Here is a 144,179-nt window from a genome sequence, read left to right as displayed (position 1 = left end):
TGGTGGAGGCAGACTCCAGACACAGCTTCAGGCAAGTGATGTGGTGGAGGCAGACTCCAGACACAGCTTCACGCAAGTGATGTGGTGGAGGCAGACTCCAGATACAGCTTCACGCAAGTGATGTGGTGGAGGCAGACTCCAGATACAGCTTCACGCAAGTGATGTGGTGGAGGCAGACTCCAGACACAGCTTCACGCAAGTGATGTGGTGGAGGCAGACTCCAGATACAGCTTCACGCAAGTGATGTGGTGGAGGCAGACTCCAGACACAGCTTCACGCAAGTGATGTGGTGGAGGCAGACTCCAGACACACACAGCTTCAGAACAAGTGATGTGGTGGAGGCAGACTCCAGATACAGCTTCAGGCAAGTGATGTGGTGGAGGCAGACTCCAGATACAGCTTCAGGCAAGTGATGTGGTGGAGGCAGACTCCACACACACAGCTTCAGGCAAGTGTTGTGGTGGAGGCAGACTCCAGATACAGCTTCAGGCAAGTGTTGTGGTGGAGGCAGACTCCAGATACAGCTTCAGGCAAGTGATGTGGTGGAGGCAGACTCCAGATACAGCTTCAGGCAAGTGTTGTGGTGGAGGCAGACTCCAGATACAGCTTCACGCAAGTGATGTGGTGGAGGCAGACTCCAGACACACAGCTTCAGATGTAGATGTGATAGAGCCCAAATTAGAGCCGGAAAACCTGTACTTCGGTTAACTGAATGTTGACCAGCGGGACCAAAGAGCCGAAGCTTAACCCCTCCACCCACCATACAGCCTGAGGGAACCTGCCTCACGTATTGTCTCTACCTCTTCACCTCCCTCCCCCCTCCCTCACCAGACCCCTACACACGTCAGGACACCCCTCAGGTGTCCCTACCCCCACACCCCCTTTGGCCGCGGTAGACCAAGGTGGGAGTACCCGGCTAGTGCTGTACTCCCCAGCACCCACAACACCCAACTCTTCATGTCTCCCCCCCGGCGCCAACTACCACCAGGACGTTGTTAATGTAACTCTAATGGCGTGACTCTTAACGAGAGTGAATCTTCCTGGGGCGGCACAGGAGGAAGAGGAGCGCCCATGACGGAGGTCGTCGACTCCTCTTGCACCACACCGTCGACGACGACACCCTCTCCGTGCCAGGCGCTCACAACACTACAACAACTTTTTTTTTTTTTTTTTTTTTTTTTGATATATACAAGAGTTGTTACATTCTTGTACAGCCACTAGTACGCGTAGCGTTTCGGGCAAGTCCTTAATCCTATGGTCCCTGGAATACGATCCCCTGCCGCGAAGAATCGTTTTTTCATCCAAGTACACATTTTACTGTTGCGTTAAACAGAGGCTACAGTTAAGGAATTGCGCCCAGTAAATCCTCCCCGGCCAGGATACGAACCCATGACATAGCGCTCGCGGAACGCCAGGCGAGTGTCTTACCACTACACCACGGAGACTGCCAAAACTGCCGAAACTGTGACTATCATCACTCAAAGGCAAGCACAACCCTGCCCCACTGATCATCGTCACTGATCACAACCTCCACTTGACCTCTCCCCCCTCCACACCTCCAACGGTACACACCTTCACCCGGGGGTCAAAGGTGGCTTTCACCTGCGCTGTACCTGTACCATCTACGCCTCCATCTTCACAACGCCAGAATTGACGTCACTACAACGGCCTACTGGTCAATGCCCCGCTGGTCCGAGAGCAGTGGTGGGTGACCATCTACCTTACCCTGGAGGGTAAATCTGGCACCATGTTGGGGTAATGCCATTATTTACTCATCAAGGAGATGACGAAAATGTCATGTTCAGAGCACACGCTGTTGCCCGTTTAAATTTGGCGCCGAGTTTCATGCGCCATCTATGTAAACAGAGAGCAGGCTGGCTCCGCTGCTAGACACTCACTAGTAACCAGTAACCAAGTGATGCCTCTATAATGATGTGTACAATATCTGGACAATCAAAATCCTTCCTAAAAACGTACAAGAAGAGAAGGAAGGAATTATGAGATAGCGCCAAGCGATTACGACTACACAGCACTTGGAAGGGATCAGGATAAAGATTTGGAATAGGACGGTTGGGGGGGGAAGGAATGGTAATGAATGCGTACAAGCTCGTGGCTTGCCCGAAGGGCTGACAACAGGTACGAGGTAACCGCCAATTACACTACGCAATCCGTTGCAAGTCTCACTCCCCAAATAAGTCAGTCACAAGGAATTTGGAAGTCAAGAGCGTTAAATCAAGAGTATTAAATTCTACACAGAGCTGCCATAATAAAAATAAATAGATTATCTTGATTCCATTTCACATCCATCCATCCATATTATATATCTATATCTATATCTATATCTATATCTATATCTATATCTATATCTATATCTATATCTATATCTATATCTATATCTATATCTATATCTATATATCTCTCTCTCTATATATATCTCTCTCTCTATATATATCTCTCTCTCTATATATATCTCTCTCTCTATATATATCTCTCTCTCTATATATATCTCTCTCTCTATATATATCTCTCTCTCTATATATATCTCTCTCTATATATATATCTCTCTCTATATATCTCTCTCTATATATCTCTCTCTATATATCTCTCTCTATATATCTCTCTCTATATATCTCTCTCTATATATCTCTCTCTATATATCTCTCTCTATATATCTCTCTCTATATATCTCTCTCTCTCTCTCACATTCCTTGTTATCTTCCCTCTAATACGACTCCAGAGTAGGTTCCGCTCCTCCTCCTCTGCCTTAGAGGCAATATTCACTATTTCCTGGCGGCTTTGTGGGTTGCTGGGTTCCTGTAGCGCCAACAACATCGTCCTTGATAGATTCTTATAAATCAACTTGGGGGACCTCGCCATAAATCTGAGAAAAACAGAATCTCAGCTTTCGTCTTTTGGAATTTAATGGGATTTGTCTTGCCAGGGGGGGGGGGGGGAAGGAGAAAGACAGAGACAGACAGACAGACAGAGGGCATCCTTGGAGGACCTAGCCTTCGTGGGAAGACCCTGACAAGGACCTCGTCTAGAGGAAAGGGGAGGGGAGGGGGTCCTCTCAACAATGAGTCTCAAGACTGCCATTGTTCCTACTATACTAACGACCATTCACAACTTGCCGCTAATGTATAATTAACACCCCATAAATATATTAAAACAAATTTGCGGAAATAATCTAGTCCCGACAGTTACAAAAAAAAATAATGTGGAAAAATGTCAATGTTTTGGGATTTCTTGGCAAATGAAGTGCTCGATTTCCGTTGAAAACAGACCGCCGCGCACAACGGCTTAGTAACCGAACAACAGAAGCCAAGCTGAAGAGGTCAGAGACACCAGGACCGTTGACCCTCAGGACCAATAGGAAGGCAAGCAACAGGTCAAGCACCTGCATGATTATTTTGCAAGAAGGAACAAGCTATAGGATGATGTTTTCAGAGTCCTCTCTCGACACAACACAAGAGAGCAGTGATCGTGCCAGCAAGCTCATTGCCCCTCTTGTGTGGTGGTGTTATGTCTCTCTCTTGGTCTTCCTCTAGAGTAATCTTTTCCTGTCTTTGCTCTTCACAAGGCGCCGCCGTCTTGTTCAATCTCATCTATGCACAATATGTTCAACATGAGCCTTAGTCGAGGGCCGTCATACCCAACATGAATCCTTAGGCCTGAAGGCACCAGGTATGTGTGTGTAACAAATACATGTAGTAGACATAATAGACTAAAATAAAATTGACTAGAACGGCGGGGTCCAAGAGCTAATAGCTCGATTTTGCAGATACAAATAGTAAATAAATACACACGCGCACCCACGCACATCAGTACAGGCTTAGAAATGCCTCAATACAAACTATAAACTTATACAAATCTGCTTTCATAGTTCAGCGACAAAACTCTCACAGCCCAGGGGCCAGATTCACGAAAGCAGTTACGGAAACACTTACGAACCTGTGCATTTTCTCAATCTTTTACGGCTTTGTTTACAATTATTAAACAGTTAATGAGCTCGGAAGCACCAGGAGGCTATTTATAACAATAACAGTTGAATGGGAAGTTTTCATGCTTGTAAACTATTTAATAAATGTAACCAAAGATTACAAAGATTGAGGAAAGATGTACACGTTCGTAAGTGCTTGCGTAAGTACTTTCGTGAACCTGGCCCCCTGGACCACTGGGCCAGCAGCCCGCACAAACACACCGCCTCCACGCATACAATACACATCTATGAGGCGGATATTGTATACCCGACACCTAATAACCTCTCATGTTGGGGGTCACGTGAATAACACACAAGCGAAGAAGCATGAATGGTCCCCCAAGCTAATGGGGAGAGCCAATGGGGAGGACTTGAATGAGTCCTGGCTGTCTGGGATCGAATACGCGTAATATATTAGCATATATTATATTAATTTATATTCGAGAAATTTCCGTTTTGAATGAACAGGATGTTAAAATTTATGAATGCGCCTGTGGGTTCGACCGCTGGATGGAATGGACTTGAATCGAGGACGGGTGTGTGCCTTGCCAATGACGGCACATCAGAGCTTCCATCAAAACATTCTGTTAATTGGTTGACGAAATGCACCCCCCCCCCCTCTCTCTCCTGCCATTCTTGCCAAACCCGCTGGTCAAAACATTTCAAAGTTCAGACCATTTTGTTTTTGTTTTTTTTATCAATCATGGCCGCCCGAGGTTGTTGTCTTGGGCGAGTGACTCCCAGCCTCAGCTGTTTGTTTCAGACGCAGCACCGCTCCTGTGCTTGGCAAGTTACGGGCTCACCATAGCCCGTGCTACTTGGAACTTGTTCCGAGTAGCCGAATCTATAACAACAACACTGTTTGGCTCCTCTTTTACCCCCCCCCCCCAACCCCCATCCCCCGGACCCTCCCACGCCTTTACCCCCCCTCCCCAGGGACGTCCCCCCACGCCCCTACCACCCTCTCCCCACAGGGACGTCCCCCCACGCCCCTACCCCCCTCTCCCCACAGGGACGTCCCCCCACGCCCCTACCCCCTCTCCCCACAGGGACGTCCCCCCACGCCCCTACCCCCTCTCCCCACAGGGACGTCCCCCACGCCCCTACCCCCTCTCCCCACAGGGACGTCCCCCCCACGCCCCTACCCCCTCTCCCACAGGGACGTCCCCCCCACGCCCCTACACCACCTCCCCAGGGACGTCTTCCCACGCCTCTACCCCCTCTGCAGGGACGGCCCCCTACGCCTCTACCCCCCCTCCCCAGGGACATCCCCCCACGCCCCTACACCACCTCCCCCCCCCTTTCCAATTTCCTCACCAAACTGAACCTGTGGGTGATGGTGGTGATGCTCACCTAATAATGCTTACCTGACGACACTGTAGGAGAGAGGCTCAAGTAGGTCTATTGAGACAAGATGATGCATCTCAGAGGGATAGAGGAGCTGAGGCTATGTCTATCCCCCCCCCCCCACCCCACCCCCGAGAGGGAGGTCTAGCCTAAATGGTCGGCTTACCTGTCCCTTTGTGTACCTGGCGCAGCTTGGGTTGGTTTTGTAACTTTGTTAACTCTTGGGTTCTTTTTATCCACGACTTTGTTAACTGTTGGGTTCTTGGACGGTCTCGCTTCATGCAGGTCGGCGTTCAGTCCCCGACCGTCGAAGTGATTGGGCACCATTCCTTCCCTACCCCCTTTTTTTTGGGAGTAAAGAGGAAGGAGAGGCATAGGCGAAGGGAAGTATAGAAGTGGGAAATACAGCGAGATATGAAAGCAGGCGGGCTGTCCGCCTACCTATCCCTCCCCGTTCCATCCCAAATCCTTATCCTGATCCCTTCCCAGTGCTATATAGTCGTCATGGCTTGGCGCTTTCCCGACAATTCCCTTCCCTTCTTGGGTTCTTTTTATCCACGAATTGTGTCGTTCCACTTTCGTCCAAGTGGTTGGGGATCATTCCTTAACCTCCGTCCCATCCTAAATCCTTATCCTGACAGGGGCCTGACAGTTTAGTGGACAGCGCCTGGGATACGCAATCCCAAGGTTCCGGGTTCGATCCCCCGGTGGAGGCGAAAACAAATTGGGCAGAGTTTCTTTCACCCTGATGCCCCTGTTCACCTAGCAGTAAATAGGTATCTGAGAGTTCGACAGCTGCCACGGGCCGCTTCCTGGGCAATGTGTAGCAAAAGGAGGCCTGGTGGAGGACCGGGCCGCGGGGACGCTAAGCCCCGATATCATCTCAAGATAACCCCCTCAAGATTCCAACTGATACAAAGCTGCAATGGCTTGGCGCTTTTCCCTGATAATTAAAGTCATTCCACTTTTTAACCACATGAAGAAAATCCGAACACTTCCTATGACGACGTTTCATCTCTTAGTACAGTTGGCTTCGTTCTGAACTTGCAATCGCGGATTCCGCGTTCGATTCCTGAGCGGGAGAGAAATGATGGGGACAAGTCTCCTTTCCCCCTAATGGGCCTGTTCACCTAGCAGTAAATAGCTACTCAGTATTTAGGCAACTGTAGTGAGGGGGGGGGTGCATTGTTAGGAGTGGGGGTGTGTAGTTTAACCTCAGTGGGGGGGAGGGGGGGAAGGGGGGGATCTTGATATAAGCCAACAATATATATTCACAAGCGTCCTGTCCCCAACATAACGAATGATTAAAAAGCCACAACATTTCCCCCCATTTAATAGTTTGTTATAAATTCAGCTACTGAGAACAAAAAGTTCCAGGTAGCACGGGCTATGGTGAGCCCGTGGTGGACTTACCTGGCACAGGAGCGGGCCTGGTACTGGGCCCCCCCCATTTAGGATTCACTTAACTGTTTGTTCTGGAGATGATGAACATAGCCCACTGCATGGGCAGTAAGACGCGACATCTCGTGAAGGCTTGAGCGCCAAGGACGGTAAAAGTGTATAAATCGTGACCCGGGGTCGAGGCACGGGGTCACACACCACCAGCACGAGGTCACCACGACTCTGGGTCAAATGAGGATGGCACCTCGGGTCACAGCAAGTCATTTCCGGTCCGTCTAATTGCCCAAAACTACTTGAGGGAGCCGGTCGGCCGAGCGGACAGCACGCGGACTTGTGATCCTGTGGTCCTGGGTTCGATCCCAGGCGCCGGAGAGAAACAATGGGCAGAGTTTCTTTCACCCTATGCCCCTGTTACCTAGCAGTAAAATAGGTACCTGGGTGTTGGTCAGCTGTCACGGGCTGCTTCCTGAGGGTGGAGGCCTGGTCGAGGACCGGGCCGCGGGGACACTAAAAGCCCCGAAATCATCTCAAGATAACCCAAAGTTTCCTCGCATTAAGTATTGAAGAACTATGATATATTTAATATAGAACTAAGATATATTTATATATTTACTCACTATATAATGTTGACGCTGAATATAGAACATAAAAAAACATTTCTTTTACTCTGAAATAATATCATTTTATAACTAAATTGGCTCCATCTAATTACCCAAAAGCCACATGTACAAATCATAGTAATAATATGTTTATGTCATATTCTACATTCAGCACCAACGTTAGAGTAAATATATCATATTTCCTCATTACTTACGCAAGGCTATCTTGAGGTTATCTTGAGGTTATCTTGAGATGATTTCGGGGCTGTAGTGTCCCCGCGGCCCGGTCCTCGACCAGGCCTCCACCCCCAGGAAGCAGCCCGTGACAGCTGACCAACACCCAGGTACCTATTTTACTGCTAGGTAACAGGGGCATTCAGGGTGAAAGAAACTTTGCCCATTTGTTTCTGCCTCGAGCGGGAATCGAACCCGCGCCACAGAATTACGAGTCCTGTGCGCTATCCACCAGGCTTCGAGGTCCCTATAGGACCTATAGGCTAAGAGGCTTCGGGTAATTATACGGACCCTGGTGGTGGCTGTACCAACCCTCCAGAGGTTGACAGCTTTAACTCTAACACCGGATTCAAGGACCAGTTAGATGCGCTGTTAGATCAGTTTTGACAATGTTCAGCACACACCTGCAGCTGGTGTGTTGACAAACCTCCGAAGTTGACAAACAGTCTCCGTGGTGTAGTGGTAAGACACTCGCCTGGCGTTCCGCGAGCGCTATGTCATGGGTTCGTATCCTGGCCGGGGAGGATTTACTGGGCGCAATTCCTTAACTGTAGCCTCTGTTTAACGCAACAGTAAAATGTGCACTTGGATGAAAAAACGATTCTTCGCGGCAGGGGATCGTATTCCAGGGACCGTAGGATTAAGGACTTGCCCGAAACGCTACGCGTACTAGTGGCTGTACATGAATGGAATGGTACATGAATGGAACCTGCCAGCCCACACCTAAATTACCCATAAAACAGGTTTGGGTGAAAATATGAAGACGGAGGAAATAGATTTACGGCATCCAGTTCACACTGTGTATAGTACAAGTGTTAATGTCAGCTGTGCCAACAAGCGGGTGCGCTCGCACGCACGCACGCAGTCATAGACGGGTGGTACGCGAATAAGGGGACACAGGTGGAGACTGAGTACCCAAATGAGCCACAGAGACACTAGAAAAGCCTTTTTCAGTTGTCAGAGCAGTTAACAGGTGGAATGCATTAGGAAGTGATGTGGTGGAGGCTGACTCCATACACAGTTTCAAATGTAGATATGATAGAGCCCAGTAGGCTCAGGAACCTGTACACTAGTTCAGTCCATGCACAACTGTGGATGATTTCTACAAGATGTTACGCATCATGGCTTCTAATATTGACAATCATGGTACCTTCTCCCCTTAAGGAATCAGCCCAAACAACCCTCCACCTTACCAGGCACGCCCACGGAACCCTCCACCTTACCAGGCACGCCCACGGAACCCTCCACCTTACCAGGCACGCCCACGGAACCCTCCACCTTACCAGGCACGCCCACGGAACCCTCTACCTTACCAGGCACGCCCACGGAACCCTCCACCTTACCAGGCACGCCCACGGAACCCTCCACCTTACCAGGCACGCCCACGGAACCCTCCACCTTACCAGGCACGCCCACGGAACCCTCCACCTTACCAGGCACGCCCACGGAACCCTCCACCTTACCAGGCACGCCCACGGAACCCTCCACCTTACCAGGCACGCCCATGGAACCCTCCACCTTACCAGGCACGCCCATGGAACCCTCCACCTTACCAGGCACACCCACACTGGCCCCCCACCTGACAAGGCACGCCCACACTGGCCCTCCCCCACCTGACCAGGCACGCCCACACTGGCCCCCCCCACCTGACTAGGCACGCCCACACTGGCCCCCACCTGACCAGGCCCGCCCACACTGGCCCCCCCCCCACCTGACCAGGCCCGCCCACACTGGCCCCCCCCCCACCTGACCAGGTACGCCCACACTGGCCCCCCCCCTACCTGACCAGGTAAGCCCACACTGGCCCCCCCCTACCTGACCAGGTACACCCACACTGGCCCCCCCACCTGACCAGGCACGCCCACACTGGCCCCCCACCTGACCAGGCACGCCCACACTGGCCCCCCCCCCCCCACCTGACCAGGCACGCCCACACTGGCCCCCCCCCCACCTGACCAGGCCCGCCCACACTGGCCCCCCCCCACCTGACCAGGCACGCCCACACTGGCCCCCCCCCCCACCTGACCAGGCCCGCCCACACTGGCCCCCCCCACCTGACCAGGCCCGCCCACACTGGCCCCCCCCCACCTGACCAGGCCCGCCCACACTGGCCCCCCCCCACCTGACCAGGCACGCCCACACTGGCCCCCCCCACCTGACCAGGCACGCCCACACTGGCCCCCCCCCCCACCTGACCAGGCCCGCCCACACTGGCCCCCCCCCACCTGACCAGGCACGCCCACACTGGCCCCCCCCCCACCTGACCAGGCCCGCCCACACTGGCCCCCCCCCCACCTGACCAGGCACGCCCACACTGGCCCCCCCCCACCTGACCAGGCCCGCCCACACTGGCCCCCCCCCACCTGACCAGGCACGCCCACACTGGCCCCCCCACCTGACCAGGCCCGCCCACACTGGCCCCCCCCCCCACCTGACCAGGCACGCCCACACTGGCCCCCCCACCTGACCAGGCACGCCCACACTGGCCCCCCCCACCTGACCAGGCACGCCCACACTGGCCCCCCCCCCACCTGACCAGGCCCGCCCACACTGGCCCCCCACCTGACCAGGCCCGCCCACACTGGCCCCCACAAGGGGAAGCACCGCCACCAGCTATATCGGGACACGAGGCAGCTGCCAACCAACGCGACAAGACTCGTCCTTGTCTACGCTGCTCAGACACTCATCAACCTCTCAAAAGGAATCAAAACCTCCTTGAAATTATAGAGGAAAAAGGGGGCAAGAAGAGCACCAAATGGGCACCCAAATTGGACGAAAATTGAACAATAACTGTTGGAAATAACCCGCATCTGACAGCATTTACACACGGGAGCCGGTCGGCCGAGCGGACAGCACGCTGGACTTGTGATCCTGTAGTCCTGGGTTCGATCCCAGGCGCCGGCGAGAAACATTGGGCAGAGTTTCTTTCACCCTATGCCCCTGTTACCTAGCAGTAAAATAGGTACCTGGGTGTTAGTCAGCTGTCACGGGCTGCTTCCTGGGGGTGGAGGCCTGGTCGAGGACCGGGCCGCGGGGACACTAAAGCCCTGAAATCATCTCAAGATAACCTCAAGATAAGATCCCTGGCACTCCAGATCACAAAGGTCCAGGATGCAGCTACTGAAGAGAGAGACACACAAGTCGTTCAAGACGGAAACTTAGAGGAGACAAACAAACCATAAGGCGTGAAGAGAGAAGGTGATTGACTAGTGTAGCGAACTACCCGTCACCGACGACAGTTCCCTGTTGACAACGGCACCAGTGTCGTTCATCACTACTACTTGGTTATAAAGGTTAACACACCCCCGGTGCATTATTAGTCATGCTCGTGCTCTCTCTCTCCCTCCCTCTCTCTCTCCCTCCCTCTCCCTCCCTCCCTCTCCCTCCCTCGCCCATGCAGAGAAAGAGTGCACCTGTACACACACACATTAGAAAGAATGTTTTCAGTGTCAGAGTAGTTAACTTCCTAGTGCATTTCCATTTGTTATGTGGTGGAGGCTGACTTCATACACAGTTTCAAGAGTAGATATGATAGAGCCCAGTAGGCTCAGGAACCTGTACAACTGTTGATTGACGGTTGAGAGGCGGGCCCAGAGAGCCAGAGTTCAACCCCCGCAAGCACACCTTAGGTGAGTACACACACACCCAAAACTGTGTAGTTAGTGTGTGTGTGTGTGTGTGTGTGTGTGTGTGTGTGTGTGTGTGTGTGTGTGTGTGCGCGCGCGCGCGCGCGCGAGCGAAGGCGCCGCTCACATATCTCCATAATACTTCGTCCCTCACAAAAGTCTGATCTGTTTTCGGTGTGTTAAATGTTTTTTTGTATCGCCCGGGCATGAAGGATTTGGCAACGCTGCAATTGATTATTCATTCAGTGTGGCGGCTACATATGGAGGCACGTACGGTGAGGGGGGGGGGAGAGGGGGGGTATATGTTGTTGTTATTATTGTGACCAAGGATGGTAGTGTCGTGGTGGGGGAGGGGGGGGGGATGGTAGTGTCGTGGTGGGGGAGGGGGGGGATGGTAGTGTCGTGGTGGGGGAGGGGGGGATGGTAGTGTCGTGGTGGGGGAGGATGGTAGTGTCGTGGTGGGGGAGGGGGGGGATGTACCAGCCACGTCCCCCACCCCCTGTGTAGGGGTAAACAACCCCCCACTCCCCCCCCCCCTCCCTCCCTCCGCTTCCAGCCTTGTTGACTTGTTGTTCTTCATTTTGAGCGGTCCATCTTCGTCCATCTTAGCAATTTTTTTCCTTAGAATCATTTTACGTTATTCTATCGCCCCCTTGTTCCACCATCTTCTCTGGTTTGTATTCACCTGAGGTGTGCTTGTGGGGGGTTGAACTCTGGCTCTCTGGTCCCGCCTCTCAACCGTCAATCAACTGGTGTACAGGTTCCCGAGCCTACTGGGCTCTATCATATCTACACTTAAAACTGTGTAGTGTGTGTAAGTGTAGATATGATAAGAGCCCAATAGGCTCAGGAATCTGTACACTTGTTGATTGACGTTTGAGAGGCGGGACCAAAGAGCCAGAGCTCAACCCCCGCAACCACAAATAGGCGAGTACACACACACGCACACACACTGAGTACTATTAATATCAGCCTACATGCCACTCCTGTGTGGCAACCTTCCCAGTCAACCTTGACAGTGTCCGCCACACACACACACACACACACACACACACACACACACACTTGGCAGTTCAACACAGCCAAACAAAACAAAGCAAAACACACCCGTACTCCCCCCCCCCCACCCCGCTGACTGAACCCCAAGCTTTACCTAGACGAGCTTTACACCACCTTAGATGTATCTAACTGGCTTTACCTCACGTCTTAGCGTGTACCCCGGCCCCCCCCCCCCAAGACCCGGGGGGGGCGTATACCCCGGCCCCCCCCCCCAAGACCCGGGGGGGGGCGTATACCCCGGCCCCCCCCCCCAAGACCCGGGGGGGCCGTGTTCCCCGCCCCCCCCTAAGACCCGGGGGGGGGGCCGTGTACCCCGCCCCCCCCCCCCCAAGACCCGGGGGGGGCCGTGTACCCCGGCCTCCCAAGACCACGACACCCGGTCTATTGGCATGACCAAAAGTGGCACACGTACAAATGTGGCATGACAAAAAGTGGTACACGTGCATATGTGGCATGACGAAAAGTGGTACACGTGCATATGTGGCATGACGAAAAGTGGTACACGTGCATATGTGGCATGACGAAAAGTGGTACACGTGCATATGTGGCACGACGAAAAGTGGTACACGTGCATATGTGGCATGACGAAAAGTGGTACACGTGCATATGTGGCATGACGAAAAGTGGTACACGTGCATATGTGGCATGACGAAAAGTGGTACACGTGCATATGTGGCATGACGAAAAGTGGTACACGTGCATATGTGGCATGACGAAAAGTGGTACACGTGCATATGTGGCATGACGAAAAGTGGTACACGTGCATATGTGGCATGACCTAAAATTGCACAGACAAACGGTGCATAACCAAAGTGATCAGTAATGAGAGCACAATCAGTAAGAAGTGACCTAATGGTGTAGTCGGGTAACTAACATCGCTGCTGCTGCTGCTGTTGTTGTGTGGAAGAGACGACGTCCCTGCACACACTCAAACACAACACGAGATTGTTTTTGGGGGGAGGGAGGAGGACAGAAGCTACGAGTCTACACTGATAGGTTACCGGCCAGTCATCGTTAGGAGCCGAGTGCCCATACAACAAGAGACTGAGAGCTGGAGCCACGCTCAGACACTGATTAGGGTCTAAGACTAAATATTATATATATATGCGAACAAGCCTGAATGGTCCCCAGGACTATATGCAACTGAATTATATATTATATTATATATTATATTATATATATATCCCTCTGGAACTTGGTGGCAGGTTAGTTTGTGATCGCTTCAACCATTGCTATTAGCACAGACAACTCTTACTACATTTGTATGTGAAACTTCGTCTTGAAGGCCCACGAGCTGTGAGCGTTACTGTACACTAGGCTTTAGAAGTGAGGAAGACACAAAAGTGGTCTGGGTGTAGAGGGGGCGGGTGGGCGGGGGGCAGCCTAGTGCATGAGCGGGGGTATCATACCTAGGCATTACAGAATAATTGAATGGTCAAGTGGGAATAAATCTTGATAGACAAGCCCAATGATATGTTGTCAGACAGTAACTAAGTTCGAATTGACAGGCTGACGAGGGCCGTCAGCCTGTCAAAAGTCCGTTTGCTTCAATGCCTTCAGACAATTTAAAAATAGGCGACAAAGCGAGGACAACAGCTGACAGCATCAGGCCAATTGTGGTGGTGTTGGGGGGGAGGTGGGGAAGAGGGTGGTTGAGGCTTGTCTGGGGGACTTTGTGCACTCCACAATATAACCCGTGACACCCTACAGGGCGGGACTAAGCTCCTAGGCTCCTCCTCCTATTCCTCCAGCTTAGGGGGAATAAGGTAGTTTGTATCAGACAAGGCAAGAGTGTCCCTCCCTCCCTCCACCAGCTGTCCTCGACGCAAGAACATGACAGCATTCTTAATTCTATTTTGAGATTTGTAAAGAATTGTAGCTCAGTAATGAGAGCTGGACTGGTGCACTAAAAATACTTTAATTGATCATTAGATAAATACGATGTATAGTGAACAATATTGTATATCAGATTAAATACAATCAAAAACTATTTTATCCTGCAACAGAGGAGAGGCTTTGTCGAAAGAAGCAGTTGGTAGAATTGAAGAAATTATTATAATTATATATATATATATATATATATATATATATATATATATATATATATATATATATATATATATATATATATATATATATTATATATATATTTATTTATATATCGTGACGATAATCTCCTTCAAGAGATTGAGCCTGCTCTTCCCTCCAAAATTCGTCGTTATAAATCTATATACAACTAATATGGAAGAAATATCCAACAAAGACAACATCTCCAAGGTTTGCCAGAGCGCAAAACGTATGCAGCCAGGAACACCTGCTCCACCTCGAACCGCCAAACTACCTGTCTGTCGCCTGCCCATCGCTGATTGGCTGCGGGTCCAGTTGCACCTGCCCTCCACCCACCACACTACCTGATGTCTGGGGCCACACGACCGCCAGACCTCAGAATATCCAGTGCTTTCAACAAGTTAACATGTCTCGTTGGTAGACTAAGCTGTGGCTTACGTGTACTAAGAGAGGTGGCAGCTTAAAGCCAATATTCCTGCACCCATATTTACATTGTTATACACTTGTTATTACTCACTTGTCTTAACGTAACTCTTCATTTTGCCATTTGCTTATTCTTATTATTTTGATCGATTGATTTTATGATACGAATTTGTATGTCCATTTTATTCATGTTTTGCTTTTCTAACGTAATTAAAATTTCATTGTTAAATTTACTTGTGTTTTGTGTGTCTTCCCATTACCTTACCACAGACGAAGTTCCAGATTTTCTATTTTTTGTTTCTATATGTGACGAGGCCATACCCCTAGCTTTTGAACAGCCGAACACCAACGCGTTACCGTCACAATATATATATATATTTAAAGGATGTCGAGTATTCATCAAGAAAACCCAATCTTAACAGCAGATTCAAGTTAGATAAATTAATATTAAAAATAACATACTACCACTATCAAGTATACTACGACGACTACCAGGTAGCGTCGGTTATGCCAAAATGGTCAGTTTTACAAATAGAATTTGCCGATGTATAATTTAGTCATTCTTGAAACAGAACCTGCCAAGGATGGTCCAAGAAGCCTACCGCAGGGCTCCCCTCTGCCAGCTCATGCTCCTGCTGTACCTACTCAGTACTATACTATACTCTCTGAAATTAAGTATAACTAAGTTATACTCAGTTATACTTAAGTGCAAAAAATGAAACTTACCTTTTATAACCAAATCAAATGGCAAAATTAACAAAAAAAAATCAAGATAATTAAATACAAATTAAATCTAACCTAAAGCTAACCAAGTAATGAATGTAACCAAATCGATGTACTAGGAAATAGTAGCGACTCGAGGAATTGACACAATGTCCCATTTTCTGTTTTGGGTCCTCTGATAAGTTAGCATAAGCGCACCTTAGTGTGAGAGTTTCTTATGAGTGTGTACCAGCCGTGTTGGAGCCGGTCGGCCGAGCGGACAGCACGCTGGACTTGTGATCCTATGGTCCCGGGTTCGATCCCGGACGCCGGCGAGAAACAATGGGCAGAGTTTCTTTCACCCTATGCCCCTGTTACCTAGCAGTAAATAGCTACCTGGGAGTTAGTCAGCTGTCACGGGCTGCTTCCTGGGGGGTGGAGGCCTGGTCGAGGACCGGGCCGTGGGGACACTAAAAAGCCCCGTAATCATCTCAAGATAACCAGTTCCAGCCCCGCTCCTGTGCCAGGTAAGTCCACTACGGGCTGACCATGGCCCGTGCTACCTCGAACGTTCTGCTCCCAGTAGCTGAATCTATAACACCACCAACGAGAGTTTCTTGACGAGTGGAAATCTTGAGGACCACGTGGAGGCCTGGTCGACGACCGGGCCGCGGGGGCACTAAGCCCCGGAAGCACCTCAAGGTAACCACTAGAAGAAGACTTACCTGGCGGAAGATGATGTCAGCGTCGGCGGAGTAGCGGGTGGTGTCCTCGCCACCTTGAAGGAGCACCACACTCCTGGGGGCCGGGTTATGTTTGACCAAGCGCTTGAGGAGGCGCTGGCGGTTCTCGGCGTGCAGGGTCATGGGCACCCTGAGCGTGTGCTCGCCCATGTCGAAGTAGGCGGCCCCGGCGGCGTAGCGGGGAGCTGCGGGCCTGGGGAGTGTACAGTACACGTTATCAACATGTAGTAGTTAGCACACAGTAACCCCTATGTACACACACGTGTATGGCTCCTCCTGCACCTAGCCGTGTTGCACCTAGCTATGATGCAAACTCCTGCACCTAGCTGTGTTGCAGACTCCTGCACCTGTGTTGCACCTAGCTGTGTTGCAGACTCCTCCTGCACCTAGCTGTTGTAACACCCAGGACCTCCCCCCCCCCTTAGAGTTCACACCCAGGGAAGCCTTCTCCAAGAGGTCAGCCCAGATGACCTCCGGTTTATCTTGTATATTGATTAAAAATTCCTGGGTTAGTCTTAGTCAGCATAGTTTCAAGTATGTAATATTTCATGCAAGGGAATTAGACTCCAGATTCTTATGTGTAAACATCCCTGGATCTCCCCCTTTTGGCCAGGTCAGAGGTCAGTCACACATGTAATTAATAACTCCTCTCTTGAAGAGTGTATGGTGAATGTCAAACAAGCTTATTGAAATATTTCTTGAGTGTTTGTACACGTGTGGCCGAGCTTTTACATTCTTGGGGCAGGTAGCAACAGCAGATCTCCCCCTCCCCCCTGTGGGGGTTGTATATAGAGGTCCTATAGGGACTTAGTAAGGACAGAGTGCCGGACACCGGGGTCCAGAGAGGGCTGTGAAGACCATCTCGGCCAGGGAGAGACAGGTCTTAAGGTAACGTGTGTGATCTCTGAGGTTTTGTTCCATGTCCAAATTTCGTAACTTTTTGCCAGTGTTAGAGTAGGATTTATAAGTGGTGATTGACATAATTTTGGTCTCAATAAACTCTTGTAAATTTCCCGTCTGTGTCAATTGTTGAATCCTCTTAGCCTTTTGGATATAGTGGCTGACAACTGTTTTCATAATTAATGACAGTCATAGAAAGTACTCTCCAAGTCAAGCAATGTTTCTTGCCTCGTTGCTTGATATAGTCTCAATGGTCAAAGGCAGATGGTGGCAGCGTATTTAATCCTTGTGTTAGCATTTCCTTATTGGCAGTGTACTTTGTAGTCCCGGTGTAACCATCATATGTCAGCCCATAACAGTGTTACCAAGTGCAACCAATGGGGAAGTATTACTCAGGATAAGTAGTGTTTACATTATTAGTTTAGTGTTCCATTATAGTGGTGTTACAATTGGGGGTGTTACACTGTTACAAACCCACAACACGTGAAGAATAAAGGAACCTTCAGCAGGCCTACTGGCCTACTCCAGGCAGTTCCCAATTATATCCACCCATATTTGTATTAACGTAGTTAGGTACGTCCACCCACACTCTTCATATGTCTATCCTACAATTTAAACAACCCAGCGATCCCACGGCAGTTATCAGGTAATTCGTCCCGTTTAACGAACAACCCTGTTTCCAAACCAGTATTTACCCAGGTCAATAGTTTCAATATATTTAAAAAGCCTATTAATATCCGGGTAAAAAGCCCCACCCAGGCACCTGCAAATACAGATACCTGTCACTTTACCCCAAATTTCCGAAGCTTTATAAAAAATATTAAACATACATACATACATATACATATACATATTTTATATAAAATTTTCACATTTAAAAGATAAACTTTTCCACGAAGTAACATTGAAAGTTCAACAGAGTAATCCAACATCAAATACCAGCACGAATCACTAGTCTCTCGACCTCATTTATAATTCACGGCCTAAACCAATCATCAAGCCGGACACACACGCACACACACATTGAAAAACTTTGCATCTGATCTCTGTGTAAAAGGTGTTCGACCTCCTGATTACCTCCGTATTATTATCTTTGCCTTTTACCAGAACTGCCGTAATTAGTGCCAACTGTTTATTGCTTGTTTGTCTAGTATTTGCAGCCTGTGACATTTACAAGAGGTAAATTACCCCCTGGTGAACACCTCCCAGAGTTGAGAGGCACGAGTTACAAGTAAAGGTTGCTGGGACTCAAACGTCACCGAGAACAGATTCCATAATCACGGCATACAAAATACTTACGTCTTTCCCTGTTATATTTCTAGCATGGGGGGGGGGTGGATGTTTAGTTCACTTAAGTGTCAGTCTTGCGAAGGGAACGTCGAAAATTTTGTGGGACTTTCAATGTAAATTTGGAGAGGTGTAGTTTACATGCTGGCGCTGCTTATCCTTGTACGGGTCTTACGTAGGTGGTGAATGTTATGAACGATGTTTTCTCTTGATCTCTGAAGGCTGCTCCCAGACGTGGCAACATATGCAACACCTGTTATCACCTCTTTTAGTTCATTATGTGCGAGTGTTTGCCTTAGGCTTATACTGGGGTGCTTACCTAACAGTGCTTATTGTTTGCCTTAGGTAAGCACCCGCGTACAGCCCAAGTATTTCCTTCCCTCCCTACAACTCATCTGAGTTTCCAGTGGCCAGCCATATTGCCTCATGCTGTGATTACTGAAATGCAAACATTTCTCACTTGTATATCTCGCGAAATTTTACCCGAGAATCAGTCTTGATATTGTCACCCTCCGCCCCATCCCAGCCTGTTTCATCATGGTGAAGCTCAGCTCTGGGGCCCCAGCTTGGTTATACCTCCAGCTTCGTGCTTTTAAAATACATCCGCGGCACATTTCACGCTGCGGATGTATTTCTCAGCTTCATGGTGTATAGTAATCTGAAGGTGAAGCCGTTGTGAGAAGGCGCCAAGCCAGACTGTCTTCTTGAGGCTCCTATCAGCAGTCATGCCACCTGCATAAGCAGACTGGAATGTGCATAGGCACGCCTGTGTGTACTCTTATACACGCTTGAAGGATGAGGTTTAGCTCTTGGGCCCGTATCTTTCAGCCACCGGTTTCCTGCTGCAATGGCGCCTGGCACTCTCGTTTTTCACCGCACCAACTCGTGAAAGTACATATGGAGGAGCTAGCCTGCAGCGGAGGAGGAGCTAGCCTGCAGAGGAGCTAGCTGTAACCTTCCCCTCTACCCCTACTTGCTCACTAGTCTTACACTAAAGAAGTGATCTCTTGCAGCCATTTGCCACGTGCCAGTTCCTAGTGTCCACCCATACCCAGTCACCCTTCCCTTGGGATTTATCCCAGCCAGTTTCACCCTGGTGCTGCTCGGCTCTTCATGCTAAATATTTCGGTTCTGCCTACTTTATCACTGTCTCTAGGGATCATGCATGTTGTGATCATGTCATCCATTTGCCTCTATTTCCAGCATGGTAAAGTCTCGTGCTCCCCGCCTCTACCCGCAGTTCAGTTCTACAAGTTCAGGGAACAGTCTTGTGGCAAACTTTTGACTTTATTATCTCGGCTTTGTGGTTGGTTGAGCGAGATTGTAACATTGGAGCTAAATATTCTATTACCAGCCTAGACTAACAGTGTACATTAAATATTCTATTGCCATACGTGTTTGTACAGTACGTATGCATATGTACATGTCTGTGTACATGTGTATGTACAGTACATGTCTGTGTACATGTGTATGTACAGTACGCATGCATATGTACATGTTTGTGTTCATGTACATATGCATGCGAACTGTACATGCACATGTATGTACACATATGTAGAGTATGCATGCATATGTACATGTGTATGTACACTACACATGCATATGTACTTGTATGTATACAAGTGTATGAACAGTATTCATGCATATGTATGTGTACATGTCTATGTACATGTGTATGTACACTAAGAACATAAGAACATAAGAACAAAGGTAACTGCAGAAGGCCTATTGGCCCATACGAGGCAGCTCCTATTTATAACCACCCAATCCCACTCATATACTTGTCCAACCCGTGCTTGAAACAATCGAGGGACCCCACCTCCACAATGTTACGCGGCAATTGGTTCCACAAATCAACAACCCTGTTACTGAACCAGTATTTACCCAAGTCTTTCCTAAATCTAAACTTATCCAATTTATATCCATTGTTTCGTGTTCTGTCCTGTGTTGATACTTTTAATACCCTATTAATATCCCCCCGGTTATGTCCATTCATCCACTTGTAAACCTCTATCATGTCACCCCTAACTCTTCGCCTTTCCAGTGAATGCAACTTAAGCTTTGTTAATCTTTCTTCATATGAAAGATTTCTAATTTGGGGAATTAACTTAGTCATCCTACGCTGGACACGTTCAAGTGAATTTATATCCATTCTATAATATGGCGACCAAAACTGAACTGCATAATCTAAATGGGGCCTAACTAGAGCAAGATATAGCTTGAGAACCACACCAGGTGTCTTGTTACTAACGCTGCGATTAATAAATCCAAGTGTCCGATTTGCCTTATTACGAACATTTATACATTGATCCTTTTGTTTTAAATTCTTACTAATCATAACTCCCAGATCCCTTTCGCAATCCGACTTCGCAATCACAACACCATCTAGCTCGTATCTTGTAACTCTATCATCATTACCTAACCTCAGAACTTTACATTTATCAGCATTAAACTGCATCTGCCAATCCTTTGACCATTTCAAAACCCTATCTAGATCAACTTGAAGTGATAGTGAGTCCTCCTCCGAATTAATTTCCCTACCGATTTTCGTATCATCGGCAAATTTGCAAATGTTGCTACTCAAACCTGAATCTAAATCATTTATATATATTATAAACAACAGAGGTCCCAGGACAGAGCCTTGAGGCACTCCACTTACAACATTTTCCCACTCTGACTTGATTCCATTTATACTAACTCTCTGTTTCCTTTGGTATAGCCATGCCCTAATCCAGCTTAATATAGCACCCCCAATACCATGAGACTATTTTTTTAATCAGTCTTTCATGTGGCACTGTATCAAAAGCTTTGCTAAAGTCAAGGTATACAACATCGCAATCCTTACCACTATCAACTGCCTCAACAATGCTAGAATAAAAAGATAACAAATTTGTTAAACATGAACGGCCATTTATAAAACCATGTTGCGACTCAATTATTAATTTATGTTTTTCAAGATGAAGACGAATTTTATTTGCTATTATAGATTCGAGTAACTTTCCCACAATAGACGTTAGGCTAATTGGTCGATAGTTAGACGCAAGTGATCTATCTCCTTTCTTAAAAACTGGTATCACATTAGCAACTTTCCAAAACTCTGGCACTCTGCCTGACTCTATTGATTTATTAAATATGGTTGACAGTGGGTCACAAAGCTCCTCTTTGCATTCTTTAAGCACCCTGGCAAACACTTCATCCGGCCCTGGGGATTTGTTTGGTTTGAGTTTTACTATTTGTTTAAGAACATCCTCCCTGGTAACTGCTAAACTCGTCAACCTGTCCTCGTCCCCACCCACATAGACTTGTTCGGCTGAAGGCATATTGTTAAGTTCCTCTTTAGTAAATACAGATACAAAATATTTATTAAAAATACTACTCATCTCTTCATCGCTATCTGTTATTTGACCTGTCTCAGTTTTTAATGGACCTATCCTTTCCCTAGTCTTAGTACGATATAACTGAAAAAACCCTTTAGGATTTGTCTTTGCTTGCCCTGCTATGCGAACTTCATAGTTTCTTTTTGCTTTCCTTATCTCTTTTTTAACATTTCTAACCAGTTGTATGAATTCCTGTTCTAAAGTGACCTCCCCATTTTTAATCCTTTTGTACCAAGCTCTCTTTTTACCTATAAGGTTCTTCAAATTCTTTGTTATCCACTTTGGGTCATTAGTATTCGATCTATTCAATTTGTATGGTATACTACGTTCCTGTGCTTTGTTTAGAATATTCTTAAATAAGTTATATATTGAATCCACATCGAAATCCCCATTTAAGTCACCTATCGCTGGGTTCATGTCTCGCTCCAAGACCGGCCCACACCCCATACCCAAGACTTTCCAATCAATTTGACCCAAAAAATTTCTTAGGCTATTAAAATCAGCTTTTCGAAAATCTGGCACTTTAACAGAATTTTCTCCTACTGGTCTATTCCATTCTATGCTAAATCTGATTTCTTTGTGATCACTGCTCCCTAGCTCACTCCCTATTTCGATGTCATTAATTTGCGTTTCCCTGTTTGTTAACACTAAATCTAAAATATTATTTTCCCGTGTTGGTTCCTTAATGTGTTGCGTAAGAAAGCAATCGTCAATTAATTCTAGAAAATCTTCTGCTTCACTATTCCCTGTTTTGTTCAACCAGTTTATTCCGCTAAAATTAAAGTCACCCATGACATAAATACTGTTAGATCTAGATGCTCTAGATATTTCATCCCATAGATGCTTTGCTTCCATTCTGTCTAAATTTGGTGGCCTATATATTACTCCTATTATAATATTATTAGCTTTTTCGTTTAATTCAATCCAAATAGTTTCTGTGTGTGGCTCTGTTTTGATTCCCTCTTTGAGACTACATTTCAAATTGTCCCTAACATATATGGCTACTCCACCTCCTCGTCTAATATATCTATCTGTGTGAAATAGTTTAAATCCATATATTTGATATTCAGCTAATAGTTCTCTATTTTCTACATTCATCCACGTTTCGGTAAGTGCAATAATATCTATTTTTTCTGTGCAGACAAGAGCATTTAATTCGTCAATTTTATTTCTTAGACTTCTACTGTTAGTGTAATATACCCTAAGTGAATTGTTATTTTGCGGACCTTCTCTTTCCCTGATCGTTTTGCCAATTCCTTTCTCCCACAAACACATACTTTTATTACCTCCTTCCTCCAAATCAATTCCCATACCTCTATCTACTAACAGTTTAAACCCAAACAAACACCTCTAACCACTTCTTCTAACGAGTTCGCAACAGCAACAACCCCAGCTCTCGATAGATGCACCCCATCACGAGCATACATTTCATTTCTTCCATAGAAGTGTTCCCAGTTGTCTATGAAAGATATTGCATTTGATTTGCAATATCTTTCCAGCCGGCAATTGACACCAAGTGCCCTCGATATCCATTCATTTCCCACTCCCTTTCTTGGAAGAATGCCACATATGATCGGGATTCCTCCCTTGCTCCTAACTAACTCTATGGCTGTTTTATACCTCTGAATCAGTTCCTCACTCCTAACTCGACCAACATCATTTCCTCCCACGCTAATGCAAATAATGGGATTGTTCCCATTACCAGCCATAATATCTTTCATGTTGTTTATAATATCACCAATGCCAGCTCCGGGATAGCAAACCCTTAACCTGTTCCCCCTATCTCTAGCACAAAACGTTCTATCCAAATACCTTATCTGGGAATCTCCCACAACTAATGTTTGCTTAGGTACTTCCTTTACTTTCTGAGGGGCCTGCGCTTCCTTTCTCTTCGTTGCTTTCCCTTTTGCGCGATCCACAGTCTCTCCACAGCACTCGTCCTCCAAAACGTCAAATGAATTAGAAGTTGCTATGGCGTTTGAAGGCGGCTTTATCAAAGTCTTCTTAAGGCCCCTGTCTTTCACAACTTTCACACATGTACATATGCATGTACACTATGCATGCATATGTACATGTGTGCGCACATGCACATGTTTGTATGCATGTATGTGTACGTGCCTGCATGTATGCAAAAAGAGTATATTCAGTTTCTGATTATCGGAGACAAGACTATTAGGCTTATCGAGGTTCCCCTTTACCAATTACCGATTCCCCTCCCCCCCACCCAGAAGCCACCCACAACAGTTGCCTCTCTCCCGGGTTCCTGTGAATAGCGAGATCATGAATAGAACCTGGAACCTTTAGGTTGTGTGCGTGTATGTATGCCCATGTGCATATATGTGGATGGATGCATGTAATTACCTGTATGTAGTTACAGGCCGAGAGCTACGTTCGTGGTGTCCCGTCTTCCCAGCACTCTTTGTCGTATAAAGTTTTGAAACTACTGACGTTTTGGCCTCCATGGGTGTATTCATCTAGCCGAGCTTGTGGGGGGGTTGAGCTTTGCTCTTTCGACCCGCCTCTCAACTGTCAGTCAACTGTTTACTACTTTTTTTCCCACACCACACACACCAGGAAGCAGCCCGTGACAGCTGACTAACTCCCAGGTACCTATTTACTGCTAGGTAACAGGGGGATTCAGGGTGAAAAAACTTTGCCCATTTGTTTCTGCCTCGTGCGGGAATCGAACCCGCGCCACAGAATTACGAGTCCTGCGCGCTATCCACCAGGCTACCAGGCCCCTACGAGGCCCCCATGCCCCTGTGTGTGTGTGTGTAATTACCCAAGTGTAGTTACAGGATGAGAGCTACACTCGTGGTGTCCCGTCTTCCCAGCACTCTGTCATATAACACTTTGAAACTACTGACGGTCTTGGCCTCCACCACCTTCTCACCTAACTTGTTCCAACCGTCTACCACTGTTTGCGAAAGTGAATTTTCTTATATTTCTTCGGCATCTGTGTTTAGCTAGTTTATATCTATGACCTCTTGTTCTTAAAGTTCCAGGTCTCAGGAAATCTTCCCTATCGATTTTATCAATTCCTGTTACTATTTTGTATGTAGTGATCATATCACCTCTTTTTCTTCTGTCTTCTAGTTTTGGCATATTTAATGCCTCTAACCTCTCCTCGTAGCTCTTGCCCTTCAGTTCTGGGAGCCACTTAGTAGCATGTCTTTGCACCTTTTCCAGTTTGTTGATGTGCTTCTTAAGATATGGGCACCACACAACCGCTGCATATTCTAGCTTTGGCCTAACAAAAGTCGTGAACAATTTCTTTAGTATATCGCCATCCATGTATTTAAAAGCAATTCTAAAGTTAGAAAGCGTGGCATAGGCTCCTCGCACAATATTCTTTATGTGGTCCTCAGGTGATAGAAAACTATCTAGAATCACCCTTAGATCTCTTTCTTTATCAGAATTCTTTAAAGATTTCTCACATAATTTATAGGTTGTGTGGGGGTCTATGTTCTCCTATTCCACATTCCATAACATGGCATTTATTAACATTAAATTCCATTTGCCAAGTGGTGCTCCATATACTTATTTTGTCCAGGTCATCTTGAAGGGCATGACAATCATCTAAGTTTCTTATCCTTCCTATTATCTTAGCATCATCAGCAAACATGTTCATATAATTCTGTATACCAACTAGTAGATCATTTATGTAGACAATAAACATCACTTGTGCAAGAACTGAACCCTGTGGTACTCCACTTGTGACATTTCTCCAGTCCGATACATTGCCTCTGATCACTGCCCTCATTTTTCTATCAGTCAGAAAATTTTTCATCCATGATAGAAGCTTACCTGTCACTCCTCCAATATTTTCCAGAACAACCTCTTATGTGGAACTGTCGAAAGCCATTTTTTAGGTCCAGATAGATGCAGTCAACCCAACCATCTCTTTCCTGTAATATCTCTAATATCCCACACATACACACGCGTGTGTGTGTGTGTATGTGTGGGGGGGGGTGTGTGCGCGCGCCTATAATCGCTTGTGGAAACTGCTGGCATACCCAAAATCCCTCCAGAGCATCATAACAGGTTTTCCAGCACTAGGTTTTTTTTTTTTTGTAGCCTCCAAATAACATTTCCATATGCCCGAAACGCTGTGCGTACTAGTGGCTTTACAAGATTGTAAATACCATGCTATATATTCCCACAAACCCAATGTACCTTCTTTTATATGAATAAAATAAATATCCCTATCAGGCAACGGGAGGAGGGAGGGCCAAAGCTCCCCCACCCCTACCCCCCATCGCCCGATGGGTGGGAAGGTCCCATATCCCATCAGCGGATGGATGGTGAGGTCTCCACCCTTCCCCCCCCCCCCCCCACACACACACATTGGATGAGGGGTGTATAATAACTTTTTTTTGCCCACGCGTTTAAACCCCTCCCCCCCCCCCCCCCAAACTCCCTCCACACCGGACCCTGAGCAAGGCGAAACACCGTAAACAAAAAACAAAAAACCTTGTCCAGGTAACGAGAAGACTTCCCTGCTCGCTAACGTAATACACACATTGGTTAAATCAACGTCGATAGCTTAGGAGAAGTGTCACAGTTTCTAGTATTTATCATGTAAACATAACACAAACCTACACACACACACACTCCTCAAGAGCTATTCAATAACACGTAAGATCTAATTTCCATATATGTGTTGACCAAAAAGTAACATTCCCCACCTCGTTCACTTGTCCCCAACTGACGGTAAGAGAGCAAACTGGTTTGGCGGGTCCAAAGAGCCCAAGCTCAACAAGTAGGCGAGAACAACTAAGTGAATACATTGGAGAGGCATATATAAATTATATATTATACATAATATATAGTATATAATATATATTATATAATATACATTATATAATACGTATATTACATATTATATAATATTATATAATATATTATTATGTAATATATATTATATAAATATTATTATACTAAATTATATACAAGATTATATACGTTTTTGTAGAACACCAAAACAACAAACAACTTGTTTACATGCTGCCGTTGTCAGCACCAGATAAGGAGCCGCTGATAAGCGAATCACCTGACCAGCGCTGCCACACAGCCTCCCGCACTCTCCCCATAACCTCTTTTTAACAAATTAAGCTGGAGAGAGAGAGATAGAGATAGAGATAGAGATACAGAGAATCAGTAAACACAGAATAGGTCACTGGCCTGTTGAACGCAAGAGCCACCACAAATATAATGAACATTATATTGGCGCATCTCAATCGTGTTAACGGCCCTTGGCTGCCTTCCTCGGTGCGGGGTACGAAAATAAATATCAATTTACCACTTAATATGTCTATAAATATAAAAATAACGTACACATATTTCCCCCCCAGAAAAAAATGGCTAAATCCGAGCGCAAACTTTACTTCCATGTCAAATATTCCCCAAGTCGCACTGACCAGCTGACCGTCATCCCTCCAGTGTAACCACGTGTTCTGCTCTTCACACACTACTTAGAACGTCAAAATGTAACCCAGCTACTGCCCAATCACCATAAAAGTCAATCGACGGTACAACCTCGAGCTGTCATCGCCGAGCACAGAACAAAATGTTTGAGAAACAAAACTCACGTCTTGTCGTTGGAAGCCATGGTGGGAGGAGACTCGTTGCGCACCACCGCCTCCCAGCTGTGTTGTGACGGGGGCTAGCGCGCGGGCCTCCTCCACCACCACCTCCCTCTCATTCTTATATTATTATTTACATATATACACAAGACTTTTTACAGTCTTGTAAAGCCACTAGCACGTGTAGCGTTTCGAGCAGGTCCTTAATCCTATTTTTACTCCGGAATACGACCCGCCAAATCGTTTTATCAACCATGTAACCTATACACTTCTGGGTGAACAGAGCCTACGGTTAAGAATTAGCGCCCAGTCAATCCTCCCCGGCCAGGATACGAACCTGGCTAAAGTGTTTAGCGAAGCGCCAGACAAGTGCTTTACTACTGCGTCATACATTTATGTACAAGAAGGTACAATGGGCAGTGAGAATATTATTAATAAAATAATAGTAATAATGTTTTTTTATCCAGGTAAAAGTACATACATAGAAAATGAGTTACAAACAGAATGTTGGATTTCTAGAGCTAGTAAATTTTGTTTACTAAAGTCGATTTTACTATGCCTAAAGCCACTAATAAAGCCTTTCGGGCATATTGACATTTGCTCGCACACGTGGCAAAAATGAGGAATATAAACTTAAAGAAATGCATAGACTGCCCGAATACATCCAAAACGTGTATGTGTAAAGTGGCTATTAATTGCCACTTTACAATTGAGACGAGACTTGCATCTCGTAGTCTAATCGCGGATTAGACGTCGAGATGCAAGTCTCGTCCTCGCCACACACTCAGACCTTCACAAAGCACTCAGTTGAGTGCAAAAGACTATGTAAATTACTTATATAAATTTCGCAAATACACAAGTGTGGGGTTTTTATCCTACATTGATAATAATAGCAATAATCATTTATTTACAAGAAGGTACAATGGGTTTGTGAAATTACATAATATTGGAATTTTTACATTCTTGCAAAGTCACCAACACACATACCGTTTCGGGCAGAACCTTCATCATGATGAAACAGATGTCGTGTACCAGAGAAGAAATGAAACTTAGACATAAGTATACCCGTTCACATTGTCAACGCGTGAATAATTATACTTTGAGTCAAGTATAAGAATACTTGATAACGAAGTACGACCACTGAAGGAAAAAAAAAAAAAAATAAATAAAAATAAAAAGAGTCGTCTGGGCTCATCACGACCTGCTAGTGACATTGTTCTACATTCATTTTAAATATTATAGTAACAAAATATGTTGAATTTCTTCTTTACCGACGTAATTCCAAGAGGTTTAAGAGAATTCCCCGTACAGGAGGGGAGCGTGGAGGTACTCAGAGCCACCCGAAGCCTCATGGCATTATTATTATTTTTATTTTGAGATATATACAAGAGTTGTTACAGTCTTGTACAGCCACTAGTACGCGTAGCGTTTTGGGCAGGTTCCTGGAATACGATCCCCTGCCGCGAAGAATCGTTGTTTTGGGACCGTTGTACACATTTTACTGTGTTACAGGCTACAGTTAAGGATTTGCGCCCAGTAAATCCTCCCCGGCCAGGATACGAAACCATGACAAAGCGCTCGCGGAACTCCAGGCGAGTGTCTTACCACTGCACCACGGAGACTAACGTAAGTAATGAGTAAATATAACATTTACTCACCATAGTGTTGATGCTGAATGTCGAACATGGGAAAAACTTTTTTTTACTCTGAAATAATATGATTTTATAGCTAAATCAGACGAAACTGTATGGCAGCTGACGCCACAGGAAGTTGACGATCCAAGCGACCAAGTTATGGCTTTGGGTAATTAGATGGACCCAATTTCGTTATAGAATTATATCATTTCAGAGTAAAAATAAGTTTTTTTTCCATGTGGTACATTCAGCACCAACATTATAGTGAATAAATATATCAGTTCATTACTTACGATCCAGCCACTTGGACTGGACGGTAAAGCGACGGTCTCGCTTCATGCAGGTCGGCGTTCAATCCCCGACCGTCCAAGTGGTTGGGCAACATTCATCACCCTCCCCCACCCCCCCACCCTTCCCATCCCAAATCCTTATTCTGACCCTTTCCAAGTGTAATGGCTTGGCGCTTTCCCTTGATAATTCCCTCTTCATTACTTACGTGAACAGCCCATTCAGCACCGCTCCTGTGCCAGGTAAGTCCACTACGGGATCACCATAGCCCGTGCTACTTGGAACTTGTTCCGAGTAGCTGAATCTATAACAACAACTTAGGTGAAGCTAGGAAGCTCTGGGTCGTTGGAGGGACCGTTCAGGGCTGGTTGTTGTTGTTGGTGTTGTTGGTGTTGGTGTTAAAGATTCGCTACCTGGAATAAAAAGTTCCAAGTAACACAGGCTATGGAGAGCCCGTATCAGGGCTGGTGCTAGGCTTTCTAGCCTCACCTTGCGAGGACTCCGGGGAGGGCTGAGGGTCCCCGCGGCCCGGTCCTCGCCCAGGCCTCATGGTTGCTAGACTGGTCAACCAGGTTGTTTGCAACCCGTCCTCGACTCAAGTCCATTCCATCCAGCGGTCGACCCCACAGACGCATTCATAAATTTTAACATGCTGTTCATTCAAAACGGGAATTTTCTCAAATATAAATTAATATTATAATGCATTAGCATATTGTGCATATATAGGCATAGGTTAGGTTAGGTGTTTAAGTTCTGTTGGCATTTATTTGTATTTGTAGTCCGTGGGTGAAGCATTTACAGCGTTGTGGTTCGAACAAAATTCGTCAGTGAAGCACTTGTTCCGGAAGTGTTCGGACGTCATCAGTTGTGAGTCGTGTATAAACCGTTTTTCATTCATAAACAGTGGGTTTGGCGGGTGGATGGAATCACTTTTGAGTCTTTGTTTGGAGGACGGGCTGTCTGTTTGACGCGGCTGCTCCCAGCATGACGTGTGAATTACAGCCTGGTTGATCAGGTATCCTTTGGAGGTGTTTATCAAGTTCTCTCTCTTGAACACTGTTACTGTGTTTCCCACACTCTTCACCCGTGTAGGCTTCCTCTCATTGGTTCATAAAGTATAGTCCTTTGAATAGGACTATACACTCGTGTTGTTGTTATAGATTCAGCTACTCGGAACAAGTTCCAAGTAGCACGGGCTATGGTGAGCCCGTATACGCTCGTGATACACCCATCGTTATAGAGTTCTTGTCCAGAGTTGTACTCAGCCAGTCTTAACTGTCAAAAGGTTCTGATTCAAGGCAATATTGGACCTGATTCCTTACGTGTTATATCAAAGTGTTATATGTTAACTAAGTATTTATCAAACGAAGGCGCCAAGTAGAGGAAACTATGTAGTACCAACCCCAACGGCCAAGATATATGTATGTGTATGTATATATGTATATATATATATGTATATATATGCACATGTATGTATGTATATGTGTACGAGTATATATAACATTAATAACTGTGTAACTAGCGTCAAAAGATTGTTATTTGCTTAGTTAAACGAACTAGGGGGTTCAGTTCCTGAGCCAATTATGTGCCTGTAACCCTTTACACCACCGCCCACGGGATGGGGATGGGGTGCATAATAAAGAAACTGAATTGAATTGGCCAAGATATTATGTACTATAAATCAGTTCCCAAACATTGATGTGATATCCCGTTTTCTATTCGAGAGGGGGGCCTCGGTTATGTTAGGCTCGGCCAATTTAGAACATCATTTTAGTGACGTTGTGAAGGCTGGAGAGGACGGACTGGCCCACTGTCCCAAGGGGCCACGGGGGCCCGGTGGTGGGACCCAGCCTGGCGCCACTCACACGTCACCCCTCCACCTACTTTGTAGACTTTGTGTAACTTTCCGCCACCCACTGAAGCCTCGTGAAAGTGTGTGGGGGAGACCAGACAGCACTGTGCTTCCCCCATTATCATGCGTTGCTTAACTGACGTTTCCAATTACACAAATACGCTACTTACAATCCATCGTGATTGTAACCCTCGCTATTTCCTTAATGAGTGAATATATCGCTTAGTCATTATCCAACTGTGGGCAGATAAACAAATCACTCAAATCTTATCATTGGCAGTAAAGTATTTTGTATACACGATGATTGGTGAGGATCAAACAATAATATACACTGTACATACAAGGTATTATACACCCGAGAAAATGCATACAAATCTCATTGTGTATATTTTGGGATCCTTCTCCCCCCCCCCCTCCGCTCTAAACCTCTATTATTTGACCACCAACTTCACCGGGAAATATATTCGCGAACTACGCCATGAGCTCAGAACACGCCAAATATTTCTTCCCAGCTATGCTTATATTTTAGTATTTATCCTTTTACTCCTAGAATTGTATTCCTGTTTTGTTAAGATCTTATGGAGAGCATTTAAGCAACTGCCTTTCTACTGTTAATTTGCATAAGGAAGTTTCCATCAACGTGACTCATATTTCATATTCACTTGACCCTAAAATATCGCTTAAGATACATCAATATTTCGATGCATAATTAACAGTTAAAACTACAAGTACAAAATTCCCACCAAATCTAGTGGAGGATATTAACAAAAACACATAAAAGAGAAGACATGGCATCAGTGTAGAGGGGTAGACTCGTTGTGGAAGCCCGCGTACCAGCTGTGTTTTGTTTGGGTCTAGCCGGCGAGCCTCACGCCTGTCAGGTGTTCCGGGGGCAGGTTGTAATTTGACACAAAATGGAGCGAGCAACGGTTATACTGTACATGTTGTACCTAATAGCCAGGAACGCTAATGGGCTCACTATAGCCCGTGCTACTGTACATTTCGTTCTGAGTAGCTAAATTTAAAACAACAGCAACATAGGCAGAACGCACTATTTGGCCTAGTATGCAAGGTCTAACAAGCAGAGTTTTCATTAAATTATATATTTTTCTACATTTTTGTCTTAAATGATAAAGCTTTCCAATATATGATTATCTTTCTTTTTAATTTGAATTATGTTTTAACATAGAAACATGACCAAACCTAACATAACTAAGTCAGTATTCCATGTTTTTAATTAAGTGTATAATAATAATATTTCAGGTTAACCAATTTGATTGTTTTTAATACCAAAAATCACTGCTTGTAAGGCAAATCAGGCCTTGCATACTTGGCCAAGTAGTGCGTTGACTATTAGGCTATGCAAATTGGCTCACAACCGTATGGTCCTCAGCTAGACTCCAGCGCAGGACGTGACTTTTGAACGTTTCCTAACACCTGATACCACTGTTCACCTAGCATAAATAGGTACTTAAGAGTTATGCAACTGTTGTGGGTTGCACCGTGGGTAGGTTCAGTCGTTGGCCTAAAAGGGGCCTTGAAAAGCCTATGAGCCTTCATGTTACCTACAAGGGGAAATATATATATATATATATATATATATATATATATATATATATATATATATATATATATATATATATATATATATATGTCGTACCTAATAGCCAGAACGCACTTCTCAGCCTACTATGCAAGGCCCGATTTGCCTAATAAGCCAAGTTTTCATGAATTAATTGTTTTTCGACTACCTAACCTAACTTTTTCGGCTACCTAACCTATAAAGATAGGTTAGGTTAGGTTAGGTAGGGTTGGTTAGGTTTGGTCATATATCTACATTAATTTTAACTCCAATAAAATAAAATTGACCTCATACGTAATGAAATGGGTAGCTTTATCATTTCATAAGAAAAAATTAGAGAAAATATATTCATTCAGGAAAACTTGGCTTATTAGGCAAATCGGGCCTTGCATAGCAGGCCGAGTACGACGTTCTGGCTACTAGGTACGACATATATATATATTATATATATATATTATATACATATATATATATATATATATATATATATATATTATATATATATATTATATATATATATATATATATATATTATATATATATATTATATACATATATATATATATGTCGTACCTAGTAGCCAGAACGTACTTTTCAGCCTACTATGCAAGGCCCGATTTGCCTATTAAGCCAAGTTTTCCTGAATTAATATATTTTCTCTAATTTTTTTGTTATGAAATGATAAAGCTACCTATTTCACTATATAGGAGATCAATTTTTTTTTATTGGAGTTAAAATTAACGTAGATATATGACCGAACCTAACCAACCCTACCTAACCTAACCTAACCTATGTTTATAGGTTAGGTTAGGTTAGGTAGCCGAAAATGTTAGGTTAGGTTAGGTTAGGTAGGTTAGGTAGTCGAAAAACAATTATTTCATGAAAACTTGGCTTATTAGGCAAATCGGGCCTTGCATATTAGGCTGAGAAGTGCGTTCTGGCTACTAGGTACGACATATATATATATATATATATATATATATATATATATATATATATATATATATAGGCTTTTATGAATTTATAGGCTAATCATAACAATTCAAACCAATGCTTTTCATCACAATCGATTTCACGATTTGCTCGTAAAATTTAAAACGTTACGAGATACGAAGTAATAGTAGACGAAAAATCAATCACTTCTTCGATTAATAATTACTAGTATCCATATCCAATATATTTGCAAATCTTCTGCATCTGATCATAGTTTCATTTGAGGCTAACTTCTTGTCAAATATCAAAAGAAACCTCTTGTCAAGGATTTGATTTAAAAAAATTGATTTTATATTCAATTTCACAACACCACTTTACATGGAACATGGTTAACCGACGTGCATTACGCACTTTCGGGTTGCTCCCGTACGTCAACAGCCTGGTTGACCAGTCCAGCAACGAGGAGGCCTGGTCGAGGACCGGGCCGCGGGGAAACTGTCCGGAAACCATCTCAAGGTAACCGACACGAAGCCTTCCGGTATGATCTCCAGAGAACGAAAGACTATGGTTTAAGTACCAGTTATAAAAAAAAGTACAAAGCTGGGGAGACTATTGTGTAATGTCATCGATCCTGACTGCAAAATTTAATTTGTTCACTTGTGTTCAGTTAAAATAAAAAATAGCATTACATAAGGTAAAGTATAATGCCTACTTTGTGCTTTTAAAAAATTGCAATTACCCTACGTTCAACAATGTCTTATTTTCTTTCCTTTCAATAAGCCACAAGTTATTTATTTCCCTAGTTATTACAGGGTTCTGTTCTTTACTCGTGCATTTATGATTTAACAGACACGATCGCATTGTAAGTATTGTACCATCTAACCCCGTTCATCATGTCGGTAATTATCAAAGTTTAATAAGTGCTGAAACAATGTCAAAGTTGTGTAGTCCAAATGCTGCAATCTTAATATTTGAGGAATCTCTTCAAAGGTGCAGTTCCCAACTACTTTAATTATCAAAAGGCCCCAAACCAGATAGACTATGTAGCTCCAGTACTGTAGTTAAAACAAAATACCTTGACATTATACAAGGCAAGACGATACAAATGGGTCCACGCCATTTTATTATTTCCCCTTAGTTGCTGTCTACCAAATTCTCTGGCAGCAATTTACACACAAGCCTAAATATAGCTTGCATGATAATCTGATTTGCATAAAGGTTAAAAACAACGTTACTGTACTTGGTTGCATTTTTTTGTTTAGAAAGTTATGTTAAATGTTAAAGAGCTGCAGTATATATATTTCAGTTCAATTGAATCTTTAATACATTTATACTACTGTAATGTATTTAGTCAACACCAACAAAATTCTTGAAGCATTTTTAAATAACATTTGCCATGATTTGCTTTCAAATTTAATTGTGCCAAACTAGTAACTTAAAAGGAACATACCAAACCCAATATACACTTTGTCTGTTTATTACAAATACACATCAGTGTCTTTTCAGTTACAGAAACTATGTTGTTTAAATGCACTAAAACATGCACTTTTAGACAATGATCTAGATGTGAGTTATGTACAATGACCTAAGCGTTTTAACAGTGCCTATGTACACTAGGTAAACATATTTCAAAAGGTGACTTAATAAATACATATCACATTTAATTCAGGATAACAGAATATGAAGAGTGACTACACGTGTATCTATAACATTGAGGAAGATCATTCAGACCAACAATGACTTATGTCGTTACATTCATTCACAAAATACTCCCATTTGTCGATGGAATTGACAAATTATTTGTACAAACTGGGATTCACTACATACAGCTGAAGTTCCAAAATCTGAGCTCAAGTTTACATACAATAAATACAATGAAAATTAGAACAAGTATTTAGAAAACGTAATACAATGTAGTTCCTGAAGTGGGGGTACTATTGCAATAATGGGTACAATGCATTGTTATTATACAATGAGCTTCCATGACGACGAGGCCGCCCTAACAACGTCAGGAGCACGAGTGTGTGGGGTGAGCGTTGTTCCTTTAGCAAGCTGACTGTACAGCTATTGATCTTGGCCACGTCGAGTCACACTTCTGAGGGAAGTCATGACCGCCTCTAACATACCATCCACTTGTAGATTTCACTAGCCTAAGTTATTGACAATCGCTGCCAGCTTGCACAGCCCACACAAATGCATTATATAACAGTGCCCCCTTACAACAGTGTTGGGAGAACAATATGAGCAATATTCAGTTAGGTACTTTAGTGGTTTGATTTTGTACCACAAAGACTAACATTACAATGTGATGTAAACAGTAAACTTAAAAGAAACAGTAACCGAAACCTGAGCTCTGAAACAGTAAAGTGGGGATATTTGTACTAGCAGTGGAACTTTGTATACTCAATTTTTCGTTCGTATCTGACATCAATCCATAATAAATAAAACTATTCCAATGCAAATCATAATTGACGATTTCACAAAAAATGGTCAATGCACTTGTACAAGATTTGAAATACAACTTGGCATTTACTTTACTTTTCCATTTAAATGCACTTTCATATGAATGTAAATTAGTAATTAACACCTTATACCACGGCATCGGAAACGAACAATTTGTTGAGGTCTTTTTTTTTCTCCTATAGCTACTAACACCGCACAGTTTTGATCACACTAACTTCAAGGTTTATTTAGAAGTTAAAATACTAATGTTCGGGAAAATAGCATCAGATCCGTCTATTGACAAGCACACACTGAGATCAGAGAACTTGTAAGTTAACGGTAACCCCCGTACATTTGGTCACCACAACCAGCTTCTGCTCCATCCCTGACGTGAGACCTCCAGGGAAGCCGGGTATCTGTTACAGTAGTACACACTGTTGTGGTCGCCACTACTTCCTATTGCTGGTTTAAAACTGCTGCGACTTCTTCCTTCACCGTGGAGAACTGATACCGTCACACACACTTAAATCAACTAGGCTTTCTACTGTTGACAAAGAGTATTTCTGCGCTTTGGACGGGAAGCATTCGGGTCATGAAGAATGCGTTCGATGGACAAGTTGAAACACTCACACGTACCGTATAGGAATCACTAATTTAATACATATCAAGCTCTTTTGTACTAAATTCCTTTGTAGTGGAGATGGTCCTGGGATAGACAGAACGGCAGCAGTACATGCGAGAGTTAGGCTGAGCTCTCACTAGATAATGGTTGGATAGGACCACAGACACCACAGTACTCCATCGTCAGGTGTAGCGTGACGTTGTTGGGTTGGCGTGAACAGCACTAAGCTTGCTCAATTCACGACCACAGCAGGATCCGGCTTCTCGAGAGGCATTCCACACAAGATCACACGAGAGACTTGGCGTTATTGGTAACACACTGTGATGGCTGGTACACGCCTACGTGGTCCAAAGACGGGGGAGACGGGGCAGCACTAGAAATTAGACTCAATCAAACTTCTATATGGTCAAAGGGGTAAGGCGGTGTTCTGAGCTCATCGTCAGAGTCGTAATACACCCGCTGTTTAGGAGAGAGTCCAAGCTGCAGCCTCCGGACCGCCTCCTTAATAAGGTCACCATCCTTCAATAATTCTTGTAGCGCTTCGTATGGATCGTCGGAACTTCTTCTCGCTGCAAGCCCCCGACGAATACAACGACGGCCATCACAACACCCACATTTGCTCTCAGTCCGGGAAGGGACACTGTATGGAGACGCTCGGGTCCTTGCCTTCCCGCTACTTAAGTGTGCCGGTCGAGATTTTAATCTCAAGTTTTCCTTAATTTCTAACACTAAATCATCAATGTCTCTCGATAAAAAATCTTGCGTGGTAGTTGCCTTTGCCTCAGATAGGAAACACAGCTCGTCTTTGCTAGGCATTTTGAAATTGTAATGTGTCCGGCTAGCGCACAGTCTGGCGACCTTCTTCAGTGAAACTCGCTCGGCGAGTGCAGTCGCTCGCTGTTTGTTTTGGTTGTGATCGTGAGAAGCGCACATATATCCATCCGCGTGGTAAACTAGTTCCACAAAGATCGTGTACATTTTTGCAAATACTGCTCTTGTACATTACAAAAAATGCTAAATTATATAATAAAAGGAATGTGACATGGTTATACTTCATCCGAATACGCAAATTGTTCCAAGTAACAAAAATTCACACGGTACGTAGATTGTAAACACGGCGGAGGAATACTCCCAGCCTGGGGCCTTGTGTCGGGAAAAAATAGACGTAAACACCTCAACCCGCCGCGCAGAAAGCCCCACCAGTTCCCCCATTTAATAACAAATTCCTGATACTACATATATAATATCGTACTTCTCAGCCTCACAACCTTAATTGTTAGTGTGATTGTATAAGGGTTTACTAGAGGCAGTAATTCCGCTCTAAACAACCTTTATATAATTTTCACAAACTAATATTAAACAATGCAGAGGATATGTTATATTTTATAAGAATCACGATGTTTATTTAGTTTATTTATATTAATAAAACAAAGCACGAGCTGCAAGAAAATATTGGCAGCTTGGAAATATTTCAAAACAATCCTTGTTAAACGGCTAGACCGGTCTCCATGATACACGTCACCACCAGACAATAACTGAATGGTGGTGCCGTGTACCACTCTAGTCAGTACTTTCTTTACGCAGTAACAATTGCTGTTTGATAGTGGCGATGTAGAATGTTCCTAATGTGGGCGCCCACATTGTGAACACTTAATTATTCAATATAATATAAATATGGACATAGATTTTTTTTTAACCCTATGACTTCTGGCAACCTACCGTTCCTGCTCCCCTCCCCCCCCTCCCCATGGGTTGATAACCTACATGAACTCGTCCGATTCTCTGCTCCAGAAGCCGACCTCGTCACGTATACGTGCGACTCCATATACGTCAATACTGTGGCCATATATATTATGGCTATTTAAAGTGTTAACGTCATATATTTAAAGTTTCCCATTATTGCTGATCGTAGCGAAATTCGCTTAAATAATTAGCATAACTGAGGAAATACATTCTTACTGTAACAATGAGAGCTATTGCATATTTTTCGTCCTTGTATAACGTTTCGTAATATTTCATTCAAAAACTTAAGTATTTCAGCAGATGTGTAGATAAGGCAACCCATCCTCTCCGGTAGTACAGTCGGCTCCGTTATCGACTCACAATCGGAAAATCAGGAAATGTAGATGTTTATCTCTGAGAATGTTTGGTAATATGTTTATTGTTTGTGATGTGTGTATATGTATGTATTAACACGATGTACTGAACGGGGTGAGAATAGCTTGAGCTACCTCATCCCTTTGTGTGTATTTTACCTCAATAAACTTATTTCAATTTCAATTTCAATCGGAAAATCAGGCTTCTAATTCCGGGCGGGACATAAATGGGCGTGTTTCCAGTCACCTAATGTACCTGTTCACCTGGCAGTAAATAGTTACCCATGAGCTTGTTACAGAGTTGCATCCTGGACGAAGGATGGAAATTCGACCTGATGGGGAGGGGCAACGATGTAAGCCTAACATGTATATACGCTGGCTACCTGTCCCGATACAATGGATTACAGTATTAATTATTATTAATAGCAACTATAGCAATAATGAATAAAGTGTATAAAATAGGGTTACACCCAAAGTGCTCACTTTTTGTATTATTGTTATTCTGAAGGACACAATAACAATTCAACAGCCTAATCATGAACATAAACTCACCTAGTTGTGCTTGCGGGGGTTGAGCTCTGCTCCTTCGGCCCGCCTCTCAACTGTCAATCAATATTGTTACTAACTACTAATTTTTTTGGCAGTCCGCAACTTGGACGGGCACAGCCTGACCTCAGCCACAGGTGTACAGGTTCCTGAGCCTACTGGGCTCTATAATATCTACATTTGAAACTGTGTATGGAGTCAGCCTCCACCACATCACTGCCTAATGCATTCCATCCGTTAACTACTCTGACACTGAAAAAGTTCTTTCTAACGTCCCTGTGGCTCATTTACTCAGTTTCCACCTGTGTCCCCTTGTTCGCGTACCACCCGTGTTAAAATGTTTATCCTTATCTACCCTGTCAATTTCTCTGAAAATTTTGTAGGCAGTGATCATGTCTCCTCTTACTCTTCTGTCTTCCTGTGTCGTGAGGTGCATTTCCCGCAGCCTTTCTTCGTAACTAATGCCTCTTAGTTCTGAGACTAGCCTAGTGTCATACCTTTGAACTTTTTCCAGCTTCGTCTTGTGCTTGACAAGGTACGGGCTCCATGCTGGGGCCGCATACTCCAGGATTGGTCTTGCATATGTGGTATACAAGGTTCTGAATGATTCCTTACACAGGTTCCTGAAGGCCGTTCTGATGTTAGCCAGCCTCGCGTATGCCACAGATGTTATTCTTTTTATGTGGGCTTCAGGAGACAGGTTTGGTGTGATATCAACTCCTAGATCTTTCTCTCTGTCCGTTTCATGAAGCACTTCATTTCCCATTTCCCATTCTGGCCTCCTGTTTCCACCGCCTAGTTTCATTACTTTGCATTTACTCGGGTTGAATTTTAGTAGCCATTTGTTGGACCATTCATTCAGTCTGTCTAGGTCATCTTGTAGCCTCTTACTATCATCCTCTGTTTTAATCCTCCTCATAATTTTTACATCACCAGCAAACAATGAGAGGAACGATTCTATACCCTCTGGGAGATCATATACATATGTCAGAAACGGTATAGATCCAAGGACTGACCCCTGCGGGCCTCCACTGGCGACGACTCGCCAATCTGAGGCCTCACCCCTCACAGTGACTCACTGTCTTCTGTTGTGTATTTACCTAGTTGTGCTTGCGGGGGATGGGCTCTGCTCTTTCGGCCCGCCTCTCAACTGTGAATTAGCTGTTACTAACTACTATTTTTTCCACACCACATACACCAAGAAACAGCCCGTGACAACTGACTAACTCCCAGATACCTATTTTCTGCTAGGAAACAGGGGCATTAGGGTGAAAGAAACTCTGCCCATTGTTTCTCGCCGGCGCCCGGAATCGAACCCGGGACCACAGGATCACGCGTCCAGCGTGCTGTCCGCTCAGGGCATCAGGGTGAAAGTAACTTTGCCCATTTGTTTCCGCCATGGTCCGGGATCGATCTCGGGTCCCTAGATCTACGCATCCAGAGCGCTGTCCACTCAGCCACTAGGCGCCCCAGTGTGTGTGTGTGTGTGTGTGTGTGTGTGTGTGTGTGTGTGTGTGTGTACTCACCTATTTGTGTCTGCAGGATCGAGCATTGACTCTTGGATCCCGCCTTTCGAGCATAAGTTGTTTACAGCAATGACTACGGTCCTATTTCCCTATCATACCTGGTTTTAAAATTATGAATAGTATTTGCTTCCACAACCTATTCCTGAAGTGCATTCCAACGGGGCAAAATTTAAATTTAAAACTTAATCGAAATCCTCAGATTAGGCAAAATTGTAATTAATTTTGTCAATAAAGATGTTGTTAATAATAAATCATGCTCGTCTTACTGAACCTAAACCTCTCTCTTCCCCTAGTCCTATCAACATCATTTTGCCAGAAGGCAGAACTTGCAGCGCTGCCAGACAGGCAGGCAGGCAGGGCGGGGTGGGAAGCCGAGGTTCACGCCTCGGGACGAGTTGCTACGCTCAAAGGAGAGGGAGGGAGGGAGGTGGGAGTACTGCCAAAGCCTCACTAACCTCGAATGTTTTTTCCCCCATCTACTTCGTGTGTGTCCCCTTCATCACCCTAACCACAGCCACATGCGACAGGTTGCAACAAGTGATCAAAGTAACATACCAATATATAAATTTACATAAGCTGAAATGCCGAGTAATCTTATATAACGGTGATGTTTACAAGATCTATAGTTTCCAGACGACTCTGTGCACCATAACAACTATCACACTGTAATAAGTGCTGGAGATCAGCTTACCTCTATAGTATTTAACGTTATAAAAACAATATCGTCTATGATATCAATATATTTATAATATATCCAACAAAGGAGAGGGGGTATGGATTATACAGCAACAACAACAACAACAAAACGAAGGCAGACTGTGATCAAAACAAATCCTCCTCTCAAAGAAAACGGTTTAACCTGATTTCTTTTACAGGACACACTCAAATGTTTTTTGGTTCTCCAGTCCGGCCTTTTCAACAATATTAATTTTTTATTATATATATAAGCAAGAGTTCTTAGACTCTTGTAAAGCCACTAGCATGTATAGCGTTTCGGGCCGGTCCTTAATCCCAATTTTCCCCTGGAATACGACCCGCCAAATCGTTTAAATGCTTGTTATAGGTAAGTGCTTGTTAATTCAAGCACCAATAAACCAGTTTATGAAAGAAAAACGGGTTTACACGTGATTAACAACTAATAATAACGATTGAAAACTTGTCTAGAATTATTCGTGCTCTTCTTATGTTCGAATCGCAACTATAACTAATTTATACTACACATACAAATACTTGCCAATATAACTTAAGTTAAACACTTGATTTTGGCCACAACTTGGACGAGCACAACCTGACCTCGGCCACAACTTGGACGAGCACAGCCTGACCTCAGCCACAACTTGGACGAGCACAGTCTGACCTCAGCCACAACTTGGACGAGCACAGCCTGACCTCGGCCACAACTTGGACGAGCACACCCTGACCTCGGCCACAACTTGGACGAGCACAACCTGACCTCAGCCACAACTTGGACGAGCACAGTCTGACCTCAGCCACAACTTGGACGAGCACAACCTGACCTCAGCCACAACTTGGACGAGCACAACCTGACCTCAGCCACAACTTGGACGAGCACAACCTGACCTCGGCCACAACTTGGACGAGCACAGCCTGACCTCGGCCACAACTTGGACGAGCACAGCCTGACCTCGGCCACAACTTGGACGAGCACAGCCTGACCTCGGCCACAACTTGGACGAGCACAGTTTGATCTGACGGGTTTGAGGTCTCATTCGTCACTTCTCGTATAATTATATCAGTATTATCATTTAAACTATTGTACGTTGCCTGAAATTAACGGCTTAATTATATTAACGTTCCGGAAAATAAGTAGTGTCGTAAAAATAATAATTACAATCACGACAATGACAGCATTGTTACAATGTGCCTGAACAACAATTACTGCGACACAGTAAGTATCTTTATAAGACATATCTGTACAACAATTTACGCCACATCAACAAATACACATACACCGAGAAGTGTATATATATATACCCAGGTTCTCGGTGTATGCACATTCTGAATTTACTTTAAAGATACCTGATCAACTAGGCTGTGATTCATACGTGAGCAGCCTCGTCTAACGGTCAATCTGGTCAGAGACCGGGCCGCGGGGACGACGACCCTCGGAATTACGTCAAGGTAACCGCTAAACGATGTTCAGGGCTGAAGAATACTTGCTGGCTGGTCAGTAGCCTACTGCGGTAGCCTAATATTTTCCCAGGCTTTATAGGCCTTCATCCCAAAACAAATTTGTAATTTTGTCAGCCTTCGGCTTAGTGGTCACGTGTTCTCAATTCTGTTTGTTCTCGTGTTCTCCCCATTCTGTTCTCTGCTCAATATGTTCACTGTGTAACTTTGAACTATTTTAAGATATGTAGGAAAACTAGCGAAATTATGTCTGAAACTGTGTCTTAAACTGTATTAGAAATAATTCCAATAATAATATATATTGCAGATTATACTGCACAGTTAATAAAATAATAATAATAAATACAGGTTATGTCTCAGTTCTGTCTTTATCGTGGTTCTTGCTCTAAGGACGATGGCGAAATAGGCAATTACAGTCAAATAACGGGTTCAGACGTGTTTTAACCGAACAATTGACTCTGGCGTGGAACTAGTTACATTTTGTTTTTTTTATTTGCATGGCATGCACTCCACACCCGTCCAGGTGGTGGAGTGAAGACTTGCAGTCATGCACTCGAGCTCAGGGAGTGCATGTACTTCCAGGTGAGGAGGTACCCACTCTACCATAGTGGTGAGGAGGTACCCACTCTACCATAGTGAGGATGGTACCCACTCTACCATAGTGGTGAGGATGGTACCCACTCTACCATAGTGGTGAGGATGGTACCCACTCTACCATAGTGGTGAGGAGGTACCCACTCTACCATAGTGGTGAGGAGGTACCCACTCTACCATAGTGAGGATGGTACCCACTCTACCATAGTGGTGAGGATGGTACCCACTCTACCATAGTGGTGAGGAGGTACCCACTCTACCATAGTGGTGAGGATGGTACCCACTCTACCATAGTGGTGAGGAGGTACCCACTCTACCATAGTGGTGAGGAGGTACCCACTCTACCATAGTGAGGATGGTACCCACTCTACCATAGTGGTGAGGAGGTACCCACTCTACCATAGTGGTGAGGAGGTACCCACTCTACCATAGTGAGGATGGTACCCACTCTACCATAGTGGTGAGGATGGTACCCACTCTACCATAGTGGTGAGGAGGTACCCACTCTACCATAGCGAGGATGGCTGGCCCGGGATACGATAATATAGTGTAAAACTCTACTTCTCTACTCACAGCCACCCAATAAATAATAATAATAATTTATTCACAATAAGGTACAAAGTATTGGTGAGACGACATAAGATTGGTATTTTTCCACTCACACAAAGCTACTAACACGCTTAGCTAACACTCATAAAATATTTGGTCGCAAGATCACTCAGTAAAAACACCAATTAAGTCATATTTACACAAAGTTAAATGCGACATTTTACTCTTGATCGAAAATGTGTTAATAACACACAAAAGATACATCTAAACTGCATAACATTTGTCTAAATAACTGTATTGCATTACGTTTAAAAAAGTTGCGTTAAACTGTTCATAGTTGCATTACGAAACTGTTGAAAGTATAGAGTGCAATGAACAACCACTTCAAAAGTTAGGTATAAATTGCTTTAGTTTTTTTTTAGTTTAGTTCATTTATTATGCACCCCATACCCATCTTGTGGGCGGTAGTGGAAAGGGTTACAGAGGCACATAATGGGCTCAGGGACTGAACCCCGCTATAAATTGCTACACACAGAAATCACAATAGCGTGATGTATCAAATGAACAAATCCACAAGGGCCGTGACGAAGCTTCAGTAGGACGAGAAATTCGGTAGTAATTCTTATACCATGTCGTAGCTCAGTCGATTACGGCAGCGTCTGGGATCCTCGCGGACGTAGGTTCGAATCCTCGTCACGGCCCTTGTGGATTTGTTCGAATAAATTGCTGTTTGTATTAACTGATTTACTGAAAATGTTGTGTATCCTCAGGTGATGGGTGAGTGAGGGACTCCCCCCCCCCGGGGGTCTAGACCCCCCTCCCCCTACCTCTCTCAGGAAACAACCCACAATCGCTGTCTAGCTCCTGGGTACCTATTTACTGTTAGGTAAACAGCGCATCAGGTGAAAGGAAACGTGCCATCATACCTGTCCCGCCTGGGGTCGAACCCGGGATCCCCCATTGTGAGTCGAGGACGAGGTCGTCTGTGCTACAGGAATTGGTGTTGGGGTTAATTAGGGTCAATTAACCTCATGTAAGGTTATTAAGGTCACCACAATTACTTGCTAACCAACGAGAAAGTATAATATAGTCCTGAACGTAATCCGACCCCTTGCTTTTTGCAGGGTCGGCGTTCGATTCCCGATGGTCCAACAAGTGATTGGGCACAGTTCTTTCCTTCTTCTTATATGGTGTCCTGTCCTCATATCCCTTCTATGTGCTACATAGTCACACTGGCTCAGTTCCCTCATCACATCCCTGGACCAAAGAGCTAAAGCTCAACCCCCGCAAGCACAATTAGGTCAGTACAATCGCCTTGAGAATGGTCCAGGACGGACCGAAACGTCGTCGTCCCTTCACCTTCTAGTGTGTGGTCTGGTCAACACTGGCTCAGTACTTCTCTTGATAATCTCCTTCCTTTCAGTGTATATTCACTGAGGAATGGGTTAATATACACTTCTGTGTATATATCTCTCGTATCCCATTTAGAACCCGCGTATATATAGATACAAAACAAGAAAAACTTAATAAAATATTTCATAAAGTTAGTATACGAAGCCTAGATAGCTCAGTTGGGAGAGCGTTAGACTGAAGATCTAAAGGTCCCCGGTTCGATCCCGGGTCTGGGCAATGGTTTTCTTCCACCTCGAAGCCAGTAATCATAGACATCGTTACCTTGAGGTAACAACGTTACCTTCAGGTTACCTTAAGATGATTTCGGGGCTTATCTACTCCGCAGTCCGGTCCTCGCCCAGGCCTCCTGGTTGCGTGTTGAACAGTCTCAGGCCTCTGATGTTGATAGTTCTCTCTTGAACACTGTGAGGGGTCGGCCAGTTATGCCCCTTATGTGTGGTGGAAGCGTGTTGAACAGTCTCGGGCCTCTGATGTTGATAGTTCTCTCTTGAACACTGTGAGGGGTCGGCCAGTTATGCCCCTTATGTGTGGTGGAAGCGTGTTGAACAGTCTCAGGCCTCTGATGTTGATAGTTCTCTCTTGAACACTGTGAGGGGTCGGCCAGTTATGCCCCTTATGTGTGGTGGAAGCGTGTTGAACAGTCTCAGGCCTCTGATGTTGATAGTTCTCTCTTGAACACTGTGAGGGGTCGGCCAGTTATGCCCCTTATGTGTAGTTGAAGCGTGTTGAACAGTCTCGGGCCTCTGATGTTGATAGTTCTCTCTTGAACACTGTGAGGGGTCGGCCAGTTATGTCCCTTATGTGTGGTGGAAGCGTGTTGAACAGTCTCGGGCCTCTGATGTTGATAGTTCTCTCTTGAACACTGTGAGGGGTCGGCCAGTTATGCCCCTTATGTGTAGTTGAAGCGTGTTCAACAGTCTCGGGCCTCTGATGTTGATAGTTCTCTCTTGAACACTGTGAGGGGTCGGCCAGTTATGTCCCTTATGTGTGGTGGAAGCGTGTTGAACAGTCTCGGGCCTCTGATGTTGATAGTTCTCTCTTGAACACTGTGAGGGGTCGGCCAGTTATGTCCCTTATGTGTAGTGGAAGCGTGTTGAACAGTCTCGGGCCTCTGATGTTGATAGTTCTCTCTTGAACACTGTGAGGGGTCAGCCAGTTATGTCCCTTATGTGTAGTGGAAGTGTGTTGAACAGTCTCGGGCCTCTGATGTTGATAGTTCTCTCTTGAACACTGTGAGGGGTCGGCCAGTTATGTCCCTTATGTGTAGTGGAAGCGTGTTGAACAGTCTCGGGCCTCTGATGTTGATAGTTCTCTCTTGAACACTGTGAGGGGTCGGCCAGTTATGTCCCTTATGTGTAGTGGAAGCGTGTTGAACAGTCTCGGGCCTGTGATGTTGATAGTTCTCTCTTGAACACTGTGAGGGGTCGGCCAGTTATGCCCCTTATGTGTAGTGGAAGCGTGTTGAACAGTCTCAGGCCTCTGATGTTGATAGTTCTCTCTTGAACACTGTGAGGGGTCGGCCAGTTATGCCCCTTATGTGTAGTGGAAGCGTGTTGAACAGTCTCAGGCCTCTGATGTTGATAGTTCTCTCTTGAACACTGTGAGGGGTCGGCCAGTTATGCCCCTTATGTGTAGTGGAAGCGTGTTGAACAGTCTCAGGCCTCTGATGTTGATAGTTCTCTCTTGAACACTGTGAGGGGTCGGCCAGTTATGCCCCTTATGTGTAGTGGAAGCGTGTTGAACAGTCTCAGGCCTCTGATGTTGATAGTTCTCTCTTGAACACTGTGAGGGGTCGGCCAGTTATGCCCCTTATGTGTAGTGGAAGCGTGTTGAACAGTCTCAGGCCTCTGATGTTGATAGTTCTCTCTTGAACACTGTGAGGGGTCGGCCAGTTATGCCCCTTATGTGTAGTGGAAGCGTGTTGAACAGTCTCAGGCCTCTGATGTTGATAGTTCTCTCTTGAACACTGTGAGGGGTCGGCCAGTTATGCCCCTTATGTGTAGTGGAAGCGTGTTGAACAGTCTCAGGCCTCTGATGTTGATAGTTCTCTCTTGAACACTGTGAGGGGTCAGCCAGTTATGTCCCTTATGTGTAGTGGAAGCGTGTTGAACAGTCTCGGGCCTCTGATGTTGATAGTTCTCTCTTGAACACTGTGAGGGGTCGGCCAGTTATGTCCCTTATGTGTAGTGGAAGCGTGTTGAACAGTCTCGGGCCTGTGATGTTGATAGTTCTCTCTTGAACACTGTGAGGGGTCGGCCAGTTATGTCCCTTATGTGTAGTGGAAGCGTGTTGAACAGTCTCGGGCCTGTGATGTTGATAGTTCTCTCTTGAACACTGTGAGGGGTCGGCCAGTTATGTCCCTTATGTGTAGTGGAAGCGTGTTGAACAGTCTCGGGCCTGTGATGTTGATAGTTCTCTCTTGAACACTGTGAGGGGTCGGCCAGTTATGTCCCTTATGTGTAGTGGAAGCGTGTTGAACAGTCTCGGGCCTCTGATGTTGACAGAGTTCTCTCTCAGAGTACCTGTTGCACCTCTACTCTTCAACGGGGGTATTCTGCACATCCTGCACGTCACTATACTGGTGACGTATACCAAATAAGTAAATAAAATAAAATAAAAATATATAAGTAAAATAAAAAAATAAATAACAAATAAGTAAAATAAAAAAAAGTATACCAACCAAACGTGATCAAGGACCCACCAATAGAAAACGGACGCCGCGTCAATTATGCAAGCCGTTGTGATTTTTAGGACGTCAGTGTTAATTATTGGGACCGATTAAAGGTTCAAAATCTGTATTCTCTTGAACGCAGGCGAGAGTGATACGCGATAATCTACACGTGGAAGATATTAAGAGGGGCTGGTCCCAAATCTGAACACGGAAATTACCTCACATGAGACCAGAAGGCATGGCAGGATGTGCAGAATACCCCCGTTGAAGAGCAGAGGTGCAACAGGTACTCTGAGAGAGAACTATCAACATCAGAGGCCCGAGATTGTTCAACACGCTTCCACTACACATAAGGTACATAACTGGCCGACCCCTCACAGTGTTCAAGAGAGAACTATCAACATCAGAGGCCCGAGATTGTTCAACACGCTTCCACTACACATAAGGTACATAACTGGCTGACCCCTCACAGTGTTCAAGAGAGAACTTGACAAACACCTCCAAAGGATATCTGATCAACCAGGCTGTGACTCATACGTCAGGCTGCGAGCAGCCGCGTCCAACAACCTGGTTGACCAGACGACCAACCGGGAGGCCTGGTCGAAAACAGGGTCGCGGGGCCATTGATCCCCGGAAGCTACACAAGGTGGACACACGGTAAGGTAGTGGTTGGCATTAGGGAAAAATGTGATGTCATTACTTGAGAGTACGGGTATATTAGTAAGTAAACCTCTCAATAAACTGTATTCATTGTTACACATGTGTCGTGATGGTCGAGTGGTTAAGGGGTCTTGTGCACCAGTTGCAGAGTGCTCCTGGCAGTATGGGTTCGAGTCACTTGTGGGGTGTGAGTTTTCAGTTGCATATATGCCTAGGGACCATTCAGGCTTGTTCGCATTTTTACACATGTTGCCGTGTAAGCAATTCTGTAAATTGTTACTTGTACTTGTGCCCCTTGGTACTGTACCTGTTCTGGTACAACCCGTCACCATAATACACCGTCGCATTTTGACGTATCTTGAGGTTATCTTGAGATGATTTCGGGGCTTTAGTGTCCCCGCGGCCCGGTCCTCGACCAGGCCTCCACCCCCAGGAAGCAGCCCGTGACAGCTGACTAACACCCAGGTACCTATTTTACTGCTAGGTAACAGGAGCATAGGGTGAAAGAAACTCTGCCCATTGTTTCTCGCCGGCGCCTGGGATCGAACCCAGGACCACAGGATCACAAGTCCAGTGTGCTGTCCGCTCGGCCGACCGGCTCCCTAAGCCGGTATACTCTAAGACCCAAAAAATTATCGTCTTAGAATATGGTAGCGGCTCAGCCCCGTCCTCGTAAGGTTTCCTAACGTCACAAGACTGTCGTACTAAAGTGGCCCTTAACCTAACCTACCAGAGGACCCAAAACAGAAAACGGGACAGTAGGTCACTTTCGCGAGGCGCTTCCAAACATACTCTGGAAGGACAGTTTTTGGGCCTTACGTAGAGTGTACGTTAAAAAGGCGACGCTGTGTTAGGAGGACGGGTTGTGACGAGACTGGTGACGATGTGAGTCTAGACGGGTGAGCACCTGTCTGAAGACGACTACACACAGGTGAGCACCTACACACAGGTGAGCACCTACACACAGGTGAGCATCTATACAAGCCTGAAGTATAAATATACACAGGCTTCCTGTCCCCGACAAAACGAATTAGTTAATATATAACCAAGAGGTGTATCCCGTTTCTGTTAATTTAAACTGAGCTTAATCATGGTTTAAATTTATGAACATAGAATACTCGCTGGTTGGTCAGTACACTATTGTGTTGGCCTTAATGATACTCCATAGGCCGATACGTCTTCCAACACCAAACCAAACTAAAAGGAAATATTTAAAATTATTAGTTAGGGGGCGCCCGGGATTGAACCAGGGACCTCTCGATCTGCAGTCGAATGCTCTACCACTGAGCTACACCCCCTCATGGGTACGTGTGTTACACAGATGTATCACAGTGTTACGTCAGCGTTGGTGGCTGGTGGTGGTGTAGGCGGCTCGTGGGGCGGGCTCCGGGTGGGACCCCGCCAGGTGTGAGGGAACTGTCAGTGGACAAGTTGACGCTACGGCCGCCTCCACCTGGTTTCTACTCACCTATTTGTGCTTGCGGGGTTGAGCTCTGGCTCTTTGGTCCCGCCTTTCAACCGTCAATCAACAGGTGTACAGGTTCCTGAGCCTATTGGGCTCTATCATATCTACACTTGAAACTGTGTATGGAGTCAGCCTCCACCACATCACTGCCTAATGTATTCCATTTGTCAACCACTCTGACACTAAAAAAGTTCTTTCTAATACCTCTGTGGCTCATTTGGGCACTCAGTTTCCACCTGTTTCCCCTAGTGCGTGTACCACTTGTGTTAAATAGCCTGTCTTTATCTACCCTATCAATTCCCTTGAGAATCTTGAATGTGGTGATCATGTCCCCCCTAACTCTTCTGTCTTCCAGCGAAGTGAGGTTTAATTCCCGTAGTTTCTCCTCGTAGCTCATACCTCTCAGCTCGGGTACTACTTTGGTGACACACCTCTGAACCTTTTCCAGTTTAGTCTTATCCTTGACTAGATATGGACTCCATGCTGGGGCTGCATACTCCAGGATTGGTCTGACATATGTGGTATACAAAGTTCTGAATGATTCCTTACACAAGTTTCTGAATGCGTTCTTATGTTGGCCAGCCTGGCATATGCCGCTGATGTTATCCTCTTGATATGTGCTGCAGGAGACAGGTCTGGCGTGATATCAACCCCCAAGTCTTTTTCTTTCTCTGACTCTTGAAGAATTTCATCTCCCAGATGATACCTTGTATCTGGCCTCCTGCTCCCTACACCTATCTTCATTACATTACATTTGCTTGGGTTAAACTCTAACACCCATTTGTTCGACTATTCCTTCAGCTTGTCTAGGTCTTCTTGAAGCCTCAAGCAGTCGTCCTGTCTTAATCCTTCTCATAATTTTGGCAGTCAGCAAACATTGAGAGAAATGAATCTATACCCTCCGGGAGATCATTTACATATATCAGAAACAAGATAGGACCGAATACAGAGCCCTGTGGGACTCCACTGGTGACTTCACGCCAATCGGAGGTCTCACCCCTCACCGTAACTTTCTGCTTCCTATTGCTTAGGTACTCCCTTATCCACCGGAGCACCTTACCAGCTACACCTGCCTGTCTCTCCAGCTTATGTACCAGCCTCTTATGCGGTACTGTGTCAAAGGCTTTCCGACAATCCAAGAGGTGGAGGCTTCCAACACCAAACCAAACCAAAGGGAAATATTTAAAATTGTAAGGTAGGGGGCGCCCGGGATTGAACCAGGGACCTCTCGATCTGCAGTCGAATGCTCTACCACTGAGCTACACCCCCTCACGGGAACATGTGTTACACAGATGTATCACAGTGTTACGTCAACGTTTGTGGCTGGTGGTGGTGGTGTACGCGGCCCGTCGGGCGGGCTCCGGGTGGGACCCCGCCAGGCGTGGGGGGAGGCGGCCAATTTAATTTCTCTCTTTATTAGGCGGCCGTAGTCCTTGTCCACTACGGCTGCCTCCATTTTTTGGGGGGGTGGGGGGAAGTAAAGAGGAAGGAGAGGCATAGGTGAAGGGAAGTATAGAAGTGGGAAATACAGTGAGAGGTATGAAAGCAGGCGGGCTGTCCGCCTTGCTGACACCATGTGTGGGTGTTGGCAGGTAAGCTAAGCTGGCTGCCGCCTCCATGTGGTTTGTGTTGAGACTTCTGTGGTTGGTATGGCGACTCACTCTCTTCCTAATACCCTCCTTGCCTGACTTTCTTCCCTCACCCCCCTCCTCCACATCTGACCCTCACTCCCCCACCTCCTGCTACCCACTCCCTGGGACACCCCGGCTCCCTTCCATGCTGGGCCGGACTAAGAACTTTATTCAAGGTTTATATATAAATTATATAGAAATTATTATATAGAGCGGCTAGTGTATTGAGCAGCCAATGCCCACAAGTATGAGGGTGCACCGTAAATTACTCACAGCTGTCAACATCAATAACAAATCATATTGATGTATTGATCATATTTTAGTCTTAATGACTGAAAAGATTATGGTGTCTCCTAATATGTAATTATATAATCTATATTTATCTATAAAATAGAATGTTCGTCTGAGTTTGCACGAGGCTGGGGGTCAGACGCTTAGGGGTAGCCACAACCAACTTTCAGAGATGAATCATGGGAGGTTTGGGCATGTCATAAGACACTCGAGGTTAGCCTCAGTGCCACACTTATAAATATTGCCATGTTAATCTCACCCCCCCCCCTTCCCTGGCGATTTCTATGAAGTCTGGAATTAAGGTTGTATTACCTTATCCAGTAATATTATGAATTGAAAACAATGCTTAACTGAAATTTTGTTCAAGGCTTATACATGTTTGTTGAAATTAAAATGGCTTTCTAAATTTTGTCTGCTAAATTCTGGATTATTATAAGTTGATCGGGCTACCCGGCGGTGCCCGGGTAGCCCTTTTTCTCCCTTCTGTTCCCTCTGTCCCTCTCCCTCCCTAATGTTCCCTCTGTCCCTCTTCTTCCAATTCTCTCCGCCCTTTCGTAACTCCCCCCTATTCTCTCTCTCTCTCTCTCCACCTTCGTACTCTCTTCCCAATTCTCTTCCCTCAGAGGGCAAAAAGATAACCAAGAATCAGCATTGAGTCAATATAACATCCTTAAATTCCATTTTAAAACTATGAATAATCTAACCCACATTTCGTACTTTATAAGAGTCTCTGGAATGTCGGAATAGTAGCCGATCCTTCTTAAAGATGGGCCGACCACACCCTTCGACCTTCTTATATGGGAGGGTCGACCACACCCTCCCTATGACACTTCGAATACAATCACAAATCATCCTGCAAAATTTGGAGAGGATGATTCCCAATCTCGAAGAAACACTCTCTGTTATATAGATTCAAAATCATCCTGAATACCGTTTAGGCTAGAAGCGTCCAAAAAACATACTGACGTCATAATTAAATACGGGTGACGTCATACAACTCTTGCGCAATGTAAAATACAAAATGTTATACTTTTGTTATTTTCGTAACATTAGGCTACGTTGTGCGTAATTAATGACTTTATATACAAAACAAATACTTTATATTATCATTGAATTAAGTTACCTTTAAATTACCATTAAATTACCTATCTTATAAATATTATTGTTTAAGAAGAAGCGATGACATTGGCGAAGCTTTTTTTTTTTTTTTTTTTTTTTTTTTTTTTTTTTTTTGAGATATATACAAGAGTTGTTACATTCTTGTACAGCCACTAGTACGCGTAGCGTTTCGGGCAAGTCCTTAATCCTATGGTCCCTGGAATACGATCCCCTGCCGCGAAGAATCGTTTTTTCATCCAAGTACACATTTTACTGTTGCGTTAAACAGAGGCTACAGTTAAGGAATTGCGCCCAGTAAATCCTCCCCGGCCAGGATACGAACCCATGACATAGCGCTCGCGGAACGCCAGGCGAGTGTCTTACCACTACACCACGGAGACTGTATCACAGTCACACTTTTACAGCCCGTCCTCCTAAGGTTCCCCAACGTTAACAAACTGTCGTACTAAAGTGGCCTTATCCTAACCTACCAGAGGACCCAAAACAGAAAACGGGGCAGTATGTCAATTTCGCGAGCCGCTTCCATTTTCTAGTACGACGATTTGGCCATAGTGAGAGTATACGTCAAAATACGACGTTCTTTTAGCAGGACGGGTCGGTTTACGCGTCCGAGTAGGAAAATAATGAGCAGATGTTGGGAGGCTACCGGGAGGGAGGGAGGGAGGGAGGGAGTCAGCCAGGGAGGGAGAGAGGGAGTCAGCCAGGGAGGGAGAGAGGGAGTCAGCCAGGGAGGGAGAGAGGGAGTCAGCCAGGGAGGGAGAGAGGGAGTCAGCCAGGGAGGGAGAGAGGGAGTCAGCGGCAACCACAGAAGCTTCAACACAAATTTTAGAGCTCAACAGGAGATTCCAGGAGGTCGTCACAGAAGAACAAGGAGAAGCCCCTGCACTAAATGAGGCAAACCAAGCAACCTTGGAGGAATTGGACCTCACCAGTGATGAGGTCAAACGGAAACTGTTGGAGCTGAATGTGACAAAGGCTGTTGGGCCTGACAGAATCTCACCATGGACACTAAAAGAAGGTGCAGAGACACTAAGTGTGCCACTCTCTATGGTGTATAACAGGCCACTGGAAACAGGAGACCTACTGGAAAGTTGGAAGACAGCTAACGTAGTCCCAATATACAAGAAGGGTGACAGGCAAGAGGCACTGAACTACAGGCCAGTTTCCCCAACTTGTATACCATGCAAGGTGATGGAGAAGATCGTGAGGAAAAGGCTCGTAGAGCATCTGGAGGGAAATAACTTTGTAACGCACCACCAACATGGGTTCAGAGATGGTAAATCGTGCCTCACAGGTTTAATAGAATTCTATGACCAAGCAACCCAAATTTTTTAGGCAACAAAGAGAAGGGTGGGCAGACTGCATTTTCCTGGACTGCCAGAAAGCCTTTGACACAGTACCCCATAAAAGGCTGTTACAAAAATTGGAGCAACAGGCAGGAGTAAAAGGTAAGGTGCTCCAGTGGAAAAGGGAGTATCTAAGCAACAGGAAACAGCGAGTAACGGTGAGGGGGGAGACATCAGAGTGGCGAGATGTCGCCAGCGAAGTCCCACAGGGCTCTGTACTTGGACTGTTTCTAATATATATAAACGATCTTCCAGAGAGTATAAACTCATTCCTCTCAATGCTTGCTGATGATGCAAAAATTATCAGAAGAATCAAGACAGATGAAGATAGACAGAGACTACAGGATGACCTGGACAAACTGTAGGAATGGTCTAGAAAATGGCTACTAAAGTTCAACTCAGGAAAGTGTAAAGTAATGAAATTAGGCGAAGGGAGCAGAAGGATAAACACAAGGTACCATCTGGGAGGTGAAACGCTGCAAGAGTCAAATAGAGAGAAAGATCTGGGGATTGATATCATACCGAACCTGTCCCCAGAGGCCCTCATCAAAAGGATATCATCAGCGGCATATGCTAGGTTGTCTAACATAAGAACTGCGTTTAGAAACTTGTGTAAGGAATCGTTCAGGACCCTGTATACCACTTATGTCAGACCAATCCTGGAGTATGCAGCTCCAGCCTGGAGTCCATACCTAGTTAAACACAAGCCAAAGTTAGAGAAGATTCAGCGGTATGCCGCCAGACTTGTCCCGGAACTGAGAGGCATGAGCTACGAGGAAAGGCTGAAGGAGCTGAACCTCACATCCCTGGAAAACAGAAGAGTAAGGGGAGACATGATAACCACCTACAAAATTCTCAGGGGAATTGACAGGGTGGACAAAGGCACACTCTTCAGCACGGGTGGAACACGAACAAGGGAACACAGGTGGAAACCTAGTACCCAAATAAGCCACAGAGACGTTAGAAAGAATATTTTCAGTGTCAGAGTAGTTAACAAATGGAATGCATTAGGAAGTGATGTGGTGGAGGCTGACCCCATACACAGTTTCAAGTGTAGATATGATAGAGCCCAGTAGGCTCAGGAATCTGTACACCTGTTGATTGACGGTTGAGAGGCGGGACCAAAGAGCCAGAGCTCAACCCCCGCAAGCACAAATAGGTGAGTACAAACCAGGTGGAGGCGGCCGTAGCGTCAACTTGTCCACTGACAGTCCCCTCACACCTGGCGGGGTCCCACCCGGAGCCCGCCCGACGAGCCGCCTACACCACCACCAGCCACCAACGCTGACGTAACACTGTGATACATCTGTGTAACACACGTACCCACGAGGGGGTGTAGCTCAGTGGTAGAGCATTCGACTGCAGATCGAGAGGTCCCTGGTTCAATCCCGGGCGCCCCCTAACTAATAATTTTAAATATTTCCCTTTAGTTTGGTTTGGTGTTGGAAGACGTATCGGCCTATGGAGTATCATTAAGGCCAACACAATAGTGTACTGACCAACCAGCGAGTATTCTATGTTCATAAATTTACACCATGACCAAACTAAATTCAATGGGAATATATATATATATATTATATATATATATATGGAAGGGAGTACCACCTCTAGCTGGAAGAAGGGGGACCCATACCCTCGGAGGAAACCACGCATAACGCATTAGAGGGAATGTTTAGATCCCCTCCAATACAGTTTCTGTGTGCTTTTCTCCTACCACCCCCTTCCTTTTTTATTTTTTGTGCTTTATTATGCATTTGATGGTTACAAGATATACATGGGTTGATACAAAAATAATAATGCAAAAAGGTGCTTAAAGGTTATGGATCTCTTGAAAAACACAACAATGGGAAACATTGATGAATGTCACAGACGGGTTCGATCATTGTTGCAAGTCAAACACTTCTTCGAATTCCTCTGATATATATATATATATATATATGTTGACCAGACCACACACTAGAAATTGAATCGACTTGAGAATGGTCCAGGACGGACCGAAACGTCGTCGTCCCTTCAATTTCTAGTGTGTGGTCTGGTCAACATACTTCAGCCACGTTATTGTGACTCATCGCCTGCATACATATATATATATATATATATATATATATATATATATATATATATATATATATATATATATATATATATATATATATATATATATATACACACATGCACACATATTCCTCTCTCTCTTTAACACTTTCGAGACCAAGTAAATTTATTTATGTATTTATATATACAAGATGAAACATTGGGGTTTATGAGAGTGCATAGCACTGAGGTTTTTACATTCTTGAATGTACAAGTATTCAGCGCTTCCCGAGCGGTTTGGCCTGGGTTCGTATCCTGGCCGGGGAGGATTGACTGCACGCCAATCCTTAACTGCAGCCTCTGTTCACCCAGCAGTAAAAGCCAGATTCACGAATTAGTTACTCAAGTACTTACGAACGTGTACATCTTTCCTCAATCTTTGACGGCTTTGGTTACATTTATTCAATAGTTTACAAGCATGGAAATTTCCCAATCAACTGTTGTTATCGTTATAAACAGCCTCCTGGTGCCGTATTCCGGGGTAATATTAGGATTAAGGACCTGTTCGAAACGCTACGCGTGCTAGTGGCTGTACAAGAATGCATGATCTCTTATATTATATTATATATATATATATATAATGGGACCTAGTCTATGGAACTCACTCCCTAACGAATTAAGCTTTTTAATTCGTTAGGGAGTGAGTTCCACAGACTAGGTCCCATTATTAGCAAGGAGTATTTACACAGAGTTTGTTTGGCTCTGGTGATATCAAAGAGATATTTATTTCTAGTGGGATGATTATGTGTTCTATTACATCTGCCTAGGAAGAGTTTCAGATCAGAATTTGCACTTAGGAACAAGGTTTTGTACATGTAAATGGCACAAGAGTATGTGGGGAATGAGTTCATGTTTACCACGTTTAGGGATTTAAACAGAGTAGCTGTGTGTGTTGTCTGAAAATAGAGTTAGTTATTGGTTTGATAGCAGATTTTTACTGGGTGATGATGGGTTTGAGATAATTTACAGTAGTTGAACCCCCATGCACAGACACCGTATGTAAGATAGGGTAGATTAGAGAGTAGTATAATGAGAGGAGAACAGAGTGATCAACATAATATCTGATTTTAGAGAGTATACCGATAGTTTTTTTTATACTTTTTTGGCTATGTGTTTTATGTGGGTGCTGAAGTTGAGTCTCTTATCTATGAATAGGCCAAGGAACGTTCCATAATTTTTATTGCTGATGTCAACATTGTCTATCTGAAGTTGAATTTCAGTTGATGATTTGTTTCCAAATAAGACGTAGTAGGTCTTTTGTATGTTTAGTGTGAGTTAGATGGTTGACATCCATGAGTGGACTTTCTTTTTTAATTAGTTATTTACAACATTATTTAGTGTGTGTTGGTTGGGGTCTGAATAGATGAGGGTAGTATCGTCAGCAAATAATATAGATTTAAGAATGTTAGAGACATTTGGCAGATCATTGATGTATATAAGAAATAGGAGAGGTCCAAGGAATGCTGCCCTGTGGCACCCCTACGGTTAGTGGGAGAGGTTATATCATTGGTGGCTACATATTGGTGTCTGTCACTAAGATAGAATCGGATATAGTTCAGGGCAAGGCCTCGGATTCCATAATGGTGAAGTTTAAGAGGTAGTTAAGGTTTACAGTATCAAAGGCCTTTCTCAGGTCAATGAAGAGCCCAATTGGGAAATAATTTTTGTCAAGGGCTGAGTAGATCAATTATTAGATCAATAGATCAAATAATTAATAATTGATCAGTAGATCAATTATTAATCAAGCAGATTAATAATTGTATCGTTGGTACTCTTTTGGGAGCGGAAGCCAAACTGACAGGGACTTAGTATGTTGAATTTTAACAGGTAGCAATAGAGCTGTTCGTTAATATTTTTTTTTTCAATTATTTTTGATAATACAGATAGATTAGATATCGGTTTGTAATTGTTTGTCAGCCGTATCGCCTCCTTTATGAATTGGCGTTACTCGTGCTTTGGAGCCGGAGACACTGGTACTCTTACTTTCCTTAATTAAACAGTGTAAACAATATTTACAGTTGAGTGTAGCCTGATAGTACGAGTCTCACAGAACCAACGGTACTGTGCATTAAGGAAATGCTTAATCTCAATTCAAAGGAGAAACCCCGGCTGCCACCACCCCATAACATTAGTTACTACAATGTTGTTGTTGTTGTTAAAGATTCACTACTTGGAACAAGCAGTTCCAAGCAGCACGGGCTATGGTGAGCCCATAATCGAGTTACTACAAGAGTATTGATAGTTACTAATTAGGGGATTGCCAGTGGTTCATGGGGGAAACCACCGCGTCCTGTTGACTTTAATTACTAATGAGAGATGTCTTCTTTTGATGTAATTTCTTACTGACAGTTACGTTAAATCTTTTATTATTTTTTAGTTATTTATTTATTCAAGCGTTCTTACATTCTCGTACAGCCGCCAGCACGCGTTGCGTTTCGGGCAGGTCCTTAATCCTATGTTCCCCGGAATACGACCCGCCAAATCGTTTAACAACCAGGTATCCATTTTACTGTTGGGTGAACAGAGCCTACAGTTAAGGATTAGCGCCCAGTAAATTCTCCCCGGCCAAGATACGAACCCCAGGTTAAAGCGCTCACGAAACGCCAGGCGAGTGTGTTACCACGGGAACTGCATGGATTTAATTTAATACGACATACAATTTAATATGGGAGAATTTGGGAGGTTCACACAAGGAGGTTCAACGGCCTTGATGACACATGGGAGATGGCAATGGAGGGAAAACCATTGACACATAATCTTGTTAAATTTTCATCTTTAAGTCAAAATTATGATATTCACCAAGTGGTTGGGCATCATTCCTTCCCACCGTCCCATCCCAAATTTTTATCCTGACCCCTTCCAAGTGTTATATAGTCGTCATGGCTTGGCGCTTTCCCCCCCTGATAATTCCCTCCCTTCTGGCCAAACATTCATTCACATAAACAGAGGTTTCCCCAGACACTGCAACTCTGATAATAATAATAATAATAATAATATTTTATTTAGGTAAGGTACATACATACAATAAATTTTTACAAAGATTGGTTGACTTATAGGTAGAGCTAGTACATACAATGCCTAAAGCCACTATTACGCAAAGCGTTTCGGGCATAAGGATAAGGTCTGCTGCCACAGGGCAGCATTCCTTGGACCTCTCCTATTTCTTATATACATCAATGATCTGCCAAATGTCTCTAACATTCTTAAATCTAGGATAAGGTCTGATTTGCGCGAAGAGCTATCTAGTTTCACACGAATTCTTCTATTACTTACGCCAAGTGATTAGGAACCCACTCTATATGCTGCTCTGATGTCTCTTGTTCGAATTTCATAATTTATGTTTTCACGTGATTCTCGGATTACCATGAGAGCACAGTCCTCTCCGTCAGTGTCTTGGGAGAAATTACGTGAGGAGATAATGACAGAATCAAGGAGCTTTTTCGGTCAGATTCGTCTTGAGAAACAGTGTTGCTGCTGCAAGGTGTTGAATTGATTCTCAAACTTTTCCAACACTTCTTCCAGTTTTCTAATGGTTTCTGCTGGTAAACTGAGTTATTGCTGCGCGTGAACGAAGAAAATGACTCATAACTTTGATAACGTAAATGTATCTGAGAACACCGTCTGCAGGTTCCTTGGCAGCCAAAAAGAACTTGGGAGAACATTGTAGCAGAGAACACTCAGAACGGCGAAGAGTTAGGTACCTCAAGGATAAGTACAGTCTGATGCTGTTCCTGGAGTTGGTTAACGCTTAGCACTGGCAATAACAGCTTATATATCCATGTTCGCGGATGATATGTTTTTTTACACGGTTTACAAAGTTTACACGGATGATGATATGTATCATCATACATAGTCGAGTCACAATCGACTTGAGAATGGTCCAGGACGGACCGAAACGTCGTCGTCCCTTCAACTTCTAGTGTGTGGTCTGGTCAACATACTTCAGCCACGTTATTGTGACTCATCGCCTGCATGATTATGTAGCCTGTCCTCTCTAGCGTTCACAGCGTCACTAAGCTCATGTACTAAATGGTCCGAACCGAACCTAACCGACTACTTACGAATAGAAAAACGCGACATTAAGTCAATTTTGCTAGCCGCTAGGCTTTGTATACACGAGTTTCTGGCCTTAAGGGCAATACGTCAATATGCGAGGTACTATTCGAGAAGTACTGATTTGATGCTGAGGATCATGGATGTATAATGCTTCAGGATGAATAACAAACGATTCAATTTATGTTTAAAATGTTTTAACAGGTCGTAACTTCGACAGATTTTAGGTAATGCCAATGTAGGAAGGTGAAAGTTGACGCAATACACCAAAGTTTACACTGGAGACATCACTGGTGCTTCATAGTGTCTCTGGCTTGTGGCCGTTTTTGGATAATTCCCCATGACACACACACACATACACGCCATAACATCGGCCACCAACACCAGTATCTAACATATCAAGAGACAGTGAAGAATGTAGAGGTTGCCGACAGAAAGAATAAATCAGATTAACGGTTTAACCGAGTAAGCAATTGAAACTGAAATAAGTTTATTGAGGTAAAATACACACAAAGGGATGAGGTAGCTCAAGCTATTCTCACCCCGTTCAGTACAACGTGTTCATACATATATAGACACACATCACAAACAATAAACATGTTGCCGAACATTCTGAGAGATAAACATATACATTTCCTGAGTAAGCAATGACATTATGTTATGATCTGTTATTTATAATTAAGAATCACGTGGCCTCGCTGCGTGGAGTCCTAGCAATCGATGCCGTAGATGAGTAAGTAAACTTATTGGTTTACCCAATCAGATTTTAAGATCAAATTTAAGTTCTACGGAAATCTTGGAGCTTTAGGAGAGTGTTGAGAACATTATTGTAGAGTAAGAGGTACCACACAACCTCACATTCCATGTCCCCCAGACTACAGCTGGTGGTCAAACCCATCCCAGCCCAAATAGTTTACCTAACTCCAAGCCTCGTATCACTCCGGCGGTTGGCGGAGGTGTTACAGTGCACTACTACTAAATGGGCAACGAGTTCAAGGTTTTAATCGATTATATGATATTGATTCTACATTAGTTGAAGCTCTAAACCGAATCGCGGGTGTGGATTATGCATCTCCCACACCCATCCCGTGGGCGGCGGGGGAAGTCTCACCCAACACCCATGCAGTGGGAAGCAGTAGAAGATGCGTCACGCGCACACCCAGTGGGCGGTAGTGGAAGGGGGGGGGGTCACACAATGTGCTCAGGATATATTTAATATATAAATTTGAAATCAAATAGTTGAATATTTCTGTCTTTTTCTCTCTCGTATTGAAGGGTGTTGGACTCGTCCTCGTCGCCCTTGTCTCAGGAGTCAAGGGTCAGCTCAAGGCTAGACGTGTGTGTGTGGACCCTTGGCTAAGTGAGTATATCGCATATAATATAGTGTAGGGGAATATAAAAAAAAAGCAGTGTGAGGGGGCGCCCGGGTTTGAACCAGGGACCTCTCGATCTGCAGTCGAATGCTCTACCACTGAGCTACACCCCCGTTGTTATCCACTTAGGACAAGTTTAGTTTTAGCGAGTGTTGGCCGGGTGGGCTGAATACGCGCAGTGTTTGTATATTTTATACAACCACTAACTACTTGCCGAGTTTCGGGAACCAGTGCAAATTGAACATGTTAATGGAGTAAAGTAATATTATAACTTTTAGTACATAAGGACATAAGAACAAAGACAACTGCAGAAGGCCTATTGGCCCATACGAGGCAGCTCCTATTTGTAACCACCCAATCTCACTCATATAAATGTCCAACCCGCGCTTGAAACAATCGAGGGACCCCACCTCCACCACGTTACGCGGCAATTGGTTCCACAAATCAACAACCCTGTTACTGAACCAGTATTTACCCAAGTCTTTCCTAAATCTAAACTTATCCAATTTATACCCATTGTTTCGTGTTCTGTTTTGTGTTGATACTTTTAATACCCTATTAATATCCCCTTTGTTATGTCCATTCATCCACTTGTAAACCTCTATCATGTCACCCCTAACTCTTCGCCTTTCCAGTGAATGCAACTTAAGCTTTGTTAATCTTTCTTCATATGAAAGATTTCTAATTTGGGGAATTAACTTAGTCATCCTACGCTGGACACGTTCAAGTGAATTTATATCCATTCTATAATATGGCGACCAAAACTGAACTGCATAATCTAAATGGGGCCTAACTAGAGCAAGATATAGCTTGAGAACCACACCAGGTGTCTTGTTACTAACGCTGCGATTAATAAATCCAAGTGTCCGATTTGCCTTATTACGAACATTTATGCATTGATCCTTTTGTTTTAAATTCTTACTAATCATAACTCCCAGATCCCTTTCGCAATCCGACTTCGCAATCACAACACCATCTAGCTCGTATCTTGTAACTCTATCATCATTACCTAACCTCAGAACTTTACATTTATCAGCATTAAACTGCATCTGCCAATCCTTTGACCATTTCAAAACCCTATCTAGATCAACTTGAAGTGATAGTGAGTCCTCCTCCTCATAATTAGATTATGCTTGTTTGATAAATGCTGAGGGCATAGAGGGGAATTGTCTTACTGTGGATGAAATGCTAAGTGATCATTTTGCATTACAAATACAGCTTAAACTAGATAAAAAGCTTGCCTGCCTTCAGAGGGAAAGGTTAAAGTTTAATGAGGGAGAATTAATGGGTCTTGTTGGCCATATTAAGTCTTGGTATGATACTTATAAGCCAGTTTCGGCAGAAGCATTTTATGAAGATTTAATTAAGGAGGTAGATGTATTTAATGCAACACTGAACCGGAAAACATCTAGTATAAAAAAACAAAGATGCTTAAGGGGTGGACATTAACAATGAGGAGAGCTCACAGGGATTGGAATAGGAATGGTAGGACTAAGAAAGGGAAGAATGCTTTACTGGCAGTTGCTAGGCTGTGTGGGGAGAAGAGAAAGGAAATTAGGAGCAAGTATTGGCAGGAGTTTGCAGAGAAAGTTGGGAGTAACAGAAACTTGAAGGAACTCTGGCAAGACGTAAATAAAATAAGGGGTAAAAAGCATAATTTTGTTGCACATCCTGACCCGCAAGGAATTGCAAATGGTCTCGTAAATAAATGGGCGGAAGCTGCCAAATTTAGTTCATTACCCGCTGTAACGAGAGAGCCATTAGATTCTTGGAAAGATCTAAAAAAGGATTTTATACTTATAGCAGGTAACAGTGGTGATGTCACTTGCACAGGTATTACCAGAGAAGAACTAATAACGGCGATTAAAGTTGGGAAATCTACCGTACCTGGGGAGGATGGAGTAACTTATGAAATACTTAATGAACTTGCCATTATGACGAAAAGCCCACTGTTAGACCTCTTTAATATTAGTTATAAAGAGGGCAGTATTCCCAGTAAATGGAAAAAAGCTATGATCATCCCTATCCCTAAAGCCAATGGAGAGTATAAACCTGTGTCTTTAACCTCGTGTTTATGTAAAATGATGGAGAGGATCATTTTAAATAGACTTTTATATATAATAGGTGATCAGCTGTCTAGTAATTTGTTCGGGTTCCTCAAAGGAAAAAGTACCTCTGATTGTATTATTAAATGTCTAGCTAATGAAAATGATTATTATAGAATTTTTATTGATTTACAAGGAGCTTTTGATAAAGCCAACAAAGAGGTTATTTTATATGAATTAGCTAGTCTTGGTGTTAAAGGGAGATTATTGCCCTGGATAGGGGATTATCTTTACGAAAGGAAGGCTCAGGTGTGGTATCAAGGTTGCATGTCAGGTGTGAGGTCTTTTGAACTCGGCACACCTCAGGGAGGAGTGTTGAGTACCACCCTGTTTAATGTACTAATGAATAAGATAGCATCTGAGAGATACTCAAATGGGGTAACTCCGATCATATATGCCGATGATATTTTGTTTCAGGGCAAAGATATTTCAAAGGTTCAAACAGTGTTGGACAATTTCGGAAACCTGTGTCACCATATGGGATTGGTGGTTAATGAAAACAAAACTAAGTTTGAATATAGAAGTCGGAGGCCCATTATATTGAAAATAAACGGTAAAAATATAGTTAATATATATAAATATTTAGGCATATATGTTGGATATACCCATGAGAGTTTGGAAGCTGAGATGAACAGATTGTTGGATCAATGTCGGAAGAGATTACAACCTCTGAAGGCCTTGGCATGCTGTGGAAAGGGAGTGGAAGTCGATTGATTGATTGATGAAGATTAAGCCACCCAAAAGGTGGCACGGGCATGAATAGCCCGTAAGTGGTGGCCCTTTTAAGCCATTACCAGTATCAAGAGCTAATACTGGAGATCTGTGGAGGTGCGAATGCACCCTGCGTGACGGGAGATGTCTCCCTTGTGAATGTGTTAAGATGAAGATGAAGCCACCGAAAAGGTGGCACGGGCATGAATAGCCCGTAAGTGGTGGCCCTTTTGAGCCATCACCAGTATCAATAGATGATACTGGAGATCTGTGGAGGTGCGACTGCACCCTGCGTGACGGGAGATGTCTCCCGTGGGAGTGGAAGTCCCTGTGCTACGAATGATATACTTGAGTACTGTAAGATCTCTTATTGATTATGCTGCGCCTGTCATTTCTTGTTTTGGTAAAGGTAGGATGGGCAAGTTGGAGAAGGTACAAAATGAAGCCATGAGAATTATCTTAGGATGCCCAAGAAATGCTATGATTGAGATAATGAGGATGGAGTTGAATCTGCAGAGTATTGGGGATAGAATTGAAGAGATAATTGTAGCCTCTGCCATTAGATTAATGAGAGGTGGGGGAGCTAATGAGTTAATCCTCTCGGTTCAAAAGGTGGGAAGTAGTGAACAGTGTATGATGAAGAAGAGAGTATATATGAATAAATTATGTTTTAATGTTATAAAGTATGATGTTATTACAGAGTGTGTTGCTGTGCCCAAGAGAAAATTCACACCACCATGGGAGGATTGTAATATAGATGTAGTAATTACTTCCTTGCAAAAGAAAAAAAGTATGTATGAAATAGGAGAGCTGAGGGCAACATATGATTGTATAATTAGAAAACTGCCTACGGAAAACACTCTACATGTATATTGTGATGGGTCAGTAGCTAGGGATGGGAAGGCAGGATGTGGAGTCTTGATCAGGGAGTACACTGACATCGGCACTGTAGATACTATTATTGGACGCCGCTTAACTGACAATGTCTCTTCAACGCAGGCTGAACTCCAAGGTGTATTAGCAGGATTACAGGAAGTAGTCAAATGTGGTAAAAATGCCTGCTTCTTTATTGACAGCAGAGGAGCGTTAGAGTCTTTAAATAGCAGACGCCCAGTATATCAGAATATTGTGATAGAATGTAGAGGGAATGTTAAGAAATTAGAAAAAACTGGGTATAAAGTAAGATTCATGGGGATCCCTTCACATGTGGGAATACTGTTGAATGAGGTAGTTGATGACATAGCGAAGAGAGCCACTGAAAAAACTCTTGTTGATGTTGTATGTCGGTTAACCTTGAAACAAATAAAAACAAGAATCAAGATGATCCAAGAGGGTGAAGAAATGATAAAGACAATGGCAATGGTGGACAGTAGTAACACACTTAAGAATTATTCAATAATAAATACAAATTCATCCTTCACTTATGGTAAAGGAAAGTCTAATTGGAAGGATTCAATTTACATGAGATTAAGATTAGGATACAAATATATCTGGCAATACGGTGTTGATGTCAGTGAAAAAGATAAGGAGTGTAAATTATGTAGTATGCCGCACGCCCACACCTTAGAACATTATGTATTAGAGTGTCAACTTATTGAAAACTATAGAAATAAGGAAATAAATAGTGTACCACATCAAATTGTTTGGATGTGTGATAATGGCATAATAGACAGTATACTTAGGAGCTACAAGAATTTTGCCCCAAGAGTGTAACAATTATATGCTGTAATTACTATATTAACCTGCAATGTTAAATGGGATTCTTGTAATGTTATTTGTCTATTTGTACTCACTGCATTTGTGCGCCCCTTGAGGGACTTGAAGTAGAGGGAGGTAGAAATAGCCTAAGCTACTCTATCCCTTTGAGATGTATTTATTGCTTATCTCAATAAACATACTTGAACTTGAACTTGTGCTCTCTAAAGTGGAATATTGTTGCACACTAACAGTCCCATTCAAAGCTGAAGAAATGATTAACCTGGAGTGCGTGCAAAGATCCTTTACTGCTAGAATCCACTCAATAAAACACCCAAATTATTTGGACCGCCTAAAATAAATTAAATCTGTGTTCTCTAGAGCGCAGGCAGGAGAGATGCATAATAATTTACACTTTGAAATTATTAGAACAACTGGTTCCAAATCTGCACACAGAAATAACACCACATGAGACCAGGAGGCATGGCAGGATGTGCAAAATGATGAGCAGAGGTGCAGTAGGCACGCTGAGAGATCTCGATAAACATCAAAGGCCCAACCAAGACTTTTCAACACTTCTACACATACGGGGCACAACTGGCCGACCACTGTGTTTAAAAATAAAATATTCTTCAAAGGATGCCTGATCAACCAGGCTGTGACTCGTACGACCAGGCTGCGAGCAACCGCATCCCGGTTGATCAGACCAGCAACCTTTGCCAGTTTCCAAATAGACTATTACTGGAACAGTAATATGGTTTCACACCACAAATATCTAGATAATATCAAACCCAGGTGGTTTGAAGGGGAGTGTGGTTCCTCATGGTAATGGATTCGCTCTGAGGATGGGTGTTAAATAATTTACTGTAAATTTGTGGAACTTACCTAATGATCTACATTAACATGGCAGTATGTCATGAAGTAACTGTCTATGAAGTAACTTTGAAGTGATCCGACTAACACTTTTCTTGTGATTATAATTACTAGACATAATATAGCAGCAATGGAAACAGAAGAAAACATGAAATTTATATACCTCATACTGTAAATGCTGGTGGCTTCTGTCCTTCGAAAACCCGTCTGGACGAGAAGCTGTTTACACCCCTTTCGGTATTTATGTAATCTTCACTGAAGACTACAATAACCAGTCCTCTTGACGCACTTTCTTATCTGGCAGTAGTTATTAATATTTGCAGTAACACCTTACACTATTCCATCACATTCATCACATTAACTACGTAGCTTAACGACCTGACCGGCGGAAGTGTGACCTAGAGGGCCGAGGTCTTCCTTTTGAGAGTCATAGCTCATAAACTCGCTCGAAGCCGGCTGTTGGTTCATCAAAACACTGATCAAACGCTTCGATCATTGCCCTGCAGCCCCAGTGTTCGAATCCTCCACCTACGTACTCAGCTCGAATCCGTCATCGCATACAAAAATCCAAACTCGTTAATCCAGTCACCAAACTCCCTGTTTATGAATAAAAAACGATTTACACACGACTCACGACTGATGACGTCCGAACACATCAGGAACAAGTGCTTCGCTCGCGTCCTCTGTTCGAACCACAATTCTATAAATGCTTCACTCAAATACTTCAAGTACAAATAATCGCCAACAGAGAACCTAAACACCTAACCTATACCTAACTATACATAGAATTTTTATGTATAATAATATTAATTTATATATATATTTATACATATATATATGTGTGTACGATATGAGGCAAATTAAAAAAAAATACAAAACCTAAACACCTAGCCCAATATAGGTATAACTTACACTAAAAAAATTAGTAGACAGAGTTAAGTTTATTTTACTTAAGAAAATACCGATTTAGGATATAGAATGTTAAAGTTGATGGATGCGTTTCTGACGCCGACGAGGCTTGGACAAACGTGGCTGTGGGATGGCATGGCAAGTGTTCTCTCGTTCATCTAACGCACAATGGGTCCAAAACATGCATTTTTTCAATATAAAAATTAACATTATATAATAAAAAAATTGTATCGTAAGGCCTATATTAGAGAGGGTTGTATCGTAAGGCCTATATTAGAGAGGGTGTTTAGGCTTTCTTGACAATTCACCTTACCTCAACTTCACAAGGACATAGCTGCTCTGGAGAAGGTGCAACACCGGGCAAAAAAAATCATTCCAGAGCTAAGTCATCTCTCAAATCAGGAACGGTTGATTGTCCCCAAGATTAACAACACTAAACCATGCATGACAGGGCGGATTTCAATGAAACCTTTAAGATACACCTCAATAAACTTATTTCAATTTAAATTTCTTTAAAATACTGAACAATTTGGAGGATGTCGATCTGGACTAACTTCTTCAAAAGATGTAACACAAACAAGGTGCAATGGTTTCAAGCTCAACAAGCCACACTGTAGGACTGAGAACAGGTGTGTTTTTTCACCCACAGGATTATAAACCCATGGAACCGCCTACCCGCCGAAGCCGTAAATGTCAAAACTGTTAAATTTGACAATCCAACTGGAAACACTCATCAGAGCAAATGAGGGGAGGAGGGACCTTTGACAAATCGCCGGCTTCCTGTCCTCGTCGAGGTCACTAGAGTGTTAGTGGCCTTTTGGCCGCTAACCAAAAAGTAGGTAAATTAGTAAAGTTGGTAAATTTCTATATTTGCAGTACGTAGATGAAATATTTTGATTTATAATTCGAATATAGGAATTGAGAGGATGTTAATTGGGTATCCTGAGTGTGGGTGTTAATTGGGTATCCTGAGTGTGGGTGTTAATTGGGTATCTTGAGTGTACAAGACTGTTAATCAGATACCCAGAGTATTGTTACCAGCATTTCAGTCTATGATGGTTGTTGGCATTTCACCAAACCAAGACATTCTAAATTATCAGCTTTTTTACTGGTAAATGTGATTACCTGTAATTTTTTTTAGCCCCAGTAGAACCTTTACAGTACAGTATTAAATTTTGTGTTTAAACAAAATTATAATATACATAATCTTCTGAAAAATTTGTCCAAGAGATGATATCAAATTTATTGTTTTTCCCATGTGTATCTTTGATATACAAGTACTGTATTTCATGTCAATTGATGTATTTAACAAAAAAAAGTTAGCCCTAAAATGGGACCTTGCATTGATCCACTTTTCAGTTGGATTAATTTCTATTATGGACTACTATTTGCTTTCCTAGATTTAATCACTTTGTCATCCTAGTATTTTCTGTTTATTCCATGTGCTACAGTGCTATAGCTCTATGGAAAGAAGCAACGGTTTCAAGTTCAACAAGCCACAATGTAGGACTGAGAACAGGAGAGGCTTTTTGACCCACAGGGTTAACCCATGGAACTGTCTACCCGCCGAAGCCGTAACTACCAAAACTGTGTTGACTTTAAAATATACCTAGAAAAGATCAAGGCAAATGGCGGGAACCTTCGACAAGCTGCCAGCTTCCTGTTCTCGTCGTGGCTACTAGGGTTAGTGGCCCTCGGGTAAATCAGGTGAATCAGTATATCTAATGGAAGTTCTTTGTGGTTATTTCCATTTCTAAAAACAAACAGGTTAGTAAGACTAGACTGGGTGTCCGGCTGTCTCCCTCCCTCCCAGAAAATGTAATATTATAAAGCAATGTTACTGTTTCTAGTGAACACTGATGTAAAGTATGCAGTATCAGCTGCCTTTTTATCATTAATTATAAGATGGTTGGCAAACAGGTAAAATTATGGGCAACAACAAAAATCAATGATTATTTGTCATATACATTTTAGGGATAAAGAAACAAAATAAGACACAATAATGTTTATAGTATTAAGACTGGAGTTTTGTACATCTCAGAGAGTGGTATTAGATAATTGTTTTAACTAGTGAGTCAGATCACTAATTCCATGATCATTATTATGCAACCTTTCACATAATGAAGCTGCAAGGAAAAATCTATACAAATTTTTCTCAAATGGTTGCACAGATAGGTACAGTATTGTAGCTGAAATATAAGTGTCATGTGAATGAGTGAGCCAGTTAGGCACCACAGTGGTACCTGCGCCGTCTGTTCTTACTGTGGGTGTGTCCAATGTTTACCTGTCTTGATCAGGTTATATATCTGTCTTCATTGGGACAACTTTAATATATACAAAAGTAAGAATGAGTCTGCTTCGGATCCACTTCCTTCAAAAATAACAAAAATAACTCCTGTTCAGTAACATATCTCCAGCAATTATTTTTTTAATATACAGTACTGTACACAGTATATGTATTCATTTATGTGTGTGTGTGTGTTAGGGGTGTACATGTGTACTGGTGCATACACATGCAAATAAATACGTGTAAGAGTTAGTATGCTGTGGTGTGTGTATGTGTACTCGCTTAGCTGTGTTTACAAGGGTTGAGCTTCAGCTCCTGGGTCCTTCCTCTTAACTATTAACAGTCCAGTGTGATACACATCCCCAGCTCCATATGTTGTCATTGGGAGAGAGAGAAGGAGAGTGAAAGGAGAAATTAAAAGGAATGTAGGAGAGAGTGGACTCAGATGGGATGGGATCAGGGGAGGGAGAAAGGGAGATAAGGGAGGGGACAGAGAGATAAGGGAGGGGACAGAGGGAGATAAGGGAGGGAACAAAGGGAAATAAGGGGAGATCAGGGAGCAGACAAGTGAAGTGAGAAGAGGGGAGTGAGTGGAGAGAAGTGAAAGGAGAGGATTGGAGGACATTCTATGTACACACACACCATTAACTTTTAGTAATTTTTAAAATAATTTACCTTCAAGTTTAAAATGAAGGAAATGGTACCACTGTGTCACTTGCCTATATATTTGGCCTTTCTTTAAACTAAGCAACACTTAAGGAGACATTTTATACAAATGGGAAGCAATAGGGCATCGTAGCTGGCGAGATCATAATACTTACGTTCCGTAATTTGTTCAACGCTGGCTGAGGTAAGCTTCCTGTAAACATTATGCAATACAGTACTCAGATGATGCAGGCTATCAAAGTATCTTTGCTATTAAAGCAATTTATATTCAGAAAAATAATAGGACATGATTTCTAGTAGGAACTTGTAGTAAAGCTTACCTCACTTTATGACCCAGCTTGACCTTAGCTGCCCCACAGAGGATATGGCACAAAGGTTGCTGAAGCAATTGTATCTATCCTACCAATGGATGAGAGATTGAGGAGACTTACAGTATGTATAGTCCTCTAAATATTATGGATATTAGTCATTTATCTTTCAATTGTGAAAACAATGTCTGACATTCGGTTCACATGTTAAATTAATTACTGTATGTAGTTTCTTGACAAAATTATTAAATGAAATACATACAGAGTTCATTACAACAAGTTAATTTACATCAATTCTGAAATGTCATATAACATATTTATATAATGAAATGTTCACACCGCGCAACAAGGTCAACCTTATATATTGCTTAGTATTTGATAAAGCTCTATGCCATTAATAAGTATCTCCTGCTTGTCTACCCTGGTTAGATATTTACTTTACTAGCCTACATATGGGAACGCTCTGAACTACGTCAGCACTATGATACGTCATATCTTCTGTACAAAATATAAATGATTATAAGTTTATAATAGGTTAGAAAATTTACCTTGAGATTCTTATGAATTATGAGATACTTTATATGAAATAATTTAATAGCACACAGAAACAAGAGAGGGACTTTGACATGATAATTTACATGCAACAAAAGTGCAGTCATACTTTACAATAAAGCCTTTCATAAAATTATCATACAGTTCATAAAATTATTTATCTGAACTAAATTACAATTTATCACTATGTACATCCTGAAACTTAATAGTAATAGTTTATGAATCTGTTTCAATGCTAAGAGTTTAGTCTCCGTGAAGTTTCAAATGAAATTCCCGGTAAATTCCATATGACTTACATTAGCTATGTAAACATTACACATATTTTGATATATGACACACATTGCATGCTGCAACGGATAATTAACACAACGGCTTATGAGGTAAGTAGTTGGGGGGGCGAGAGGTGTATATCTACTATGCTGATCTCAAAACTGTAGATAGCTACACATGCATTACACCGCTGAATCCATCTCCTAATGCAGAAACAACGATGCCAAGATTCTGCTCAAAGAACCATCAACCAAATGTCAATACAAACTGTTACAGCAACTACAGAAAAGCTGAATTCCACCACTGATTAACAGTTGCTTGACCACATATACAAGTAGATTTTCAACTTTTCCCAAGTTTAGTTATAAAATACAGTTGCACATAGATTCAGACTATTGTGACATCACTGGCTCTAACCAAATATGCAAAGTTGCACACTTTTGATCATGAATGTTTATATAGCAAGGGTTAGGTCTCCTCTAGGAGTGTTTATAACAGCAACGACCTTACTATTCAATGAGGTCACTTCTCCTTGCAGATACCATTATCTGAATCAGCCTGTTTCTATGTTACATAATCAAACATTACGATCAAAAGAAATGTACATTTACTGGTTTGGTTCACGGACACGGAGATATGTAGGAGGTTAATCATGATTTGCTACATTTATAATATTATAATAACACTACCATCCTTTTCAGTGCCTCAGGTTGAACCTTATATATAGTTATGCTTCCCTGGATACCATGCTTATCTTCTGAAGAACTTGGTCAATCTACTGTTTGTCACTTTTATAGCTTAAGTAGTATTCTCTCACTACACACATGTTTATGTTCACAATGTTCTCTCTCTCTCTACTGATATAACACAGGCTTTCTTCAATAATAGATGCTTGATTTTCTTACCAGTATACTATACTAGCATTCCATCAATCTTCGATTGATTTTATAACTTTTTGCTTCAGTAACATCGTCTACGACAGCGACATTTCCTGATGATTTCAATCTCTTTTTTGTAAGACGTTCCATCATTACAAATAAGCCGAACCTGGCGCTGCTTTGTCCTGCGTGGCTTACAGCAGTGCGTGCCACATGTGCCACTGCAGATGGCATTTTTTATGGGCTTCCTTGAACGGCATCCATTCTCTACATAGTACTCGGTGAATTGTTCCTTACGGCATGTTGGAGCTGGAAAACAAAAATAGAGAACGCAATATTGAGTTTAATATAAAATGTTCATGATAAACAAAAATAAATTCTTATTGATTTCCAACTGGATATTTGAGTCCCAACCAACCATTCAATCATTACTCACTCATAACATATGGAATGCAGAAAATCTATTTAATAAAAATAATAATAATAATAATAATAATAATAATAATAATAATAATTATTCACAAGAAGGTACAGTGGGTTGGTGAGATTACATAAGATTAGAATTTGTACATTCATGCAAAGCCACTAACATGCATAACGTTTCGGGAAGATCCTTAATCTAACACTAACACCGTGACTCATACGTCAGGCTGCGAGCAGCCGCGTCTAACAGCCTGGTTGATCAGTCCAGCAACCAGGAGGCCTGGTCGACGACTGGGCCGCGGGGACACTGAGCCCCAGAAGCACCTCAAGGTAGCCTCAAGGTAGGTAGGAACATATCATGTAAGATGAAACAGGACTGTAGTTCACAGCTTCAGTAAAAACTACAACTCCAGAAAAACAGAAGACAGTGAAAAATTTTATGTAAATTAAATAGTGAAAAATTTGACAAGTGAATAAATTTTGTCAAACTTTTATAATGTCAGTAATTTAACAATAACAAGAATTTTTTTTAATTTAGAACAACCATGTGTCATCATGTCAGTGTGTCCGGCAGAGTTTTGAAAAATCAACTTTGTCGTCTGATGACAGAAGATCAACTGAATTGTGAAAGAAAAAATCTAGCATTGAATGTTATGAAGCCCTCTTTCTAGGGGCCCCCCTACCTCAGTGCTGTAGTTGATAGCTTTATAAATGTGGTGACAACCGTGAGGACAGATGGCAGTGTTAGTTAATTAGGTGGCATTGCCAACAAGAGGGAACAGACAAGTTCAGCAAGTACTGTATAGGAAACCAGACCAATAGGGGTTACAGCCCCTTGGCATTTGGGACAAGAGCATCTAGTTTTCTCAAAGAATAGGGTTCCAAGCTGATCAATATTGCTAGAGATCCAAGACCGTGAATGTGATGTTCCACCGCCTTGACACAATGATCTACAGGAAAAATACCTTGACTCCCATCCTGTTTCTAAAGAGCTTAAAACGATTCACAGCCACAAGTGACTAACCATTTTTTTCTTACACAGGTGGGTACAGGAACAGATGACTACTGACTTCTGTTAGCAGGCTGAGAGCTTTCCCACCCCATAGCTCATGGTAAGCCTTACCAACTAGTTTCCCCTGGAACACGACCTGCCAATCATTTACCAACCCAATCACTTCTGGGTGAATGGATTTACAGTAGGGGCTTGATGGGTGTGAGCGTGTGTGGCAGGGAAGCTTGATAGGTGTGAGCGTGTGTGTATGTGTGTGTTGGGGGAAGGGGAAGGTTAGTGCCGACCTTACCTTGCTGTTACCTTGCAATGATTTTGGGGTTCAACTTCCCAGCAGCCTGATTCCCAACCAGGCCTCCTGGTTATTGGTCTGATCAACCAGGCTGTTGGACATGTGTGTGTGCAGCCTGACATATGAATCACAGCCTGGTTGATCAGGTATCCTTTGAAGGTGTTTATCGAGTTCTCTCTTGAACGCTGTGAGGATCAGCCAGTTTTGCCCCTTATGTGTAGTGGAAGTGTGTTGAACAGTCTCAGGCCTCTGATGCTGATAGAGTTCTCTTTCTGAGTACTTATTGCACCTTTGCTTTTCAACAGGGGTATTCTGCACAGTCTGCCATGCCTTCTGGTCTCATGTGGTGTTATTTCTGTTGCAGGCTTTGGACCAGCCCCTCTAATATTTTCCAAGTGTAAATTATTATGTGTCTCTCCCGCCTGCGCTCTAGAGAAGACAGATTTAGGCATTTTAGTCGGTCCTAATAGTTTAGATGTTTTACTGAGTGGATTCTAGCAGTAAAGGATCTTTGCATGCTCTTCAGCTTAGCCATTTCTCCAGCTTTGAGATGGAAAGTCATTGTGCAAGATTATTCCACTCTAGAGAGCTCTAGCATCTTGAAAAGTATCATCATTGGTATGGCATCTCTGGTTTGAAAGGTTCTTGTTATCCAACCTGTCATTTTTCTTGCTGTTGTGACGGCTACTTTATTGTTTTCTTTAACCCTTAAACTGCCCTACACATCAATAGCTGTGGTGAGTAACTGTCGCGGAATTGCACACCACAGCTATTGATATGTTGGAGTACCCCGTAAGATTTAAAGGTCCCGCGGCTAAACGGGGTTCACATTAGCTTCCTGAGGGCTCTTGTAAACAGACACCATTTAAAAAAAAATTGTGGGCAACATTCCTGGGTGTGAGAGCCTCATTACTGAGTGAGCAACCAAGGCTGGCACACACTGCATGAGTTAGCAGCACTGCTGTTCAGCTTGTGACCACAGCATTGCCTAAAAATGTCAAAATATATATGTAACAAGTATTACATAGTGATGTTAGTATTACTAAAGACCCCTGACTGATAGAAATGACCAGGATTCTGATAATAGCAGGATTGTTGTGATAATTAGTGCTGTGTAGTATGGTGGGAGGAGTAATGCTGAGGGAGGTAGCATCTGCTGACTGTGTGGCCACCTGTTATTGTCTGCACTCACCATACCAGCTTAGTGGTTTGCTATGGTGAACACAAATGTAAATACTTATATATAACATGTGTATTATTGTAATTAACAGCAAAAGGAGTATGTTGGGAGGAGCCATTTTGGTGAGGGAGGTGGCGTCGTCTATATGACTTGTCATGCTGTGTGTAGGGTGGCCACTATGCTGTTTGGACACATACCAGCTTAGTTGTACAGTTATGGTGAACAAAGCATGCAGATACTGTACTTGTATATCAATAGCTGTGTCATAGATGTGTCAAGATGTCTCAAGTACAAGTACGGTATCATCCTTTGCAGATAACGCTAGAATTTTTATGAGAGTAGACAACAGAGGACACGGTAAACCTCCAATCAGATGTAAATCAGGTCTTTCTATGGGCTACAGAAAATAATATGGTGTTTAACGAAGATAAGTTTCAGCTCATGCGCTACGGAAAAAATGAAAATATAAAAACGAAAACCACGTACAAACCGCAGTCAAATCATATCATAGAACGGAAAGGAAGTGTAAAGGATTTGGGTGTACTGATGTCGGAAGACCTTTCATTTAAAGAACACAATAAAGTTGCCGTTCCAACTGCAAGAAAAATGACAGGTTAGATAACAAGAACCTTTCACACTAGAGGATGCTATACTGATGATGATACTTTTCAAGACGCTAGTGCTCTTTAGAGTGGAATACTGCTGCACAATGACAGCCCCTTTCAAAGCTGGAGAAATTGCTTACCTGGAGAGCGTGCAGAGATCCTTTACTGCTAGAATCCACTCAGTAAAACATCTAAACTATTGGGACCGACTAAAGAGCCTAAATCTGTATTCTCTTGAGACCAGGTGGAAGAGATACATAATAATTTACACATGGAAAATAGTAGAGAGGCTGGTCCCAAACCTGCACACAGAAATAACATCACATGAGACCAGGAGGCATGGCAGAATGTGCAGAATACCCCTGTTGAAGAGCAGAGGTGCAACAGGTACTCTGAGAGAGAACTCTATCAACATCAGAGGCCCGAGACTATTCAACAAGCTTCCACTACACATAAGGGGCATAACTGGCTGACCCCTCACAGTGATCAAGAGAGACCTTGAGGGAGCTCCTCAAAGTTCTCCACCTCCAAAGGATACCTCATCAACCAGGCTGTGACTCATACGTCAAGCTGCGAGCAGTCGCATCCAACAGCCTGGTTGACCAGTCCAGCAATGAGAAGGCCTGGTCGATGACCAGGCCGCGGGATTGCTGAGCCCTGGAATCACCTCAAGGTAACCTCAAGGTAACCTCAAGGTAACCTCAAGGTAAGGTAAGGTATATAACCTGTGTTGCTGACCTATTATTTGCTGTTGCTATTAGTTGCTGTTATTTGCTGTAATACTGTAACAGTAAAACTATTTGAAAATTGTTTTATGAACATAATAATTGAATCACTAATTTGCACACAATACTTTTGAGTATAGCAATGATTTACACATTTTATTATATAAATATATCACACTACACACTATTGAATAATATTACTGCAAAAAACTAAGAAAAAATCAATCAGATATTGAAATAATCAAGTAATAATATCTTTATGGCAACTCCCGTCTGACAGCTCAGGCGGAGCAAATCTCCAAAGCTTGCTCTGTCAGGCCTCAATTTTGCCAGACTTCCTCACCCTATTGCGGCCAAAATATGCCACCTACGATTTCTTTCCCTTGTGATCAGGGAACACAAACGAACACTTTTATAAGACGAAACTTATTTTTTTTTATATCTTGAGCCTGGGTGTGTTGCAGGCTATAATTGCAAGAGCAGCCCACGGGGTAAAGATAAGGTCTTTTGACATGAGTACTCCCAAATCCTTTACATTGCTTTTTCGTTCAATGGTATGATTTGACTGCGTTTTTTATGTGGTTCCCGTTTTAATACAGTACTGGTATTTTCATTTTTTCCGTACCGCAACAGGTGTAATTTATCTTCATTAAATACCATATTGAGAATATCCATAGGAGCACTGATAGGGGTTCAAACCTATGCAGTGGATGTTCCCACCCACACGCTTCTAGCAACTAGACCATGACATGTTTCTGCTTCTATGGATATTCTCTTTGATGCAATCACATTTGTGTGATTACTCTCTGAAATGCCATATTATTTTCAGTGGCCCATTGAAAGACCTGATTTACATCAGATTGGAAGTCTGCTGTATCTTCTTTGTTATCTACTCTCATAAAACTATCATCGAATGTAATGAAACGCCATTTCCTGGATGAGACCCAGAGGTTCCTCGGGCTGATATAAATGTATTAGACCCTGGCATCAGACTAAGCGAATGGAGTTCTACGCCTACCAGGGACCACGAGTCAGAACCTGGCCCCCTTGTAGAGGCATGAGGATCAATGGCCTATAGAAACCCCCATGTGGTTGGAAGCATTCTGTGTCTGCCATCGACCAGGTCAGGCACTCAGAAAGGTAAGCGCCCCAAAACAAACCCCTATTCTGGTTAAAATATTGCTACTGAAAGCAAAACTAGTGGACAGAACTCCCCAAATGATAACAAGCAAATTAGCATGACATCACCACACAGCTGTCTGTTCACCTCCCCCCCCCTCCCCGGGAGGGGGAAGAGGAAGCCCCAGATCCCTGCGCCGGCTATTCACACCCCAGTTCTGAGGCTGGATGTCAAAACACGTGAAAAACTGCCGACTGGAGGGAGGAAGGGTTGCCGGAGAGCCTCCAGGTCTCACCCAGAAAATGGTGTTTCATTACATTCAACGCTGGTTTTCTGGAGGGAGCCCTTTTGGTTCGCTGGAGCTACTTACCCAAAGACAAAACAAGAGGGACTTGCCCAGGAGATGGTCAGCCCTCGCTCCTCAACTCAAAGTCGTGACAACTGGCTGCAACCACTGACCCAATGCGACACAGGTCCGACTAGGCACAGGAACATTTACAAGGTAGCGAGCGGCCAGGATCCCGTTCGTTCTCCAAAAACCCCGCGCCCGAATGTCGGCCCAAGACATGTTACTGAAGATGGCAGCATGTGCAGCAAACTTACGAACGTTGTGGGCACGGGGACAGACCGTAGGCTGGCTGGACCGAATAACCCTGCAGACAACCTGAGAGACCCGAACCCTGGAACAGGGAAGAAGGGAAACTGGGTCAACCCAAAGCACATCCCTGGCCACAGAGGCCGTGATGCGCAGGAAATGGCGGAAAGCCGCGACCGGACACAACACATGATGCACCCTCAGCCAAACCAACCAAGCATTAACAACCCAAGGACCCCTCCAGAAAGGGGTCTCATTCTTTGCCAGAAAAGAAGGAGATGGTTGCAAACGAACAAACCTACCACCAGGCCCGAAAGAGCAGAAACCACTGCACAGAAGGAGTGCATGAAGCTCCCCGACCCAACTCCCAGAGGCCAATGCCAACAAGACAAGGGCTCTGGAGAAACAATCCTGAACCAAAGGGGCCACCACAAACCAAGGGGAAGAGAGAAAAGAGAGCACCCGATCCAATGACCAGGACAGCTCAGGTGGCGCACGAGCAGGCTGGAGGTGAAGCAACGCCCAAGACAGCTTGCGGAACGGTGCAGAAGTAACATCAATGCCAAATGCAAGCTGCAGCGGCTCTGCCAGCACAGCACAATACAAGGCGACAGTATTGGGCATAAGATGACAATCCTGGAACAACCACGAAAGGAAGGGCAAAACAACCTTATCAGAGACAGAAGTAAACCTACGAAGGGACAAGAAATAATGGAAGGACCCCCAGGAAACTTCACACTGATGCTGAGACAAAGCATGCAGGTGGGACACCATCAACGAAGTCACCTGATTACCATACAAGTGGTGATAAACCCACGTCAAAAAGACCACACGCGAAGATCGGAGGAGAAGATCGAACTAACCTCGTTGTTGTGACGTCATGCTTGTTTGCTTGTTTTCTAATTTGGAGTTCTGCTTGCTTGTTCGGCTTTCGGTTTGCAATTTTTAGCCAGCTGTAGTTTGTTTTGGGATTCATACCTTTCTGGGTGCCTGACCTGGTAGATGGCAGATATAGACTGCTTCCAACTACATGGGGGTGGCCCAGTGGTCTCCGGTAGGCTAAGAACTCCATCGAGTGACTGTTGCCACAGACTTAAACTAGAAATGCTCTACAAATCAAGGGACCCAGAATGTGGAATGACTTTCCCAACCATGTTAAAGACTGTACCTCTCTCAACCAGTTTAAGATAAAAACGAAGCACTACCTAATAAATTCCCTGTAACCTACCTTACCCCTCTATTGTCAACCCATGTCTGTTTTTTTAAACAATGCTGTTTGTCGATCTAATTTGTATTTGTGCTATTTTTTCAGCCATGTTCCCCCCTTTTTTATCTTTATTTTTATTTGTTCTCAACACATTTTATTCTTTATACTCAATTAGTATTAAGTTTTAGTCATTAATGTTTTTCCTGCCCGAAACGCTTTGCGTAATAGTGGCTTTAGGCATTGTATGTACTAGCTCTATCTATAAATCAATCAATTTTTGTAAAATCTCTTGTATGTATGTACCTTACCTGAATAAACATTTATTTATTTATTTATTTATTATATATAATATATACACACATCAGCCTGGTCGGTGGAGCCGGAGGGGCTCTTCACAGAAAAGTAATAAATAAGTACAGTATACTCGGGGTAGTAAGAGAACAAAATATTCATATGCATTTCCTCAAATCCAGTAAGATTCTCTCAAATCAGTGGTTATATCGTCGGCTCACAATTGAGAGATCCCAGATTTGATTCCCTAGGAAGAACAGAACTGGTTGGGCACATTACCTTTCATCTAATGCACCTGTTCACCTAGCAGTAAATAGGTACCTGAGAGTTAGATAACTGTCATGGTTTGCATCCTGGAAATGATCAGTAGTTGGTCCAGGAGAACCTCGATAAGACAAACTTCAGGCTTACTGTTCCCGACAACTGGAAACCCAAACTTCTTACTTTTTAAATACAAACAGAAAAACTCACCCTGATCACAAAACCTTCCAGACCATCCAGTTCGGCAGCGACACTTGTAATCAAATCCATCTGCTTTGCGCTTGGGCTTGCATCGTCCACGACGACACTTGTGATTTTCACATGGATCAACCCGAGTTATATCTTCTTCCTTGTGCTCCTCTTCTAGGGCAGGTGGGTGTATCTAGAGAGTATATTAACTCAGTACAGTACAGTATTAGAAGCATAACAGACAGAATATATATATATATATATATATATATATATATATATATATATATATATATATATATATATATATATATATTTATATATTTATATATATATATATATATTTATATTTATATATATATATATATCCAGTAAGCATCCGACGACCTTGTGAAGGAAATTCTACCTGCCCACTTACATCAGCTGGCAGGTGTACATGATCCCAATTTTACACGCTGTGCCACAGAGTGGGCCTCTCGTGCAGGCCAATCACCTCAACCACCATCCCCAAAATCCCACAAGCAATCCAGCTGGGATGGTCCCATTGTAGACCAAGTTGCTGCAGAGTGCCTGGGTGCTGCAACAACACAACACGACATTGCTCGCCTCACAGCAGTAGCAGCACCACATGCAGGGGATTTCCTGTTAGCAACCCCAATGTCGGCAACTGGCACGCGTCTCACACCACACGCCCTCCGAATTGCTGTGGCCCTCCGCCTTGCTGCCCCAATCCACACCAGATATAGGTGTATTTGCGGCGAGGTGGTGGCTGACAGGTACGGTCACCATGGCCTACTCTGCCAAAGCACAGGGGGATGGCACTCGAGGCACAGTGAAGTTAACGACATCATCAAGAGGAGCCTCACTACAGCTGGATGCCCAGCTGAAAGAGAGCCCCGTTACCTAACGCCCCGTAACTCTGATGCTCTTATTGGTCGCCCGGATGGTATCACAGTGAACCCCTGGAAGAATGGCAAGCAGTTGGTATGGGACTACACGTGCGTATCAACCCTGGCTAACACCTACATTAACCTCAGTGTTGCACAACCAGGTGGCGCTGCCACCCACAGGGAAGCAGCCAAATCCCGTAAGTATAGAGAACTGGATCACCACTACAATTTTGTCCCCATTGCTTCTGAGACGCTCGGCGCCTGGGGTAAAAGTGCTACCAGTTTTTTGAAGGAACTGAGTTCTAGGCTCATTGAAACAACAAGGGACCCGAGAGCTGCAAGCTTTCTTTTCCAGCGCCTCAGTGTGGCGATACAGAGGGGAAATGCGCACTGCATCCAGGGTTCCTGCCCGCCATCTGAGGAGCTGGAGGAACTCGACAACCTATGACAACCATCTTTGTAACCCATATGTAACTCCTTTTTTGTAACAAAGTTCAAATAAAGTAAATATATATATGTACATACAAAAGAATGGGGGTGGTAGGAGAAGATAATATTAGTGTTCAGTGAGAGACCACAAGGTCTCCTCTGAATACTTTTTATTTTCTTCTCCGAGGCTATGGGTCCCCACATTGGCACCAGAGGTGGTACCCTCACAAAAAAAAAAAAAATATATATATATATATATATATATATATATATATATATATATATATATATATATATATATATATATATATATATATATATATATATATATATATATATATATATATATATGTATATATATATACACACAGTATATATATATAAATAAATAAATAAATAAATAATAAAAGCTGACCACACCATCAGGTGACAGCACAATAGGAGCTATTGGTTCTACTGTCAACAATCTTCAGTCCTGAGAAAAGTGGGATTCATTAGAAGAAGAGGAGAGTTAGGATCAAGCAAGCCCCCAAAAGGAAGAGACTATGAGGCAAACCCGAGAGCAATGCAAGCTCAGAGGGAAAAAGGTACACTGACCAGGTATGACACTGTGGACTGCTGCAACTGGACACAAGTGATGCAACCCTGACTAAACAAACTAAGAATCAATACCTAAAGGACCCCTTCAGAGACCAATCATTTCTATTTGAGCCAGAAAAGAAAGAGAAAGCTGCAGACAAAACTGCCCACCATGCCAGAAAGAACAAAATCTATGCTTTTAGAGGAGAGCAAGAAATTCTTCAACCCCACAATTTGAAGTAAAGGCTAACAAAAACAGAAGGCCTCAAAAAGGAGTCACAGGCTTTCATCAAAATAAAAGAAAAACCATCACCCAATCCAGAGACCATGAAGAAAATGAGCAGACTGGAGGTGAAAAAATCCGCAAGACAACTTATGAAATGGTGCTGAGTCAACACTGAAAGCAACAAAAGTGGCTCTTCCAAACAATAAGAAGCGACACAATTGGATATAAGATGGTAATCAACAAACTACCAAGACAGAAGACAAATGATGAAGAGAGACTAATAGATGAAAAGAGCACCAGGAAACATCATACTACCCCCAAGACAAATGATGCAGGTGGGAACCAAGAGCTCAGCCACCTGAGCACCACACAGATGGCAACAAACCAGCGTCAGAAATTCTGCATACAAAGAGTTGAGGAGAACCTCAAAGCAGCAAAAACATGCTTGGATTCGGACACTGCGCCAAAAAGGGTCAGAAACCAAGATTAAGCAGGCCACCAAGGAGATAGAAGGAATATTCTGTAAAGTGAAAGTCTCAAGTCTGGACAAAACATGGATCAACAGTTGAATGTGGAGGAAAGAGAGAAAAGGCATCCACCTTGACCAGACCAGCTGAAAAGCATCCACAGCCTCATGATTGGGGAACAGAACTATGTAGAATGGAAGCCACTAGTTCCATGCTTAAGTGTAGAGGTTCACCTCAGGGAGCCATAAAGCCTCACAGAGCCAACTGAACAGAAATGTGCTAAAACTGGTGTATGGAAGTTCTAAATGGGTTACTGTTAAACAAACAAGGACAAGCTTACTGAATGCAGGTAATAAATTTAAAAATATATTATTACAAAAACATTGAAAGTTAAGAATGCCAACTTATATTTAATCAAAATGTTATTTTACTTCATAAATATATTACTGGATGGATTGCTAGTGTGACAGTGTTGATTCTGTGATGCTGCAGAATGTGAAAGATTTGGCGAGTGAACAGAGTATCTTTTTAAAGAAATTCTTATTATTCTTTTATCATTTGTGACTTTTACTTCTGGGATGATGCCTCTAGATCCCCATGTGCTAATACAGATGACAATGGGACAGTTTGATTTACCTGAACTTCATTAGCAATTGAGTTATTGTGATGACATTCCTCTTCTTTAGCTCCAAGCCGGTGCGTAGGTTTTAACATGTGCTGGTCAATCCCGTTAAGACCCTGATCTCTGACAGTCTCCTCACCACCACAACCAGGGGCAACCTTGTGCTGCTGCCCAGAGCCAAGATCCGTAAGACGACCATTCAGATACATTCTTTCCATACAACCTATACAAATAATAAACAAAATACTATAGTTTGATACTGTCAAAAAAAGAATTCAAATAAAGCTTAAAAAGTAAATAAAAGATGACACAGAACTTGGTTATATTATTTAAAACCATTTACAGTACTTGGATTACAACATAAACACATTAGGTTCCTTACCACTGAAGCTTCCCGAGTCCCGTAGATGCCACTGTCTGTTGGCAGACTGTGCCACTTCCTTGGGAAGACCACCAATATAGAGGGGTGAAGAGACCTGAAGGTATTCATTAGATCCATCATTTATTATTGAGCGTGCAGTACCCCGATCTATACGCATTGTGAAGTTCTGCTTAATAGTCAGCAGTTCAACAGAATGCCACTCTCCATCACTTACAACCTCATAACTGTAAAAAAATTATGAAATCATTAAGATTGTTACACACTACTGTAATAATGTTTAAAATACAGTATTGTCATATATTACATTATTAACCCTTAGACAGCAGTTGTCGTCATTCGTTGATTCACGGGGTAATGCGCTTATTGTCATATGACGATTTAAACAATTACTGTCTGGGTTTTATATGTATGATGCAATTATGGATATAATAGCTCTATGTGAATGTTTAGTAATGGAGTTTACCTTGACCCATGAAAAAAATCCTACCACCATTTCATGGTTACGTTTACTAGGGGAATGCAGTTACTGTCATGAATATTACTAGGGGAAATGCGGTCATCGTCGTATGACTTTTTGAACAATTACTGTCTGGGTTTTATATATGTGATGCAAATATGGATATAATAGCTCTCTGTGGATGCAATGGAGTTTACCCTTGACCCATTAAAAAAATCCTGCTACCATTTCATTGTTATGCATACCAGGAGGATCCTGCTGCCATGTACATGTGCTATATTGATGGCTTACGCCTTTCTTTCAATCTATACTCTTGCCCATATGGTGCTAATTAGACCATATGTCATTGCCCAGAGCCCAACACCATTGTATATTATGTTCATATCCTTTTCACTACTCTTTATGGTTGTAATGGAGTATACCAGGTAAACCAATCATCAGTTGAAACATCTATTATTGAAACAATTGCGCTGGTTAAATTATGTGATTTATCAAGTTATTCAACACACATACTCTGGTAAATGAAGAGAAGCAGGCAATAAACAATCAGTGAAACACCCGAGGATAACACAGGCAGCATCAGCAGTCAGGCACTGGATGTTGGCAGGTGTTAAACATACCTACTGCACACCCAACGAGTCGAGTGCCTCCACCCAATGAAATGATAAACATTCACTGATTTTCATATTTTTCTTACAGTTTGCATACAGATTTATAATAATAATGACAATTTTTTTTTATTTTTTTTGTGCATAGACAGGTACTGTACTGTATGACTTTCTCCATAACCATTGTCTAAGGGTTAACCCTTGTGTTGCTAAAGGTTATTTGGCCATTGTGACCCACAGATGCATAACAAAAAAAAATTCTTCTAAACCTGTTAATTTGTGTTCCCTGATCACGGAAAAAATAATAAAACAATCGTAAGTGGCATATTTTGCCCGCTATAGGGCAGGGAAGCCTGGCAAAAAAGAGGCGCTGACTCAGTGTGCATCGGAGGCAGTCTGCTCAGTCCCAGCTGTCAGGCAGGAGTGGCCACAAAGAGATAATTACCTAATTATTTCAATGACTCTGATTGATTTTTCTTCATTTTTTTGCTGTAATATTATTCAATAGTGTGTAGTGTGATATATTTATATAATAAAATGTGTGAATCATCGCTGTACTCAAAATTATGGTGTGCATATTATTGATTCAATTATTGTGTTCACAAAACAATAAACAAATACTTTGTCGGTTATTACACTAGATACACAGGTTATACACTATATATGTATCTGCATGTTTTGTTCATCATAACGAACCACTAAGTTGATATTGCAAGTCAAAAAGCAGTGAGGTGTGGCCACCACATCTGCCAGTCAACCTCTCACCGCCTCTCCCTTTTCTGCACAGCGAAGAGCCGCAACTGAACAACAAATGAAGCACCCCCGGCCTGACCAACCAAGCAGCAACCCAAGGACCCCTCCGGAAAACAGCAGGTCCAAACATCATCCAAAAAGAAGGAGACTGCAGCAAACGAAGAACCTACCACTAAGACCAAACGAGGCAGAAAAAACATGGGCGCCGGAGGAAAGCCGGACACTCCCCGACCCTTATACCTGGCTATAAGGTAACAAAACAAAAACACACGAGAACCAAAGGGGTTCATGACACACTGAAGAGAAGAAGAAAATAGACCACCTGGGCCAATGACCAGGACGGTACCAGAAGCATAAGAGCAGGCCAAAGGTGAAACAACACCCAAGACAGCAAGCGGAACAGAACAGAAGGAACAGCAACACCGAACGCAAGCTGGAGAGGCCCGCCAGCGCCACCCAGACGAGGCGACAGTACACGGCACCAGAAGATGGCCCTGGAACAACGCCAAAGGGAAAGACAAGACAACCCTATTAGAGACCAAAGAACTCTCCGCAGTGATAGGAAAACCAGAAGGACAGCCAGGAAACTATACACTGCCACTGAGACGAAGCATGCAGTTGGAAGACCAACAGCGAAGCCACCAGTGCCTACATAAGCAACAAGAAACTTGAGACAAAAACCCGAGACGTGAAGACTCGAAGGGAAGAACGAACCAGCCTCGTACAGGGCTGGACCGATCTGCAAAAAGAGGCGGAGCTGCAGGAAGACCCTCGAGATCGGAAACTGAAGACAGCAGCGCCCCCCCAACTAAGGCTGGCAAAGAACCAGAAGGAACGGCCTCCAGGGAAGCAGGAACTCAAACCCGGCGAGCCGAAAAAGAACCAACCCGGGTAAGCAGACACACCCTGTCCGGGAGGAACCCCCCCCCCCCCCCAGGACCCCTAAAGGACCAACAAGGCCAAACACCGAAGAGCCAGGGCCCAGGCAGAGGTCAACAAGGAAAATGAGCACCACAAACTAAAACATGAGACGCGAAGAAAAAAACAGCGACCCTGCAACCCGAAGGAGCAGTGCAACCAGCTCCAGCAGGGAAAAACGACGCACACGTCCCCGAGGTATACACGAGGAGAACGACGCAGGACGTGTACCGCAGGAAAAAAAAATCATACGGTTCGGAAAATGAACAAAGAAAAGCTGGAGCCAGGACTGGAATCCTAGCTACCCATCCCAAGAAAAGGAACCAGTAGGGTAGGAGCGGTTGACCAGAAGTCCACAACCACCTGCAGATATTGCAACACAGAAGCCTGCAAGGAGATACAAGGAAAAAGTGAAAGAACTCAGTACCAAAACTGAACACTGGTTTAGTCCAAAATCCGGGAACTGAACCTGGACAGAAGCCCACTCCAGCACCTAACAACAGTACATATAGCCAATAAGCACCGACCAAGATACACACGATCTGGAAGATCCTGTGTATCGAATTTACTCAGTTTCTATGATCGAGCAACAGAGATTTTACAGGAAAGAGATGGTTGGGTTGACTGCATGTATCTGGACCTAAAAAAGGCTTTCGATAGAGTTCCACATAAGAGGTTGTTCTGGAAACTGGAAAATATTGGAGGGGTGACAGGTAAGCTTCTAACATGGATTGAACATTTTCTGACTGGTAGAAAAATGAGGGCAGTGATCAGAGGCAATGTATCGGACTGGAGAAATGTCAAAAGTGGAGTACCACAGGGGTCAGTTCATGCACCAGTGATGTTTATTGTCTACATTAATGATCTACCAGTTGGTATACAGAATTATATGAACATGTTTGTTGATGATGCTAAGATAATAGGAAGGATAAGAAATTTAGATGATTGTCATGCCCTTCAAGATGACCTGGACAAAATAAGTATATGGAGCAACACTTGGCAAATGGAATTTAATGTTAATAAATGCCATGTTATGGAATGTGGAATAGGAGAACATAGACCTCACACAACCTATATATTATGTGAGAAATCTTTAAAGAATTCTGATAAAGAAAGAGATCTAGTGGTGGTTCTAGATAGAAAACTATCACCTGAGGACCACATAAAGAATATTGTGCGAGGAGCCTATGCCATGCTTTCTAACTTCAGAATTGCTTTTAAATACATGGATGGCGATATACTAAAGAAATTGTTCACGACTTTTGTTAGGCCAAAGCTAGAATATGCAGCGGTTGTGTGGTGCCCATATCTTAAGAAGCACATCAACAAACTGGAAAAGGTGCAAAGACATGCTACTAAGTGGCTCCCAGAACTGAAGGGCAAGAGCTACGAGGAGAGGTTAGAGGCATTAAATATGCCAAAACTAGAAGACAGAAGAAAAAGAGGTGATACGATCACTACTGTACATACAAAATAGTAACAGGAATTGATAAAATCGATAAGGAAGATTTCCTGAGACCTGGAACTTTAAGAACAAGAGGTCATAGATTTAAACTAGCTAAACACAGATGCCGAAGAAATATAAGAAAATTCACTTTCGCAAACAGTGGTAGACGGTTGGAACAAGTTAGCTGAGAAGGTGGTGGAGGCCAAGACCGTCAGTAGTTTCAAAGCGTTATATGACAAAGAGTGCTGGGAAGATGAGACACCATGAGCATAGCTCTCATCCTGTAATTACACTTAGGTAATTACACCTATGTGTAGCATAGAGGGAGGAAAAACGGAAATAGGCAAGGAAAAGACCCGAAATACGGACCAAGTAGCAGCCGGTAACGCAATGTACATGACCAACCACATCGAGTGTTGCAGTTGGTCGCACATACACAGAGGGACACCATGGATATAAAGGTGCAGCCTGGCACTGAAGATAGACAAGGAAGGAGTGGCCAGAGATCAGAGACCGAGTCAATGAATGAGGACACAAAGCACGAACCAAGGGAACGAAGATTGTCCAAATATCAAGAAAAGACCCAGGTGCCGAAAAATTAAACAAAAAGCAAGGGGAAGGAAGTATGCATAACAGAAGGGAAAGGACTAGGAGGACCAGTTGGAACCAGAGCCAGAAGCGACTCCCACCCCCAAGTCCGGACCCTGATAACCAAAACGGGGCAGTCTCGGGGCATCCGGGGGACTGCAACCAACCTAGCGAGTTGCAGCAACCTAAACCTAGCATGCAATGCCATAGCTGCCTGCACCCGCATATCATGATCAGTGGCTTGGGTAAATGGGAGCACATACATACAAAACACGTCACACGACTCCGGGTCAAAAGAATCACCAACCCAACAGGCAACATGGCGGATGCACAACCGGTGAGTGTCACCCTGAAACAAGGTGACAGAGCAACCTTCAAACTCACAAGATGCGAGGGGGGACTCAGGGATCACATCCATCGGACAACGTAGCCCCCGTAGGGTTTCCCAGGGCCCTTAGCCTTGGTACACGCTAAGGGAAGCCCAGGCAGGATACTGCGAATCGGCACCCAAGTCTACCAAACAAACTTCTACAAGCTGAACCCCCAGGACGTGTCCACTCACGGGGGCCAAGCGGGGAGTACCTCCAAAACAAAAAATATATACATAAATACCCCTATAACTGCAAAGGGGGACCACAAAGAGCCAGAGCTCAACCCCTGCAAACACAACTAGAGTACGAAGGCAGAACCCCCCACCAGGCAAAAAACAAAAACAAAAGAAAAACCCTGCAAGAGGACAACGTACCCAGGCGGAACAGAGCCGGCCGCTGTTATTGGTGAAAACTAGCTGTGCAGTACTCCATGCCCCTACCAGTGATGAAAACTACCTCCTATCCAGAGACAAAGGCAACAAAACCCCAGCTGACTACAAGGGCGGCCAAGTACCGAGCGGTAAAGGACACAGTGGAGGTAGATCCCAAGGTGACTTGTGGAAGGTGGCCCCAAGCCCCAAGCGCAATACTTACAGGGCACCTAGGGAAGAGAGCCCTAAGCACCTGCAGCCCGAGTACCATGGAATATGTCTCCTGGCTCAAACATCATCTGTAGAGACAGCCCACACCACAAGACACAGAACTGAAACAAAACCAGAGCCATAGGCACCCGACCGGTCAGTAATCACATCAGCCAAGATCTGCCGGTTCGATCGTCGGTGCGGAGGGTCTGGGGCTCCCCCTTTCCCCCTCCGGGGAGGGGGTTGCGCAGACGGTGGTGCGGCGACGTGATGATGTCATGCCAGTTTGATAATTTTGTTTGGGGAGGCGCCTACCTTTCTGGGTGCCTGTCCCAGTCGATGGCAGATATAGAATGCTCCCAACCACAGGGTTTCTATAGGCCATTGCTCCTCATGCCTCTCTGAGGGAGCCAGGTTCTGGCTCATGGTTCCCGGTAGGCAAGAACTCCAAGCACTGACTGATGCCAGAAAGTTATACATATCCATTCAGCCTGGATAGCTCCGGGGAGTTGACGGGGCTTTCCCCAGAAAACATAACAGAAATATAACTTCTAACGCAAACCAGAAGATACAGCTCACAATTTACTGCCAACCTGCACATATTTAACTGAAGTTACCTGAAGGTCACTCTCTGCCCGAAACGCTTTGCGTAATACTGTAGTGGCTTTAGGCATTGTATGTACTAGCTCTATCTATAAAGCCAACAAACTTTGTAAAATCTCTTTATGTATGTACCTTACCTAAATAAAAATTATTATTATTATTATTATTATATCTCTAGTGCCCATTCCAGGGACAGGAAGCCAGTGGTTTGTCAAAGAGTCCTCCCCCCCCCACTGTTCCTGAGGATTTTTTGCATCCAGATTTTGAACTGAGGTAATGTCTAGGCATTACCTTGGCTTTGGTAGGTTGGCAATTCTATGGTTCTAGAAGTGCCCCAACTGACACCTCACACCACACCAAGTGCCTCAACTGACACTGAAAGATTAACACCACTCCTCATCCTGTGCAGTGTATTTACAGTACAGTACATGTAATGTCAAGCCTGCTACAATGTATAGTGGGGCCTCGACTTAAGAATTTAATCCGTTCCCAGAGACGGGTTGTAAGTCGAAACGAATTTTTGAAGACGGATGGAAGACAGTTAAGAAATAATGTAAATTGAATTAATTCATTCCACACCCCAAAAAATATTAACTTAAAAATATATTTTATACCAAATAACACTCATTGTGTACTAGCTACTATACAGTACTGTATGTATATCTTACCTTGAATGACTCTTGTTGGCGTATGGAAGACGGTTAGAAGGAGGGAAGGAGGAGAGGTGTTAGTGTTTGGAAGGGGAATCCCCTTCCATTATAACATTAGGCATATGTGAACAAAAGCAGTGATGACTTTTCTGGGGTACTCTCTCTCCTATGCTTTGCCACCATACCACTAGGACCTGCTTGTGGCTCACTGCTTATTTTTCTCACTAAAAACCTGTCTAGCAACACTTGTTTTTCCCTACGTTGTAACACTTGTCTGAAGTGAGACATCACATTGTCATTAAAAAATTTAACACGACGGCCGGCTACAGCTTGATTTGGGTGACACTTGTCAGCAAAACTTTGCAATTCTTTCCACACTGCACACATTTTCTTGAGGAAGGGACATCCTCTACTCTACATCAACAACCCATATACCATTTTCATGTTTACGAATGATCTCTTCTTTTTCCTCTGTGGTCATCCTCACATGTGTTTTCTTAGGTTGAACCTTACCACTGACTTTCTTGGGACCCATGGCATAATATATAATAATTACTTTTATCTTAAAAAAAAAAAAAAAAAAAAAAAAAAAAAAAAAAAAATTAAATTTTTTTCGAGTATGATCGTCACTAAGCAGGTGGCTCTGGTAAACTGAGGGAAAGTCAGCTGCACCAGAAACCATGCGATCGGTTGACCCATACGCGTATCAACAAAGTCGCTAGTCGAGGCAAGGGTCGTAAATCGAGTTGCATTTTCCGATGAAATTACGTCATAAATCAAAAAATTCATAAGTAGGAGCTGTCGTAAGTTGAGGTGCCACTGTATCTATTTTTCTTCTGCCGTGGTACATGTTGGAAAGAGCTGTATTAAAATGCATCCTTTAGTGATATGCATCAGGCCCAATCAAATTGGAAAATAAGCTTCCAAGTTTATTTTTAAACTTCTGTCCCAAGTGAAGACAAACATAAGAAATATAGCAAAGATTCAGTAACAATTAGAAAGATTCATAATGACATACCTGAACATGTTGGAAACTGGATAATTTCCCACATCAAAAGATACTCTGATGCGACCCTTAAACAGCTCCACTGCAAGATGTGCCGACTCTCCTATGTAGAGTAGCACTCCATCTTCTTGGTTAGTTCGGAAGTGAAGAGTCACATTGGATGTGGGACGGGTTCTAAGAGGCTCCAGAGCAAGATAAGAGTCATTGGTACCAAAATGAACCCGAGTTAGATACTCACAGTGTTTTCCTACAAAATACAAACAAAAACCAGAGTCATTACAATAAATCATTCTCAAACCCCTTTACAACTTGCATATTTTTCGAACCAGTGATGACACCAGTTAATTTGTTAAATTGCTACACATAAAAAAGGATAAGGTACTGTAAACATATTAGGTAAACACATGTAGTTTACCTACTACCAGGATAACCACAGCAAATATAAACCGAATACCTGTACTGCTGTAACAAGTCTGTACTGCTGGGGACTGAATTATTAAATTTATGTATCCTATAGTTACTTCACTATAATAAATAACTTATCTCTTTGACTTAGTTTTTCCTTGCTATTACCTTACTACCGTTAAATTTCATAGCCAGACTTTACTATCCCTGCACTGCACACCTGATTTTGGTCAAAATTTCATGGTTCAATTGTTAAGGACATATTTTTCTTGTTTTTATGTGTTCAGCTAATATTAATGTCAAAATGTTTCCAAACTCAACCCTTTTCATTTCAAATCACAAAGTGTGATGAAAACTTTAAAAAACATTTAAATATGGCCTAATTAAAACAAAAAATTGCACAAGTCTCAGAATGCACAGTTAAGTGGTTAAATTTCACAAGCTGCCTTTACTACTAATTAAATTTTACAACTTGACTTTACTACCCCTTAAATTTGACAAGCTGACTTTACTACCCCATAAATTTCACAACCTATGACTTCACTACCCTTTAAATTTCACACAGCCCATCCTCACAACTAATCATACCCTCTTATTTACAATAATACCCAACCTAGTTTTCATACCACCAATGATTAGTTTGTCAATTATCTACTTCTAATTACAATACAGTATAAGTCTACTATTACTGAAAAGTGATAATACTGTTAAGATTAATGTCTTGACAGTATTATCACTTTCTTTCTACCCTCTCAAACAAGAAGTTTACTTTTAAATGCAAAGCAAACAGTATATTATATAGTACCTAAATATATATATGTAATATTTGTAAACAAAAATTGAATTATATCTGGTTTGTAATTAACACAATTGTTTATGAATTTATGAAAAAACTGATTTTTTTTAGCTCTCGTGTAACAAAAATTAACAAGATGTCTGGTTACAATCGGAAAGTCCCGGGTTCAATTCCTATGGCAGGACAAATGTGTGAGTATTGTTTTCTTTCACCTGATTTCTTTGTTCCTCTAGCAAGAGACACCCAGGAGTTAGATAATTGTTGTGGGCAGCATCATGGGTAAGGTCAGTAGTTGGCCTAGCGGAACCTCTATAAGCCTGACAGCCTTCCTGTCCACGATACTGGGAAACCCTAAATTATTGTAAATTCCATGCTGTATGGCAAGGAATGAATGGATAAATAGTTGAAAAAGTTAACACTATATTTTTGTTTACTCTTATCAGACAGCTGTGAAACACTATACAGAATAATTTAAAAAAAACAATCTACCCCCTGGTAGGAGGCCTGGTCGATGACCGGGCCGCGAGGACGCTAAGCCCCGGAAACACCTCAAGGTAACCCCTTCTGTAAATCAACATCAAGGATGTTCAGTTGAGTTCATTTATGATACCCATCCTGGGGGTTAGTTGTGAAAAAAGGTTACATATTGAGCTTTGAAATTGAAACTCAAAATTCAGATTATGCCATTTCAAATTTAAATCCCTCCCTCCCAAGGAACAAATTAAAGATCAGTCTCGGCTTTGCCTTGAGGCAAAGCTCAATGCCTTAAACCATACTGATACTCTGCCAACAAAGATTTCCCTCCATCAAATCATCACGTATGAGACCTTGACTAAACGGTTAACTATTAAATAAATTTAGGTTATCAAAGTGCAAGGATATGTAGTTTCAATGTTCTACAATAAATTGCAGATATTAAACAAAGTAAAAATATATTGTAGTATGATTGTGAACATCTGCTTCCTGTTTTGTTCATTTGCTTCCTCAGCCTTTTTTAAAGTTTTCAGACCATGAATACCTATTAAAAAATCCTATACAAAGATATATGGCTGCATTGCTCACCTGAAAAACCTGGAGAACATTTGCACACATAATCTTTTGAGTTTGGAGGAACAAAACAAATGCCATTCTGACAGTCATTCTGTTGACAGGGTGAAGTCTGAAGGAACACTGCCGGGCCGACTTCACAGAACTTCCCCGTGTAGTCATTAATGCACTTGCATGTGTATTCATTTTCTCCATCTACACATGATGCACCATTCTGTTGACATTAACCATTAAAATTTGTACAAAGCAACATCATAGTCAATATTTTATATTATTATAAATAATAAAATAGTCAATATTTTATATTATTATATTAAGGAATTATTACAAGAAGGAAGGCACCAAAGTGAGGAGATTATGTAGCATCTCTGCATTAAATAGCTGGCAACTTTATCCATCTAATTTGTTCAAAGTATAGCATATATTACACATGGAAATGAGAAAGAAACTATACAATACCTGACACAAATGGTTGGCACAGTCGTCAATGTTCACGGTACAGTTCTCGCCTGTATATCCCAGAGAGCACTGGCACTCATAGTGAGTTGAGTGATCGACACACGTGGCTCCATTTTTACAGGGATTAAATTCTTTGGTGCAGAAGGGGATCTTACGCTCACAGTAGTCACCTGAATGGATGTAAAGAGTACACATACAGGGTAAAGTACTACTGAATTTTCAGAAAAAAGTTCACTTAATTTATATAATGTTTACAAGTACACAAAATTACAAAAGTAAAAGAAATATTACACAAATAAATAAATACACACAGTGTATACAAATTCAATGCAATCTGGCCATGCAACATTATTCTACCCCAGTGAGTTATATACAAGTAATTTTCATCATATGCAACTGTTAGGGCATTTTCTGTTTAGTTTAGGATGTCATTCATCTTAGAATTGTGTATGATATATTTCTTATGTGCTAATTTTCTCATTTCTAAAGTGAGAAATGATACTATTCAACGAGACTGACGTCACTTCCATCCTTGTATTAGGCGATGTGTGTAAGCCCAAGCAGATAGGTGACATTCAAGGCATGCAATGATTGGTTAAAAGGTAAGATATCAGCCAATAAGAGAGGAGCTCCATTATGTAATCAATTAATCCATGAATCCAAACTTGAGTTCAGAATTGAAGAACATAAGAAAGCATGTAGAATTATGGCTGGTAACAGTGCTGTAGCAAACCATAGTTGGGAAAAGGATCACAATATTGATTTTTTGAAATGTGAAATAATCTATAAAAGTAATAATATTAGCACTAGAAGGGTAGTGGAAGGGGTTCTAATAAATAGTACTCTGAATACTTTCGCTGGCAACAAAAGCTTCACTTCAGAGGATAACTTTACTAGGAAAATGATTCTGAGTGAATTAAAATTAGATCTCAATAAATGGATGAATGAAAACAGTCCCATTAGCTGTGTTCCTTGGGGTATTGAGAGGGTTACGAGGTATAGCATCCAGATAAACACCTCTATTAATAACAACCCCAGTTCCCAGAACAGCAGGATTATGGAAAGGACACACGACCACAATTCTGTAGAAGACATTGCCGCAGGTACATCAGCAGTCGGGAACAGAGGTGACATGGTCAGGAGGTCAAAAAGGGTAAGAGGATTGGACCCATGATAGCAACCTCATTAGACATTGAGATGTAAGTCTCATCCTAATCACACACTCAGACCTTGACAAAGCACTCAGGAGAATGCAAAAGACTTGGTGTAAATTCCTTACACAAATTTCACCAATACACATGTGGGTTTTATCCTATCTTATTTGATACTAATATTTATGAAATAGTGCTCCACATTTTCTTCATATTGCCCTTAATTTGATTGAATTTATTCTCATAGTAGTTTATTTTGGCTCTCTAATTATTTTCAACAGCACTTATGAGTACCTCCTTGAAACTTCTTTGGAGATGACCCCTAACCTATACTACTTTTCATAATCATGGTTTTTTGTTGATAGATTTAAGTATACCCTTAGTAAGCCATGGATTGTTTAACCTTTTAGTTGTGACTTGTTTCGTTAGCATTAGACAGTGGGTATTTTAGAGGCTCAGAGCTTTGTGATGAAGTGTTTGCACTGCTAGGTTGATGTGTATATGTATATATACACAGGCTGCCTGTCCACATAAAATTAATTAACACTTTCGCCCACCGATGACGAAGTATGGAGTCAAAAAGTGATACTTTCCAAGCAACATGTATGTGGCTATTTCTAAAGCAAATGGTAATAACCATAGTTAGTTTAAGAAATTTATTTTAATATTTTCTTCAATTCTTTGTAATGGTTTAAAGTTTTTTTTATCACATTCTTATATACAGTATATATATAGTGGTAGTCACTTGTCTATCGATGGACACTAAACTTTATCCAGCTTTATCATTACTGATTTTGGAAAGCTTGCACTGCTTTATATTCAAAACATAAGTCGGTGGTATCACTGTCAATTCTCTAAACATTCATGCTTGTTGGGACATCATATCCATGCATGTGTATACCTGGAGCATACCTGAAAAGGGTTCTGAGAGTTCTTCTACTCCCCGAGACCAGCCTGAGGCCAGGCTCGACTTATGTGTGTACAGGTAATTACATGAGTGTAGTTGCAGGATTAGAGCTACGTTCGTAGTGTTCCGTCTTCCCAGTATGTACTCTTTGTCATATGATGCTTTGAAACTACTGATAATTCAGGCATCCATCACCTTCTCACTAAACTTGTTCCAACCATCTACTACTGTTTGCAAAAGAGAACTTCTTAATATTTTTTCGGTAATGTTGCTTAGCTTGTTCTTGAAGTTGCAGGTTTCAAGAATTTCTTTGTCAATTTTGTCATTTCCTGTTACTATTTTGTACGTAGTGATCATAGTGCATCTTTTTCTTCTATCTTCTAGCTTTGGGATACTTAACACCATTTGCCTGTCCTCGTAGCTCTTGCTTTTCAGTTCCGGAAGTCATTTAGTAGCATGTCTTTGTACCTTTTCAAATTTGTTGATGTCTTTGTACCTTTTCAAATTTGTTGATGGGCTTCGTGAGATATGGGCACCACACAACTACTGCTTATTCCAATATTGGTCTAACAAAAGTCATGAACAATTTCTTTAATATTTCACCATCTATGTATTTAAAACAATTCTGAAGTCAGAAGGAACCTCGAACATTGTTCTGTATGTGTGGTCCTCCTGTGACAGTCTACTATCCAGAACTATCCCTAGATCTTTTTCTTTATCAGTTCTTTAAAGCCTTTTCACATAATTTATTGGTTGTGTGGTGGCCTATTTTCTCTTATTCCACATTTCATAACATGGCATCTATTCACATTGAATTCCATCTGCCAAGTGTTGTTCCATACACTTATTTTGTGTGGGTAATCTTGAAGGGCACGACATTTGTAATCAGCAAATACGTTCGTATAATTCTGTGTTCCTCCTGGTAGATCACTTATACTGTATAGACAAATAGACGATGAACATTACTGGTGCAAGAACTAAACCCTTGTGGATCTCTGCTAGTAACAATTCTCCAGTCTGATACATTGCCATGCATTACCACTCTTCATCTTTCTGTCAAAAGATTGTTCAGCCATGTCAGCAGTCTGCATGTCACCCCTCCAGTATGCTCCAGTTACCATAACAATCTTTTGTTTGGGACTCATAAACTCTTTTCTAGGTCTAGATAAACAGAGTGAACCCAACCATCTCTTAACTGTAAAATCTCTGTGGCTCACATAGAACTAAGTAAATCTGATTTTGATTTGATTTGATTTGGTTTTTGATTGAATTGTTACACAGGCACCTCCTCTTCAAAAGCCATACTGTCTGTTATTATATAATTTTACCTCCAGGCTTTCTATTGTTTGGTTTAAGCAATTTTTTCTAGTATTTTGACTGCAACACTTGTCAATGTTATGAATTTATAATTTATAGGGTCTTCTCTGCTACAATTTTTATAGATTGGAACTATGTTTGTTTTTTCAATATATATTTGCTAAAATTCCTACACACAAAGATGTCTGAAATATCAATTGAAATGGAATTCTCAGCTCAGGTGCACATTCTCTCAGAATCCAAGGTGAAACTCAATCTGGTCCAACTGCATTATTTCTTTTCTTTAGTAATTTTTCCACTTTATTTTGAGACAACTCCATAGTCTTCTCTGAAATTTACATTGTATTTGGTTTTCTGAAAATCAAATTTTTCTCAAATATACAGTGGTACCTCAGCTTACAAATTTAATCCATTCCCAGAGAAGGTTCGTAACCTGAAAATTTGTAAACCGAAGTGAATTTTTCCATAAGAAATAATGTAAATTGAATTAATCCGTTCCACACTCCCAAAAATATTAACTTCAAAGTAAATTTTATACCTAATTCACCCAAATCTTTAGTACTAACGTATGTACAAGTTATTGCTTACCTTTATTGATGACTCTTGTTGGCATATGGAAAACGTGAGGATGGGAAAACGTGGGAGCCGGTCGGCCGAGCGGACAGCACACTGGACTTGTGATCCTGTGGTCCTGGGTTTAATCCCAGGCGCCGGCGAGAAACAATGGGCAGAGTTTCTTTCACCCCTATGCCCCTGTTACCTAGCAGTAAAATAGGTACCTGGGTGTTAGTCAGCTGTCACAGGCTGCTTCCTGGAGGTGGAGGCCTGGTCGAGGACCGGGCCGCGGGGACACTAAAGCCCCGAAATCATCTCAAGATAACCACAAGATAAGAAGATGGGGAGGATGAGAGGTGTTTGTGTTTGGAAGGGGAGTCCCTTTCCATTATAACATCAGGCAGTGATTACTTCTCTGGGGTACTTTCTCTGGTATGTTTTTCAGGCTTACCAATAGGTTGCTGAAACCTATTGAAACCTTTTTTGTTTTTCTCACTAAAAATCTATCCATAGTGGCTTGTTTTCCCTACATTGTAACACTTGTCTGTAGTGAGGCATCACAGTGTCATTAAAAAGGTTAGGGCCATGGCCTACCACAGCTTGCTCAGGGCATGGCCTTTCAACAAATGGTTGCATTTCTTCCCATAGTCTACATCACTTCTTAATTGTTGAGGAAGGGATATTATGTACTGCCTCCTCCTCTGAAGACATTTCCTCAGCTGCCTCTTGTTGCTGCTCATTGTGAAGGGCTATGAGTTATTTGGTGGTCAGTTCTTCGCTGTGTTTCTCCACCATCTCACAGCACACAGCACTCAACACTATGAATGCCACTTCTTTTTCTAAATTTCTCAAACCATCCCCTGCTCGCCTTAAACTCTTTTGTATCTGCATCACTCATTCCAGGGGTTTTCTTTAACAGGTCTTCATGCAATTGCCTTGCATTCTCACAAATGATGATCTCTGAAAATGCTATCACCTCCTAACTCCTTGTTGTGTACTCAAATTAATAACAACTTTTCAACATCCTCAAGTGTTTGTGTTCTTTGTTTCCTGAAATTCTTTACAAAGAATTTTAGTGCGATTGTCACTAGGCGGGAGGCACTGGTAAACTGAGGCGCGGTTGCTGTGCCACCATTTCCTTTTTATTTTCTGTGAATCTGTTCCCCATTTTCAATCTCTAGAATTTATCCTTTATATGCAGCTTGCTTTTAAAGTAAATGGTATGACACCTTAGCGACGATTTTTTATTTCAGAAAATATCATCGTTCAGCATTTTAAGAGTGGATTTTGCATTGGGGTTGAATCTGGAAAATAACGTCGCTAAAGTGTCAGCATTTTAAGAGTGGATTTTGCGTTGGGGTCAGACCTTGAAAACATTGTCGCTAAGTTGTCAACATTTTAAGAGTGGATTTTGTGTCAGGGATAAACCAACAATAAATCATCGCTTTGGTGTCATCAATTTAAGAATGGAATTAAGGTCAGAGGTGGTCCATCTTTGGGAGATATGTTAATTAGGAGTATGTGATGTGAATACAGTATCAGTTCTTGAACCCGCCTCTAGATGTTTATATTTGTAGGTTCTTTACAATTATCCCAATTTTCCTGAAATTTAAAAACCGCTGTTCTTCAGACATAATAAACGAGGTAAAGTTAGTTACCGAGTTTCAGCTTAACGAATTTTAGAAAAGGTGGTGTGTGTGTGTGTGTGTGTGAGTGTGTGTGTGTGTGTGTGTGTGTGTGTGTGTGTGTGTGTGTGTGTGTGTGTGGGTATGTGCGCTTGAAAATATTTGTTTAGTAATTAGTAAAGTTATGAAGAATAATTAAAATTTACCTGTGTAACCAGGGTGGCACTGACACCTGTACTCCTCCACAAGGTCAAGACATGTAGAATTGTTCTCACACTTGTTTCCAGCACAGTCATCTATATTGACCTCACATCGGTCACCCTCAAATCCAGGAGGGCAGTGGCAGCTATATGAAACAAAAGCAGTTGTTAAGACGTAATACGACAAATAAATATTGGGTACTGAGTAATATGAAGAACTCTTTTTCTAAGGCCCCAGCACCAAACTTGCTGGTTGCTCAGTAAGCTCTTGCAGTGGTTTTAACCATCCAGAGGTTGAAAGGCCTTAAGCCCAACACCAAATTAAACCAAGAGTCAGAGCAGAAAGTCAAACAATGCCATTATGTGTAAGATCATGCTCAGTATGTGTAATTACCTAAGTGTAGTTACAGGATGAGAGCTACGCTCGTGGTGTCCCGTCTTCCCAGCACTCTTTGTCATATAACGCATTGAAATTACTGATGGTTTTGTCCTCCACCACCTTCTCACCTAACTTGTTCCAACCGTCTACCACTCTGTTTACAAAAGTGAATTTTCTTATATTTCTCCGGCAGCTTTGTTTCATTAGTTGAAATCTATGACCTCTTGTTCTTGAAGTTCCAGGTCTCAGGAATGCTTCCCTATCAATTTTATCGATTCCTGTTATTATTTTGTACACAGTGATCATATATTATCCTTCCATCATCAGCAAACATGTTCATATAATTCTGTATTCCAACTGGTAGATCATTTATGTAAACAATGAACATCACCGGTGCAAGAACTGAACCCTGTGGTACTCCACTTTTGACATTTCTCCAGTCCGATACATTGCCTCTGATTACTGCCCTCATTTTTCAATCAGTCAGAAAATTTTTCATCCATGTTAGGAGCTCACCTGTCACCCCTCCAATATTTTCCAGTTTCCAGAACAACCTCTTATGTGGAACTCTGTCAAAAGCCGTTTTTAGGTCCAGATAGATGTAGTCAACCCAATCATCTCTTTCCTGTAACATCTCTGTGGCTCTATCATAGAAACTAAGTAAATTCGATACACAGAATCTTTCAGATCAAAAACCATACTGTTTGTCTGATATTATATTATTTCTCTACAGGTGTTCTACCCATTTAGTTTTTATTATTTTTTCCAATATTTTGACTACAGAGCACCACTTGGTTCCCGAACTTTAGTTATCCGAAACTTCCAGTTTCCCGATTGGGGTTGGGGAGTCAGGCTACACGAACTAAGTTCGGGTAGGAAGTAGTCCACCAAGCTTCTCGCCAGCCGATGTTGGGGTTACCCTACACGAACCAAGTTCGGGTGAGGAAGCGGTCTGCCAAGCGTAACACTGGCCCGTGGTGGTGGGTGGGTGGGTGGCAGATGGTTTAGTTTGCCCACTGACCGTGTCGGGCGCCACCACTCTGGTGCCTCCTACCCTGTGATGTCACAGATTCACGGCCTATTGTTCCCATTGTTTGAATTTGTCACAAGACTGGAGTGTTCATTCCGTGACTTTGTTTTACATATCAGCACAATCAAGGAACATCCGTGCACCATGTCGACTCCAAATGCACGCATTGTGTCAGTGAAAGCATCTACAAGTGGGTTACGTAAAGGAAAGAGGTCAGTGATGACATTTGAGAAGAAAGTTGAAATAATTAAGATGGAGAGCGGTGTCCCGAGAAGTGTCGTGTGCGCTGAATATGGCATTAATAAAAGTACTGTTTTTGATCTTCTTAAGGCTAAACCTATCATTTTTTACTATTTCTCTAGAAGTGAAAGTGATAAGGCAATACGAAATAGAAAGGTAGTCAGTAAAGCAAAGGTGGAGAATGTTGATAATGCAGTGTGGGAGTGGTACAAATAGAGACGTGAGGTGACGAAGAAGCCAGTGGCAGGCTGGCTGCTCGTGGAAAAGGCGAGTGAATTTCACCAAGCAATGAAAATTACCCAAAAATTACAGCGAGTATGAAACTAAGGACATGATGAGTCAGTACAATTTGTATATGAAGTTTTTAAATACAAGAGCCAAGGGAATGAAACAAATGTCAATTAAAGAGTCTTTTGCAATGGCTTCCAAGAAAGCTCGCATTGCATCACCTGCACCTGACTCATCGCATGTTGACCCAGTCAACCCAACAACTTCAGTCAACCCCAACAACTTCAGTCAACCCAACAACTTCAACATCCACCATCACCTCTTCCATGTAAATAACTATGTTTCATCAACATCGATCATCAACATAAGCGGATCAGGACTTCAATTATTGGTGAGTACAAACAAAATACGGTCGCATTTACGCTATGAACCTGTCGATTTTTCCCCTAGAGTTTTTTCATAAATTTTTCTATTTTTTTTTTCTCCATTTCTCGCATACGAACTAACATGTTAACCGATGGGTCTCGTCCCCAATGGATTCGGAAACCAAGTGGTGCTCTGTATTACACTTGTCAATGATACAGGTCTATAATTGAGGGGGGTCTTCCCTGCTGCCACTTTTGTAGATTGGAACTATGTTAGTATGTGTGTGTGTGTGATACTGACCAGAAGGTCAAATTTGTGAGCAACTTTAGCCAAAGGCAAAGAATAACTTTATTTTAATGACAGCTTTAATTTCTGATAAGCTCTGTCATTCAAAGAAAAGCTTGTATATATTCATGATAATCAGGTTACATAAGTAGCTGACATAGCATTTACAAAATTCTATAAAATCAAAGCACAAACAGTATATTGCTTTGCCATTATACAGGAAAAAATTTTCTTGTGATAAATTGTGATATCTTGTGATAAATTGTGATATAAAATTTCTTGTGATAAACTGATCTCAAGATAACTTAAAAGAAATACAAGACATTCAACATTCTTCTCACAAGAGAGCCTACCTGAATCGGCCAGCTTCAAGAATCTTGCAGGTACCCAGATTCCTGCAAGGATTGCCATAACAAGCATCTATCTTATACTGGCAGTTTGGCCCATAGAAAGCTGGAGCACAATTGCATTCATAGCTGCGGTTGGCAAGGGGGCGACAAGTAGCACCATTCTCACAAGGATGCGTATAGCACAGGTCACACTTGGCAAGTACCTGAAGAAAAAGCCTGGAACTTAAGGGAAATTTCAAATAAAACATTATTCAAGTGTTCTTAGAACTGTTAAAAAATACAGTTACCAAACACAATGTGCCACATTTATTCAAATAAATTTAACAGTGAAAAATACATCTTATATAGTACTTTACTTATTAAATGACTCTTTGACTAACCTCATCAGGGACCTTTGGAACACACTTAAAGGACTGTGTTGGAGTAGTAAGTACAAGTTTATCCCTCATAGATGGAGGCTCAGCACACCGCGCAATTCCAGGTTCCACAAAATCACCTTTTACCCAGTCCGAAAACCATGCCAAAGAGCAATCACAATAAAGTGGATTTGCTCCCATTGCTCTATAATGAAGAATGAGTGCATTAGTGAAACTCAGTTTAAGGTTCTCTTTCGAGTTGTGACAGATTGTACTGCAATGAACTGATGGAATTTTGCATCACAAATACATCAAAAAATGATAAAAGAACACTTACATATGTGTAATGAAGACAAGATCACGAAATGCACCATCAGGGATCATTGAAATATCATTCCCATGAAGAGATCTGAAATCAAAGAAGAAGATAGTTGCAGGCAATGAGTCACAATAACATGGCTAAAGTATGTTGACCAGACCACACACTAGAAGGTGAAGGGACGACAACGTTTCGGTCCGTCCTGGACCATTCTCAAGTCGATTCTCACAATCGACTTGAGAATGGTCCAGGACGGACCAAAACGTCGTCGTCCCTTCATCTTCTAGTGTGTGGTCTGGTCAACAAGTAGATAGTTTATTGTACAGTAAAAAAAATCTAACTAAATCCTAGGAATAATCAATCATATCTTTGACTTTGAGGACAAGAAGGTCATTATTCAACTGTATGCTTGGTATGCTATACAGTATTCAACTCTGGTGCTTGGATTAGTGTATTCTAGCATAGAAACTTCATCTTCAGAAAGACATACCTGGTTTGGAGAAAGTTGGAAGAGGAAAGTTGTTGCCTGGTGCCAAACACCAGACAACAAAAATCATTCCAGAAATAAGTCAGCTCTCATACTCAGAATGGTTGAGGGCCACAGGGTTAACAACACTGTAAACCAGACATGACTGGGCAGATCTCAATGAAACTTAAAATACTGAACAGTTTGGAGAATGTTGATCCAGACAAGTTCTTCAAAAGGTCAGATGTAACACGAACAAGAATCAATGGTTTCTAGCTCAACAAGGCACAATGCAGGACTGAAAACAGGAGATGCTTTTTCGCCTACAGAGTTATAAACCCATGGAATGGCTAATCCACTGAAACTGTAAATGCCAAAAAACTGTTGAAGTTTAAAATCCAGCTTGAAAAACTTAACAGTATAAATGGGGGGCATCTGACAAGCCGCCAGCTTCCTGTCCTCACCAAGGACATTAGAGTAAATTCCTCAGTAAAGAGGAACTTTTAATAATAATTTATATACTAATTTTATTAGAGTAAAAATGACCCTCAGGTAAATTCAGGAAAATTGATAATTATTATTATTACTACCCTATTCCTCACTTTCATGGGATGGGAAGTCACCAGCCCAGAGAGAAAAATGAACACCATAGTGAAAAATAGTTAAAGATATTATAAAAGAAAATTTAATGGATGAACAAACACCTCCACACACCAGTTACCCACAGTAGAATATAAATGAAATAAAACTAATTTTTTAAATTATAATCTTCATTATCCATTCTTAAAATACTTATACTGTACTGTATATGTTTCACAATCAAATAATGACTGATGATTGTTTTTTCACGATCATTATAGACATAGACTAATCCTGCATACACTAATGAATACAACCATCGTCTATGAGGTTTCATAACAGTTTATTAAGTCATCCTGTGAGTTACTTTAGTGGGCTCCGTTGGTTGAAAGCGACTGACATTACATACTGTTTATTATGCAACGTCGTTTACTTTCAACGAATAGTACCCACAAGGACCTGTTTCTTTTCCAAACGAAATCTGGCATAACTTACAACTAATGGAGATTGGTGTGCAAGTTATTTAATAAGGAAACACAATATGCACCATATACAAAATATAGTGCAGTAATATCTTAGAAGCATATTTATTTTCTTGTTACTTAATCCTATACTGTATGTCTATGCATCACTAACCAAATCATAGATCATGAAATAAGCACTTGATTTAATGCAATTTACCATTTAAGTTAAATATGATTACTTAATGTGTGAAGATTCTTTGTATTAAGAGAATTAAACCATAATGCTGTATGATATACTCTTTATGTGATGCACATTTAAACAACACAATAGTGACATAATGTGGTTTTCTTTTTGTGACTCAAGCTGTAACAGTTTACTCACTTAGCTGTCACAACTAATAAAAATGACAAGGTGGGTAACAAGAACCTTTCAAACAAGAGATGCCAGACCAATGATGGTACTTTTTAAGGCACTAGTACTCTCTAGGGTGGAATATTGTTGCACATTAACAGCCCCAATCAAAGTTGGAGAAATTGCTAACCTGGAGAACCTTAAAAGATCTTTTACTGCCCAAATCCACTCAATGAAACACCTAAATTATTAGGACTGCTTAAAATTTGTAAATCAGTATTCTCTAGAGTACAGGTGGGATAGATGAGTAATAATTTGCATTGGAAAATATTAGAGATATTAGAGACTGGTTCCAAATCTGCACATATGATAAAGAATCATAACACATCTAAACATCCACAGGGATGTTAGAAAGAACTTTTTTAGTGTCAAAGAGGTTGACAAGTGGAATGCATTAGGAAGAGATGTGGTGGAGGCTGACTCCATACACAGTTTCAAGTGTAGATATGACAGAGCCCAATAGGCTCAGGAATCTGTACGTCGGTTGATTGACGGTTGAGAGCTGGGACCTTAGAGCTGAAGCTCAACCACCACAAACAATTGAGTACCACACAAAAATAACACTTTATGAGACCAGGAGGCATGGTAGGAAGTGCAGAATAGCCCTATTGAAAAGCAGGGGTATAATAGGTACATTGACAAAGAATTCTATGTACATCATGGGCCTAAGAATTTTCAACACACTCTCTCTCTAAATATAAGAAGCATAACTAGCCAACCTGTTCCAGTGTTTAAAAGAGAACTTGATAAACACCTCCAAAGAATAAATCTAACAATCTGGTTGACCAGACCACCAACCAGGAGGCCTGGTCAGAGACTGGCCCGCGGGGACGTTGATCCCCAGAACTAACGGTAGGTAACTGCAAGGTAACGTGCCCACAATGGCTCTGAGTAATCCACTGATATGATTTACTCTGCAGCTGAGCTGTGCCTGCAGCAGCTTGTGTTGTTTTCACACTACTGTATTTGACTAAGTCATGGATATTACAATTAGATATGGATATTAGAATGATGAACACCAGTTCATCATTCTATCTTAGGAGTAGCAGCCATAAAGCAGATAAAAAAATGAAGTGAGTGAAAAGAAAATGGGAAATAATGGTGTTGTGTGAATGAATTTACATTTCACACAGGAAAGATAAAGCTGGACATGGAGCTTCAGCACATGTTATAACTGCTAGCAATGCTTGTCTCATTATCACACTACCTGGTCAACCTTATCAAGAGAGCGACCAGGCAATATGATAAACTAAATAAAACTGAGTTAGTGCAAATGCACATAAATACATAATAATGTTAGTGAAAATAGCAAAACAAGAAGAGAATTTGCTAGAACCACAAGAGATGAAAAAATAACTTAGCAAAATATTAAAGTGGTGTCCACGTGCCTGTTTATGAAAAAGCAAAACAACTGCATGGTGATCTTAAAAAAAAAAAAAAAACGGGAACGAGTGCTGATAGTAAAGTGTTCAAAGCTAATCATGGCAATGGGAAGGGTACTCCCCTGCCAAACAATAACATCTCTCCTATTCCTCACCACCTTCGACATATGCCATCAACTATCCTAAGTGTAGGGTAAAGTGAGAATATATTTGCATTTATTTAATTTATTTATTGTGTTCATGTGTGCATGTTTTGTGGTCTGTGATCGGCACTCAAACGACCTTCTGGAAAGAATTAAGTCCGAGCACCGAGGTTCCACTGGACGAGGAATCCTTCACAAGCATGGGTTTAATTAAATTCTCTGCAATAAGTCATTAGAACAGTAACATACATATACATAAATATTCAGTACATGCATGTATGCTTACAGGTTATAAGAAAAATATGGTACTTACAATATGCGAAGTTTCCGCAACCCTGCCAACGAGTCCCTTTGCATGCACTGTAGTTTGTTGTAGCTTACAATGCTGTGGAAAATGAGAGAAATTAATTCCAAATTGCACAGTATGAAAAGAACTGTATTTAAGCATGAATGATTCACTTACATTAGAATTTACCCATGGAAGAAAATATTAATTCATCATACAGCAAACTTAAGCCACCATACACTTACGAGTCTAAAAAAAAATCAAGTGGCAAGTCAGAAAAATTGTGATGTGCATATACTCACAGTGTGGAGAGCTGATGAAGGCTGGCAAATGTGTTATTTTGTAGTACAGCGATCTGGTTGTTGCTCAAGTCTCTGTCAAGCAACAGAGTGTAGGTTTAAAAAGCTATTATGACAAACTACATCAGTTCTTGCAACAATTAATGCATATTTTTGTTACGTAATACTTTTAAGTACTGTCCTGTGTAATGTTTTGAGTGATAAGTATTATTTATCCTTGTTTATGTTTGACCCACTGTTGTGCTATTTGGCAACACCCCGGCTGCCTTTCTCAAACTTGTTACCCCCTTCATTGCTCCTTGGTACAGTTTCATGTTTATTCCTTTATACTTTTTCGCTTGTAATGTCTTTTCTTGAGGGCAATCCTTATTATTTTCATATTACTGTATTTCTCAACAAGGGCAAATAGCAACTACAGTACTGTACTTCACTCCTGTTGCAGTCACCCCAGGACATTATGTGGAATGACCTCTCCAATCACGTCAAAGACTGCCCCATCTCTCAACCAGTTTAAGAGAAAAAGTAAGTACAGTACTATCTCTAATGCCTAAAGCCAATAATAGTGGCTTTAGGCATTGTATGTACTAGCTCTACCTTTAAGTCAACCAATCTTTGTAAAAATTCCTTGTATGTATGTATGTACCTTACCTAAATAAACATTTATTTATTTATTTTATTTTATACCTAATCAACTCCATGTAACCTACTTTACCTCCTAAATGCCAACCTATGTCTTGTTATTATCAAACATTAGTGATAAATGATTAATGACTAACTTGTAAAACTGCTAATATCAGCCATGTAAACTTAAGAAAATTGTAGTCTGCTCTGTTTATTTATTCAAAATTACTATTTGCTCCTCTGTTGCAATTGATGCTATTAATTCAACATATAATTATTGTCATTTTTTCTTCAATTCATGCTTTTGATCTTGATTAGTCTGAGGTCTCAGTTTTTAGGTTTCCCACATCTTACTCAAAACGCTGTATGTATTAGTGGCTTTAAACATAGTACAGTATATACTAGCCCTATCTAGAAATCCAACATTGTGCTTGAAAGTCAATATGTATGTATGTATGTATGTATGTATGTATGTATGTATGTATGTATGTATGTATGTATGTATGTATGTATGTATGTATGTATGTATGTACAGTACTTTTACTTAAATAAACTATTTATTTATTTATTTATTTATTTATTTATTTATTAAAGTCTTAGACACTGTTCAATTTCAAAATTCAGCTCAACAAAATCATTAGGATAAATGGGATCCTTTGACAAGCCACCGGCTTCCTTTCCTTGACGAGGCCACTAGAAATATAGTGGACCTCAGGTAAAAGACATATTGGTTCCCATAGGTGGGGGTAGCAATCTGGTTAAGCTTATAGAGATCCATTTATGCTATTATAGTGATCCATATATAGCTCATTAGCGATACCCCCCTTTAGGCCTTTAGAGGAGGGGGGATATTGATATCAAGCGGGAGTGCTAATTGCATGAACTGTTGCTTGTTTGGTTTCTTTCTAGGGGAAATATTTTGGTATTTTAGGACATAGATTGCACAGATTAACCAGACAGTCGTCTGTTTTGATTAGCCTACCTTTCTGGGTCCTTTCCTGGTTGATGGCAATTATGACATACAGTACTTAAAATGTAAAGTGCTCATATAGTGCTCATACAGAACCTGGCTCCCTGCATCTCTCTGAGGGGGGGGGGGGGAGGGCAGGTTCTGGCTCGTGGTCCCCGGTAGGCAAAGAACTTCTGTGACTGATGACCCCAAACTAATAAAGCACTATATCAGTTTGGATAGCATCAGGGAGCCGACGAGGCTCCGCACAGAAAAGCAAACCAAACTCTAGAAATAATCAAACATACCCCTTGATTTTAAGGGAAAAGGCAGAAGTGATTCAGTTGTATAAATCTCAAGTGTTCCCCTCACTTGGATTATTGTATCGAAGCATGGAGACTTCATCTTCAGAAGGGCTTAGTTGCTATCGGGAAAGTACAACACCAGGCAACAAAAATAATTTCAGAACTAAGTCATCTCTCTTACCAGGAATGGTTGAGAGCTTCAGGGCTAACAACACTGCTAACCAGACAAGACAGGGTGGATCTCATCCAAAGTTTTAAAATAATGAACAATTTGGAGGATGTTGATCCAGACAATTTCTTTAAGGTCAGATGTGACATAGACAGTGAGCAATGATTTCAAGCTCAACAAGCCACAATGCAGGACTGAAAACTTTTTCATCCACAAGGTTATAACCCAATGAACTGCCTACCTGCAGAAGCCGTAAATGCTGAAACTGTTACATTTTAAAATCAAGCTGGAAAAAATCATCAGGGCAAATGGGAGGGGGGACCTTTGACAAGCTGCCACCTTCCTGTCCTCGTGAAGGTTACTAGAGTATTAGTGGCCCTCAGGTAAATTCAGGTAAATTAAAAACCTCATTTTAGACTTAATAGGAGTCACAATAGGAGCTGAAACTAAGGTGGGGGAATTTGGGTGTGGGGTGGTGGTGACTATTTTGCTTATGAATCACCTACTATTAATGTGGCATTTAGGAAAGTTGAGTGAGATTAGCCCCAAGCATCTGGTCTCCAGCCTTGGACAGACAGACAGAGGGGCAAATAGACAGTCTCTTTTATGGATATACAATTTACCTGAAGGTCACTTCTTTCAAGTGACCTTGACGAGGATAGGAAGCCAGCGGCTTGTCAAAAGTCCTCCTCATTTGTCCTGATGATTCTGTCCAGCTCGATTTTGAAATATGGCAACATTTTGGTATTTACAGCTTTGGCAGGTAAGTGGTTTCATGGGTTTTATAACTCCATAGGTGAAATGGCATTTCTTTTTTTCCATCCTGCATTGTGGCTTGTTGAACTTAAACCATTGCTCCTTGTTCATGTTACATCTTACCTTTTGATTAAGTGGTCTGGAACAATATCCTCCAAATTGTTCATTATTTTAAAAGTTTCAATGAGGTCAGCCCTGTCATGTCTGGTTTTCAGTGTTAGCCCTGTGGCCCTCAACTGTTCCTGGTACGAGAGTCAACTTACTGGTAGTTCAGCAGTTATTTTAGTTGCGTGTCATTGAACCTTCGCCAATATAGATATGTCTTTCTGAAAATAAGGTCTTCATGCTTGGATACAATAATTCAGGTGGGGGCACTCCTGAAATTTATACAACTGTAAAACTACCTTCTTTTCCTTGAAGTCAAAATTTCATTTGAATATTCCTAGAATTTGGCTTGCTTTTTTATTTTTACTACAGCTCCCACTTGTTGTGCAACTTTCAGTGATTGGTGGATTCTGATACCTAGGTCCTTTTCTTCCTAAATCGCTGTTAACAGATGTTACTGATTTGGTAGTCGAGTTGTGCATTGTTATGCCCCTCATGCAAGGTCTTGTATTTTTCAACATAAAAAAGTATTTGTCAGTATTTAATAATTTGTAGAGTTCATACAGATCTGTTAGCAAGGTGTCAATATCAATGTAACTTCCTACTTTACCATAAATTTCAGTGCATCTTTAAAAGACGACCCTTTGCTTTCTTAAAAGTTAGAAGATATACTGTCACATTAAGCATAATAAATCTATAAAACTCTGCTTGCCGAAACTGTAAAAGCCAAGAAAATGCCACAGTTTAAAACTTGTCTGGAGAAATGTGGGATTGAGGGGGAGCTTTCATAAATCTGCAGCCTCTTATCTCCACTGTAGTCACAGGAAGTAGTGGCTGAGAGGTAAACTAGTCACAGGAAGTGATGGCTGAGAGGTAAACTAGCCACAAGAAGTAGTGGCTGAGAGGTAAACTAGCCACAAGAAGTAGTGGCTGAGAGGTAAACTAGCCACAAGAAGTAGTGGCTGAGAGGTAAACTAGCCACAAGAAGTAGTGGCTGAGAGGTAAACTACAGTCACAGTAGTGGCTGAGAGGTAAACTAGTCACAGTAGTGGCTGAGAGGTAAACTAGTCACAAGAAGTAGTGGTTGAGAGGTAAACTAACCACAAGAAGTAGTGGCTGAGAGGTAAACTACAGTCACATAAAGTAGTGGCTGAGAGGTAAACTAGTCACAAGAAGTAGTGGCTGAGAGGTAAACTACAGTCACAGTAGTGGCTGAGAGGTAAACTAGTCACAAGAAGTAGTGGCTGAGAGGTAAACTAGCCACAAGAAGTAGTGACTGAGAGGTAAACTACAGTCACATGAAGTAGTGGCTGAGAGGTAAACTAGCCACAAGAAGTAGTGGCTGAGAGGTAAACTACAGTCACAGTAGTGGCTGAGAGGTAAACAAGTCACAAGAAGTAGTGGCTGAGAGGTAAACTAGCCACAAGAAGTAGTGGCTGAGAGGTAAACTAGCCACAAGAAGTAGTGGCTGAGAGGTAAACTAGCCACAAGAAGTAGTGGCTGAGAGGTAAACTAGTCACAAGAAGTAGTGACTGAGAGGTAAACTACAGTCACATGAAGTAGTGGCTGAGAGGTAAACTAGTCACAAGAAGTAGTGACTGAGAGGTAAACTACAGTCACATGAAGTAGTGGCTGAGAGGTAAACTAGTCACAGGAAGTGGTGACTGAGAGGTAAACTACAGTCACAGTAGTGGCTGAGAGGTAAACTACAGTCACAGTAGTGGCTGAGAGGTAAACTACAGTCACAGGAAGTAGTGGCTGAGAGGTAAACTACAGTCACATGAAGTAGTGGCTGAGAGGTAAACTACAGTCACAGGAAGTAGTGGCTGAGAGGTAAACTACAATTACAAGAAGTAGTGACTGAGAGGTAAACTACAGTCACAGGAAGTAGTGGCTGAGAGGTAAACTACAGTCACAGGAAGTAGTGGCTGAGAGGTAAACTACAGTCACAAGACGTAGTGGCTGAGAGGTAAAATTCAGGCACATGTCTCACAATACAAACAATATTATCAATATTCCTAAAAACAAACATATCCCACCTTCTACCCCGCTCTACATATATACACACAACATTTGACCATATATAAGTGACCATATACCTAGTGTTACCCAATCTCCTAATTTTTATGTAATATCAAACAACCTTATCATTGTGTTCATTGCTGTCTTCTTTTATGTGCTAGCCATATGCTGTATTGTGACTACCAATTTTTGTCAACTACCATCCAAGCTGTCATTGCAATCAATCTTATATTGTTTCTGCTGTATTGTGCCTACCAATTTGTTGTCAACTACCATTTTAAGCTGTCATTGCAATCAATCATAGCTACCTATGTGCATTAATATACTGTACCTATAATTTTCTCTCATCTTCTTTTTTTTCATTCCATGTAATCTGTTATCATTTTTTTGTCTATAAATTTTGCAAGTATTTACCTCCTTAAAATTTTCTTAGATTAAGGACCTGCCCGAAACGCTGCGCGTGCTAGTGGCTTTACAAGACTGTAATTACCATATTTGTATCCTCACATTCCTTATGTACATTCTTGTATATGCATAAATAAATACATAAATAATAAAGGCAACAACAACAATAGTTGCCTTTGAGCTCTCTACTGCTTATTAATTACAGGAACCCAAGTTGTGTGATCGTACACAAATGTTGTCAGTTTCAAGTCTATACAATGAAGTGGTCTCGAGATGTTGAATATAAAACACAAAAGCAAGAATTAAAAAAAAAATGACCAAAGCAAAAGGCATCTCAAGAGTTTTTTCTAAAATGTACTGCAATAACTGACAATTAGATGTAACTTTAATAAACTATACACATAATAATAATAATAGTAATAATAATAATAATAATAATGATAAATAATAATTATTCATTGTGTCGGGGGACAGGCAGCCAGAGTGTGTTTTAAACATTAGGCTTATATCAAGTCCCCCCCCCCCCAAAATGCAAACCCACAACAAGCTAACTAACTCCTGGATACCCACTTGCTGCTAGGTGAACAGTAGCATTAGGTGATAGGGAATGTGCCCAACTATTTCTGTCATGTCCGGGATTCGAACCCGGAATTCTCAACTGTGAGTCGAGAATGAAGCCGACTGTACTACCAGGACCCTAAATATTACAATAACATTGTAAATATTGTATGCACATGCATATTGATGAATGCATGGCAGTAAATATGGATGGCCCTTCACATAAACCTGATGGCAATCATGGGGAATGATACTTCATTAAGATGAAACAAATTAGATTTAAAGCATGTATTTAACAAGAAATTAGAGAAGTCACTCTAAAAGGCTAACTACAAAGTACAAAATTTAAATACTTTTTTTTTTTTTTTTTTTTTTTTTTTTTTTTTTTTTTTTGAGATATATACAAGAGTTGTTACATTCTTGTACAGCCACTAGTACGCGTAGCGTTTCGGGCAAGTCCTTAATCCTATGGTCCCTGGAATACGATCCCCTGCCGCGAAGAATCGTTTTTTCATCCAAGTACACATTTTACTGTTGAGTTAAACAGAGGCTACAGTTAAGGAATTGCGCCCAGTAAATCCTCCCCGGCCAGGATACGAACCCATGACATAGCGCTCGCGGAACGCCAGGCGAGTGTCTTACCACTACACCACGGAGACTGTATACTGTATACGGAGACTGTATACGGAGACTTGACTCAACTTACAATCTAGTTAGGGCTGTCAAATGTGAAAGTCTGTCTGCATCCAACTCGGTAATTTCATTCACATCCAAGTATCTGAAAAGATGAGTAAAGATATATACATTATACAAATATTATAGTCATTAAAAATATCAGAAAAACATAATTTATCAAACCAATGGTATGTTCCATATGTCAAGTAAAGGTACTGAACATCCCTTGTAATTATTACCGTTTTCACAGAAATGAATGGCTTAACTTAAACAATATGTCATCTTACATGTTTTACTGTAAACTTTATTCGCATATCTTGTTCGATTCCCTAATACAACAGACAAAAGGTGCTAAAAATACAATAAACAAAAGCAGCTATGATTCATAATAGCTTTTTAGGCAAATAGGCAGTACGAGAAGCAAGAGAAACATACAGTTCAGTAGCATGAGATGGAATGCCCTTCGGAATCTGTCGTAGCCTTGCCCGAGAGCAACGAACAACAGTGCCCTCACATCTACACTCAGGAGGACAACGTTCCTCAACCCCAAAGCAGCCTGGTTCATCGCCTGAAAGAATGGAATTTCATAAATACTGTATTTTGATACTGGTCAGTGGCTTGTGGCAAGACAATTTATGCTGGATTGCATATAAAGACTCACTTGCCTGAAAAACAACTATCATAACTTATATAAACTTGTACAATAAGTTACATAGTAGTGAGCCAACAACCAATGTGCACCTTCCATCGATGATACATTTGACAGTACTGTACTGTATCTGAAGACTCCCAGAACAAACTGATACACCTTTCATAGATAACTTGACACATACGATGCCCCTTGAATTTAGCTGAATTTATTTGAGGGCCATTATCTCTCTAGTGATTATGTGTGTGTGATTGTTTGTGCATTAGCAGCTTTGCAAGAATGGTCCCACTTATCACTGATATATGTACTTTCACCAACAAATTGTGCCTTCTTGTGTATAATGATATATGATATACAGTTGACCAGACCACACACTAGAAATTGAAGGGACGACGACGTTTCGGTCCGTCCTGGACCATTCTCAAGTCGATTGTGAATGGTCGATGATCAAGTCGATTGAATGAATCGACAATGAATGATCAAGTCGATTCACAATCGACTTGAGAATGGTCCAGGACGGACCGAAACGTCGTCGTCCCTTCAATTTCTAGTGTGTGGTCTGGTCAACATACTTCAGCCACGTTATTGTGACTCATCGCCTGCATATGATATACAGTATTTATATTTGTACTGGGATCCTCTGCTTAATACTTATCATCTATAGTCAGTACACAGGAACCTTTATCTAACCTAGTTTAAGAATGCAATTATTACCTTCACATGCAAACTGTGAGCTTGGAACCTCGGTGATAAGTATATCTCGCAGGTGTGGTGGGGACTGGCACTTTGGTACGCCCGTGGTTGACCTCTGAGACCGCAACCACTCTGCCAGCCAGCCCATGTGACAATTACATCGAAGAGGGTTGCCCTCCAGATTTCTGATATAAGAAATAAATAATAGTCATCAACAGGTACTTAAGTAGTGCTTCAAACAAACAAAAATTTGAGAAGAAAATATTAAGCCAATTTTTATTTAAGCTACAGTAATTAAATTAACTAATAATTTAACATATTGTATTAATATTGAATGCCAAAAGATATCAATATTTACCAGTGGAGTTGGTGTTTAAACTGCATATATATATATAGTACTCACATCTCTGTAAGAGCAGGCAATTGACTGAAGGCTCCTGGTGAGATGCAAGTCACTTTATTGTCTGCTAGTGACCTGAAACACAAGATATTGCCACCATTAAGCGTTATGATACTGTAATATACAGTACAGTATAACAGATCAATAAGAAAGTAATTAGCAAGACTTCATTTCCAAGTTAATGATCACAAGCAACACTATCCAAGAACAACCAAAGGTGATACTTACAGTGCTCTTAGCTCTGGAAGTCCATCAAACATACGACTGTTGACCTCTGATAGATCGTTGTCTGACAGGTCTCTGAAACAAAGCATATATTTAATCTTCAACATAGGGGAGCCGGTCGGCCGAGCGGACAGCACGCTGGACTTGTGATCCTGTGGTCCTGGGTTCGATCCCAGGCGCCGGCGAGAAACATTGGGCAGAGTTTCTTTCACCCTATGCCCCTGTTACCTAGCAGTAAAATAGGTACCTGGGTGTTAGTCAGCTGTCACGGGCTGCTTCCTGGGGGTGGAGGCCTGGTCGAGGACCGGGCCGCGGGGACACTAAAAAGCCCCGAAATCATCTCAAGATAACCTCAAGATAGGAGCAACAAACCTACATATACATTTAACTGCTTCTACAAATATTTTTTTTTACCATATGAATACAGAATATACAAACAATTGGCCAAGCCAAACTATATATTTGTTTAATAAATTTATAGTATTGGGGGAAAGGCAGCCAGAATGTATTTATACCCGTTAGGCTTATATCAAGGTCCCTACCCCCAAGGTCGAATTATTGACCCCGCCCAGAATGCAACCCCACAACGAGCTGGCTAACTCCTGGGTACCAACTTACTGCTAGGTGAAGAGGGGCAATAGGTGATAGGAAATGCACCCAACCATTTCTGTCCTGCCTGGGATTCAAACCCGAAATTCACGATTGTGAGTCGAGAACGAGCCCGACTGTACTACCGGGACTCATATACAGTACATACTGTACTGTATATATATATGTCATTAATAAAGTTAAGTCATTAACATTATGCTACAAACATATAGAAAACTTGATCATTACCTGAGTTTACCTGGAGAGAATTTACATGTTTATACTGTATACTGAGTACAAGCATGAGTATATCATTTACAGATATGTAACTATGAATGCTTAAAAATAATCTTAACATAAATATAAATAAAGTAGTCAGTTATGTTTAGGATTTCATTATTACTTCATTAGTATATAGGATATTAACAAATAGATTTGAACAAATTATGTGTATGGAGCCAAAAAACCAGCGTTGAAGGTAATGAAGCGCCATTTTCTGGGTGATACCCAGAGGCTCCCTGGAGCTATCCACGCTGATATGGATATATTAGACCTTGGCATCAGTCTGTGTGAATGGAGTTCTAGGCTTACTGGGGACCACGAGCCAGAACCAGGGCCCCCTCATAGAGGCATGAGGAGCAATGGTTTATAGAAACTCCCATGTGGTTGGAAGCATTCTATGTCTTCTATTGACCGGGTCAGGCACTCAGAAAGGTAAGCGCCCCAAAACAAACTCCCATACTGGTTAAGAAATTGCTGCTGAAAACCGAACTTGTGGACAGAACTCCCCAAACGAAAACGAGCAAATGAGCATGACATCACTACGTCATCACACCGCTTGCCTGCACAGCTCCCCTCTCCCCGAATGGGGAAAAGGGGGAACCCCAGACCCCTCACATTGGCTACCCACACTCCAGTTCTGAGGATGGATGTCAAAAACACGCCAAAAAAATGCTGACCGGAGGGGAGGGAGAGAGGGATGCCTTGGAGTCTCCAGGTCTCACCCAGAAAATAGCGTTTCGTTATATTCAATGCTGGTTTTCTGGGGGGATGGGGGGAGGGGGGGAGTCCCTGTGGCTCCTAGGAGCTATTTACCCAAAGACAAAAGCAAAAGGGACTTACAGGAGGCGGTCGGCACTCACTCCTCAACCCGAAGTCGAAACAACTGGCTGCAACCGCAGACCCAAAGCGACACAGGAATGACTAGGTCCAGGAACATTGACCAAGTAGCATGCAGGCAGGACCCTGTTAGACCACCAAAAACCCTGTGCCTGAATGTCAGCATGTTACCAAAGACGGCAGCAAGTGAAGCAAACTTACGAACGTCGTGGGTACAGGGATAGACTGCAGGCTGGGTGGACCAGATAACCCTGCGGATGATCTGGGAGACCCAAACTCTGGAACAGGGAAGAAGGGAAACCGGATCAACCCAAAGCGCATCCCCCAGACACAGAAGCCATGGCATGAAGATAATGGCGGAGAGCCGCAAATGGACACAACACACGATGCACCCCCGGCCTAACCAACCAAGTATCAACAATCCAAGGACCCCTCCGGAAAGCAGCAGTCTCATTCTTCGTCAGAAAAGGAGATGGCTGTAACCAAACAAACCTACCACCAGGATCAAACGAGCAGAAACCTCTGTGCTGGAGGAGAGCATGAAGCTCCCCGACCTGACCCCCAGAGGCTAATGCCAACAGGAAAAGAGCCTTAGAGATACAATCCTGAACCGAAGGATTGTTTCCACTACAAACCGAGGAGAAGAAAGGATAGCACGGATCCAAACACCAAGACGGCTTAGGTGGCGCATGAGCAGGCCAGAGGTGAAACAAAGCACGAGAATGCTTGCAGAACAATGCCAATGTAGAATCAACCCCGAACACAAGCTGCAGCGGCTCCGCCTGCCACACGATAAGAAGTGACAGTATTAAGCATAAGATGATGGTCCTGAAACAACCATGAAAGAAAGGACAACACCACAGCTTCAGAAACCGAAGTAAACCTACAAAGGGACAAGAAAAACCAGAAGAACCGTCAGGAAACTTCATACTGACGCCGAGACGAAGCACGCAGGTGAGATACCTTCAAATAAACCACCTGCTCACCATACAAATGGTGATAGACTCGAATAAAAAAGACCAGACGTGAAGACGCAAGGAGAAGATCAAACCAGCCATGTAGTGGACCAGGCCGATCTCCTGAAAGAGGCGGAGTCGCGGGAAGACCCCAGGGTTCGGACATCAAGCAAGCAGTGCATTAAACCAAGGCTTTGCCGGCCACCAAGGGGCTATGAGGACTACTCTCCTTTGGTTAGTCTCTAAGGAGGTAAAGGTAAAACCCACTTTGACAAGTCCTGCCAAAAGGCATCAATCCCAACGGCCTTGAAGTCAGGGAAGAGTGCCACACAATACAGGAGAGGCCTCAATTACGCCAACGCAGTGATGTCCATATCCGGGGGACGGTACGTCCAGCAGAGCCAACTGTGAGTCGGCATCAACCGTCCATTCCGTGGATAGGGGAATGAACCATGACAGGCCGTCTGCCAGGACATTGGACACCCACCGAACGTTAACTGCCAGGAGAGCCAAACCCGGAGAATTCAGCAGACGAGTCACCCGAAGTGACTAGTCCCAAAGAGCCAAGGAGCACATCGAACCCCCCCTTGGTTCAGGCAATGAACCACAGGGAAGCAGTCCGAATGGAGCTTGATCATCGATCCGCGAGTGACCCAAACCCTTCGGAGCGACATCCACACTGCCGCAAATTTCTGCACCGTGCTGTGGGCTCAACAGAAGGACGTTGCAGATGGACCCCACCGCCCCTGGCCAGCCATAGAGCACTGATCACAAAGCTCCAGTCAAGAGACGACATGTCTGTGAACACATCGAGCGAGGGTTCGGGTAGGCGCCAAGGCACTGAACCCCAAAGAAGAAGCCAGCGGCACAACGACTGATGTAAAGCCCCCGGAGGCCGAACCCACCAATCGTGAGAGAGGCGGTAGGGATGTCCCCAAAGGAACAAGAACAGCCTATGAAGCCAAAATTGACCCGGCAAGTAGACCATCACAGCAAAGTTCAGGCTTCCGCACAAACCCTTGAGCATCTGCCGGGTGTCCCGGGAGCCCCTCAGAAGCAAGCGAAGGCGAGACTGCAGCCAAAGCAGAGAAACCAGAGGGAGAGACAAGGAGGCAGTCCTAGATTCCCACACAAGACCCAGCCAAGACCGAACCTGAGAGGGAACCAGATGGGACTTCCGCCAGTTCACCAGGAACCCAAACTATGCGAGCTGGGAAAGAACCAAACCCCTGGAAAGCAGACACACAGACTGGCTGGGAGCCCACACCAACCAGACATCGAGGTAGGCCAGGACTGGAGCCCTTAAAAGATGCAGAAGGGCCACCACGACCCTGATAAGATGTGTAAACACACGAGGTGCAAGGTTCAAGCAGAATATAAGGCAACAAAAGCGGTAAACCTGACGCCCCATAACAAAATCGAACCAGTCCCTGAACCCCGGATGAATTGGGACGTGCCAATAAGCGTCCTGGAGGTCCAGGGATACCGTCCAAGTGCATGGCTCCAAAAGAAGCTGACCTGAAACAGTAGTCATCCGAAAGGAGGGTCAATAGACCCAGGGATTCAGACAGGACAAGTCCAGAATGAACCTCAGGTCCGCACAGTCCCGTTTCGGGATTGGAAAAAGACGGGAAACCCATCTGAGGGACGTTGTCTTTTTAATCACGTCCAAATGCACCCACTCTAAGATGACCCGACAAAGCGCAGAAGAGGAGGCCTGCCCCTGCCAGCCCCGAACCCCCCAAAAGGGGGGGATTTGAGGCTTCACTTAATGCCACCGCAGGCCAACGGAAACGATCCGAAAAGCCCACAAATTGCAAGACCAGGCGTGAGTAAACAGCGCAAGCCTCCCCCCCCCCCATTGCCCCATTAATGGAGCAAACCGCGAAAAGGTCGATGCCCCTGCCGAGAACCCGATCAACGAGCAGAGCAAACACTGTGCTGACCAGATGACGGCGGAACCAAAGGTGGCGCTGGCTCCGAATTTGGCACTACCTGCCTAACCCAAAGGAAGAAACTCCGAGCCCTTGCACGACCCCTTCAGGAGGAATCTCCACGAGCTCCCCGGAGAACCAACAAATCAGACATCAGACAACATCTAGCAGAACGAGCTCCACATCCTCTGAAGCTGACTGCAGATACTGCCCAATCACAGACTCTGCAAACAGCAAAGAACAAAAAGGCGATGAAACCTACGAGCCAGGGCCCAGGCAGATTCCATGGAGGTAGCAAGTACCACCTACCGACACTCAAGATGGGAAGCATAAAACAGAAACACTGTATCCCGCAGGATCGGTGCGAACAGCTTCAGCAGGGCAGACGACGCACCCGCCGCCGAGACCAAGGCACCGGACCCAGGAACAGCCTCAAGTGCCTCCACATCCTCTGTAAGCCAAACTGAGGACAGCTCACTAGGGAAAAGGACCGCAAGACCGAAGCCAACTGGCCACTTGCAAATAAGTCCTCAGCAACCAACGCAGCCGATAGGGAGGAAACCTGCACATGAAGCTGCACCTCTTTGGAGCCGGAAGCGGGAGGTCGGAGAGGGGGTTAGTCTAGAACGAACCACAGCAGGGGAAGAACGAGGGGGCATGGAGTGAACCAAGATCGAAGCGACCAACATCCCTAACTCCGGGTCCCTATAACCAAAATGGAGCAGCCTCAGGGCTTCCGGGTCAGCAACCAACGTAGCATGCAACGCCTGAGCTGCCTGCACCCGAAGAGAGTCATCAGTGGACTGGGTGTATTAAGTCACAAACAAGCAACAAAGCTCACAGGACTCTGGGTCGAAAGTGTCACCAAACCAGCAGGCAGCATGATGGAGGCAGGACCGGTTATTGTCACCCAGAGACAAGAGGACAGAGCTACCTTCAAACTCGCACAAGACGAGAGAGGACTCGGAGGTCTCAGCCATTGGATCAAGGTGCCCCTGCAGGGTTTCCCAGGGCCCTTAGACGGGAAACACACTAAGGGAAGCCCAGGTAGAGTACTGCAAACCCGCGCCCAAGTATCTACCAACCAAACGTACTAAAAGCTGAACCCTCGGAACGTTTCCACTCACGGGGCCAGGCAGGGAAACAAAACAAAAGAAAAACCCCGCAAGAGGACAACGTACCCAGGCAGAACAGAGTCGGCCACTATAATGGTGAAAACTAGCTGTGCAGTACCCTGCGCCCCACCAGTGCAAACTACTCCTTACCCCAAGGCAAACAAGGGCGTATGAAACACCCCAGTACACTCAGAGCGGTTGATCACCGAGCAGCAAAAGACCAAGCAGAGGTAGAACCCAAGGTGATTTGTGGAAGGTGATCCCAAGCCCCAAGAACAGTACTTATAGGGCACTTAGGGAAGGTGACCTTAAATGCATGCAGCCTGAGTACTTGTGAAATTACTCTTGGCTCACGCACCACCAGAAGAAACAGTCCCATGCCACAAGGCACAGAGCTGAAAGCCAAGAATTCAAATTCAAAATTCAAATTTAATTTTTTTTATTCAGGAAAAGTATACATTTTATATATATTTTATACGTGATTTACAAGCATAATGTTGGATTTATGGATCCAAGCAGGAAAGCAGGAGCCAGAGTAACACGACCTCAGCCTTTCACATCACCCTAAGAACTGGGGTGTGGATAGCCGGTGTGAGGGGTCTTCGGCATCACCTTTCCCCTCCGTTTGCTCGTTTTCGTTTGGGGAGTTCTGTCCACTAGTTTGGCTTTCAGTACCAATTTCTTAACCAGAATAGGGGTTTGTTTTGGGGCGTTTACCTTTCTGAGTGCCTGACCCGGGCGATGGCAGACATAGAATGCTTCCAAACAACATTGGGGTTTCTATAGGCCATTGCTCCTCGTGCCTCTCTGAGGGAGCCAGGTTCTAGCTCGTGGTCCCCAGTAGGCTTAGAACTCCATTCACACTGACTGATGCCAAAGTCAAATATATCCATATCAGCCTGGATAGCCGTGGTGGTATGGTAGCTGTCTTCAGTACACCGGTATATCTTTATGCTTTATATTCATTGCCCACAGTTCATTTTTGTATTAATGTCATATTATCTTGTTCACCTTCGCATTACATGATAGCCAAGTATTTTCAGGTGTCATTTTTGTTCATTAATATTTCAGTAAATTGTTTTAATTATTTATTTGGTGATTTTCATTTGTTTCCATCTGCGACTTACACACTTCAAGGCCAATAGCAACTTTTTTTTTATTATTTATGTGAGGGAGAGCCACACCATCTTGGTTCAGCATAGCTGCGATACCACAACCCATCACAGTTAATTTCAAAGATGACAAGGGAAGGAAATTCTCAGAAGAAATCGCCAAGCCACCCCGACTATATAGCATTTGGAAGGAATCAGGATAAAAATTCGGGATGGAACGAGCGAAATGGTGCCCAACCACTAGGACGGTCAGGGATTGAACACCGACCTGCATGAAGCGAGACCGTCGCTGTACCATCCAGCCCAAGTGGTTGGGTTCATAGATGACACAAAGGAACAAATCCACAAGGGCCGTGACGAGGATTCGAACCTGCGTCCGGGAGCATCCCAGACACTGCCTTAATCGACTTAAGGCAGTGTCTGGGATGCCCCCGGACGCAGGTTCGAATCCTCGTCACGGCCCTTGTGGATTTGTTCATTTGATGCATCACGTTAGTGTGATCTCTGTGCGTGATGACACAAAGCCAATTACTTACAGTTCATGGAGGGACTGGACGCCCTGGAAGGAGCCGCGCGTGATGTGTCGCAGATGATTGTTGGAGAGCACAAGGCGCCGTAGCCGGGAAAGCTGACGGAGGACACCAGCAACACCCACTTCACGGATCTCGTTATCAGAGAGCAGCCTGAATGTGCGGGCAAATGGAAAAAAAATAAACACTTCAGGCTTCAATTATATATTGCATATAACAGAGACGTATATCCCTGGAAACACAAACCGAAACTGTCTCTATTTTTTCCGCTTGTTACAACTTGTAATAAAGTTGTTACATCTTGGCTTAACGTGTTTATGACGTATTAGAACGTTGTTACATCTTGGCTTAACGTGTTTATGACGTATTAGAACGTTGTTACATCTTGGCTTAACGTGTTTATGACGTATTAGAACGTTGTTACAACTTGCTATATTGGTTGTTATAACTGGTTAGGAGGTGTTAAAACTTGTTCGAACGTTGTACCAACGTCGTAGTTTCGGTGTGTGTTTGGCGGGTATATAGTGTATTCAAGGAGGATAAATTGCATTAGTGGAAAGTGAAGTCAGTGAAGAACAGCACTGATAGTGAGAGTGGTGTGTACCTACCCTAAATCCTACTACGAAAGCTTTCTAGAGTATTTATGTTCATTCCATTGTACGGTGTTCAACACCATCAATCATAATATCAATAGGGTCTAAAAAATGCACAGAGAAATCACAGTAACGTGATATATCACGTTACTGTGATATATATACACAATATATGTATATTGTGATAAAAATGGTTTTCCAATGTTAGGGACAGAAGCCATGTTAACTTTATTCTTGTCTCCGTAGAACTATGACCGACCCTCCCCGGGATGCGCCCCCCACAACAGTGGCCCCCACAACAGTGGCCCCCCACAACAGTGGCCCCCCACAACAGTGGCCCCCCACAACAGTGGCCCCCCACAACAGTGGCTCCCCACAACAGTGGCCTATCTTCTATTTGCAGACGAGGAGTCACAATAACGTGGCTGAAAAATGTTGACCAACCCACACACTAGAAAGTGAAGAGACGACGACGTTTCGGTCCGTCCTGGACCATTCTCAAGTCGATTGTGGATAATGGTCAACAATCGACTTGATAATGGTCCAGAACGGACCGAAACGTCGTCGTCTCTTCACTTTCTAGTGTGTCGTGTGGTCAATATCTTCCATTTGCCTGTTATGTAACCAGAGGCAACATGTGAGGAGAAAATGTGATCAAGCCTCTCATCCCCCACGGGACTCGAACCCAGAACCAAGCGGGTGTGAGCCAAAAGTGTATTACTGACACTTCTTGCACTGCCTCGTAGAATCCTATTACAAAAAACAGGAGTCCGTGCATTTAAACTTTGATTATTATGCAAGCAATTATCACAAGAGGGCGTCAAGCCGGGACAACTATATACACAAGGTCGGTTCCGATATTTGCTCCATAAAGGCTATAAAATTAAAGTTTGAACCATATTAAACACTCAATATACTTACCAGCATTTAATATGAGACTAAAGCAAAAACAAATCACAAGCCTGCTGACTTAAGAGGCACAAGAATACGATAAAAGTGAAGCAAGAGAAGGAGGAGAGCGCTCACAGGTCGGTGGTGTACGGTGGCAGGGTGTCCGGGAGGTGGATGAGGCCCCCGGCGGTGCAGTCGACGGTGGTGCCCCTGCAGGTGCAGCCCCTGGGGCACTCCTCCGCCGTCACGCACTCCCCGGCGTACAGCGATACCGTCCCATCCGTGCCTGTGTGCAGTGTGCATTTATTTATTTATTCACATACAGGAAGATACACTTGGGGGGTGACCAAACCACACACACACATACAGGAAGATACACTTGGGGGGTGACCAAACCATACACACACATACAGGAAGATACACTTGGGGGGTGACCAAACCACACACACACATACAGGAAGATACACTTGGGGGGTGACCAAACCACACACACACATACAGGAAGATACACTTGGGGGGTGACCAAACCACACACACACATACAGGAAGATACACTTGGGGGGTGACCAAACCACACACACACATACAGGAAGATACACTTGGGGGGTGACCAAACCACACACACACATACAGGAAGATACACTTGGGGGGTGACCAAACCACACACACACATACAGGAAGATACACTTGGGGGGTGACCAAACCACACACACACATACAGGAAGATACACTTGGGGGGTGACCAAACCACACACACACATACAGGAAGATACACTTGGGGGATGACCAAACCACACACACACATACAGGAAGATACACTTGGGGGGTGACCAAACCACACACACACATACAGGAAAATACACTTGGGGGGTGACCAAACCACACACACACATACAGGAAGATACACTTGGGGGGTGACCAAACCACACACACACATACAGGAAGATACACTTGGGGGGTGACCAAACCACACACACACATACAGGAAGATACACTTGGGGGGTGACCAAACCACACACACACATACAGGAAGATACACTTGGGGGGTGACCAAACCACACACAGACATACAGGAAGATACACTTGGGGGGTGACCAAACCACACACACACATACAGGAAGATACACTTGGGGGGTGACCAAACCACACACACACATACAGGAAGATACACTTGGGGGGTGACCAAACCACACACACACATACAGGAAGATACACTTGGGGGGTGACCAAACCACACACACACATACAGGAAGATACACTTGGGGGGTGACCAAACCACACACACACATACAGGAAGATACACTTGGGGGGTGACCAAACCACACACACACATACAGGAAGATACACTTGGGGGGTGACCAAACCACACACAGACATACAGGAAGATACACTTGGGGGGTGACCAAACCACACACACACATACAGGAAGATCCACTTGGGGGGTGACCAAACCACACACACACATACAGGAAGATACACTTGGGGGGTGACCAAACCACACACACACATACAGGAATATACACTTGGGGGGTGACCAAACCACACACACACATACAGGAAGATACACTTGGGGGGGTGACCAAACCACACACACACATACAGGAAGATACACTTGGGGGGTGACCAAACCACACACACACATACAGGAAGATACACTTGGGGGGTGACCAAACCACACACACACATACAGGAAGATGCACTTGGGGGGTGACCAAACCACACACACACATACAGGAAGATACACTTAGGGGGTGACCAAACCACACACACACATACAGGAAGATACACTTGGGGGGTGACCAAACCACACACACACATACAGGAAGATACACTTGGGGGGTGACCAAACCACACACACACATACAGGAAGATACACTTGGGGGGTGACCAAACCACACACACACATACAGGAAGATACACTTGGGGGGTGACCAAACCACACACACATACAGGAAGATACACTTGGGGGGTGACCAAGCCACACACACACATACAGGAAGATACACTTGGGGGGTGACCAAACCACACACACACATACAGGAAGATACACTTGGGGGGTGACCAAACCACACACACACATACAGGAAGATACACTTGGGGGGTGACCAAACCACACACACACATACACACCAGAAGATGGAAGAAACGACGATGTTTCTGGTCCGTCCTGGACCAGAAACGGTGATAACGGTCCAGGCCGGACCATTATCATCGTCGTCGTCTCTTCATCTTCTGGAGTTGTGGTTTGGTCATCATATCATCATATCATATTGTGACTCATCGTCTGCAGATGCAATGGGTTGTTAAGGGGGATAAATATGTTGGTGGGAAAGACTAGCCAGAAGGCCTATTGGTCCATGCGAGACAGTTGCAATTTATCTCCAACCAAAATAACTCTAAATATATGTCTAACCTACGCTTGAAACAATCCAGCAATCCCAAACCAATATTTACCCAGGAATTTTCTCAGGGGAAAACAGTGGTTTCGGGAGGACACCAGAACCTACACCCCCAAGATTAATGGGTTAGCAATTACACTCCTATTTAAAATAATTAGTTTTGCTAGGGACAGGCAGCCTATGTATATGTATGTATGTATATGAGTTAGGCTTATACTGAGTTCCCCCGCCCTCTCCTCCCCCCAAGGTGGGAACTACTGACCCCCCTCCCCAGGATGCAACCCCACAATAGTTGCCTAACTCCCGGACACCTATTTACTACTACTAGGTGAACAGAGCCATTAGGTGTAAGGAAACTTGTCCAACCATTTCCGACTCTGCCGGGATTCGATCCCGGGATTCCCAATAGTGAGTCACGAATAAGTCCATCTATACTAAATATCATAACGGGATACTTTTTATATATTTTTTTGTCCTGGAATTCAAAATGTTTAAATTATTTTCTATAACTGCTTATATACGTCCCTTCTAAGTATCGATTCCTATCTTATTATTGGTTACCAATTGGCCCAATAAACATTTTTTCTATACATTTTAATTTGTTGGGGGTCCAGGACCTGAAAATGGTTTTATAATTTTCCACATACACCTGCCTCTACATATACATACATTTACATCATATTATTATATTATATATACACCATCCCTAAGTATTAACTAAATTGTATCAAAGGAGACAATGAAAGGATCTCCTTTGATACATCTTGGCTCTATCAGGAGACAGCGCCAAGCCCTTACGACTATATAGCCCTTGGAAGGGGTCAGGATAAGGATTTGGGATTGGACGGAGGGGGAAAGGGACCACTTGAACGGTCGGGGATTGAACGCCGACCTGCATGAAGCGAGACCGTCGCTCTACCGTCCAGCCCAAGTGGTTGGGCAGGCAGGAAGGAAGGCAGGAAAGGTAATATGGCGTACACTTGAGACGCTCGTCACTGAGAGCGTTGAGCTTCCTCCGCTGGAGCCAGCGCGGGTTCTCGCAGCGGGCGCCCGACGTCTCGATGGGGTGCACCTCCAGGTAGTCTGACAGCCACTGGATGTTACAGTCGCACACGAACGGGTTCCGGCCCAGGTGCCTGTGAGAGGGAACACACATCTATCAATACAAAATTACGTTGACCAGATCACACACTAGAAGGTGAAGGGACGACGACGTTTCGGTCCGTCCTGGACCATTCTCAAGTCGATTGTGAGAATGGTCCACAATCGACTTGAGAATGGTCCAGGACGGACCGAAACGTCGTCGTCCCTTCACCTTCTAGTGTGTGGTCTGGTCAACATACTTCAGCCACGTTATTGTGACTCATCGCCTACAAAATTACCAAACGTTCCATAACAAATTTCGCTGCTAATAACAACCCCCAGCCCAGGGCATGGTGAATTCATCCCCAGTTAAACCAAAGAACGTCAGGCCAACACCAAGATGATGATAATACAATGACCTTTATCAAAGTTTCATGGTGTTGTGTAGTCCCCCGCGCGGCTAAAGGTCACTCTGAAAACAGGTCGGTGGAAGGATATGTAAAATGGTGAATTGAATATCGGATCGATTCTTAAGACGGGAGCCACGCTGATGGACTCTAGAATAATTGATGAAGGGGAAGGGCGAGCCCCAGATAACGTAACGCAGCCAGGGAATGTTCAGCTGCCGGGGACGACGGGACGCTACATGTGAAAGACGACGACGACACGATATTCCAGTGACTTTCGGGACGTTCAGCATTAAAAGCATCGAGAAGCCTAACACCATTGCCCCGGAGAAATGAGCAGCGAGACCTTCAGGACGTCAAATATGGGCCCTCCGGAGCACGCCAGGAGGACACCAGGATCCTCTGGAGGACATCAGGAGCCTATGGAGGACACCAGGATCCTCTGGAGGACATCAGGAGCCTATGGAGGACACCAGGATCCTCTGGAGGACACCAGGAGCCTCTGGAGGACACCAGGATCCTCTGGAGGACACCAGGATCCTCTGGAGGACACCAGGATCCTCTGGAGGACACCAGGATCCTATGGAGGACACCAGGATCCTCTGGAGGACACCAGGATCCTCTGGAGGACACCAGGATCCTATGGAGGACACCAGGATCCTCTGGAGGACACCAGGATCCTCTGGAGCACACCAGGATCCTCTGGAGGACACCAGGATCCTATGGAGGACACCAGGATCCTCTGGAGGACACCAGGATCCTCTGGAGGACACCAGGATCCTCTGGAGCACACCAGGATCCTCTGGAGCACACCAGGATCCTCTGGAGGACACCAGGATCCTCTGGAGGACACCAGGATCCTCTGGAGCACACCAGGATCCTCTGGAGCACACCAGGATCCTCTGGAGGACACCAGGATCCTATGGAGGACACCAGGATCCTATGGAGAACACGACGCACAAGATTCTCAGAGGGGGAACGGATAGTCAGTTCTGATGGGTAGACTATTTGGCTTGTATGATACACGAACAATGGGGACTTTGGTGGAAACACGAGTACCTAAATGAGCCAAAAAGGCATTAGATAGAGTTCATTCAGTGTTATAGTGAACTGATTGTCCAGTGTCACAGTGAACTGATTGTCCAGTGTCACAGTGAACTGATTGTCCAGTGTCAAAGTGAACTGATTGTTCAGTGTTATAGTGAACTGATTGTTCAGTGCCCTAGCGAACTGATTGTTCAAGGTCTTAATGAACTGATTGTTCAGTGCCCTAGTGAACTGATTGTCCAGTGTCATAGTGAACTGATTGTTCAGTGTTCTAGTGAACTGACTGTTCAGCGTCCTAGTGAACTGATTGTTCAGTGTCTTAGTGAACTGATTGTTCAGTGTTCTAGTGAACTGATTGTTCAGTGTCATAGTGAACTGATTCTTCAGTGTCTTAGTGAACTGATTCTTCAGTGTTATAGTGAACTGATTGTTCAGTGCCCTAGCGAACTGATTGTTCAATGTCTTAATGAACTGATTGTTCAGTGCCCTAGTGAACTGATTGTCCAGTGTCATAGTGAACTGATTGTTCAGTGTTCTAGTGAACTGACTGTTCAGCGTCCTAGTGAACTGACTGTTCAGCGTCCTAGTGAACTGATTGTTCAGTGTCTTAGTGAACTGATTGTTCAGTGTTCTAGTGAACTGATTGTTCAGTGTCATAGTGAACTGATTCTTCAGTGTCTTAGTGAACTGATTGTTCAGTGTCATAGTGAACTGATTGTTCAGTGTCATAGTGAACTGATTGTTCAGTGTCCTAGTGAACTGATTGTTCAGTGTCATAGTGAACTGATTGTCCAGTGTCATAGTGAACTGATTGTTCAGTGTCATAGTGAACTGATTGTTCAGTGTCATAGTGAACTGATTGTTCAGTGCCATAGTGAACTGATTGTTCAGTGTCATAGTGAACTGATTGTTCAGTGTCATAGTGAACTGATTGTCCAGTGTCATAGTGAACTGATTGTTCAGTGTCATAGTGAAGTGATTGTTCAGTGTTCTAGTGAACTGATTGTTCAGTGTCTTAGTGAACTGATTGTCCAGTGTCCTAGTGAACTGACTGTTTAGTGCCATAGTTAACTGACTGTTCAGTGTCTTAGTGAACTGATTGTTCAGTGCCATAGTGAACTGATTGTCCAGTGTCATAGTGTCACATCTATAATGTAGATGTGAGAGTGCCCAATATGCTCTCGAACCTTCACACCAGTTGACTGAAAATTAAGAGGCAGAACCAGAGAACCGAAAAATAACTACATCAATAACAATTATGTGATTACTGTATAACACATTACAAACACATTGTGCTCACTTGGCTATTTAACCCTGCTTGCGTGAGTGCGCTCGCTCTTGCTCGTAAGCTTGCTCGTAAACTTGCTCGTAAGCTTGCTCGTAAGCTGGGGGGATACTTCCCGTTCTCGGGAATGAGAAATAGTCACGTATTCCGTCAGGCTGGATGCAAATCGTGTTATTAAATACAAATCAATGCCTGTTTCCTTAGTTTGAAGTACGCTCTATACGGCTAGCGCAAACCCTGAGTTTTATACAGCATACGTCCATCGTATCTGTCATGTGTGAACCTCAGATAAAAATCCACACTAATTTTTAACTCAGGACGGGAAATTCGAGGACGCGGATAGTCTCTGCAATTTCCAGGACAATCAGGAAGGACAGCCACGACCACACGAGAATAATCCAGCCGTGAACAGAGTGGAGGGCAAACGAGACTGAATTTACAACCTGCCACCAGCAAATCCAGTTTTAATGACCGGCGGCGACATTCATCAAGCTGCCTCTCCATAGTAATCCTATTTTAATTTCCAGTACAAACCAGCGCGACTCCTCCAGCAGTCACCTCCCGCCCGCCTCAACCCAACTTTCCCGCCAAAATAGACCACTACAGTTTGCGCGGGTCCAGGCACTTGGGCTGGACGGTATAGCGACGGTCTCGCTTCTTGCAGGCCGGCGTTCAGTCCCCGACCACCCAGGAGGTCGGGCACCATTTCTTTCACCAATGTCCTATCCTAAATCCTTGTCCTCATTACTTCCATGTGTTGTCGTAATGGCTCAGTGCCGTCTTGTGTTTACTTACAGTTTGCGCGGGAGACTGTCTGTTGTCTGGGGGCGGCGAGCACGGAGGCGCTCCTGCCGCTACCAACTCTTCTTTACGCCAAGTGTGTGTGTGTGTGTGTGTGTGTGTGTGTGTGTGTGTGTGTGTGTGTGTGTGTGTAATTACCTAAGTGTAGTTACAGGATGAGAGCTACGCTCGTGGTGTCCCGTCTTCCCAGCCTTCCCAGTCTTCCCAGTGTGTGTGTGTGTGTGTGTGTGTGTGTGTGTGTGTGTGTGTGTGTGTGTGTGTGTGTGTGTGTGTGTGTGTGTGTGTGTGTGTATTTTAGAAATAAAATTTCCTGTCATGAGTTTATAAGCATTTTTTTGCTTGAAGTGGTCATTTTCTTTTAGTACTTTCCTTGTCCTGGGACACGAGATCGATCCCAAGCCCCATAAATATTATCAATATAAATTAATGTACATTACAGTCTTGTCTCATGCGTCGACAAGGGGGCTAATCTTCCTTTTATTGGGTGTTAACAATTTCCCTGCTGGCTTGCGAAGGCCTCCTTCCTCTAGTTACCAACTGACCCATGAGCCGAAGCTCAGCCCCCGCAAGCACAACCAGGTGAGTACCCAGCGGTGGAACGGCACGTAGGATCGCTCTGCACTTGACCTATGACACGCCTCAACCCCAGACCGGGTGGAACATGCATTAGAGCGGTCACGACGACCAGACAAACACGTTCGCGGAGACAATGGGTCATTGTATTTACATAGTAAGTGTGCGAGCACAGTATAAGTATGTTGTGCCTGCCAGTGCGCTGACGCCCGAGTTTCAGCGCTGTGTTGTGTGCGCTAAGTGTGAGCGCTGTGTTGTGTGTGTGCATGATTACTGAGTATCAAATCACGGCGCAGTGAGTGCGCGCGGGCACTGAGGCACGTGGTGGAATGGGTGTAGAGAGGCGCCATCTACACCTACCTTTGCCAACCACCAGCTCCCCCCTCCCCCCCTCATCCTCCGATGGCATGCACTCTGCCCAACTCGGCGAGCACAAAACAACATCAGTGCCAGAACTGAGGCTGAAATTTTCATTCGCTTGGATCATCGGGACTTCGAACCCGTGACCACAAAAGTGGAATCCCGGCGTCCTGTACAACCGTAAAGGTTCAAAGGAACTAAATCTTGCAACGCTAGAGAAGTAAATATCAACCAAGCCGGGAAGAGTATTAAGCATGTAGATGAGAAAAAGCGAGGGGGGGGACATGATCACAACATACAAGATACTAAAGAGAACAGACTTGTAGGACAAGGACATGGAGGTCAATTTCCAACGCCTGGAGGTCAATTTACAACGCTTGGAGATCAATTTCCACCAGAAAGTACCCATATGTAGTGATGGACCTCCAGAAAGTACCAATATGAAGTGATGGACCACCAGAAACTACCAATATGTAGTGATGGACCACCAGAAAGTACCAATATGTAGTGATGGACCACCAGAAAGTACCAATATGTAGTGATGGACCACCAGAAAGTACCAATATGTAGTGATGGACCACCAGAAAGTACCAATATGTAGTGATGGACCACCAGAAAGTACCAATATGTATTGATAGACCACCACAAAGTACCAATATGTAGTGATGGACCACCGGAAAGTACCAATATGTAGTGATGGACCACCACAAAGTACCAATATGTAGTGATGGACCACCGGAAAGTACCAATATGTAGTGATGGACCACCAGAAAGTACCAATATGTAATGATAGACCACCACAAAGTACCAATATGTAATGATAGATCACCGAAAAGTACCAATATGTAGTGATGGACCACCAGAAAGAACCAATATGTAATGATAGATCACCGAAAAGTACCAATATGTAGTGATGGACCACCAGAAAGTACCAATATGTAGTGATGGACCACCAGAAAGTACCAATATGTAGTGATGGACCACCAGAAAGAACCAATATGTAATGATGGACCACCAGAAAGTACCAATATGTAATGATGGACCACCAGAAAGTACCAATATGTAATGATGGACCACCAGAAAGTACCAATATGTAATGATGGACCACCACAAAGTACCAATATGTAGTGATAGACCACCAGAAAGTACCAATATGTAGTGATGGACCACCGGAAAGTACCAATATGTAGTGATGGACCACCACAAAGTACCAATATGTAGTGATGGACCACCGGAAAGTACCAATATGTAGTGATGGACCACCAGAAAGTACCAATATGTAATGATAGACCAGCAGAAAGTACCAATATGTAATGATAGACCACCGAAAAGTACCAATATGTAGTGATGGACCACCAGAAAGTACCGCATGACGGAAATAGGGTCCACTACCACTCACATGATGGGCATAGGGTCCATTATCACTCATAGCATTTATATGGAGTGCATAATAAATGAACTAAACTAATGCAATAAGCATTCAACCGGTCGATTTGCAACTCGACCAAGTTGCCTTCAGTCACCCCTTATGAGGACGGTGTGGGATACCTGGTTGATGGGGTTCTGGGAGTTCTTCTACTCCCCTAGCCCGGCCCTAGACCAGGCTCGACTTGTGAGAGTTTGGTCCACCAGGCTGTTGCTTGGTATTCAAAATACAATCTGTCTTCTTATACAGAACGTCGCATTTCGATCGTATGCGTTACCTAAGGCCAAAAATGATCGTACTAGAAAATGGAAGCGGCTGACGAAAGTGACGTACTGGCCCGTTTTCTGTTTTGGGTCCTCTGGCAGGTTAGGTGAGGGCATTTTACACTGACCGTTTTCTTGACGTTAGGGGGAACCTTAGGAGGACGGACTGGTTCTGAACCATGGAGCTGGGTAGTCCAAGCTATCCACGGGGATTGCCCTACTATCCCCCATGGAAGTGGAGAGCTAGGCGTGGCCAATTATTTTGGAACTATAAGTTGATAAAGCGTTACATATAATTTGTATGTCACGCTGCCACCACTTCCACGTTACAGTGATGAAGATAGTGTAGTGTAGATGGTTACAGTGATGAAACAGGACGTGTTAAGGTGTCCTGTACGCCAGATGCAGAGTGCTTCTGGCAGTATGGGTTCGAGTCACTTCTGGGGTGTGAGTTTTCAGAGTATATATATCCCATCTCGCAGGATGGTTAGTGAAACAGGTCCATATGATCAGTGGCCTGCACTGGCAAATTTTGGGTGCACCATGAGGATATCTTCAAGAACACGGGAGTGAATAAAGTCATTACAAAGCTCCAGGTACCTCATGCCAACGGGTCTGAATGGTCTAATAACTGGACATTCGGTGATGTAGTGTGGGAGATCATGCCCCCAGTTCCTGCTCACAGAGTTTGCACCTGGAGTGCTCAGGATTGTCGTATTAAACAACTAACTAACCTCAGCAGAACTCAGCGTTCACAAGCAGAACTAGCAGCACTACAACTAGCTACCAGTACATAAAAAAAAAACATTGCAGGAGGAATAATATTTTGTGATTCAAAGTCTGCTCTTCCAGCAACCGGAAACTTCTCCTGGAAGATCGACAGCAAGAACCTCATACTACCAATTACAGTATATATACAGATAAATCTTCCAGCATAATAAACTCTACGGACCGGGCCATTCACGTTTCACAACTCTTCATAACTTTTTGGCATAGTGGGTTTACGGACAACAAGAATTTAAACGTAGTTTACCTAATGAAGGTACACTGTCTTAGATCAACAGGACTCTGAGATTTATGACAGCTCCCGAGGCTAGTAATATGAAATACTCACCTGACATCTACCTGTTGATTAGACTACCTGTTGATTAGACTGACTTGATTAGACTACCTGTTGATTAGACTACCTGTTGATTAGACTGACTTGATTAGACTACCTGTTGATTAGACTGCCTGTTGATTAGACTACCTGTTGATTAGACTGCCTGTTGATTAGACTACCTGTTGATTAGACTACCTGTTGATTAGACTGCCTATTGATTAGACTACCTGTTGATTAGACTGCCTGTTGATTAGACTACCTGTTGATTAGACTACCTGTTGATTAGACTGTCTGTTGATTATAGACTACCTGTTGATTAGACTGCCTGTTGATTAGACTGCCTGTTGATTAGACTACCTGTTGATTAGACTACCTGTTGATTAGACTGCCTGTTGATTAGACTACCCGTTGATTAGACTGCTTGTTGATTAGACTGCCTGTTGATTAGACTACCTGTTGATTAGACTGCCTCTTGATCAGACTGCCTGTTGATTAGACTGCCTGTTGATTAGACTACCTGTTGATTAGACTGCCTGTTGATCAGACTGCCTGTTGATTAGACTGCCTGTTGATTAGACTACCTGTTGATTAGACTGCCTGTTGATTAGACTGCCTGTTGATTAGACTACCTGTTGATTAGACTACCTGTTGATTAGACTACCTGTTGATTAGACTACCTGTTGATTAGACTACCTGTTGATCAGACTACCTGTTGATTAGACTACCTGCTGATTAGACTACCTGTTGATTAGACTGCCTGTTGATTAGACTGCCTGTTGATTAGACTACCTGTTGATTAGACTATCTGCTGATCAGACTACCTGTTGATTAGACTGCCTGTTGATTAGACTACCTGTTGATTAGACTACCTGTTGATTAGACTACCTGTTGATTAGACTACCTGTTGATTAGACTGCCTGTTGATTAGACTGACTGTTGATTAGACTGCCTGTTGATTAGACTACCTGTTGATGAGACTGCTTGTTGATTAGACTGCCTGTTGATTAGACTACCTGTTGATCAGACTACCTGTTGATTAGACTACCTGCTGATTAGATTACCTGTTGATTAGACTGACTTGATTAGACTACCTGTTGATGCTCTCCATTGTACTCCTCTTATAACATCCAAGAGTGCAATCAGTCTCCCCTGATGACGGCCAATCAGGCTGTTAGCCTTCGCAGCTCGCATAGCCCCATACCACCACAGCTGGGCTGATCCAGAAACACCTGCATATACATGCCGAGTTCCCCTCTTTTAAAACCGTCTACACACGACATAAACTGGACGGTAGAGCGACGGTCTCGCTTCTTGCAGGTCGGCGTTCAATCCCCGACTCCCCAAATGGTTGGACACCATTCCTATCCTCCGTCCAATCCCAAATCCTTATATCCTTTTCAAGTATCATATATAGTCGTGATGGCATATAGTGCTTTCTGGTGATAGCTATACCATACCTTACCTCACGCACGCACGCACGCACGCACCCCCCCCCCCAACACAGCGCATAAATTACCCAATCCTGCCGTGCGCATACAATAGCAGCGCTACAGCTGTATAAACAAAGAAGTCGTCATCAGGAAGAGCGTTAAATAAGGGAAGTAGAGAGAGAGAGAGAGAGAGAGGAAGATTAACTGATAAAGATTAGGCCACCCGAAGAAGTGGCACGGGCATGAATAGCCCGGTAAAGAGAGAGAGAGAGAGAGAGAGAGAGAGAGAGAGAGAGAGAGAGAGAGAGAGAGAGAGAGAGAGAGAGAGAGAGAGAGAGAGAGAGAGAGAGAGAGGACGTGGCATTATACTCACTCACAAGGTGAGTATATCGGGTTATACTCACTCACGGGTTATACTCACAAGGTCTGGATGCTGCTGAGGGTGTCGAAGGTGCCGTTCTGGATGGTCTTGATGTTGTTATCGTACAGGGACCTGTAATGGCGCCACCAGAAGGTTAGTGTTCCCGCCACCGCTAGACGGGCGTGGCTGCCACCCACCCGTGGCTGCCACCCACCCGTGGCTGCCACCCGCCACCCGTGGCTGCCACCCACCCGTGGCTGCCACCCACCACCCGTGGCTGCCACCCACCCGTGGCTGCCACCCACCACCCGTGGCTGCCACCCACCTGTGGCTGCCACCCACCCGTGGCTGCCACCCACCACACAACCTAACTGCAACGTTTGACAATCGTATACGTCGTAGCAACGTCCTGTCAACCGTTGCGGTCGCGTTGTGAAGGTGCTGGGGTCAGCAGCAGCCGTCAGTACAGGTACATATCAACTCACACTAGACATATATATATATATATATATATATATATATATATATATATATATATATATATATATATATATATATATATATATATATATATATATACATATATATATGCATCAACCTTCGTGGGATAGGGGGTGGAATGTGGGGTAGGGACAGCAGGTGTGGGGGTAGGGATATCCCAGGAACAGATGTGTGGGATATGGGCTTGAATCTTAATCCAGTGATGCAGCTTAGTAAAGAGACCTGAGTGAAGGATAAGATGCAAGAGATGGAGAAATAGAGGGATAAAAGGAGGAAGCCAAGGAGGGCTCTTAGAGGAGGCAGTCTCCTCAGTCTTCAGAGAAATCCTCAGGAGAAGGAGGAAGCCAAGGAGCTACCAAGTAACGAGGCCAAGAAGAGAGACCATCCCCCGCTCTCTCTCTACTGGACATTCCGCCATAAGCAGGTCAGCCACAACTCTATCACAGGGGAGCGCAGGGAAGCTGCGAACAGGGGACACCACTTATCAGGGGTAGAACCTGCCATACGGCCAGAGGTGGGGTCAGGGGAGACCCCCCTGGCGATGAGGGGGGGGGCGTCAGGGGACAGGAACCGGATACGGGGGCAGCGAGAATAAGGAACGTCAGAATATCCTAATGGCCTTGGAACAAGACGGACGATCATTGGAAAATTTGTCTGGAAAAAAGTCTTGAAAAATAAGGTCAGAGAGAAAGAGAGAGAGAGAGAGAGAGAGAGAGAGAGAGAGAGAGAGAGAGAGAGAGAGAGAGAGAGAGAGAGAGAGAGAGAGAGAGAGAGGAGAGAGAGAGAGAGAGAGAGAGAGAGAGAGAGAGAGAGAGAGAGAGAGAGAGAGAGAGAGAGACAGAGAGACAGAGAGACAGAGAGAGAGAGAGAGAGAGAGAGAGAGAGAGAGAGAGAGAGAGAGAGAGAGAGAGAGAGAGAGAGAGAGAGAGAGAGAGAGAGAGAGAATGAGTGAGTGAGTTTAAGATATCCCACGATAATCTCTCATTATAAAAGTGCATAAATAAAAATGAAAAAAATATATGTGTGGTTTAATAATGTAAAATGGGTTAATTGACACTCTTTAAGAATGCAATTTGTTTAATATTATACAATGGAGGGAGTTAAGAATCAGCAGGTACAGCCACACCGGCTAGAAGAAGAACAGGAACTGGTACATCAGGAACTGGTACATCAGGAACTGGTACATCAGGAACTGGTACATCAGGAACTGGTACATCAGGAACTGGTGTAAGAGAACACACATAAGTAGTACAGTATAGTAGTACAGTACAGTAGTACAGTACAGCAGTACAGTACAGTAGTACAGTACAGCAGTACAGTACAGTAGTACAGTACAGCAGTACAGTACAGTAGTACAGTACAGCAGTACAGTACAGAAGTACAGTACACACAAACTGGTAAATCAGACTCATTCCTCTCAATGTTTACTGAAGATGCCAAATTGACGAGGGGGGACTAAGACTGTGGCTGAGAGCAAGAGGCTACAAGATAACCTGAACAAACTAAATGAATGATCCAACAAATGGCCTCGTGAGTTTAACTCAACTAAGTGCAAAGGAATTAAACTAAGTGCAGGACGCAGGAGGCTGGTCCCAAGAGAGCCAACTAAGCGATCAAATCCTACAGGAATCAACTAGAAAGTGTTGATGAGGTACCAACATCTGGTCTTGATACCACATCAAACGTGATGCCCCACATCAAAAAGGTATGCCACTAGACACGTCCCAGAACTGAGAGGCATGAGACACAGAAATCCTTTTCTGTGTGTAATGAAGTAAGGGCGAAGAGGGAGAACGGCCTATTGACATAGCTCGAGTGCACGGGGGGAGTTGTGTAAAACCCTGGTTTGTGTCTCGGAGAGGCTGCAGGATCCAGTAAGTTCAGTAGAACTTCGGTTTCAACTCCTTTTGACCATGTCGTAGCTCAGTCGATTTAAGGCAGCGTCTGGGATGCTCTCGGACGCAGGTTCGAATCCTCGTCACGGCCCTTGTGGATTTGTTCATGAGAGGCCTGAGCTACGCGGAAAGACTACCTCGAATTAAACCTGACGTGGCTGGAAGACAGAAGAGCTAGGAGAGAGACATGATTACGGGATACAAAATTCGCAGAGTAATTGACAAGGGAGGTAACAACAGCCATTTTAAGACGAGTGGTGCTCGTACAGTGGGGGGGGGGGAGCGTGTCCCCAGCACGGGGGGGGGGGGGGGGAGGGAGGGGGTGAACCACATTTTGGGGGGGGCTGGGAGGGGGAAGAGAACTAGGGGAGAGGTAAGACAAAATATACGTTGTACACCTGAGGCCAGATTCACGAAGCTGTTACGCAAGCACTTACGAACGTGTACATCTTTCCTCAATCTTTGACGGCTTTGGTTACATTTATTAAACAGTTTACAAGCATGAAAACTTGCCAATCAACTGTTGTTATTGTTATAAACAGCCTCCTGGTGCTTCCGAGCTCATTAACTGTTTAATAGTTGTAAACAAAGCCGCCAAAGATTGAGATGGACAGGTTCGTAAGTGCTTGCGTAACTGCTTCGTGAATCTGGCCCCCCTCTGGTACCTGATGAAAGGTGAGGTCTGAGTGGCACTTACAGCAGGTTGAGGCTCCGCAGGTCGGTGAAGGCGTCCCTCCTCAAGCAGGAGATCCTGTTGGCGTTCAGCAGCCTGTAACGACACATACAGTAACAGTCTGGTGGATCACACGCCGCGCTCCTTCACTCACTCACTCACTCACTCACTCACTCACTCACTCACTCACTCACTCACTCACTCACTCACTCACTTACTTACCGGAGCCCAACCATACTTTGTCAACCTTGATACCTGGTTGATGGGGTTCTGGGAGTTCTTCTACTCCCCAAGCCCGGCCCGAGGCCAGGCTTGAGTTGTGAGAGTTTGGTCCACTAGGCTGTTGCTTGGAGCGGCCCGCAGGCCCACATACCCACCACAGCCCGGTTGGTCCGGCACTCCTTGGAGGAATAAATCTAGTTACCTCTTGAAGATGTCCACGGTTGTTCCGGCAATATTTCTTATGCTCGCTGGGAGGACGTTGAACAACCGCGGACCTCTGATGTTTATACAGTGTTCTCTGATTGTTCACTTGTTCTAATTGCCTGTGGTGGCCTAGATACAGCATATACTATAATATATCTTGCGGTTACCTTGCGATGATTTCGGGGCTTAGCGTCCGCGCGGCCCGGTCACCGACCAGGCCTCCCATCGGTAGGCTTTGGCGCCGACATTCGTATAAAATGCCTTGAAAATTGTGATATATATATATATATATATATATATATATATATATATATATATATATATATATATATATATATATATATATATATATATATACATATGCGAACAAGCTTGAATGGTCCCCAGGCATATATGCAACTGAAAACTCAAACCACCCCAGAAGTGACTCGAACCCATACTGCCAGGAGAACTCTGCAACTGGTGTACAGGTGTACACCTTGTACACCTGTACAAGGTGTACAGGTGTACACCTTGTACAGAATAACACTGTCGGTGCGAGGAAGAGCTGGTTCCTGAGCTTCTCTTTCTTCCTAACAACCCAATCTGAACTTTCAACTTGATCATACAGCCTATTGCGGCATGGGGGCAGAGGGAGAGGGGGGAGGGAAATATGCCCGAGAAGTCAGTAGGCTGGATTAGGGTAGGCTTGGCGAACCTTTTTTTTTAAAGCGAGTGCCCCAAAAATGGCCATAATCCTTTAAATAATTATATCTCTCGTGCCCGTGGGGAAATTTGAGGAGCAGATTATACTATATTCAATTTGTATTTTACCATTTTTTTTATGGAGAAAGATAACAAAATGCTTGAAAGTATTCTTAAATAATGTTGATAAGGCAAAGCAGTACATCTTCTGAAGTGTCTTAACCGGTACAGCTTTAGGAGTTATGGGTTATTAATAACTCTAGTTTTTACCAAATAAAAATGAATGATTTAGTAGCAATAATTATATAATAATGAACGTCTTATGTGCCTCTGTTACATATTTAAGTGTATATTTAGTGCTTTACTATTAACAAAAGTGTATCAGAGAGAGATCTAAATAACTAAAAGCTTTTCAGAAACCCTGTAAGCAATAGACATTATTTGCAAACAACAGAAGAAACATATATATATATATATATATATATATATATATATATATATATATATATATATATATATATATATATATATATATATAAGCAGAGCGAAGCCAATGCCAATGCCACTGTTATCAAACCGAACACGGGGTCTGCGACGCGTTCAAAACGTGTTCCTGACGTTCTCACACCCGTCCACTGACGCCAAGCCGGCATGACTACCTCTAGGAATATTCAACAAATCACTGAACGATATCTTTAACAGAACTTTAACCCTGCCCATGGAGGACAGACGAACATGTATATATGTTGGTTAGCATTGTAAATGTCTGGCCACGTTTGTGGTAGCAAATAATAATACTAATGCTAATAAATATGAACATCAAGATCAGAACTGCAAGGCCAGCCATAGTTGCCGGCGTGCCACTTTGGGCACGTGTGCCATTGGTTCGCCACCCCCCCCCCCCCCTTGCCCAGAGGCACTACGACAACGCCTAACGAGAACACAAACTGCGGCACTCAGAACAGACGACGCCAAGGAATGAGAAATAAACCTGAAGTAACAACATGACTTAGTACCTTATTTAACATGACTTAGTACCTTATTTAACACCATAAGTAG

At 43.2% G+C, this 144,179-nt stretch overlaps 2 protein-coding genes and 5 non-coding genes across 7 annotated transcripts in view; 2 read left to right on the top strand and 5 right to left on the bottom strand.

Annotated features, from left to right (window-relative positions):
* Dip-C (dipeptidase C) overlaps window positions 1-27,488 on the bottom strand; it is a 315,478-nt gene extending 287,990 nt beyond the window's left edge. The window contains exons 1-2 of the mRNA XM_069308676.1: window positions 27,336-27,488; window positions 16,163-16,373 (exon numbers count right to left, since the gene is read on the bottom strand). Coding sequence (XP_069164777.1) covers window positions 16,163-16,373; window positions 27,336-27,355 — 231 coding nt within the window. The 5' untranslated portion in view covers window positions 27,356-27,488. The remainder of the gene's footprint in view (window positions 1-16,162; window positions 16,374-27,335) is intronic.
* An 18,212-nt stretch (window positions 27,489-45,700) lies between these two features.
* TRNAF-GAA (transfer RNA phenylalanine (anticodon GAA)) lies at window positions 45,701-45,773 on the top strand. Its single transcript has one exon. It is a non-coding gene; the product is annotated as a tRNA-Phe (tRNA).
* A 4,341-nt stretch (window positions 45,774-50,114) lies between these two features.
* TRNAC-GCA (transfer RNA cysteine (anticodon GCA)) lies at window positions 50,115-50,186 on the bottom strand. Its single transcript has one exon. It is a non-coding gene; the product is annotated as a tRNA-Cys (tRNA).
* A 1,364-nt stretch (window positions 50,187-51,550) lies between these two features.
* On the bottom strand, window positions 51,551-51,622 carry TRNAC-GCA (transfer RNA cysteine (anticodon GCA)). The gene has a single exon. It is a non-coding gene; the product is annotated as a tRNA-Cys (tRNA).
* Window positions 51,623-56,069: 4,447 nt separating this feature from the next.
* TRNAC-GCA (transfer RNA cysteine (anticodon GCA)) lies at window positions 56,070-56,141 on the top strand. Its single transcript has one exon. It is a non-coding gene; the product is annotated as a tRNA-Cys (tRNA).
* Window positions 56,142-62,301: 6,160 nt separating this feature from the next.
* Window positions 62,302-62,373, bottom strand: TRNAC-GCA (transfer RNA cysteine (anticodon GCA)). The gene has a single exon. It is a non-coding gene; the product is annotated as a tRNA-Cys (tRNA).
* Window positions 62,374-70,545: 8,172 nt separating this feature from the next.
* On the bottom strand, window positions 70,546-142,150 carry LOC138354471 (protein slit-like). Its single transcript, XM_069308675.1, has 23 exons — window positions 142,035-142,150; window positions 139,002-139,073; window positions 129,782-129,939; window positions 126,540-126,690; window positions 124,927-125,073; window positions 117,570-117,641; window positions 117,345-117,416; window positions 116,963-117,126; window positions 116,035-116,167; window positions 115,631-115,702; window positions 109,038-109,109; window positions 108,763-108,834; window positions 105,022-105,093; window positions 104,709-104,889; window positions 104,332-104,531; window positions 101,457-101,596; window positions 95,696-95,865; window positions 95,252-95,450; window positions 93,001-93,235; window positions 85,007-85,230; window positions 84,639-84,847; window positions 81,433-81,604; window positions 70,546-73,823 (listed from the first exon to the last, which is right to left on the bottom strand). The coding sequence occupies exons 1-23, from the start codon at window positions 142,118-142,120 to the stop codon at window positions 73,597-73,599; spliced, it is 3,300 nt and encodes a 1,099-aa protein (XP_069164776.1). The 5' UTR covers window positions 142,121-142,150; the 3' UTR covers window positions 70,546-73,596.
* Between the last annotated feature and the right edge of the window lie 2,029 nt (window positions 142,151-144,179).

This window comes from Procambarus clarkii, chromosome 63, assembly GCF_040958095.1.
Source record: "Procambarus clarkii isolate CNS0578487 chromosome 63, FALCON_Pclarkii_2.0, whole genome shotgun sequence".
NCBI classification, from domain to species: domain Eukaryota; kingdom Metazoa; phylum Arthropoda; class Malacostraca; order Decapoda; family Cambaridae; genus Procambarus; species Procambarus clarkii.
Note: the sequence above shows the minus strand (reverse complement) of the source record. Positions and strands in the feature narration are given on the sequence as shown.

Bases quoted from the DNA above. Each gene is read 5' to 3' on its own strand.
- LOC138354471 (XM_069308675.1), bottom strand. From the start codon at position 142,120: ATGTGTCGTTACAGGCTGCTGAACGCCAACAGGATCTCCTGCTTGAGG. The intron at 105,094-108,762 runs GTAAGTACCATA...CTTTGATTTCAG, and splicing joins TTGCGGAAACTTCGCATATT to ATCTCTTCATGGGAATGATA. The intron at 104,890-105,021 runs GTAAGTGTTCTT...TCTTCATTATAG, and splicing joins CTTGTCTTCATTACACATAT to AGCAATGGGAGCAAATCCAC.